This window comes from Loxodonta africana, chromosome 1 (assembly GCF_030014295.1).
Source record: "Loxodonta africana isolate mLoxAfr1 chromosome 1, mLoxAfr1.hap2, whole genome shotgun sequence".
Classification (NCBI taxonomy): domain Eukaryota; kingdom Metazoa; phylum Chordata; class Mammalia; order Proboscidea; family Elephantidae; genus Loxodonta; species Loxodonta africana.
Genome location: NC_087342.1, coordinates 101264505 through 101408683, shown reverse-complemented (window position 1 = coordinate 101408683; position 144179 = coordinate 101264505). Strand labels below are relative to the sequence as shown.

General features: G+C 46.0%; 1 protein-coding gene, 1 long non-coding RNA gene and 1 other non-coding gene across 3 annotated transcripts; 2 read left to right on the top strand and 1 right to left on the bottom strand.

Moving 5' to 3' along the window:
* Nucleotides 1-32670: 32670 nt before the first annotated feature.
* KCNK5 (potassium two pore domain channel subfamily K member 5) lies at nucleotides 32671-81683 on the top strand. Its single transcript, XM_003403934.4, has 5 exons — nucleotides 32671-33212; nucleotides 73238-73349; nucleotides 74868-75034; nucleotides 75276-75444; nucleotides 78946-81683. Exons 1-5 carry the CDS (start codon nucleotides 33027-33029, stop codon nucleotides 79800-79802), a joined length of 1491 nt encoding a protein of 496 aa, XP_003403982.2. The 5' UTR covers nucleotides 32671-33026; the 3' UTR covers nucleotides 79803-81683.
* A 29391-nt stretch (nucleotides 81684-111074) lies between these two features.
* Nucleotides 111075-111157, bottom strand: TRNAS-GCU (transfer RNA serine (anticodon GCU)). Its single transcript has one exon. It is a non-coding gene; the product is annotated as a tRNA-Ser (tRNA).
* Nucleotides 111158-111630: 473 nt separating this feature from the next.
* On the top strand, nucleotides 111631-124846 carry LOC111750148 (uncharacterized). The gene is made up of 4 exons (XR_002785290.2): nucleotides 111631-113971; nucleotides 121234-121411; nucleotides 121636-121721; nucleotides 122253-124846. It is a non-coding gene; the product is annotated as an uncharacterized LOC111750148 (long non-coding RNA).
* The last annotated feature ends 19333 nt before the right edge of the window (nucleotides 124847-144179 follow it).

Sequence of the window (144179 nt, the reverse complement as noted above, 5' to 3'; positions counted from 1 at the left end):
CACCTGTGACTAAGTGTAAACTAAAGAAAGTTTTCTCCTTTTCTCTGTGGTTAAGCTGAGAGAATAACAATAAACTGTTTCACGGAAGCTATCAAGACCCTTCCTGAAACAATGTCTTGGGAAGAAGGCCTTGATGCTGACTCTTATCTTGGTCTCCTAAGTAACCGATGACAAGAAAAATTTCATTGAGCAAGCTGGTTCGAAGAGAGACATGTCCTGTAACCTACTCCCTCCCAGCCCCCACTTCCAGTAAACCTGGCTTGTGTTAATCTAAGTTTGTAATGTCCAATCAAATTAGTACACCTCAATTTCTTTGTTCTCACCCTTTAAAAGGTCTCCACAACTTCACCATCTTGGAGGTGTTTGCTCACTGTGTAAAATCTGATGTTTTCCCCAATCCTTACTGTTATCGGAACTTCAATAAATCTCTTTACTCTAACAGAGTTGTTGTTCTTGTTGTTAGGTGCCGTCGAGTCAGTTCTGACTCATAGCGACCCTATGCACAACAGAACGAAACACTGCCTGGTCCTGTGCCATCCTTACAATCGTTGTCATGCTTGAGCTCATTGTTGCAGCCACTGTGTCAATCCACCTCGTTGAGGGTCTTCCTCTTTTCCGCTGACCCTGTACTCTGCCAAGCATGATGTCCTTCTCCAGGAACTGATCCCTCCTGACAACATGTCCAAAGTATGTAAGACGCAGTCTCACCATCCTTGCTTCTAAGGAGCATTCTGGTTGTACTTCCTCTAAAACAGATTTGTTCGTTCTTTTGGCAGTCCATGGTATATTCAATATTCTTCGCCAACACCACATTTCAAAGGTGTCAACTCTTCTTCGGTCTTCCTCATTTATTGTCCAGCTTTCACATGCATATGATGTGATTGAAAATACCATGGCTTGGGTCAGGGGCACCTTAGTTTTCAAGGTGACATCTTTGCTCTTCAACACTTTAAAGAGGTCCTTTGCAGCAGATTTACCCAAAGCAGTCTGTCTTTTGATTTCTTGACTGCTGCTTCCATGGCTGTTGATTGTGGATCCAAGTAAAATGAAATCCTTCACAACTTCGATCTTTCTCTGTTTATCATGATGTTGCTCATTGGTCCAGTTGTGAGGATTTTTGTTTTCCTTATGTTGAGGTGCAATCCATACTGAAGGCTGTGGTCTTTGATCTTCATTAGTAAGTGCTTCAAGCCCTCTTCACTTTCAGCAAACAAGCTTGTGTCATCTGCATAACGCAAGTTGTTAGTGAGTCTTCCTCCAATCTTGATACCCTGTTCTTCTTCATATAGTTCAGCTTCTCGTATTATTTGTTCAGCATACAGATTAAATAGGTATGGTGAAAGAATATAACCCTGACGCACACCTTTCCTGACTTTAAAGTAATCAGTATCCCCTTGTTCTGTCTCTGTCCGAACAACTGCCTCTTGATCTATGTAAAGGTTCCTCATGAGCACAATGAAGTGTTCTGGAATTCCCATTTTTCCAATGTTATCCATAATTTGTTATGATCCACAGAGTCCAATGCCTTTGCATAGTCAATAAAACACGGGTAAACATCCTTCTGGTATTCTCTGCTTTCACCCAGGATCCATCTAACATCAGCAATGATATCCCTGGTTCTACATCCTCTTCTGAAACCAGCCTGAATTTCTGCCAGTTCCCTCTCAATATACTGCTACAGCCGTTTTTGAATGATCTTCAGCAGAATCTTGCTTGCATGTGATAATAGTGATATTGTTCTATAATTTCCACATTCGGTTTGATCACATTTCTTGGGAATAGGCATAAATATGGATTTCCTCCAATCAGTTGGCCAGGAAGCTGTCTTCCATATTTCTTGGCATAGACAAGTGAGCACCTCCAGTGCTGCATCTGTTTGTTGAAACATCTCAATTGATATTCCATCAATTCCTGGAGCCTTGTTTTTCACCAACGCCTTCAGAGCAGCTTGGACTTTTTCCTTCAGTACCATCAGTTCCTGATCATATGCCACCTCTTGAAATGGTTGAATATAGACTAATTCTTTTTGGTATAATGACTCTGTGTATTCCTTCCATCTTCTTTTGATGCTTCCTGCGTCCTTTAATATTTTCCCCATGGAATCCTTCACCATTGCAACTCGAGCCTTGAATTTTTTCTTCAGTTCTTTCAGCTTGAGAAACACTGAGCGTGTTCTTCCCTTTTGGTTTTCCATCTCCAGCTCTTTGCACATGTCATTATAATACTTTGTCTTCTCAAAAAGCCCTTTGAAATCTTCTGATCAGTTCTTTTACTTCATCAATTCTTCCCTTTGCTTTAGCTGCTCTACCTTCGAGAGCAAGTTTCAGAGTCTCCTCTGACCTCCACCTTGGTCTTTTCTTTCTTTCCTGTCTTTTCAGTGACCTCTTGCTTTCTTCATGGATGATGTCCTTGATGTCATTCCACAACTCGTCTGGTCTTCCGTCACTAGTGTTCGATGAGTCATATCTATTCCTGAGATGGTCTCTAAATTCAGGTGGGATTTACTCAAGGTCATATTTTGGCTCTCGTGGACTTGCTCTGATTTTCTTCAGTTTCAGCTTGAACTTGCATATAAGCAATTGATGGTCTATTCCACAGTCAGCCCCTGGCCTCGTTCTGACTGATGATATTGAGCTTTTCCATCATCTCTTTCCACAGATGTAGTCAATTTGATTTGTGTGTGTTCCATCTGGCGAGGTCCATGTGTATAGTTGCTGTTTATGTTGGTGAAAGAAGGTATTTGCAATGAAGAAGTCGCTGGTCTTGCAAAATTCTATCATTCGATCTCTGGCATTGTTTCTATCACCAAAGCCATATTTTCCAACTATTGGTCCTTCTCCTTTGTTTCCAACTTTTGCATTCCAATCGCCAGTAATTATCAATGCATCTTGATTGCATGTTCAATCAATTTCAGACTGCAGCAGCTGATAAAAATCTTCTACCTCTTCATCTTTGGCCCTAGTGGTTTGTGCATAAATTTGAATAATAGTCGTATTAACTGGTCTTCCTTGTAGGCGTATGGATATTATCCTGTCACTGACAGCGTTGTACTTCAGGATAGATCTTGAAACGTTCTTTTTGACGACGAATGCAACACCATTCCTCTTCAAGTTGTCATTCCCAGCATAGTAGACTATATGAGTGTTCAATTCAAAATGGCCAATAGCAGTCCATTTCAGGTCACTAATGCCTAGGATATCAATGTTTATGCATTCCAATTCATTTTTGACCATTTCCAATTTTCCTAGATTCATACCTCTTACATTCCAGGTTCCAATTATTAATGGATGTTTGCAGCTGTTTCTTCTCATTTTGAGTTGTGCCACATCAGCAAATGAAGGTCCCAAAAGCTTTACCCCATCCACGTCATTAAGGTCGACTCTACTTTGAGGAGGCTGCTCTTCCCCAGTCATCTTTTGAGTGCCTTCCAACCTGGGGGGCTCATCTCCCAGCAGTATATCGGACAGTGTTCCACTGCTATTCATAAGGTTTTCACTGGCTAATGCTTTTCAGACGTAGACTGTCGGGTCCTTCTTCCTAGTCTGTCTTAGTCTGGAAGCTCAGCTGAAACCTGTCTTCCATGGGTGACCCTGCTGGTATTTGAATACCAGTGGCATATCTTCCAGCGTCACAGCAACACACAAGCCCCCACAGTACGACAAACTGACAGACACATAAGCACTTATTACTCTTAGACAAGAGCCAGGGAGGGTTTGGAACATGCAGACATGTGGCCCATTTTGAGCATCCCTCCACTTGAGTGTGTGCCCAAAGGGAAGTTGGGTGGGCTAATTCTACACCAACCCTGCGTGGACTTTCCCTCTCTGGGTCCTGGGCTTTACTCTGGTTCAATATAGTAGTTGGAGCTGAATCAGCTTAAGCTAACCAAGAACTTGTAAAAGCCCTAATTCACCCACAGTCATCCTAGCCAGCGGCCTGTATATTAATGGAGATGATAGTGTTCATTTCCGTTTAAGTTTCAAAAATTTTTAATAAATTAAATAATTCCTTTTCCCACCCTGAAAGCGTTTCTAGCCACGACACAAAACCCAGAAGCCATAAAACAAAAACTTGATAAATTCGAACAATTTTTTATTTGAAATTTTAACTTCAAAACTGTAAACAAAACAAATGGATGAAGAAAAAGCTTGAAAAAGTATTTGTGACTAATATTGCAAACACAGGGTTAATTTCTCTAATATATAAAGAACTACAAATCAATCAAAAAAAAAAAAGACTAACAATCCTTAATAGAAAAAAAGTAAGCAAAGGGCGTGAACAGACAATTCACAGAAAAGAAAATTCAAATGACTCTTAAACATTTGAAAAGACACCCACCTTCACCTGCAGTAAGTGCAATGTATAGTTAAAGTACCATTATCATTCTGCTTTTTTTTTTTTTCACTTATCAGATTGGCAAAGATCAAATATCTGCCAGTACACTAGTTAGCAAAGACCTTTCTTCTGAGCACGTAAATTGGAAAAAACTTCCTGCAGAATGACTTAGCAACAGCTATCAAAATTCTAAATGCACGTTCACCCTGACCCAGCAATTCCACTTTGTTCTTGTACTTTTTGCATGTTGAGCCACCTAACCATATCAGCTATTCAAAGTAAATTAAAACAAATTTACAAAACCTCCCCCTAGAGCCATGTGAAGGTCCCTGGGTGGCACAAACTATTTGCCCTTGGCTACTAACCAAAAGTTTGGCAGCCCAAATCCGCCCAACAGTGCTGGGCAAGGAAGCCCAGCTAATCTGCTTCCTTAAAGACTACAGCCAAGAAAACCCTATGGAGCAGTGCTACACTGAAACACATGGGGTTGCCATGAGTCAGAATCAACTCGATCAATGGTGATGGATTTGGTTTTGGTCTTTTAGAGCAACGTGAGTGATTACTGAGTAAGCATATGGAATGCTTGTGACTCAGTCTCTCGGGCAGTTTCTTAGCTACACAGGATAGTTGAGGTTTTTTTTTTTTTTTTAATCATTAAACAACTTTAAATAGTTTTTAGATGTTGTCATTTATTCTATTAGGTCAAAGCATATGTCTATGGTTAGTAATGGGAGGTAGGAGATATATTGACACTGAAGCATAACAACCCAGCAAGGATCAGACAAATGATAAGTGTTCTGTAGTCGGCGGTGAGGGACTCATCACCAGATCCATAGTTTGCATTCATCTGATCAAAATGATTTTAAAGCACAACAAGATGTCTTGGTTTCTTCAAAAATAACATTAAAAGGAAATAATAAAAGGCTGGTTCTTTCCAATAAGGCTTTGCTTTATTGGAAATGGAGACTACGTATACACAGCGTGTTATGTGTGGACACATACTTCGAAAGAGTAGCTTGAAGCCTTCTGTCCCATCGTGTAGAAACTCAACTTGAAATGTATGAAAAAACAGTTAATTGTCCCTGATGTGAAATGCAAGCAATCTACACACCAGGTTCTGAAATCATTTTGACAACTGGTATTCTAACATCAATCCAAACATGCCATAACATGTCATTTTAAATTTGTCCAACAAGTCATGCTTTTTTAAAAATAATAAATGGCTCTTACATTGGAAAAACTCAAAACTTGTCTTTAGGCATTATAAACGTTTAATTGAAATGTATCTACTTCCTAGATACATATAGTAAGTGAGAAACACTTGTTTGTACATACAAAAAAAAAAATCTGAAATGATCTTTTGAATTTTTCTTTAGGCAAATCCAAACATTACATATTCATGCTGAACTTGTTAAAACCAGCTGCCATTGAGTTGATTCTGACTTGTGGAACCCCAGGTGTTGCAGAGTAGGGTTTTCAAGGCTGTGACCTTTCGGAAGCAGATCCCCAGTCCTTTCTTCCAAGGTACCTCTGAGTGGGTTCGAACCACCAACCTTTTGATTAGTAGTGAAGCACTTAACAACTTTTAAATAATGGAAACGCTATCTAAGCTCTGACATCCTTGGCTTCAAGATTTTACATGTAAAGGTGCCATCCTTTTGCCCCTAAAAAATAAATAAAAACCCTTTGCCATGGAGTTGATTCCGACTCGTAGTGATCCTATTGGGTAGAGCAGAACTGCCCCAGAGACTTTCCAAGAAGTGGCTTGTGGATTTGAACTGCCTGCCTTTTGGTTAGCAGCTATTAATCACTGTGCCACCAGGGAGCCAGCCTCTGGAGCTGCCCAAATTTGAGCTCTGAGGAAGCACCTGAAGGAAGCCAGGTGGGGATTAGACACTTTCTTGTAGATATTCTGCTGTCTTCAGCAATTTGTAAATACTCATGATCTCACTTAAGCCTCACAAAACTTCTGGCATTCATTCATTCATTAGTTTGTTGTTGTTATCCTCACTTTATAGAAGAGACACCAAAGCCTGTAGAGGTTTACATCACTGGCCTAAGATCACACAGGTTTCACACCCAGGCTCAGGGCTCTCTGACATGTCACTCATAATGGTGAGGCAGCTATAACACCTGCCAGCCTCCTCCTCCTCCACCTCCTCATCTCCCTTATATTCTAAGGACACATCTGATGTTTTTGTGATCAAAGTGTCTCAGAAGCAATGGTGGGTGGGGTCTGAGAGGTAGTTCAAGGCCAAAAGGTGAGCTGGGTGGTAGAGGTCTAGGGGTGAGCTGGGGCAGAGGGCCTGGGCTCAGGGCACCAAAGTCAACGTCAACGGTTCTGCTCCAGGGACCACTGAATGGCCCTCAGCAGCCATCAGAGCCTGACAGTCCAAATTCCCTGGAAAACCGCTGACTGTGCTCTGGTAAATGGTTAAGCATTGGGAATGATGGTGAGGAATAACACTTTGGCATGGGGGGGTGGTGTCCAGGTTTGAGAGGCACAGAAAAGGAGACTTTAACCTCAGGAATGGGTAGTACCCCATCGCCCTCCGCCCCGATACACAGCAATAGCCATCCTGTTCTCAGAGACCAGCAGTGGTCTGCCTGGGTCAGGCTGGCAAGCCTCCTGTCTCAGAAGTCCTGCTCTACACCATCCCAAGTAACGGGGAGCTTCGACTCCAGGAGCCCCTCTACCCACCCTTATCCTGCTCAAGGTCAGTTAGGTGCAGACTGGGCAAGGAGTTGGAGCTTGGCTGATTCCTTTCCTGGGGTCAAACTCTTCTAGGTATGCAGCTGTCTGACCCCCACATCCCTTTGCCTCCTCCTGGTAGGGCCACTCCCTGGACCTCTGCCCTTCCAGTCCATTGCAGATTCCTTCCTTGGTCATGGAACTGCTGATTCCTACAGGTCCAGAGAGTCCCCTGACCTAGACAAGTGGAAAATAACAAGAGCGAGTGTGACTGACTCATGTCAGAGGGCAATCATGCACGGCCAGCATCTAAGGCCTGCTCTCCTCACGGCAGGGCCACTGGGCTTCCCCATAAACGGATTGCCATTGAGTCGATTCTGCTCATACCTAAATAGGAGCAATGGGCTTAAACTACCAGTATCCCCTTCATCACCATCAGCTTCATCACCACCACCATCTGAAGGCCTGGCCAAGGGTTGGAATTTCACTCCAAGTATTCTGTCCAACCTGGTTTAAATCAGTTCCTTCGGGGGCTAGGAGAGCTCTTAGCCCCATGCTGAGGCCACTGGTTGCCACTTCATGTCCTCCTGTCCCTTCTTCATTACATTGGCATATTGTTGGAACTGGCAAGCGGTCCAGCTTTTAAAAAAAGAAAAAGTCATTTCCCAGACTCCCTTTCCATGGCGGTCAATGATACATCCTTGGAGAGGGTGCTTTAAAGAAAATCCATTAAAGGGTCCTGGTTGAGATGGCAGCTACCCGTTTGTCCTATTTTCCACACTCCTTGTTATGGATTGAATTGTGTCCCCCCAAAATATGTGTTGGAATCCTAACCCCTATACCTGTGGGTGTAATCTAATCTAATGTTATGTAACCACTTTCCATAATGCAATTTAATGTAATGTAATAAATCAATCAGTTGAGATCATACAGTGTAGGGTATATCCTAAACCTCATCACTTCTGAGTTATGTAAACAGCAGCATAGACAGAGGGCCAGGCACACACAAATGGGTGAAGATAGATGTCACATGAGGATTGCCAAGGAACCAAGGAGCACTGGGGCTGCAGAAGCTGAAAAAGACAAGGATCTTCCCCTAGAGCCGATGCCCTGAATTCAGACTTCTAACCTCCTGAACTGTGAAAAAATAAATTTCTGTTCTTTAAAGCCAAACCCCCTTGCTGCATTTCTGTTACAGAAACACTAGGCAACTCAGACACTCTTCCTCCTTCCTCAAACTTGGATGTCCTGGCTGGAGCTCCAGCTGCCATCTTGGACCAGGAGGCAACCCTGAAGATGATAAGAACAGAGAGGCAGAAAGCTGGAGGGAACCTGGGCCACTCATGAACTTTGAACTGGCCTATTCATGGAATGCTTTTACTTAAAAGAAAACAAATCTCTATTTCATTAAGCCGCTGTCATTTTGAATCCCTCTTAAATCCAAAAAACCAAACCCATTGCTGTCAAGTCAATTCCAGCTCATAAGACAGAGTAGAACTACCCCATAGAGTTTCCAAGAAGCACCTGGTAGATTCGAACTGCCGACCTTTTGGTTAGCAGCCATAGCACTTAACCACTACGCCATCAACTAAATGCAATTCTAAACTGAAAAATTGAGCTTCCCTAAAATTCCCTCTGAGCAAACACAAGGTGCCATCCCCTCCTTCAAGATGACATCACATGTCTTTGGGCAGCAGGTGGGAGGGACTTGGGTGGGAGCAGTGCAGAGTGTAATCTATATTCTCAAACCTGAGACATCACCTACCATCAAGGCATCGTTAACAAAGCGAGAGCTTCCCTATTTTCAGGGACAACACGAGAGGCCTTAGAGCCAGGGTTGACTTCCAGTCCCAGATCCATACATCTCAGTTTCCCCTCCCTTCTGGAAACCTCTGGGCTGATCAGTAGCAAAAATCTGACAGTGTTCCTGGTACCCAGGGCATCACCACTCTCTGACATTTGTCTGAAGCCGATGCCCCTGGTTCCCTGCATCACATCCCCTTGGCAGGTGTTTGATTGTAGCCACAACCATGATGGACAATTCCATGTAAGCTCAGACTCACGCCTCCTCGAGCTGGCTACTTTCTATCCCAGAGCCTCCCCCAACATCCCAGGAACCTGCTTGGCCCAGCACACAGCCTGGAAGTGCCCTACTAGGACAACCCTCAGTTGTGGGAGATGGGAGCCTCCTGCCCTTTGGGCAGAATATTCCAGGAAGCATCCTGTATATTTTTCAGGGAGTCCCAGCCCACAGCAGCAACCTTGACACCACAGCTTATATTGGGATCTTCCCCTTCTCCTGTCTCATACCCTCACTCTTGCTTCCTGAACCCACCTCCCATGTTTACTACATGCCCTAGTCTTTGTCTCAGAGTCTGCTTTCAGGGGGCCCTAACGGATGACACAGCTTTTCGCCACCTCGCTCAGCCTGGTCCTGATATAACATCTGATACACTTTTATATTTCTTGCCTGATCTCAGTGAGCCCTGCCCATGCTGCACTGTGTCAGTGGATTCTGGCAGCAGAAGCTCCCTGAGGGCAGAAATGGTGTCTATTTAATAGGAAAAAAAAAAAAAAAGTTGCTGTCAAGTTAATTCTAACCCACATGTGTCAGAGTACATGTGTGCTCCATTGGGTTTTCAGCTGCTGATTTTTCAATAGTAGAGTCCCTGGGTGGTGTTGTAAACAGTTAATGTACTCCGTTACTAACTGAAAGGTTGGAAGTTTGAGTCCCTCCAGAGCTACCATGGAAGAAATGTCTGGCTATTTATTTCCAATCTGATGGCAACTGGTTCCAGTGAACATGTTATTGTTGTTAGTTGTCATCCAGTCGACTCCAACTCATGGCAACCTTATGCCATATCAAAATGAAAATATTGCCTGGTCCTTTGTCATTTTCATGATTGTTGGTATGTTTGACCCTATTGTTGTAGCTATTATGTCAATCCATTTCATTGAGGTTGTTCCTCATTTTTGCTGACCCTCTTCTTTACCAAGAAGCCCCGGTTGCTCAGTGGTTAAGCACTCAGCTGCTAACCAAAAGGTTGGCAGTTCTAACCTACCAGCTTCTATGCAGGAGAAAGATGTGGCACTCTGCTTCCATAAAGATTACGGCCTTGGAAACCCTATGGGGGAGGTCTACTCTGTCCTATAGGGTCTTTATGAGTCAGAATTGACTTGACAGCAACAGGCTACTTTACCAACCATGAAGTCCTTTTCAAATGATTGGTCTTTCCTGTGTGGATTCAGCCCAGGTGTCAAGGTCATCGGTCACTGAATGTGTGGTACAGGCTCTCACCTACAGTCCTAGATGGGCAGGGGTGATTGGTGTAGGCACAGGTATTTGGGGGCCGTAGGGGGTCATGGTCTGGGCAAGGCCACAAAGTCTGCCTGGGTGGAAGGTGTGTCCCTGTTCCCTAGACTACGTAGGTGGATAGGTTTTGCAGCCAGACTTTGTGGCCCCAACACTGTTGGCTGTAAGGACTGGAAGGCACCACTTGTTCTCGGACCCCTGTTGCGGGTGGCTAGGTGGAGTGGGTGGAGCCACAAGTCCTCAGGCCCTGATGTGGGTAGGTGAGGACGCTACTTAATGGGCAGGGTGGTGTCAAATGTCACGAACCTGCCACTCCACCTTATAGCTGTTGCAGTTGAAAACAGGCTTCAGGCATATACCCTGTTGTACCTGTGCTTATGTGGGCCTAAAAAAAAAAAAATTTTTTTTGTGGGCCTACGCTGTTGAAATGGGCCCATACAGGTCTATGCAGGGGTGAGAGGCATTCAAAGTCTGTGAACCTCTTATGCCTGTGTGTAGTTCACAGGGGTCAGAGACCTCCTATATACATTTTTATATTTCTTGACTTTAAAAAAAAAATTTCATTGTGTTTTAGGTGAAAGTTTACAGCCAAATTAGTTTTTCATTCAAAAATTTTATACACAAATTGTTCTGTGACATTAGTTGCAGTCCCCACAATGTACCAGCACTCTCCCCCTTTCTCTTTCCACCCTGGGTTCTCAGTGTCTATTCATCTAGTTTTTGATTTCTTGGCTTTTGAATCATACGAATGGATTACATTTTCAAAAAATAAATAAAATAAACAGACATCAAAAGCAGAAATCTTTGATATACTCATCATTTATTTCACAGCTATTTATCAAGGGTTTGCTGGGTGCTGGGCACTGTGCCATGGGCTGGAAGTACAAAGAAAGGCCTTCAGTACTTGCCCTAAATGGAGTGGTGGGTGGGCGCTGAGGGAGACAGGAAGTTAACCAGCAATTACGAAACCATGTGGAAGTTCCGAATATGGGGTAAGTACAAAAATAATAATAATAATAATTTTTTTTATTTTACAGAACACTGTGGGAACACAGACGGGGAACTGAAGCAGATGCAGAGTCCAGGAAGGCTTCCCGGAAGAGGTGGTATTTGTTTCAACCTTAAAGAATGAACAGTAGGCAATCAGAGGGGATAAAGGAAGAAAGGAGACTCTGGGAAGGGAGAAGTAGAGAAGCAAAGGTTTTGAGGTGTTAGCCAGCCTGACAGGTCAGACCCTTCAGGGAACACGGAAAAAGGTCAAATTAAGAGCAAACTAAGTTTGTGCTCCAAGGTAAGAGCCTTGATAAAAACCTAGAATATATTTCTGTTACTGAGAAGCCAAATCTAGATTAGAGAACGGGAGTGCCAGTCCTAGAGCTTCAGACTACTTTGTTCCACCTCTCTTCCATCTTCCTCCACTGAGAACCGGCCAGGAATCGATCTGTTTGTCGAAAACAGTCCCTTGTTATGACCTGTGATCAACATATCAACCCAATGGCAATTCCCTAACCCGGAAAGCTGTACAGTGATTACATGGAGTCCCTGGGTGGTACAAATGCTTAACGCACTTGGCTGCCAGCAGAACGGTTAGAGGTTTGAGTCCCTCCAGAGGTGCCTCAGAAGAAAGGTCTGGAGATCTACTTCCAGAAAGTCAGTCACTGAAAACCTTATGGAACACACTTCTGCTCTGACTCGCGGGGTAGTCATGAGCTGGAGTTGACCTGGTGGCAAAAGATTTGGTTTAGAGGGATTATAGGAAATATTACTCTTGTTTTGAGGAAATGGTGTTTGCAGTTTGCTCTGAAATTCAGAAAGGGATTAATGAGTGTATATAAAAAAAGAGAGGGCGATGAGGCGAATGTGGTGAAATATTAACAGAATCTGGGCGAAGGGAATAAGGAGTTCTTTGTACTGTTCTTGCAACGTTTCGGTAAATTTCAAATAATTTCAGTGTAATTAATTTTTTTTTTTAAAAGAAGTATACCTGAGTGCTTTGCAAACTGGACAGAAGGAAGGGATTGTTAGAAGTTTTTTAAGCAGGAGGGATTGTTAAGAGAGGGTGTGTTGTTGGGGGGGGGGGTGTTGCCATGGAGGGCATACATGTTTATTTTCCATCCCTCAGATTAACCCCTTCTCCCCCAGGGCAACAAATGATGCAATCCAGGCTGTGCTGAGGGAAGTGCCACACCTGAGCAAATACCAAACACCCGCTCAGCAGGGATGAAGGGTGAAGCTGGGAGTTTTTCTGACTCTTCATGCTTTATCATCCCTTCCAGTTACAACTGAATGCTCCCCTGCCATCTGTTTATACAGCAATTTATGAAACAACACAGCCTTGCACCTTGCTTGTTCAGAGCCGTGGGAATATCGATACACTGCTGCTAGTTGAAATAACTTGCTTCCTGCCACCCGGGGTGAGTATTTCCTTGGCTGAGGTCTATGAGGACCTCTGTCTCAGATTCAGACAGGGACCCAGAACACAGAATAGACAGCCAGGACCCCAAAGTCACCCTGTAAGGTCATGGTAGGTTGGGGTCAACTGCAATGCAATGCTATAGGTATATATTACGGACCTCAAATAGGCATGATCTGACACTGGGCAATGAACATTTCTTTAAACTCTACTGAACGTGGGACCTGTTACCAGGCTCAGGGAGATAAGAAAAAGGAAGGGCAATGAATATTCACTGCACTTGCAATCTCATTTGTCTATTTATTATTCATTCATTAACTTAACAGATATTTATCAAGCCTCTACTCTATGCCAGCCATAAGCCTAATGGTTGGATATACTTTGGTGAGTAAAACAGAAAAGGTCTTTGCCCTCATGGCAAGGCCTAGTGGGGAAGACAGACAGTACACCTGTAAATCAACATATAGAGGCATAATCAAAATTATGTAGAAGGTCGTAAAGGAAATCGGTAGGGGCTCTGAGATGGACAACCAGGTGAATCTCCTTTAGATGGGGTAGTCATGGGGCCTCTCTGAGGAGGAGACATTGATGCTCAACCTGGAGAAGGAAGAGAAGCAAACTACGCAAAATGCTGCTGGTAGTGGGAACTTTCTAAGCAGAAGGTCCCCAAGGCCCCTTATACCTTGGAAATATGAGGATTCAAAGAGAAGGTAATGCAATTCCATCTTGGAGAAGACCCTCCTTCTCATTCTCCTCCATCACCACCATATCACCATCAACACAACCACCACCAATATTATCATCACTATCAGCATCATCACCGTCAACATCGCCACCACACCCTGACAGCCACCATCATCACTACCATTCCCACTGCCACCATCTTCATCACCACCACCACCATCATCACAGCCATTACCACCACCATCATCATGGCCACCATCATCATGGTCATCACCACCACTGCCACCATAATCACCATCATCACCATCACATCATCATCATCATCATCCAAGTAATTTAGATGAAGCTCACTGCATACTAGGCAGTGTTCAGAGTTCTATATTTGCGTTAACTCATTTAATCCCGGTTTTCCATAGAAAATGAAACTAAAGCTCAGGAAGGTTAAACCATCTTCCCAAGGCTGCACAGCCAGAAAGTGTCTGTGAATTGGCCTCAACATTCCCTTAGGCCTGCTCCTTTCCTCTCATCTCAACAGCCATCTCTCTCCCCAGCCCCCAGATAGTGTGTGTATCCAGTGCTCATCTCCTCCTGCAGGAAGTGTGTTTTGATTAAGCAAAAGTGTCAGCACCAGCCCCATGCCTCTCAGGCCCTCAAGGACACACAGGAGCATGTGGGGATCATGGGTGAGGAAGCGCCATGCATCCCACACATGGAGTCCAGCCCCTAGCCCTGGTTTAGTCTTTGCCCTCAGAATGCCTGTGTCCCCATAGACAAGGTGTCTCAGCCCTGATGCCAGTGATCACAGCGGAGGTGGCAATCACCTTTGGATATAGTATTCAGGTGGATTATAACGGGTTTTTATTGCTCCAGTTGATAACCAAGGGCATTAGCCAGGTACACAGTAATCACAACTCTTTCAGAAGGAAATAAATCAGAGCTGTGTGCAGGGTTACCTACCAGTCACCTGAAAGGGCCTATGGGGTGTTTAAATTTCCATAAATAGTGGTTTTCCATATTCCCCATTACGCCCATGGGGTATTTAAATTTCCATAAACATGGCTTTCCATATTTCCTATTATGCCTGGCACAGTTCTTAGCACATAAAAAAAAGGCTCAGTCAATATTTTTTAAATTAATGTAATGCTTTTTCAATCCAACCAGAGCCCCTGACCTTTTTTATTTATCGAATTTTCTTATTCTTCTCCCATCTTTCCAATCTGTAGCCTAAGCTATCATATTTTGTGGAAAGGGTGGGTGACAATCAGTATCTAAATCTACTATAGTGTTCTTAGGTTTGAACCTGTAGTTGATATTTCTATAGCCTATTGTTAAAAAAAAAAAAAAAATTTTTTTTTTTTTTATTGTCCAGCTGTTTGCAAAACCTTCAGCTGTTTGCAGACTCTGCAGTTTCTTGCAGACTGCAGGTATTTACAGAGCTTGCAGCTTTCTGAAGTCTATAGCTATTCACAGATCCCAGAACTAATTGCAGAGCCTATCCCTACTCGCAGAGCCTCTAGTTTGTAATTGTTTTAAAATTATAATTTAAAATTATAACCGTCTTCAAATATTCAGCTGTTTGCAGAGCCTGCAGGTGTTTGCAGAATCTAAAGCTGTTTGCAGAGACTGTAGCTCTTCATTGTTTTCAGATGCTGGATTGGTCTACAAATCTCTTAAAGGCAATCAATATGCCTGTTAGATGCTTGGCTTCTAGCTGGGCTTTTCTCACTGAGCTGACAATGGACATATCTTAAGCTCAGACTGTGTGCCCCGTGTGGTACCAGGACTTTCATAGAAGTATAATGAAAGGTCCCAAAGGGCTCTTTACTTACAGACACTGAGCTTCTGTTAAGGTTGATAGAAAAATTTAGAAATGGATAAATGGCAGTTGTCGAACAACATGACAAACACAATTAATGTCACTGAGTTGTACATGTGAAGAATGCTGAAATGGCAAATGTTTTGTGACACATATACCCATTGTCATTGTGTCAATTCCAACTCCAGGTGATCCCATGTGTAACAGAGTACCTAGTACTGAGCTCTATAGGGTTTTCTTGGCAGCAACCTTTATGGAAGCAAATTGCCAAGACTTTCTTCCACAGTGCCACTGGGTGGGTTCGAACTGCTAACTTTTCAGTTAGTAGTTGAGTGCAAACCTTTGGGCCACCCAGGGGTCTTGTTACATATATATTTACCATAATTAAAAAAGAGAAAGTAAAGGCCCCTGCTTGGAAGAGCTTTTCCATGTAGTTGGGACAACAGCCACGGAGCGTGTACGTGGACCACCTTGCAGACAGTCCATGAGGGCACAGAAGACGTGGAGGAATATGAGCAAGGTCAGCTGACAGGGTTCTTCTAGTGTCCGTTTTCCAACACATCTGGAGCAAGCAAATTACTTCACGTAGGCCCATCCATGCTGTACCCCACCCCCACCCTAAGCCCACAGCCTTCAAGCTATACCCCATCCCTGTATCGTACCAAATTACAAACTCCCTCTGCCCCTCCCTCACTAAAACCCCTTTTTCTTAGGGTCCTGATCCTAGCTAACCCTCGAGGAGAAGAGGGAACTGAAAACAAATTTGCAACAAGCTCGTAGCCACTTGGATGCGTTACCATGGATGGAACGTCTGCATTTGGGATTAAAACCCTTGAAGGCAGCCGTGCCTTCTTCACCCAAAGACAAGCCCCGGATGATGAGATTTGGGGCTCAGTGGCAGTCAGCAGGGATGAATGGAGTGCATGGCAGCAAGGCTTGTAGGTGTGCCTGCTTTTGCAACAGCTGTAGTCTGATTGAATCTTTGTTAATCGAATCCTATTTTCCCAGTGACTCATATGCCCGTTTCAGAACAAGGACGCACCTGGAATAAGAAGTAATTTCAGTCTAGGCAGGAGCTGAAGGGTGATTCAATTGGTCCATGCCAGTGATTTTTAGTGAAGAGAAAGGTCTGCTTCTAGTTCAGTCTGCCTCTCTCTAAGTATTCCTATGTGTTTTTTTAAACTTCAACTTGGTCTCCTATTCAGTGTACGTAGTTGATGGCTGTTTTGGTTCCAGTCCTCAGATCAGAGGGCTGGTCCAGTTCTCCCCAGTTTCTGTCTCACCCCTGGGATTGGTTTGCACCGTTGTCTCAGAGAAGGTTCCTGTTTCTCTCCGAGAGCTCTAAAGCAAGCCACAGCAGCTAGTATCTTGGTTTTCTAGCCTAGGAGCAGAAGTGGGGCAGTTTGATCCATTTGGGAGAAGACAAACCCCACCTGGGTGTTCTGACCTCCGAATCTGTCTCTTTAGCCCAACCTCATTCCTGAATTCCTGGTCTATGTCCCCATTTTCCTCCGGGCCTCTTCACCCAGGTGTCCAACATCACCTTACACCTAAAACGCCCCGAGGTGGTTAAACATAGAACTACCACAAGATCCAGCAAGTCCACTCCTAGATGTATACCTAAGAGAATTGAAAGCAGGACTCAGTTACTTGTATACCAATATTCACTGCAGCATTATTCACAATAGCTAAAAGATGGAAACAACCCAAGTGCCCATCACCAGATGAATGGATAAACAAAATGTGGTCCCTACATACAATGGAATATAATTCAGCCATAAAGAGAAATGAAGTCCTGATACATGCTACCATGTGAATGAACCTTGCAAACATTATGCTGAGTGAAAGAAGCTGGATACAAAAGATAAATATTGTATAAACCTATTTATACGAAATATCTGTTGTTGTTGTTAGGTTCCATCAAGTTGATTCCAAATCATAGCGACCCCGAGTACAAAAAATGAAACACTGCCCAGTCCTGCGCCATCCTCACAATCATTGTTATACTTGAGCCCATTGTTGCAGACACTGTGTCAGTCCATCTTGTTGAGGGTCTTCCTCTTTTTCACTGACCCTCTACTTTACCAAGCATGACGTCCTTCTCCAGGGATTGATTCCTCCTGATAGAGAACACGTCCAAAGTATGTGGAATAAGCAAATTCATAGAAGCAGAAAGAAGTTTAGAGATTACCAGGGGTTGGGGAGAGGGGGGTTAGGTAGTTATTGCTTGATGAGTTCAGAGTTTCCATTTGAGGTGATGAAAAAATTTTAGAAATAAATAGTGGTGGTGGTTATATGACATGGTGAATGTAATTAATGCCACTGAATTGTACACTTAAAAACAGTTAATTACTTGATGTTTAGAGAAGAAACTAGTTTACAGAGCTAATAGCTTACACAAACCGCGGCCTCATCTACCCTGAGGCCGGCAGAACTACATGGTGCCCAACTGCTACTACCTAGTGGCAGACCCTGATAGAATGGGAGAAAAACATGGAACAGAATTCAAATTCTTAAAAAGTCCAGATGTACTGGACAGGTTGAGACTAAAGGACTCCCTGAGATTATTGCCCTGAGATACTCTTTACACCTCGAACCAAAACTATCCCTTGAGGTACCTTTCAGCAAAATAACAGATTGGCACACAAAATAAAGGACATTATCCATGAATGGAAACCCTGGTGGCGTAGTGGTTAAGTGCTACGGCTGCTAACCAAGCGGTCAGCAGTTCGACTCCGCCAGACGCCTCTTGGAAACTCTATGGGGCAGTTCTACTCGAGGGCAATGGGTTTGGTTTTGGTGGGTACCCATGAATACTGTGCATCATTAAAAAAACCATATAGATACATATTTTTTGGCCAAACATATATGAGACCAAAATGTGAACAATTATTCTAAAGCAAAGATGAGAAGACAAGAGGGCAGGGAAACTAGAGAACTGGAAACAGAACAACCAGAACACAATTAAAGAGAATGTTTACACATTGTGAAAAATGTAACTAATGTCACTAAACAATTTGTGTAGAAATTGTCAAATAGGAACTTAGTTTGCTGTATAAACTTTCACCAAAAACAAAATAAAATATTAGTTTAAAAAATGGTTAAAAGGACAAAACTTTCATTATGTATATTTCACTACCAAAAAAAAAATTTATAAGTTGAAATCATCATCTTTCCCCCTCTTCTGTGCTCTCTGTCTGCAATATACCTAGTCGTCAGGGAAGACGCATCCTTTCTCTTAGAGCTCAGTTAATCCTACATCCAAAGAGTCCCTAACCCCCACCTTCTGCTGACTCGGCTCACCTTCCCCAGGATAAGGCATCAGCCTTTTCTCCTCACTGCCACCAGTCCCCATCTCCACTCCAGTCCCAAGGATCAGCATGCCATCAGTCAACAAACACTTACGGAGCATCTGACATGTGCTCATCACTAGGGACCCTGTAGGGGACAAGACAGACAGAAGCCATGCTTTCCAGGAGCTTTGAGTTAAAAGGGTCTTTGTTTTAACACCTGACGGGAAAGAATGGTTCTCTGCTGCCTTTGGTTTTTAATATTTTTTAACACACAAGCAATAGATGTTCACTGAGAAAAAAAAAACTGGAAAATACACATAAGCATAACTAAGAAAAGAAAAATCACTCATATCCCTACCTTTATGACCAACCCCTGCCGAAAACAAACAAAAAACAACCACTGTTAACATTTCGGCGTATTTCTTTCCAGACACTTCTTTTTCCTATCTGAATGGCTTAAAACATGACTGATGTCCCTTCTGAAGAGATCCTGGGGTTGCAGTGGTTAAGTGCTCAGCTGCTAACCGAAAGGTCAATGGTTCGAACCCACCAGCAGCTCCGTGGGAGAAAGGTATGGCAGCCTGCTTCCCAGAAGATGACAGCCTTGGAAACCCTATGGAGCAGTTCTGCTAGAGGACCTCTGCTAGGGCGTGATTGTGAGGTTAAGTGTGGGGTTAAATGCCGAAAAGTACTAACATATATCATAATGTAACACAGTAATGTATTTCAACGCTTAGTGGAGTGCCTGGCACATGTGACACACACAATAGTGACTATTACTAATGGTATCACTTCACTAGTCCTTTCCTTAAGGTCCCTGGATAGAACAAACTGTTTGCACTCAACTGATAACCTAAAGGTTGGTGGTTTGAGCCCACTCAGTGGTACCATGGAAGAAGAGATCTGGTGATCTACTTCCCATTAAGATTACAGACAATAAACCCTATGGAGCAGTTCTACTCTGTAACACATGGGGTTGCCATGAACTAGAATTGACTCAATGTAACTAACAACACCAACAGTCCCTTCCTTTCCCTGAGAGTAAGGCAATGGGGGGGAGGGATGGACTAGACCGTATACCCCAACATGTTTGCCCTCAGTAAGGTGCTTGAGCTGAATCCAATCAATTGTTTTCCCAAATTGGACCAGCTTGAGTCCCTGATACAGGGTCAAGAAAACTTGGGCGACTGCTTTGAGGAAGGAGTTGCTTTGTGACGAGGGACAGGGGTTCCATTCCCTTTTGATGTTAGATGAAAAACAATTTGCGTGTTATGTAGGGAGCCCCAGTGCCATGTGACCCATCACCCCAAAACGCATGTCCTAGGAGTCCAAGGTCAAAAGCCCCATGTGTGCTCAAGTTCTATTTACTGCCCAGCTCATTCTTGGATATTGGCTCAGGAGGCAGAAATTCCAGGAATCCTGGTTCCTCCTTCCCCTTGGCATCTTCGTCACCCTCCTCCCCTCCCTGCACCCCTCTCAACCAATCCTCAGACCCATCTCCCATTCAGTAACAAGTAGCAATTGTCTTCTGGGGTCTTTATGTTCTCAGGGGCAGCCAGATGGGGCAGCTACAGGCTTTAGCCAGTGGATATGAATGAAGCCAGCTGGGGAGGGGGAAGTTTAGGGCAGCCAGAGGGGAGGGAGGTTAGAGGAGGCAGGGCAGGGGAGAAGCTCAGCATGTGAGCAAAGTATTCAGGCAAGGAGGTGAAAGGCAGAGTATCATTGGTGCCAAACTCTAGAATGCAACACGTCCTACAAGGAGCAGCATAAAACCAAGCTGCAAAGCCGCTGGCTCCTTAACGTCTCTGAGACGTCCCTGCCCCTCCCCACCACCTCTCCCACCTTCTTTCTGGCCCCCATGGTCTTTCCCCTGGGGAACTGCCTCTGACTTCTAAAGGACACAGCTCTCTGGGTGAACTCTTGAAAAAGCCATTGTGACCAGGCCACTAGCCTGCTTAGCTAGCCCAGGCAGGACTGCTTAATTTTTTCTTTCACGGGCCCCACTGGCAATTTGATGAAGTCTATTTTTTTTTACACCTTCCTAATTTTTTAATATAATGGTTTTAAATACATAAAATAAAGTACACTGTATTAACAGAGGCGATCACTTATATTGAAACACAAGTATTAATACTTTTTTTTTTAGAAGAAAATTTGTATATAGTAATATATGTCCTTTTTGTTGTTGTTGTTAACACATTGTTTTACAAAATATGGAGCCCTGGTGGTGAAGTGGTTAAGGGCTCAGCTGCTAACCCAAAGGTCGGCAGTTCAAATTCACCAGCTGCTCCTTGGGGAAAACCATACGGGGAAGTTCTACTCTGTCCTATAGGATTACTATGAGTCAGAATTCACTCGATGGCAACAGGGTATTATAAAACATAGCAGTGGATCTAATAACTGCTGATATTTTGCAGTAATTTTGAAACAATATTTTGAAATATCTGACACCATGTTCATGTGATATGAAAAGAACCGTGATATCTGTTAGTGACAAAGTTGTGGCTACTGATACTACTGTGGTTTGTTGCCTATATTCGTTATTGAAGGAGATGCTGAATTTCAGATAGAGGTTAGAGAAAATAAAGAGGTTGTTACTGTGTGCCGTCAAGTTGATTCTGACTCATAGTGACCCTGTGGGACAGAGTAAACTGCCCCATAGGGTTTCCAAGGCTGTGATCTTTACAGGAGCAGATCGCCAGGTCTTTTCTCCCACATAGTGGCTGGCAGGTTTGAATCGCGACTATTTGGTTAGCAACCAAGCACTTAACCGTTGCGCCACCAGAGCACTTTATCTAAATTCATACCCACACCCATTGCCGTTGTGTCCATTCTGACTCATCGAGACCCTAGGACAGAATAGAATTGCCCCACAGGGTTTCCAAGGAGCGCCTGGTAGATTCGAACTGCCAACCTTTTGATTAGCAGACCACCTCTTAACTACTACGCCACCAGAGTTTCCAAGCTCATAAAAAAAAAAAAATAGAGCCTGTGAATTCTACCATAGCCCTCTTAGTCACTCCAGGTCAGAATCCCTCAGCATGGCACCCCAAACCCTCTTCTACCACCCCACCCTCCAGCCTCCTTTTACCTCTCAAACCTGATTTCTTGCTGTGCCCTCCCCATAGCATACCAATACCGGTTGCTGTTGAGTTGATTCCAATTCATGGTGATCCCCTGAGTTTTAGGGCAGAACTATTCTCCATAGGGTTTTCATGGCTGTGACCTTTTGGAAGTAGATCACCAGGCCTCTCTTCCTAGGCACCTCTGGGTGGGTTTGAACCACAAATCTTTCAGCTAGTACCCCAACACTTAATCATTTGCGCCACCCAGGGACTCTTGCAGGTGCTGGACAAACTCACCTCTTTGCTTTCTGCCTTTATGGCTTATTTCAGCTGCAGTTATCTTCACCCCATCCACCTGCTGAACTCTTATCTTGCTTCCAAGATGAATTTCAACATCAGCCCCTCTTTGGAGTCATTCCTGACGCTCCCCAGACAGAACTGACCACTCCCCTCATCACGTTTGAGCTTCCTGTGTATCCTAAGGAAACCCTGGTGGCATAGTGGTTAAGTGCTACGGCTGCTAACCTAAAGGTCAGCAGTTCAAATCCACCAGGGGCTCCTTGGAAACTCTATGGGATAGTTCTACTCTGTCCTATAGGGTCGCTATGAGTTGGAATCGACTCGATGGCAATGGGTTTATGGGTGTATCCTAACTTTAGGTAGACATTTACTGCCTCTTTGTCTCCTGGTCATAATATGACAAGGACAGTGTCATATTATGCCGTATCCTTAGCACTTGGCACAAGGCCTGGCACATAGTAGGTGCTCAAAAAATATTGAAGGAATGAATGAATAAATGTATGAATATGAGACGTTGTAAACAGTCACCCAAAGACAGTGGCAGGGTCAGTTTAGCATTGTCATCTCTACATAAAAGAGCAAGTGTCCCCACAGACTATTTATTCTTCTTATCCCCGATGCCCTCATTTGCATGGAGGGTGAACAGGAAGGGGAGCCAACTAGAAGAGACCACTAGAGACAAGTCACAATCTCCCGAAGACATACCCCAGGCTCCAGAGGAAACTGATCTCCACAGGACAGAGAGACAAGAGAGGCAACCCAGCTGGGCTGCCAGGTGGACACAGTCACCCAACAATGAGTGGGGGGGGATGAGGCTAGGCCAGCAGGGGGAGGAGTTCCAGCATTGACTCCTCCAGGGGCTTCCGGGAGCCAGAGGAGCCCATAGGATGGTGGTGACAGCAAGTGCACAGGTAAAGTGTCATGAGAAGAGCCATGGAATCGGGCTCAGGTCACCCTGGGTATCTTGGATAAGTTATTTCGCCTCAGCTTTCTCCTCTGTAAAGTGGGCTAATAACACCTACGGTGTCCTTGCAGCCTTTAAATAATACCAAAAAAAAAAAAAAATCCCAAATCTGTTGCAGACTAGTTGATTCCAACTCATGGCAACCCCATGTGTGTCAGAGTTGAAGTGCTCAACAGGGTTTTCTTACTGTAATCTTTACAGGGAGTCCTGGGTAGTACAGTTAAGTGCTGGATTACTAACCAAAAGGTCATAGTCTTAAAAACCCTATGGAGCATGGTCCTACTCTGCAAAACATGGGACTGACATGAACCCAGATTGACTGGAGAGCTTTTTAAAAAAAAAAATCTTTACAGAAACAGATAGCCAGGCCTTTCTTCCATAGTGCCTCTGGGTATATTCAAAGCACCAACCTTTAGGTTAATGCCTGATGGCAAAATGCTTGTACCACTCAGGGATCTTGAAATAATAATAATGGTTAAATGATTTCTTTATCTGCATTGTCTCATTTGTTGTTAGGTGCCATCGAATCAGTTCTGATTCATAGTGACCCTATGCACAACAGAACAAAATGCTGCCTGTGCCATCCTCATAATTGTTGCTATGCTTGAGCCCATCATTGCAGCCACCATGTCAATCCATCTGATTAAGGGTCTTCTCTTTCGATGACCCTCTACTTTACCAAGCATGGTGTCCTTCTCCAGGGACTGGTCCCTCTTGATAATATGTCCAGGTTAAGAGAGACAAAGTCTCACCATCATTGCTTCTAAGGATCATTCTGGCTGTACTTCTTCTAAGACAGACTTGTCTGTTCTTCTGACAGTTCATGGTGTATTCAATATTCTTCACCAGAACCACAGTTCAAAGGCATCAATTCTTCGGCCTTCGTTGTTCATTGTCCAGCTTTCACGTGCACATGAGATGAATGAAAATATCGTGGCTTGGATTAGGCACACCTTAGTCCTTAACGTGACATCTTTTATTTTTTTGTGATTTAGGTGAAAGTTTACAGCTCACGTTACTTTTTTCACTCAAAAATTTATACACGTATTGTTTTGTGACTTTAGTTGCAATCCCAAAAATGTGACAGCATGCTCCCTCTTTCCACCTTGGGTTCCTTGTGTTCATTTGTCCAGTTCCTGTCCCTTCCTGCATTCTCATCTTGCTTTTAGGCAGGAGTAGCCCACTTGGTCTCCTGTATTTGATTGAACTAAGAAGCATGTTCCTCGTGTGTGTTATTGTTTGTATTATTAAAAAAAAAAAAAAAAACCAAACCCAGTGTCATTGAGTTGATTCCAACTCATAGTGACCCTATAGGACAGAGTAGAACTGCCCCATAGAGTTTCCAAGAAGAGCCTGGTGGATTTAAACTGCCAACCCTTTGGTTAGCAGCGGTAGCACTTAACCACTATGCCACCAGGGTTTCCGTTTGTCTTATAGGCCCATCTAATCTTTGTCTGAAAAGTGTGCTTCGGGAGTGGTTTCAGTTCTAAGTTAGCTGAGTGTTCGGGAGCCATAGATTCAGGGGTTCTTCTAGGCTCTGTAAGACCAGTAAGTTTGGTCTTTTTTCTTGAATTTGAATTTTGTCATACATTTTTCTCCCGCTCTGTCCAGGACTCTGTCTTGTGTTCCCTGTCAGAGTGATCAGGGCTGGTAGCCAGGCACTATCTAGTTCTAGTTCTTCTGGGCTCAGGCTGTTGGAGGCTCTGATCCATGTGGTTCTTTACCCATTTGGGCTAATATTTTCTTTGTGTCTTTGGCTTTCTTCATTCCCTTTGTTCTGGATGGGATGGGACCAATAAATGTATCCTAGACGGCCACTTGCAAGCTTTTGAGACCTGACAGTGCTCACCAAAGTGGCATGTAGAACTTTTCTTTATGAACTACGTTATGCCAGTTGACTTAGATGTTCCCCAAGACTATGGACACCAAGCCCCAGCACCCGTAACTCGGTCCCTCAAGGTGTTTGGATGTGTCCAGCAAACTTCTATGCCTTTGCTTTGGTCAAGTTGTGCTGACTTCCCTTATGTTGTATGTCATCTTTGCCTTCACTAAAGTTGACGCTTGTCTACTATCTAGTTAGTGATTCCCCCCTCCCTCCCCACCCTAGTAACCATCAAAGAATGTTTTTTCCTGTGTGTAAACATTTTCTTGAGTTCTTAAAGTAGTGGACTCACACAATACTTGACCTTTCGTGACTGACTCATTTCACTTAGGATTTTTTTTATAATGCCCTTCAGGTTCATCCATGTTGTGAGATGTTTTGAGGATTCACCATTGTTCTTTGCTGTTTCATAGTATTCCATTGTGTTATGTACCATAATTTGTTTATCCATTCATCTGTTGATGGGCATTTAGGTTGTTTCCATCTTTCTGCTATTGGGAATAGTGCTGCAGTGAACATGGGTGTGTATATGTCTATTCTTGTGACAGCTCTTATTTCTCTAGGGTATATTCCTGAAAGTGGAATTGCTAGATTGTATGCTGTTTCTATTTCTAGCTTTTTAAGAAAGCACCCCATTGTTTTCCAAAGTGTTTGTACCGATTTACATCTTGGCTTTTTAACACTTTAAAGAGGTCTTTTGCAGCAAATTTGCTCAATGCAATACATCCTTTGATTTCTTGACTGTTGCTTCCCTGGGATTGTGGATCCAAGTAAATTGAAATCCTTGACAATTTCAGTCTTTTCTCCATTTATCATGATGTTGCTTATTGGTCCAGTTCAGATTTTTGCTCACTTAGTGGTGAAGTGTAATCCATACTGAAGGTTGTAGTCTTCAATCTTCATCAGTAAGTGCTTCAAGTCCTCTTCACTTTCAGCAAGCAAGGTTGTATCATCTGCATAATGCAGGTCGTTAATGAGACTTCCTCCAATCCTGATTCCGTGTTCTTCTTCGTATAGTCCAGCTTTTCAGATTATTTGCTCAGCATATGGACTGAATAAGTGTGGTGAAAGGATACAACCCTGACACACACCGTTCCTGATTTTAAACCACTCAGTATTCCCTTATTCTGTTTGAATGACTGCCTCTTGATCTGTGTACAGGTTCCTCATGAGCACAATTAAGTGTTCTGGCATTCTCATTCTTCTCTATGTTATCCATAATTTGTTATGCTCCACACAGTCGAATGTCTTTGCATAGTCAGGTGAACATCTTTCTGGTATTCTCTGCTTTCAATCAAGATGCATCTGACATCAGCAATGATACCCCCTTGTTCCACGTTCTTTACTGAATCTGGCTTGAATTTTGAAGTTCCTTGTTGATGTACTGCACAGCCACTTTGGAATTCTCTTCAGAAAATTTTACCTGCGTGTGATACTAATGATGTTGTTTGATAATTTCCACATTCTGTTGGATCATCTTTCTTTGGAATGGGCACAAATATGAATCTCTTCCAATTGGTTGGCCAGGCAGCTGTCTTCCAAGTTTCTTGGCATAGATAAGTGAGCACTTTCTGCACTGCATTTGTTGAGACATCTCATTTGGTATCCCCTCAATTTCTGGAGCCTTGTTTTTCGCCAGTGTCTTCAGTGTAGCTTGGACTTCTTCCTTCAGTACCATTGGTTCTTGATCATATGCTACCTTCTGAAACGGTTGAACATCGACCAATTCTCTTTGGTACAGTGACTCTGTGTATTCCTTCTATTTTCTTTTGATGCTTCCTGCATAGCTCAATATTTTTCCCATAGAATCCTTCAATATTGCAGATTGAGGCTTGAATTTTTCCTTCAGTTCTTCCAGCTTCAGAACTGCCAAGCATGTTCTTCCCTTTTGTTTTCTAACTTTAGGATTTTGCACATTTCTTTTAAAATACTATGTCTTCTCGAGCCACCCTTTGAAATCTTCTGCTTAGCTCTTTTACTTCACCGTTTCTTCTTTTCACTTTAGCTGCTCTACATTTAAGAACAAGTTTCAGAGTCTCTTCTGACATATATTTTGGTCTTTTCTTTCTTTCCTGTCTTTTTAATGACCTTTCTCTTTCCTCACATATGGTGTCCTTGATGTCATCCCATAACTTGTCTGGTCTTTGGCCATTAATGTTCAAAGCATCAAATCTACTCTTGATATGGTCTCTAAATTCAGGTGGGATACAGTTAAGGTTGTATTTTAGCTCTCGTGGACTTGTTTTAATTTTCTTCAGCTTCAACTTAAACTTGCATTTGAGCAATTTTGGTCTATTCTGTAGCCCGCCCCTGGCCTTTTTCTGACTGATGATATTGAGCTTTTCCATCATCTCTTTCCACAGATGTAGCCAATTTGATTCAAGGGAATTCCATCTGGCAAGGTCCACATGTATGTATAGTTACCATTTATGATGTTGAAAAAAGATTTCTGCGATGAATAAGTGGATGGTCATGCAAAATTTTTTCCTCAATCTCCAACGTTGTTTCTGTTACCAAGGCCATATTTTCCGCCTACCGACCCTTCTTCTTTGTTTCCAGCTTTACAGTTCCAATCACCAATAATTATCAGTGCATCTTGCTTGCATGTTTGATAAATTTCAGGCTGTAGAATTTGGTAAAAAATTTCAATTTCTTTATCTTTGGCGTTAACGGTTCCTGCGTAAATTTGAATAATGATCATATTAGCTTTTCTTCCTTGTAGGCATATGTATCTGTTCATTTTAAGATTTATCCTGACATACAACAGTGTCAGTGATAGGATAAGCCTTGTCTCATTTAGTGTTTACTAACTATTCAGCACAAAGTGAGCACTTAAAAAGCACCTTACTATTGTTATAGGCAAATCTGTAAAGTCAGTCCTACTGCCCCTCACCCTTTCTACTCATCTTGCTCTCCTTTGTTCTCCTCATCAACCAGCACCTCCTCTATCACCCCGAATCCCCCTACTCATGATGCCTGTGGACTCTTCAACCCAGAACAGCCTTGAGGGCTTTGTGAAGCATCGGAACCAAACTTATGGTGGGTATGTGCATAGGTGCATTTTTCTGGGGAAAAGTCCATAACTTTCATACTCAAAGACACCAATACAAACAGAAGGTTAGTATCCACAGAAGTGTTAAGCTCTTAATGCCATACTCTTTCCTTAGTTTTTAAAAGAGGTCTTAGATAGAGAGCAATGCTTAACATTCCACCTCATGGCGACTTCATGTGTGTCAGTAGAACTGTTCTCCATGGAGTTTTCAATGGTTAATTTGGGGGAAGTAGATCATTAAGATTTTCTTCCAAGGTGGCTCTGGGTGGACTCAAACTTCTGTTAGCAGCTGAGCACATTAACCATTTCCACCATGCAGGGACTCCATCCAAAATTTTCAGATACAAATAACTCATGCCCTGTTCTTAACCTACAACAGCATGTTTCTCTATAGCTTAACTGGCTCTCAGTGCGAAGGACACGTAGCTTCAACGTTAAGAGTAACGGAAACCCTGCCAAAGCAAACCAACTTAATTATTGTCACATAGCTGCAGTGCCAGGAGAATTCTTGCAGCTTCAAATACCTTAAATTGAATTTACAAATTCTAATTTTTTACTACAACCTTATGAATTAATGTTACGTGATTTTTTATTTTGTTTTTCCTGGCATAAAACATGAAGGTTACCTCATCATGTACATTGAATTTACCACTCAGGAAACATTCTAACTTAATAAGTAGAAGATTTATACACATGGAAACTTAACAGATGTGTCCCTCATGTTCCCAAACGATCCATTAGAAATAGAGCAAGTTCATAAAATAATTGATAATCTTTCACAACGCAAACTATTTTATAAGGCATTTAATATTGTCTGTCTTTCAAGCAATATAATGAGAACAAAGTTAAAAATAAAACCTTTTAGATTTTGGGGGTTTTAAGTTATAAAGCTTTTTTTTTTTAAGAAAACAAAGCTTTCGAAATTGCCATGTTGAGCAACATTGTGCTCTTGATGGCTTTTTTATTGTGGTCATAATAGATATAACACACATTTGCTATGTCAACATTGTCTTACTTGCACAAATGAGTGACATTAATTATTTTCATATTGATGGCTTTTTATATGACTTCTTTGCTCAGACACGAGTTTCAGAGGGAAAATCCTCTGAAATTCCTAAACAGAATAAAAATGGAAATATTTATTCCTAAACAGAAATAAAACAATAGTGTCTGAGCGTAATGAAAATGATTATTAACGTTGCATCTCACCAAGTAAATAATCCCGTCGCCTCAGTGAAATGAGGAAACATCAAAGGTGCGTGCTTGCGGATCTTCCTGTGGCTGGAGACTGGGAGCCTGACCTTGAGACAACGACTGATCTGCTCTGCCAGTTTCTCGTGATGCGACCCCTGCTAAATCTAGTTATCGTTGCTACCAATGTGAGCCTCAAGTCCAGATCAGAGTTGATTGCCTTTCAAAAGATGGCATTCTTTTTCTGATTATTATATTTATTAAATTGAATTTAAAAGTTTTAATTCCAGTTTGGAGTCCTGGTGGTGCGGTGGTTAAGAGCTTGGCTACTAACCAAAAGGTCGGCAGTTCAAATCCACCAGCCACTCCTTGGAAACCCTATGGGGCAGTACTACTCTGTCCGATAGGGTTGCTATGGGTCGGAATTGACTTGATGGCTATTTTTTTTTAATTCTAATTTGTAAATTCAATAAATATAATAATCAGAAATAAGATAAGCAAAAAAAAAAAAAGTTTTTTTTTTTTATAAGATTTATAAGGGAAACCCTGGTGGCATAGTGGTTAAGTGCTACAACTGGTAACCAAAAGGTCGGCAGTTCTAGTCCGCCAGGTGCTCCTTGGAAACTCTATGGGGCAGTTCTACTCTGTCCTACAGGGTTGCTATGAGTCGGAATAGACTCGACGGCACTGCGTTTGGTTTTTATAAGATTTATAAGCAGTAAAAGAAAATACATGATCACCTCATGACTCAATATACCTACTTTTCCATTTTTCATTCTTGAGGTTCATGCTATCTGGACATTAACTGGCTTCAGTTCTCCTATACACTCACCCTTCACTTATTGACATAGGTTCCAAAGACCAGGCTGTTATGCAAAAACCAGCATTACGTGAAAGTGGAGGATGACCACATTAGATTACAAAATATTATGTGGGACACATATGTCCCTTTGGATCCAAGAGGCTGAAAATGTAGGTGGGTGCTATGTGTCCCACTGGTCATGAAAGGGTTACTGTTAGTCAGATGTACGTGGTTAATGGCAAAAATTGTCAGATAGTAGATTTTTTACTATCGTCATGCATGTGAAATGTCAGATAAGGAAATAGTTAATAAGTGAGGAGTAGGTGTGTATTTAAAAGTCCCCCTTGGCTGCTATACAGAGAATAAGCATAGCGCATGTTGCTGTGTGTGCCCTTGATCTTCACTGAAAATCTGAAAATTGTTGATCCAAATACTTGGTTGGGAATGCAAGGGTGGGCGAGGGGAAAATGAGGGCAGAGAAGCAAGTTCAACCTGGGTAGAGACAAAGTAAAGAGAGGTGGGAGCAGGAGGAATACAGAGGGAAGGAAAAGGGGTTTGGAAAAATACTGGAAGAGAAGGGAAGGGTGTGGGAGCATTGGTGGTTCCGTGGCAGAATTCTTGCCCTCCAGCAGGAGACCTGGGCTTGATTTCCGGCCAATGCACCTCAAATGCAGCCACTGTCAGTGGAGGCTTGGGTGTTGCTATAACGCTGAACAGGTTTCAGTGGAGTTTCCTGACTAAAACGGTTTAGGAAGAAAGAACTGGTGATCTAATTCTGAAAGTCAGCCAGCAAAAACCCTATGGATCACAACAGTCCGATCTACAGCTGATCACCGGGATGGTGTAGGACCAGGCAGTGTTTCGGTTGTGCAAGGGCTTGCTGCTAACGACAACAAGGGAAAGTTAACAGAGAGCAAGGATAAGGAGAGAGCAAGAAAGAGAATGGGGGCAGGGATGTGGAGAAATAGCTAAGTGGAAGGATACAGCAACTAGAAATTATAAAGCTTTAAATAAAAATCAATTTATCCCAAAGTCTTCTGCAGAATTTTTGAGAGGCAGTGAAGCCGAAATAGGAAGAGGCCCTTTATTTTCTTAGGAAGAGAACACAGACAGGAGGTGGGAGAGGAATGGCAGAGAATTTTCCAAACAAAGAGAGAGTCTGTGGCCCCCACCCCATGCTGGGCGGGTGAACTGTTCACACCACAGTCTCTGACTTTCTCACAATGGATGTGAGCCCCATTCAGAGAGGAGAACCTGGGAGAGAAGTCTGGGGAAGGCTCCACACCCGCTGAGGGATGAAGGGCGGGGCGCAGAGTTGCGATCAGGCCACAGCCTGTAGTGTAGGGTGGGTAGGTGGTCTGCGGGGGAGGGGTGGGTACAGAGAAGGATCTTTTGGGGAGAAAGGATGTAGTACTGCCTGGGGTTTACAGATACCTCTTTTTTTTCATAAGTGGTAGCAAGATGAGGTGACTGAGAAATATCCTGGGAAGAGAGACTTGTGTTTGACAAATTCATTCACTGCACAAATGTTCATTGTCTACTCTGTACCAAGGAGCCCTGGAGCCACAGTTGGTAAGCGCTCCACCGCTAACTATAGGAGAAAAATGTAGCAGTCTACTTCCTTCAAGATTTACAACCTTGGAAACTGTGTGGGGCAGTTCTACTCTGTCCTACAGGGTCACTACGAGTGGCAATCGACTCCCAGGCAATGGATTTTTTTTTTTTTTTTTTTTTTACCAAACGCTGTGGATACGTCAGTGAACTAAACAGAACCCTCGCCACCACTCCCTCAGCTGACATTCCAGTGTGTGTGTTGGGGGAGGGGGGAGTAAACAATATAAATAGAGTTATATAGTATATTGGAAGGACTTTAGTGCTAGGAAGAAAATAAAGTCAATTACGGGGATAAGGAGTGTTTGAGTCCATGGGTGGGGGACTTGCAATTTTAAATAGGCTTGAGAGTATGAAAGAGGTCAAGTGTTTCCTGTAGAGTTACAAAGTGTGTGTGTGTGTGTGTGTGTGTGTGTAGGGGGTGGTCTCAGACAGTGCTGCCCCTCACAGAGCCTTCCAGATGTTGCGGTCTCACCAGGGCAAGTTAGAATGGGAGGAGCCAGGCGTCTGTGGTTGAATTAGTTCCTGATATCCTCTCATTCCCTACAACTTCTCCAGCCCCCTTTTAGCCGGGATCAGGCTTGTAGGAAGGTGTGTCAGGCTGTTTGTGAGAAAGAAACAGAATCAAGCTTTCTTGGAAGAAACATTCCACGCCACTGCCATCCAGTGGATTCTGACTCAGCGACCCTATAAGACAGAGTAGAAGTGCCCCGAAGGGTTTCCAAGGCTGTAAATCTTTATGGAAGCAGGCTGTCACATCTCTCCAGAGAAACAGCTGGTGGGTTGGAACCACCGACCTTTTGCTTAGCAGCTGAGTGCTTAACCACTACACCACCAAGGCTCCCTTGGAAGAACATCGGTAAATCAAAATTGAATCTACAATAAAAATAACAACAGAAATAAATTCCTGACCTCAGTAATAACGTACACAATCATTTTAGTTAATACGCTAACACTAATAACAACCCGAGTCCTAGAGATCGCAACCCCCGGGCATTGCGGGGCGCGGAGGTCTGGGCGGGACGCACAGCCTTCCCTGGCGGCAACCCCCAGGAGCACAGAGAGCGCCGGACCCCTTCCAGCGCGCACCTCGCGGGCTGGCCCCCGGGCCTGCGGGGGGCGGGACCGATGGGGCGGGGCCTGGACTGGGTGTGTGGGCGGGGTCTGGGCGGGGCCTGCGCGGGCCCCTCCCCGTCAGGGTCCGGAGCAGGCGGGCAGGGCGGGCAGAGCGCGCCGAGCGCTGGTTAAAGAGGCGCGTGGAGGCGAGCGCCACGCAGACGGCTAGTGGCGCGCGGAGGAGCGGTTCGCGTGTCTTCCTAGAGTTGAGTCCTGGGTTTTGGCCGCTCCTTGCGCCCCAGCGGTCACGGCGCCCTCTCGGTCCCCTTCTTGTCCGCCAGCCCCGGCCCACGGTAGCTGGGCCCCGCGCACTTGCCCGCGTTCAGGGGGCCAACTTGCCCGAGCACTTTGTCTGCGAGCGGCGCCGAGGGGGACGGGGCACTGCGCATGCGGAGCTCCAAATTCAAACAGCTGTTTCCAGAGGCTGAAAGAGTGGGCGGACCCGGGGCCGCAGGGGCTGGGGGAGGCTCTCTTCAGGCAGCGGCCGCTCGGGAGTCATGGTGGACCGGGGCCCTCTGCTCACCTCGGCCATTATCTTCTACCTGTCCATCGGGGCGGCGATCTTCGAGGTGCTCGAGGAGCCGCGCTGGAAGGAGGCCAAGAAAAACTACTACACACAGAAGGTGCAGCTGCTCAAGGAGTTCCCCTGCCTGGGCCAGGAGGGCCTGGACAAGATCCTGCAGGTGAGCCGCCGTCCGTGCCCCTGATACGCTTCCCTGAAGCTGGCTGAAGTTTAGCGGTGATGGAAGGAAGCACCCCTCAACTTTTGATGGCCCCCAGGCCCAGTGGGAGATGATGGGGTGACGGGGAGAGGCTGTCGTCCCAACATGGGTCAGGCTGCACGGATCTGTTCCTCTCCCGGGTACACGGGGGTCACGACGCATAGGGACTGATTGAATGAAGCCCAGCATGTCCGGCGAGAACTTGGGGTTGACCCCAGGTGAACTGAGCCTGGCCCCTGCGCTCGCTTGGTATGGTTGTGCGGGTACCTCCCTACTTGGAGGGAGGCTGTGGGGCGGATAAAGGCGTTTATCTTTCCTTGGAGACGCTCCCGGAGTCCGGGAGCCTAGCCGGTTGCCACCCCCTCGCGTCTCCACCTCCCCGCTCCGGGCCAGTGCCGCGCCCGCGCGGCTTTTCTCCTGGAACGTGAACCCGGCGGAATGCAGGAGGGTCTCCCAGCCCAAGCCTGGGCAAAGCCCCCTGCCTCCGAACAGCCGAGGAGAGGAGGCTGGGGGGAGGGGGAACTGACTGAGCCCAAGGGTTGAGGGTTGGTGGCTGGAATGCTGGGGACGCTCTGAAGCTTCCGGGAAGGCTTATCTTGCGGAGACATCCCCTCTTGGAGTTAAACTTCGTCAAAGCAGCAGGTTAAACAAACGGACTTTTCTTGGGGAGTGGGGAGGTGGTGGGGGAGTTTCTCCTTGTTGGCATTGAGCTCCTTATCATCTCTGGGTGCATATCCTATCAGTGGCATTGACCTCACCCGGATAAACAGTGGGCTGACCTTCTGGCTTGCACTCTGCCAGTTTGGGGTCTTAGGCCCTCACCCAGTTTCGCAAGGGCTCTTATCCTCACAACCATCCTACTTTCCTTCTTGTGAAGTAGTGGCCTCTTCCCAGTGGAATGACCAGGACCTACCTGAGACCTGGTGAGGGCTCTAGATCGTGGAGTGGAGTCAGGGTAGATAGTTCAAGGTCTTACATTTTTCTTGGGATGAAAGACGTCAGAAAGTCTAAGGAGGAACAGCATTTAATCTACAGCAGCTCCCAAATACCTTATGCTTTATCTAGTTGTATCTTATTTTTTCCAGCCTCAGTTTCCCCATAGGTACAATGAGAATTAACCCGTCGGAATTAACCCGTGTTCATCGCACTTTCCTGTCCTGGACTTTTGTGAGGTTGAAAGCATTTGGAAAACATGAGGATGTCTTGCTGGGGTGGGAGGTTGGGAGGAGTAACTGAGCCCATGGGCTGAGGGTTGTCCTTGAGTTGATTCCCACTCATGGTGACCCCATGTGTGTGTCAGACTAGAACTGTGCTCCATGGGGGTTTCAACTGCTGATTTTTCAGAAGTAGATCACCAGGTCTTCCTTCTTAGGTGCCTTTGGGTGGGCTGGAATCGCCAAATGTCTGGCTCCCTTTTTTTCCTGAGTCTTTGGATGTTCACACAGATGCACATATAGGTGCCCACCAGCCACCTAGCTTTTAGAGACTTGCCCTCCAAGGCGACCAATGAGGAGTGGTCTAGACCAGGTTGGGGGTTGGGTTCTAATGGGAAGGGTGTCTTGTCCTGTAGCAGTTTCCAGGTTTAGGGCAGATGGGAGGTGATGGTGGGGAGCAGGAGCTTCAGAAGGCAGTTGGTTGGTTAAGCGTCTATTAGCAGGAGAGCTGGAATGATGCAGGTTCCTTCTGACCCGAGTCTGCAGAGTGTGTGTGTTGAGGGGAGGGATCACTTTATAATTTCCCTTGAGGAAACAATTCCTCTGGAGAACGAGTTTTTGTTTAGTTTGTTCCAGGGCTTTGTTTAGAGGGGAAGAGGGCAGGCAGGGATGATAAAGCCTTGAGCTGCCCTCGAAGTGTTTCCTTCTTCGCTGCTCCTCTGCCGCCACTGCAGGGGAAGGAAGGAAAGAATTCAAGGCTAAATGTGGGAAAATAAACTTCAAAACACAAGGAGAAGGGGAAGGGTGGGGTGGGGTGGTGGGAGCTGAGGGGATAGGCAGCTGGGCGCAGCTGGTGGCGGCAGCTTTGGAGGCTAGACGCCTCCGTAAGGTGTTTCAACAAAGAAAATGCCTCTTATTTTTGAGGTCCAGCTAAGACCGTGGAAACCCTGGTGGCCTAGTGGTTAAGTGCTACGGCTGCTAACCAAAAGATCGGCAGTTCGAGTCTGCCAGGCGCTCCTTGGAAACTCTATGGGGCAGTTCTACTCTGTCCTGTAGGGTCGTTATGAGTCAGAATCAACTCGATGGCAGTGGTTTTTGGCTAAGACCGTAAAAAGTGGGCAGGTAACTTTTAGAAAAAGAATTTTGGCATCAGGCCTGTGTGATTTGGAGACCATTAGGGACGAGTTCATGAACAAGGTCAACCCCATCCTCATTCCCAGCCAAAAAACTCTGAAAGTAACCTCAACCCTGCACAAGTCCTCTCCTTTCGTAAGAAAAACCCAAGAAATGAAAACTGACCGTTGGAAGCATTTTGGCAGATCAGTTTCCATCTGCAGAAGTCTGCTTTGCTCTGCTTTCAGATCTGTGACTCAGGGCGCTGCCTTAGGAAATTGGTTTAAGGAAAAGTGAAAACTCAGAAATCTTTCTTTCCCATCTGGCTACTTGGGCATTTTCCACCAGAGCTTCTGTGTTTTAGCTGGTTCTGAATCACATTGTAATCATAAAGGAGCCCTAGCTAGAAGAATTCCTGGGGTGGGGGTGGGGAGGTGGGCAGGATCTTGGAAGAGGGGTGCAGTCTGGGTTGGGTGTTTCTACCACGGGAAATTGTGTGTGCAATTGTGTGTGCACTTTCAAATGCGTAAGAAAGGGATTTAATGCACCTCTCCTTAAAATACTCGGAGGGCCTCAGGTGCTTCCTGCCCCGCTCACACTGCAGTTGAACTGAATTTAAGCAGGTGGCAGAGGTTGACTTTAAAGTGCTCGGTGCCCCCTAACCTCAGACCACCTGGTCACCCTCTTGCCTGTCTTCAGAACCATCTTGTACCTTTGTTGTCAAGAGGTTGGTTTACCAAGGGTTTGGTGACTCCTCCAGCCTCTTCCTAACTTGGAGAGGCTCCCACAGTGAAGTTAGCATTTCTGGAGCACCTACTTTGTGCTGAGCATGGAGAGTGGTGTTATCTGCATTTTATAAGAGGGCACAGGCTGGTTTGCTGTCTGGCTTGGCCATTTACCCAAGTCATTTAACCTACCTCTCAGCCTCCTTTTCCTCATCTGTAAAACGAGGTTTTAGTGAGGCTCCAGTAAAGTAGATGTATTAGGCGAGATACATGCGGACACACCTTACAAAAGTGAGCAAGTCGGAATCGACTGGACGGCAACGGGTTTCAATTTAGCATTGAGCAAGGCAGTTGACTAAGTGCTTTACGTGCTTATTTCTGGTCCTCTTTACAGCAACCTTGTATTTTCAAATAAAGAAATTGAAGCACAGGGAAGGTACAGTGGCCATAATGACACCAAAACCAAACCCGTTGCTGTCTAGTTGATTCTGACTCATGATAACCCCACATGTACAGAATAGACCTGCTCTATAGGCAGAAGGCAAACTCTGGGGTGTGAACCAGGCAGTCTGGCTCCTGAGCCTGCACCCTTATATGCCCTGCCCTCTCTCTTGGGGTTATGAAGTTGTATAATTGTTGTTCTGTAAGTGAACTTAGTGAGTTAGTTCGGGCTGGACTCTGATCTGCTGGGAAATTCTGTTTTCTGTTTTCCCTACAACAGGCATCTGCACACGGGCTTCTCCCTTGTGTTGCCTGGCTAACCCAGCACCGCCTCCACCAATGAAGCAACACACTTGTCTATCCCACCCTGATTCTCCTTCAGAAGCACAAAAAAAGCAAAGGGCTGGGCTGAAGGGGAGGAAAGAGAGCCCGCCTCTCAACCTCCTGCCGCTGGTGTGCAGTAGTAATAAGCAGGATGGATTTGAGCACCCACCCTGTGCCAGGCACTGTGAATAAGCACATTACGTACATCTCATTTTAATTTAATCCTGAAGACCACCTCGGGAAGTCAGGGTTGTTCCCTTTTAATAGATGAGGAAATTGAAGCTTGAAAAGGTGATGTAACTTTCCCCTCAGATCTGATAGTACAGAGTCAGCTTTCAAATCTTAAGTGTGTCATATTACAAAGCACGTGTAGTTAGTCAGCAATCATTTATTAAGCACCTGCTGTGTGCCAGGCACTGGGCCAGGCTCCGGGAACGCAAAGATGAATTAGACATAGTAGTGCTTAGGCTGTCCTCTGGGGAGACAGAATGAGTAAACCCAGCCTAACAAGGCAATGAGCGAGGGTCAGGACAGGTGTTCAGGAGGCACTCGGAATGAGGGTCCAGCCTGAGATGACCTCAAGCCAGAGTGGGGTCTTGGAATTAGGACTTAGTTGGGAGGAAAAGGATCCTAACAGAGGGTATGGTGTTGCCCTTTCTCCTAGCCTGGGGAGGGAGACCATGGGTTTCTCGCCATGGCTCCTGAGGTTCCCTTGTGTCCTGGAAGTGGGGTGGAAGTGACTCCAGGCCTACCCCCCTGTAGCACCAGATCTAACTCTGGTTTTCCTAGACTGCTCACATAGCTGACCTGTTCTCAGAAGCCTCTCCAATCCTGCTGGCCTGCTTTCCTCCTAAGCTCCAGACTGCCCCCCAAAACGCAAACCCACTGGCCGCCAGCCAGTTCTGATTCACAGTGACCCTATATGACAGAGGAGAACTGCCCCATAGGGTTTCCAAGGCTGTAAATCTTTACAGAAGCAGACTGCTACATCTTTCTCCTGTGGAACCGTGGGTGGGTTTGAACCACCAACCTTTCGCTTAGCAGTCAAATACTTAACCACTGCACCACCAAGGCTCTTCTTCCAGACTGCATTACTGTATTACTGTATTCCGAGGTTTTCCATGTGTGCCAGACGTCTCTCCTTTCTTGTTCCAGACCGTTCATACTGCTGTGTACATATTCCTGTCTACAGTAGTAGGCTCGTTCCAATTTCGAAGTCTGACATCTGTTATTAACACCACTCTTCTCAAAATCTGAAAAATAAAACCATAGTTTATGTGGTTAAATGACATCTGACCAAAATGCTTTAGAATGGGGGACAGTCACTGAATTTTCTAGAGAACTGAGGGTTAACATGAAAACCCCTTTTGTTTCAAGCCTTTTGCAAATCGTAAAAGGCACTGGTCCACTTCACTGCCTTTGTAAGTAACGGGAGCACAGTGGATCTTTTGATTATCGAGGATCATGGAGGCCACCATGTCACTCGTTCGAGCTTGAATTCTCACTGTCTAGGACGGCAGAAGTGGAAAGTGGAAAAGTTGGGTTTTTTAGAGGAAATGAAAGAAGGAGGTCTCTTCCTAATGGTTCATTTTCCTATTTACGTTCTGCTCAAAGTTGAGGGCAGCCAAAGGGGGAAAAAAACAAAACTCCAAATCAATACATTCGCATTCATTAACTGCCCTGGTTGGAGCTTTAATAGTTAAAGTGTATTTTTATTGAATTGTTTTGAGAGTTTTACTAGAGCCCTTAGGGTGAGTCGTTATCGACCTGACGACATGGGTTTGGTGGGGTGATTCAGATGGCGCGGTAAGAGGGAGGGGAATTATGGAGGTTAAGAATTATTAGCAAGTGTTGAAAGATTTCAGTGGGAGGGGGAGTTGTGTAGGAGGGGGTGCAAGGGAGATGATGACTGTTACTTTTAAGTATTTTCCTGGGGTTTTGCCCTATTTATAGCCTGGCGTTTAAAAGAAACACAATCCTCTGGTTTTGGATACAGTGCCTGGCTGGCCCTGACCCTGGGCCAAGGGCTTTCATCTTGAACTTGGCCGTTTGCAGTCTAATTGGGCTCAGCCTCTGAATTCTCTGTGTGTGTGTGTGTGTGTGTGTGTGTGTGTGTTGGGGGAGGGCTGTGCAGGGACGTGCAAGGCTTTGGGGGGCAGAAGAGTCAAACTCCTGAGGTGGAGCCCCAAGACAGCCTTTGTACAAATGGGCTACTATATCTGAGTGGTACTAGAAGAACCGATTGGCCAGAGGGAGGAGAGGTGATTATAGGAAAACATGTGAAATGGGTTCACCTCCCTCTGACGTTCCTTTTGGGGAGTGGAGAAGGTAAAGGAGCATCTCCTTGGAGATTTCACTGAGAGTCCGCCTGGAATAAGGCAGAGGAGTCCCAACCTGTCTGTCTTCCCAAGGTTGGGGAGCAGCTTGACATGGATAGAGGACATGTAGGGATCTTTCTCCAGGTGCCACACGAGAGGTATGTGTGATGGCTGTGGAGTGGCCTGGGAAGGCAGGCTGGTCTTTCACCTTGGACTAGTTACTGAAGAGTTGTGTGCCTCAGTTTCCTCATCTGTAAAATAGGGTTAATAATACCATCAACTTCAGAGGTTGCTTAGAGGAGTGCTTGGGACATGGTAAGTGCTCATTAAATGCTGCTGCCATTACTACTTCTAGATATGATGTGGCCCTGCCCTGCAGTGGGGCCATCCATGGACAGGTGTGGATGGGCATCTAAATAATATTGCAAAGACTGGAGGAGGCCTCCCTGGAGTGAAGGGAATGCCAAACATGTTTTTAAAGACAGCTAGAAAAAGGAGGGGGATGGTGGATCTCTTGCCCACTGCCATTGAGTCAATTCCAACTTACAGTGACCCTACAGGACAGAGTAGAACTGACCCATAGAGTTTCCAAGGCTGTAAATATTCTTTTTTTAATTGTACTTTAGATGAAGGTTTACAGAACAAACTAGTTTCTCGTTAAACAGTTAGTACACATATTATTTTACGACATTGGTTAACAACCTCACAACATGTCAACACTCTCCCTTCTTGACCTTGAGCTCCTTATCACCAGCTTTCCTGTCCCAGCCTGACTTCTAGTCCTTGCCCCGGGCTGGTGTGCCCCTTTAGTCTTGTTTTGTTTTATTGGCCTATCTAACCTTTGGCCGAAGTGACTTCGTTACTGAGCTAAAAGGGTGTCCGGGGGCCATACACTCGGGATTTCTCCAGTCTCTGTCAGGCCAGTAAGTCTGGTCTTTTTTTGTGAGTTAGAATTTTGTTATACATTTTTCTCCAGCTCTGTCCTGGACCCTCTATTGTGATCCCTGTCAGAGTAGTCAGCGGTGGTAGCCAGGCACCATCTAGTTGTACTGGACTCAGTCTGGTAGAGGCCATGGTAGATGTGGTCCATTAGTCCTTTGGACTAATCTTTCCCTTATATCTTTAGTTTTCTTCATTCTCCCTTGCTCCTGAAGGGGGTGATACCAGTGGAGTATCTTAGATGGCCACTCACAGGCTTTTAAGACCCCAGATGCTACTCACCAAAATAGGATGTAGAACGTTTTCTTTATAAACTGTGTTATGCCAATTGGCTAGATGTTCGAGACTGTGGTCCCCACAGCCCTCAGCCCAGCAATTTGGTCCCTCAGGGAGTTTGGATGTGTCTATGGAGCTTCCATGACCTTGCCTTGTACAAGTTGTGCTGGCTTCCCCAGTATTGTATATTGTCTTACCCTTCACAAAAGTTATCACTTATCTATTGTCTATTTAGTGTTTTTCCATCCCCACCCCTCCCCTCCCTCGTAGCCATCAAAGATTGTTTCTTTTTGTGTGTAAACCTTTTCATGAGTTTTTATAGTAAGGCTCTCCTACAATATTTGTCCTTTTGTGATTGACTGATTTCACTCAGCATAATGCCCTCCAGATTCATCCGTGTTATGTGATGCCTTGCAGATGCACGGTCGTTCTTTATTGTTGTGTAATACTCCATTGCATGTATGTACCACAGTTTGTCCATTCATCTGTTGATGGGCATCTAGGTTGTTTCCATCTTTTTGCTATTGTGAACAATGCTGCAGTGAACATGGGTGTGCATATGTCTATTTGTGTGACAGCTCTTATTTCTCTAGGACATATTCCTAGGAGTGGAATTGCTCGATCATATGGGATTTCTATTTCTAGCTTTCTACCCAGAAATTTCTAGCTTTTTAAGGAAACACCATATTGTTTTCCAAAATGGTTGTATGATTTTGCATTCCCACCAGCAGTGCTTTAGAGCTCTGATCTCTCTACCAAGGCTGTAAATCTTTATGGAAGCAGACTATCACAGCTGTCTGCTGAGGAGTGCCTGGTGGGTTCGAACCGCCAACCTTTCAGTTAGCAGTGGAGCACCTAACTAGTGTGCCACCAGGACTCCTTCCATAGCCATCAGGGAGGTATAAAACTGCACATGGTGGTCCTGCTGGCCTGCGGCTACAGGGCAGGGAGGTGAGGGTCAGATGACAAAATCCTTCTGGGTTTAGCCAAGGAATTTGAACTCATCAAATTTGTGCAGTTTTCAAGTAGGGGAGTGAACAGCATTGCAGAAATGTCCCTCTTCCTTCACAGCCGTTTGCAACTTCAAAGAAGTGGAATATTCTACTCTAAATTAACGGCATTTCTGTGGGCTGATCCCTTCACCCCATGGGTGTTCTGATAAGGGCACCTCCTCCTTCCTTTCTCCTCTTGTGATGGAGGGCGGGTTTTTCCACTAAGGCCAGTAGAGCCCAGAGCCCACCCAAAGAAGCCAACCCACCCCCCTCACACCCCATCTTTCAGTTAGCTTACCCCCCTCTTCCCATTGTGGCCCCCTTGGGAGGTCCAAGGTCTGTGTCCTTAGCACCCCCCACACTGTTGTGACGGTCTTCTCAGTTTACACCTAAGTTTCCTCTTTATGTGAAAGAGGGAGTAGGAGGTGAGCTTTAGCTCCACACAGTCTGCTGATGCCTCTAGCCTTTTTGTGAGGAGTTACACGTTGCCCAAAGTTCTCGGAGGCCTGGAGTGAAGTGGAGGTGGGGCACAGAAGGGGCCTCCCCGCTGGCTGTCCTAGCTGTGCGTGGTGAAGCCTCAGAAACCAGAGGAGGGGCTTTAGCTCTCTGGAACTCGGGCCACTGAGGCGAGAAGACAGGGCTGCAGTGGTGAAATGAGGGGAAATGCGATCCTGAGTGCTGAGGGACGGGCTGCAGATGGTAGAGACTGGAGAGATGGACAAGGGTCAGAGGCCCTTGGAGGATTCAGTTTCCATTTCCTGAGGTCTGTAGAACCATTGGAGTCCCTGGGTGATGGATGCAAATGGTTAATGGGCTCAGCTGCTAACTGAAAGGTTAGAGGTTTGAATCCACCCAGAGGTACCTCGGAAGAAGGCCTGGTGATCTGCTTAAGAAAAATCAGCCCTTGAATACCCTGTGGAGCAGAATTCTACCCTGACACACATGGGACCACCATGAATCTGAGTCAACTAGAAGGCAGCTGGTTTTGTTGAACCCCGTAGCCTGTGGGGACTCTGTCTTAGAACAAAACATAGCATCTGCCCTCAGGGAGCCCCTAGTCTACCCAGGGAGAAGGGTAAGGAGTTGTTTCCTGTACTGACGTCAGTATGTGTACTTGGAGTTTCCAAGAGTACACCATGGAGGAAAATTTGACTTAAAGAGGAGTTTGAGCCAGGCCTCTCAGGATAAGAGGTGTGGGTGGGTAGCAGCCTCTAAGCATTCTATTAAGTGCCTACTATGTGCCAGGCAGGCACTGGGCTGGTGCTCTAACTATGTAGCACACTGAACCAGTCCTATGGGTTAGATTTCTTGCTGGTTGTATTGTACGGGAAACCAGAAGCCAGGTGTCTTACCCAGGTCTGCACAGCTAGGTAGAGGGCCGAGATTCAGTTCCCCTTGCTAACTTCAGACATTATGTCCTACCCATGAGTGGAGGTGGAGTCAGCGTGTTGGAGTGACAGGGCGGGGCGGAAGTAGCATTGGTGGGTGGGAGGGTGATAACAGTTACTGAGAACTTACTTTGCCATGTTGTTGTTGTTAGGTGCCATAGAGTCGGTTTCAACTCGTAGTGAACCCATGCACAACAGAAAGAAACGCTGACCGGTCCTGTGCCATCCTCACAATCGTTGCTATGTTTGAGCCCATTGTTGCAGCCACTGTGTCAATTCATCTCGTTGAGGGTCTTCCTCTCTTTTGCTGACCCTCTACCAAGCATGATGTCCTTCTCCAGGGACTGATCCTTCTTGATAACATGTCCAAAGTATGTGAGATGAATTTGCCATCCTTGCTTCTAAGGAGTATTCTGCTTGTACTTCTTCCAAGACAGATGGGACCATAAACCAAAAAAAACCAAACCCAGTGCCATCGAGTCGAGTTGAGTCCGACTCGTAGCGACCCTATAGGACAGAGTAGGACTGCCCCATAGAATTTCCAAGGAGCTCCTGGCAGATTCAAACAGCTGACCTTTTGGTTAGCAGCCGTAGCATTTAACCACTACGCCACCAGGGTTTCCAGATGAGGCCATAAAAAAATAGGCTGTGTAAATTCGTTACATGCATTATCTCACTGAATCCTCACAGCAACCTTCTGCAGCAGGTACTATTACCCTCTGCAGTGAGCATTGTTGGCCTCAGCAGTAGGAGCTGTTACTGGTAGCACAGCGCAGTGGAAGAAACCCATAGACATAAAGTACCTTGCCTGAGGCAATATGGCCAGGAAGTGGTTTTGATGCCAGAGCCCCCACTCTGAACCGTCCCACCATATGTTAGGCTCCACTGAAGGTGGTAGAAACAGGGAGCAAAGGCCTAGAGCAGGAAACTACAGGGCATGTGTGGTGTACATGGGCAACTTTCAGGATGCTTAGCTGTGTGACCCTGAGTAGTCAGTCTCCTCATCTCTGAAATGGGGTAATAGAACAGCATGCCCACAGAGCCCACATAAACACTCGTCAGAGCACCTGGCACATGATAGGTGCCTTGCTATGATTAGCTGCTATTCTTGGGCCCTCGCGCCCTGTGGGGTCTGTTCCTGACACCCTGCTCCTGGCCATGCTATGCATTGAGCTTCTCATCTGGGGTCGGGAACAGGAATGATGATAAATCTTCAAAATTCCTGCCTATAACATTTTCTCACATAATCTGCTTGCCTCCCTGCAGACCTGCCTGAGTTGCTCATAGTCTTTGCATTCCCCTCAAATTTTATCCCCAACCTTCTCCCAAAAGAATGAATGGTCAGCATCTGAAAATATGGAAGATTTACTTCGTCTTCCTTTTCAGTTGGGCCCTGTTCCCTGCACCAGGAGAAAAAGGAATGGCTTTTTCTGCTCAGTCCTGCCTTGTTCCAGGCCTTGATTAAACCTTTTCCCTCCAGAGTATCCCTAGATCCAGACAGCCTGACAGGCATCCTCCCAAGATCTGGGGCCCGAATTGGGCCTCCCTGGGGGCAGACACCATCCCTGGGTGGCCAGGTCTCTTTGATTGGCTTTGAAATGTATATTCTTTTTTCTTTTCCTCCATCTAAATATTTGGATTTCCTGGCGAAATATTTAGGCAGGACTGTGTACTTCTCGCTGTTGTCACCTCCCATGGCCCTCTGTAATCTGGCTGCAGCTGCTCAGCTGGGGCTTTTCTACAAGTGGACGCTTGTCCCGAAGTCAGAGAGAGAAGCGTGTGGGTGGCTGGTAGCTGCCCCTGTGGGCTGCCAGGGGCCTTGTCGGCCACACCAGGTAGGAAGGAGTGTACAGTGGAGCCTCTCCATTTGTCTTTGTGGACAGGAGACCCTTATCTGAACCGCTACAGTACTAGTTTGTGCTGTGTGATCCTACCCAGCTTTCAACTCTAGTCCTCAGTTCCTTTGAGTAAACTCATTTATGAAGGCTTTGAGCGTCTATTAAATTAGGACAGTTAGTCTATATGAAAAGGAGCCCTGGTGGTGCAGTGGTTAAACACTCAGCGACTAAACAAAAGGTTGGTGGTTCGAACCCTCCAGCAGCTCTGTAGTAGAAAAGACCTGGGGATCTGCTCCTATAAAGATTGCAGCCTAGGAAACCCTCTGGGGCAGTACTGCTCTGTCGTAATAAGGTTGCTATGAGTCAGAACTGACTCAGTGGCACATAAGTCTGTTTGAAGGTCCGTAGGTGTCACAAACGTCTGCGCTTGACCACTAACCTAAAGGTTGGTAGTTCTTACTCACCTAGTGGTGTCACGGAAGAAAAACCTGGCAATCTGCTTCCATATAGGTTATAGCCAAGAAAACCCTATGGATCAGTTCTACTCTGTAACACATTTTGTTTTAGTCTGTATGAGCCCCACATGGGCAAAGGATGTGTGTCTCCAGACCCTGGCCCAGTGTTATCAGGTCCAGGAGAGGTGCTCAGTAAGTGTGTGGGTTTTAGTTGTCCACAGACTTTCTCAGTCATGTCTGTTGGGTCCTGGCTGCACAGCAGTGTGCTAGACACTTAGGGGATGTCGAGAGGTTATAGACCTTCAGGTTGGAAGTTCCAGTCATGAGAGTTGGATGTCCAGCCTTTCTCAAGGTCAAGGCTGTTACCTGGTGAATTAAGCCATATCCAGACTCTTGGACTCTCATAGCCTCCAAAGGGTAGAGTGGTCATTATCTAAACTTACTCCCACTTTCCTCTTGGAGCCCTGGTGGCACAGTGGTTAAGCGCTACGGCTACTAACCAAAAGGTCAGCAGTTTGAATCCACCAGCGGCTCCTTGGAAACCTTATGGGGCAGTTCTACTCTGTCCTATAGGGTCGCTATGAGTCGACTGCAGTGGGTTTGGTTTTGGTTTTTTCCCCACTTCAAGCCCAAGTACAGCGGGGCCTCGTTGCCTAGAGGTTAAGGACAAGTTTCAAGTCAGACCTGGGATCATGTAGCAGTTCCTGTCTTTGTGAATGTGAGCCCCTGAGCACATTGTTTCATCTGAGAGTAGAACTAATCACACCCACCTCCTGGGGGTGTGAAGATCACCTGAGATAATGTGTGTAAAGCTCCGAGTTAACCACCAAGACCTGTTTATTGTTATCTTCTCCTCTTTGATGAGCGACTTTACAGAATAAACAGCTCTCCATATCTGGGTTTACCTTTATGAACACTATCCTCTGTCCCACTCTCATCCCCTATTTCATAAGCTTTTCCAAATGCCTTTCACCTGTAGTTACTAAGGGCCATTTAGCACAGAGGGCATGTGGCAGGCCAGTGTGAACAGGTTCAGCAGGTCTGACACCAGCACCTGCCTAGGTGCTATAGGGGAGCCATGCCTTTTGCTTTCAAGGAACATAAGGCTTAGCACACATCCAGGCCCTTGTGCAACAGGTGTCTGCTAAGCACATACTACATGACCAGGCCAGTTTCAAGATGCTGCAAAGAGAATGAGCCTGTGAAGAAATGTCTTCAGACCACGCACTTTGGAAACCAAAAGGGCAAGTGGACGTGCAGGGGAGGGAAACTCCGCTCCCCTGCCCCTTCCTTGTGGAAACTGGTTTTTAATCTTCAGAGCCTTCTGGGGAGGAGCAGGAGGAAGGCCAGGCTGTTTGTCGAGGACAAGGGCAAGTCCCTTGCCGATGCCTCCTTTGGCCTGACCTGAGCTTCTTGGGCTCTTCCATTCTGTGGCCTACCCCTTGAAGCACGCCCTCCACAGCTGACCAAGGTTGCTGGCCCCGGGGAAAGGGAGCAGAGGTGTTCGCAGGTGCTGTGGGTGACACCGCCCCAGCCTTCTAAGAAGCTTGCAGGTACACAGGCTTTGCACCCTTGTGTGTTCCTGTCATTGCCCTTTCCATAGGTCTCTGCAGACTCAGTCATCTGAAGAAGTACCTTCCTGTGAGCGCTCTCTGAGCCTGACTCTGAGGTGCAGCCGAATGACAGCCCATTTGCTAGACTGGACACCTGAGGCCCAATGAGGAGTGATTGAAGTTAATTCAGTGCTGCTCGCTCAGGTCTGGGCTATAGATGGGCCTTTCTTCTCTGAGCCACGTCTCACCCTACTTCTAATCCCATTTAAAATCTCCTTTAGGTCAAAAACCTTTTGATAGTATTTTGGGGTATAGAGTACTTATTCTGCTTATACTGAACTGTTCAGCATGCCTAGTTTCCTGCCTGCCCTAGCACGCATGTTCCCGCGACCTCATGAGCACCAGCTTCTTTCTGCAGTAAGAGTGAAAAGTTGAAATTGTGATGGACTAGAGTCTCAGAAAGGTCCCTGGTGCTTGACGACTAAGGTAAAGGGTGGCGTCTTAGTTATCTAGTTCTGCTGTAACAGAAATACAACAAGTGGATGGCTTTAACAAAGAGAAGTTTATTTTCTCAGAGTCTAGTAGACCAGAAGTCCAAATTCAGGGCATCAGCGCCATGGGAAGGCCCTCTGTCCTTGTCTGCTCTGGGAGAAGGTCCTTGTCGTCAATCTTCTCTGGGTCTAGGAGCTTCTCCACACAGGAACCTCAGGTCTAAAGGACACACTCAGCTCCTGGCACTGCGTTCTTGGTAGTATGAGGTCCCCATGTCTCTCTGTTCGCTTCTCTCTTTTATATCTCAAAAGAGATTGGCTTTAGACAAAGTCTTATCTTGTAGATCGCATCAACATGACAGCCACTAATCCATCTCATTAACCTCATAGTGATAGGATTTAGAACACATAGGAAAATCACATCACATGACAAAACGGTGGACAGCCACACAATACTGGGAGTCATGGCCAAGCCAAATTGATACACATATTCTTGGAGACACATTTCAATCCATGACAGCCATTTATTTGAAGCCACCCGGCAGCACTGCAGCGGAAAGGCCCTGTGATCTGCTTCCATAAAGACTATTGTTGTCAGTTGCCATCAAGTCAGTTCCACTCATGGTGACTCCATGGTGCAGAATAGAACTGCTCCATATAGTGTTCAAGGCTGTGACATTTACAGTCAAAAACTCTGTGGAGCACAGTTCTAGTCTGTAGCACATGGGGTTGCCTTGAGTTGAAATCGACTCGATCGCCATGGTTTTTGTTGTTGTTGTTAGAGGCTCAGTATGTTTTTTGGGGCCATCCAGAGCCTTGGGCAGAAAAAATATCAGATGCCTCCCTGGTCCTCAAGGAGTTTCTCCATTGTAGGATTCTACTCCCCATGTGTCTGTACCCAAGGAGCTGTTGTTGGCAGCTGGCAGGGCTAATGGGGGAGGAAGGTCATGCTCTGGGCTCCTTTCCTGGAAGCAAATCATGAAATGTGAGGCTGGAGGGTGCTGAGTGGTTATCTAGCTGGTCTGCCTTTACAGCCCTGGAGCCCAGGCCCAGACCTTGGTAGGCCATGTAACTTGTCTAAGGTCCCTGTGCTTAAAGAAAAGGGAGGGGAAGTACAATAAAGGAGCAGTTAGAGCTAAGTGGGGCAATTAGGGGCAGCTTCTTGGGAGCAGTAGCAGCAGAAGAGGAGGTAGGTAGAAGCTTATTCCAACACATCCTAATAGGTCTCCTTGTCACCTCTGTGCAGCAGTCAGAGTGATCCTGATAAAGTCAGGTCATGTCCCCCCCCCCCCCCCCCGGCTCAGAGAACACCATCAGGTGTCTTCTCTTCTCCCTCACAGCAAGAGCCAAAGTCCTTACAGTGTTCAAGTGGTTTGGCCTCTGCTGCCTGTGTGAGCTTACATTTTCTGGACCCCTACCCTTGACCTAAAGGAGCCCTGGTGGCACAGTGGTTAAGGGCTCTGCTGCAAACCAAAAGGTCAGCAGTTCAAACCCACCCACCAACTTCATGGAAGAAGGGCCTGGCGATCTGCTTCTGTAAAGATTAAACCAAAAACTCTTGTTGCCACTGAGTCGATTCCAACTCATAGTGACCCTATAGGACAGAGCAGACAGCCTAGAAAACCCTATGGGGCAGGCATTTCTACTGTCACATGGGGTTGCTATGAGTTGGAATCGACTCAGTGGCAGCAGGTTTGGTTTGGGTTTTTTTTACCCTTGATCTAAATTGGCCCTAGTACAAACAGGAAACTGCAGAAGCCATCTCTTAAACCCAGTACACTGATAGCAAGTATCTAATTTTTACAAAGAACAAGACAGCGGTAGCCACTTATAAATTACTTTGGGAGTGGTGGCAGCAAGGGGCGGCATAGTAACCGCCACAAAGAACAGTAGTGACAGTAGCTGACATTTAGTGCCTGTGCCAGGCATTGTGCTAAACCCATTGTGAGGGCCATCTCATTGACTCCCCAACAGTGGCAAAAGTTAGGCACTGTAGGAGACATTTTGCAGATGAGGCAACCAAGGCAGAGAGAGGTTAAGTAACTTACTCAAGGTCACATAGCTAGTTAGTAGTTTGGACCCTGGCCTGAGTCCAGAGCCAAAGCTCTGCAGAACTGCCTTTCATCTCAACCCTTTAGTAGCCTAAATTAGTAGCAGTCTTACTGATCCTGCTAAGCTACAAGCCACTCTGCCTGGAGCTGTGTTTCCTCCTCGTTGTACCCTGGCAGCTCTAAGCACCCAATAAGCACTCCAGGCACTTAGCTGGCCCCTTTGCTGAGCACTGCCCTATTCAGGCTTGTGGGCTCTGACACCCAACTACCGGGTCTCCTGACCACATTGACCATATATGGGCTTGTTTGCCATTTTGAGTGTGCTGGGTTTTAAAGCAGGAAAACGTGAGTTATGTAAGTGAATCCCACAGCTCAGAATTGGGTCCCTCAACTCTGTCTCTGCTCCCAGCCCCTTTCTCTTGTCTCCCATCTATACAGACCCATGCAGACCTCTGAGCCGTTTCTCACCCCACTTCTAATCCCTTTGAAAATTTCCTTTAGGTCAAAACCTTTTGATGGTATTTTGGGATGCTGAGGTCCCTGACCCTTGTTGATTGCTCCCACTACCCAAGTTTGTGGGTTGGGGACCCAGAGACTAGGCATCCCCAGGAAAAGAATCAAGGAGCTGGAAGGGGAGGTGCAGGTTGCCTCTTAACTGTGGGGTTTCTGTCTGAGTCCCCACGTTACCTGCCTCTTCCCCCTCAGCTAAACTCACTCCTGTGACAGTTCTCCCACTTGGCTTCCCCAGGGCTCATTCCTAACAGGACTCTGGTCTGCACCTCAGCAGGGAAGAGCTTTAGTATCCTTTCTCCTGGGGTACAAGTACTGCAGGCCGACAGGGAATACAAAAAACCTGTTGCCTTCTGGTCGATTCCAACTCATAGTGACCCTATAGGACAAAGTAGAACTGCCCCATTGGCTTTCTAAGGCTGTAAATCTTTCAAGAAGCAGACTGTCACATCTTTCTCCCCTGGAGCAGCTGCTGGGCTCGAACCACCAACCTTTTGGTTAGCAGCCAGGCATTTAACCACTGCTGCGCCGGGGCTCCCTAGACTAGGAATGGAGATAGGCTGGGAATAGAAATAGGTTATTTTGCAGCATGCTGAAGACCCAGGGGCCGCCCCTTTATGGAATTGAACGTTTATTTTGGCTTGGGTGCCTCTTGTGCCTAATACAAGGTTGTGGTTCCTCCCATGCCCTCGGGTGCAGGGTGGAGGTGGGCACCTGCTCACAGACCTCTGGAGGAGAGCAGACGGCAGTCCCATAGCTTCCCCACCGCTCCTGTTCAAATAAAACTGTTGCCTCCCGGGTCGTGGAATGCATCCTGACAGTGTTAGCTTTGGAAGGGTGCCCTTCCCTTCTCAGCATCCCTCCCCGCTTGGAGCAGGGGTGGAAGGCTGCCTCTCACCAAGGGAATGAATGCTGAGTGGACTAAGTGGGATAAGCTGATGCAGTAGTGTCTTGTCAGCACCCCTGGGGTGGCAGGAAAAGGGAGGGTGTCCCGATGATCAGCTTCTCAACACCCCACTTCCCCCATCACCCAGCCTCTGACCTCAGCCCTGGGATCCACTCAGATGAGTAGCCTCGTGAGTTGGACTCACCCCCATTTGGAGGGCTAGAAGACTGAGCCAGGTTCTGGGCCTGGCTGGGCCCACTTGCCGTGTGACCTGCGCACTTCCCCTTGCTGAGCCATGAACTTGCTCAATAAGGGCAGTGAAACCTTTCCTGAGTGCCAGCTGTATGCCCTGTGCTGGCTTAAGGGTTGTGGTAATTAGGAGAAATATTAGACATTATCCCTGCCTTTGAGCGTGGGGTGTGGCCATAACATATGGCGATGTGGATCGTCACGTATATTAGTTCTTAGGGCTACCATAGTGAATTACCACAAAGCGGGTGGCTTAACACAACAGACATTTATTGTCTCATAGTTCTGGAGGCTAGAAGTCCAAATTCAGGGTGATGGCAGGCCATGTTCTCTCTGAAGGCTCTAGGGGAAGATCCCTTCCTATCTCTCCCAGCTTCTGGTAGTCCCAGGCCTTCTTTGGCTTGTAGCTGCAGCATAGCTCCGGTTTCTGCCTCCACTCTGTCTGTCTCTGAGTCTCTTCCCTTTTATAAGGATACCTCTCACTGGATTAGAACCCAACCTGCTCCAGCATGACCTTATGTTAGCTTAACTGATGACACCTTCAGAGATCTTCCAAACAAGGTCACGATCACAGCGACCAGGGATTAGAACTTCAACACATCTTTTTTGGGGGATACAGTCAATCCATAACACCATGCAATTCATATTAAGGGTTAAATGGGTGCAGAGCATATCGTAAAGGCCTCAGGTGCTCCAAGGAAAGAAAGTCCCTGTCTCTGTCAAGTGGGGCTGTCAGGGAAGGCTCCCCTGACCCCAGGATGGAGGGGTTGCCCTCCTTTAACCTCATCACTCTCTGCCACCCCAGCTGCATCAGCACATTGCACCAGGGGCTTTGGTTTGTCTGCATTACCCCTGTGGATTGAATTGTGTCCCCCCAAAATATGTGTCAACTTGTTTAGGTCATGATTCCCAGTATTGTGTGGTTGTCCTCCATTTTGTGATTGTGATTTTATAATAAAGAGGATTAGGGTGGGATTGTAACACCCATACTAAGGTCACATCCCTGATCCAGTCTAAAGGGAGTTTCCTAGAGTGTGGCTTTTCTCTTACAAGAGATCAAAGGAAAGGGAAGCAAGCAGAGAGTGGGGACCTTATACCACCAAAAAATAAGAGCCAGGAGAAAGCTGCATCCTTTGGACCCTGGGTCCCTCCACCTAGAAGCTCCTTGACCAGGGGAGGATTGATGACAAAGACCTTCCTCCAGAGCCGACAGAGAGAGAAAGCCTTCCCCTGGAGCCAACACCCTGAATTTGGACCTGTAGCCTCCTAGACTGAGAGAATAAGATTCTCTTTGTTAAAGCCATCCACTTGTGGTATTTCTGTTATAGCAGCAATAGATAACCAAGACAACCCCCTGCTGTTTTTTGAGGACAGAACCCTCACTTATACCCCATTGGATCCCAAATCCAGCACCATGTTAACAGGGTAGTTATTAATGAATGTCCTGAACTGTGATGCTCTTATTTCCTAGTTCTTCCACCAGTTCACTACACCCTCACAGCCCTCCTTTTCCTTTCAGATGGGCCCACTTCCAACCTGGAAAAGTCTCCTGCCCCTAGCCCTCTGCCTCTCATCTGTGCAGTGCCCTCCTGGCGGGGAACACTGCATTCTCTGTTTGGACAGGTCGATAGGTTGCCTGGTAAAAGCGTGTGTCAGTATCTCCCTGGGAGTATGTCTTTGTAGACCCACGGCAGGTTCCCTGGGCTGGAGGCAGGGCAGCTGTGGAGTCACAGGGTGGGGGTACTTTAGGGTCTGGGCCTAGAAGGTTCTAGAAGCTAGAGGTTCAGAGTTCATGGAACTCAGTTTTGACACACTCACTCTTTCCGGAATGCCTCTGAGGGCTACTCAAATCTCCCATCTTCATCTGCTCTGTGTTGAAGTCGTCGTATACATGTCTTAAACTTTCCCCTGAACTCTAATCTTCCTGAAGCCAGTTTCCCATCTCCATACACACATTCCTATGTGTTCTTGCATGCACAACAGTTTAGTCATTGCTTATTGATTAAATGGGTGGGCTCTGGCCTGTGGAGCAGTAGACCCATAGACAGACTGGAATAGGGGCCTCTGGCTGGGGGTGGAGGGGGTGGTGGCTTCCTGGTGTTTCTCAAGCAGGTCTGAGGTATGAGCCAGGCTTCAAGTTACACAAAAACAAGACTGGGGTGGGGGGTGAGGAAAGCAGCGAGATTCCAGTTTATGGTCCTCTCTGATAGCACTGAGTCATAGAAACTCAATTTAAAAACAGCAGCCAGGCAGTGCAGAATTGGAAAGGCAGGGTTATTGATGACTTTTTCTTCCTGTGCCTTCTAATAATTTAGCATAATACAGTTATATTACTTTTATGACACAGAAAAAAGGATTTTTTTAAAGGATAAAATATGCATATATTATTAGCTACTTCTACACTGGTTGTTTTATAAAGTTTGAGGTACACAAAATGCAAATTAATATGGTTTTAACAGAATCTATTCTGAAGCTAATATCAGAATCTACTCTGAATTCTGTCATTTCTGAACAGCACCTTCTTATTCTTTAAATTTAGCTACCAGAGTGGTAACTTCCTGGGCTACAGTGCTATTGAACAGTTCGAGGGGAAAGGCCTCAAAGACTGGGGAAACCAGGTGGGCCTTTGGTCTGCAGACAAAGAAGTTTAAGACCGTGCATACAGGCTGACAGTCACCAAGAAGAGAGTGTAGTTCCCTGGTAGAGCCCCAGCTGACTGTTCCCGGTGTTGGAATCCCTGTCCCCACAGGGATGGGCTTCTCCAAAGACCTATGGACAAGTATCATCTTGGCCCTTCTGTGATCCCAGTTCGGTGCCATGTCCCACGGGAGCTCCTCACGAAGACCTGGTCCCACCTTCCAGATGAATAAAAGCCTTGAACTCAATGGAGATTTGTAACAGCTCAGGGCCATGAGTATAATTCACTCTCAAGAAAGTACTATGGACAGTGGCCCCAGGTTTGGGTGGGCCCAAGGGTCCAGGGGAGGTGGGTCCTGCCTAGGGGTGATTTAGATAGGCTGTGGTTGGTACAGACTCTGTACTAGTATAGTAGCCACTACCCACACATGGAGTTGCCACATGCCGTTTTAATTTTTTTAAAAACATTTAACTAATTATTGTGGCTGTTTGATTTTAAATTGAAATGAAAATCCTACCCCTCAGTCACACCAGCCACATTTCAAGTGCTCAGTAGGATCCTGTGGCTAGAGGCCACCATATTGGACTGCGTAGATACAGAGCATTTACATCATCCCAGAGAGTTCCGTCGGACAGCACCGGAGTGTTGGGTGGGAAGCTGTTGAGGCTCCTTATGCTACATCTGGCTTCCGTCTGTGCCTGGTCATATTTCAGTTCTGCTCTGAGGCGGGAGAGGGGAGAGGTGACCCGGCATCCGTGAGTGAGGGAGGGTGAGCAGGTACCGATTTTGCGGGAGGGTATTCCACCAACCTAGGAACTTGCAGGCTCTACGGGCTCATTTTACAGAAAATGTATTTGCAGAGGCTGTGTTGACTGCGTTGTTCTGTCAGTGCCATTGGACCCAGATGAGTCTATTTTGGGGGAGCTTTGGTGGCTCAACGGTTAAGCACCCGGCTGCTAACCAAAAGGTCGGCAGCTCAAACCCACCAGCAGCTCTGTAGGAGAAAGACTTGGTGATCTGCTCCTATTTATGAAGATAAATGCAACAACCAAAACAACCGTGTGGGGTAATTCTGCTCTGTCACACGGGGTCTCTGTGAGTCAGAATTGACTCGATGACACCTGAAAACAACATTTCCAGGGAGGAGGGCATGTGATTCCTTATCTCCCGACTCAGTGTCATCCAGTCAGCCTTTGCTTCATTTGAACTGGGACCATGCTGTAGAAAGTGAGTCATTCTTTACGGATACCTGCCTTGTTGCTCATGGTCTCCAAATTCCTTCTCTTTGTCTCCTCCAGCCCCAGCCCTCTCACCCACCACTCTGCAGTGAAGCAGCCAGGTTCCCCTACCTGTGGAGAAAAGCCCGTTTCTTAGGGTTAGGGTCATTGGTCCAGTGAGTCTTCCTGCTAGACCAGCACATCTCTTCTTTGGGATGAGAACTATGAACAATATACCTTCCCACCACAGTTTTAGGAAGAGTGAAAGAAAGGGGTGACTGAGGAAACTTGTAGGGGTTTTCCGGGTTAGCTGTCAGTCACCCTTGCCCTGGGAGGATCTTGGGCCAAGGGAAGGGGGAAGACCCAAGGTTTGGGGCCAAGAAAGGGGGCAGGGGCAGACAGTTTTCAGGGTGGGTGGAACATCTGACCTGGAGATTGCGCTGGTCCTACTTGGTTCATGTCTTTTGAGCCTCAGTCTCCTCATCTGTGCTCGGGCTTCTTGCCCTGCTTTGTGTCCTGTTGTTTAGACTTGAAAGAGGCATGGCATGAGCCCCGGGGACTGTCCTGGCCTCACCATTGTTTGTCGGCTGCTTTCTCATATGCTGTCTTCCACTGTCCTATAATGCTTTCATGCCCGCCAGCCTGTTTTTGTCAGACTGTGAATTCCTCATGGGCAGGGCCTGTGTCTTGTACTTTCTTTGTTGTGCCCCAGTGTCAGCAAGTATTTATTGATTCAGTTGACACTGCTTCAAGCGGCATAGAGCAAGGAAGGTTGTTCATCAGTCTGGTCCCTTCTTTCTTTGGGTTTAATTAGGCTGGGTGGGTTGGTCTGTGCATGGGTGGGGGTCTGTGTGGCATCTGGCCAGATGTAGAATTTATAGCAGGAGGAAACAGCACAGCTGGACCTTTGCCCCTCCAAAGGGGTCCAGGTGGGAGTGAGGGTGTAGGGGAGGACCCCTCGTTCTCCCATCTTACCCTCCTACCCCCTACCCCACTCTTCTTGGGAAGTGACCAGAAGCCTCATTTTGCACATGGGGAGAGGACAGAAGCACATTAAGGGGCAGGTTGTGTTCTGGAAGGCCACTGCCAGGTCAGTTGTTTAGCCCTTAGCAGCCTAGGACAAACGGTCATGGCTCAGCAGCCCTGAGGGCTCAACAGACCTCTCTGGGCACCACAACTACCACCCACGGTGCTTCTATGGGAAACTTGAGTTCTGCAGGAGGACAGGATGCAGCCGCGGGAGAAACAGGTCTTGCTCCCCTGCCTGATCTTCGGTGGCTTGGAAATCTGATGCATTTATGTGTTCCCTTTTTCAGCCTCCTCTGGTCACATAGCATACTTCCACCCCTCAACAACACTGGATGTTCATAAACTGCTGTTGTTAGCTGCTGCGACTTACAGTGACCCCATGCACAACGGGATCAATCTGTTGTGATCCATAGGGTTTCCATTGGCTGATTTTCAGAAGTAGATCTCCAGGCCCTCTCCCTAGTCCTTCTTATAGACTGGAAGCTTCGCTGAAACCTGTTCAGCGTCATAGCAACATGGGAACCTCCATTGACAGGTAGTGGCTGTGTATAAGGTGCATTGGCTGGGAATGGAATCCGGGTCTCCTACACGGAAGGCGAGAATTCTACCGCTGAACCACCATTGTCCCCGTTTGTAAACTAGATGTTCCTGAGTCAGAGGGCATCTCCAGCCTTTAGTGAACCGCGCTCCATGTGCTTCCCTTTCACAGCCATCAAGCCTTTTGACCCCTAATCCCCTGAAGTGGTGGCAAGTGGCATTATTCCCATCTTACAGAAGAGGAAACTGAGGCTGTGACTGGGAGGGCCTCCAGAGTAGTGGAAGCTGTGCAGGCCCGGCAGTCAAATGCTCCTCCACTATACTGGGAAGACTAAGGGGTTGCCAGGGCCTGGGTGGGTGGTCGGGGGTTAAACAGGCTTGGAAAACATTCTGGTTTAAAAATCACAGTCCTTGTGAAGGAGAGAGAGAGAATGGGTGTGTCTAAGGCATAGTCCTCGTCCTTTCTGCCTTCTGTGTTTTGCAAGAGGGTTGTGTCTCAATCAAGATTCTCTCAGGGTGTGTGTCAGGAGAGTTTCCATTTCCTGTTGCCTGGCTGTCCCTAGTCCTGGGCCCCAGGTTAGGGGGTGGGAGGTTTTTCCTACGCTCCTCCATCCCTCACCTCAGCCCAGCCTGTCTGTGCTAGTAGGGCTTAGCTGTACTTTTCCATACCTTCAGCACAAAAACAGCTCTGTGTTTCTTAACCCAGGTCACGTCCCACTCCCCAGTCGGCCAGGCGTGGAAGCGGGGCGGGGGGACTGTCCACGCAGGGTGGAAGAGCAGAGGCGGCTGCACCTGGTCTGCCCTGCTGCTCTCCTGATTTACCTGGGTGGTGGTGGTGGGGGTGCCATATATCAGCCCCCTCTTCTCATTCTGGAGATCCTTTTGTACCTTGTCCCTGGTGTGACCGGTACAGTCCACGATCCATGCCAGTGTCTGGGAGTCTGGGGCATAGGAAGCCTGCCCTCTAGGGTGAAACTTCCCTTGCCTCTCGCCCAGCAATTTCTTGTTTGCGGGAAATCGGTCTTGGGTGTTGACCCTAATTGTGACTCTTATCTTCCTGTGGGGTTTGAGTCTGGGGCTTGGGGGCTGTTGAAGCAGAAGACTCCCCCACTCCCCAAAAAGAGTACCATCCATCCTGAGATGCCTGTGCTGGTTGGCTGGTAGTTTTGTGGACAATTTATTCCAGAGAGGATGGAGGCCAGCTGCTGTCCGTCTCCCGCCGGAGACTGAACCAAAGGAAATGGGCTTGGACTGCAGCCGGAGGGATTTAGGTTCAAGTCAGACAATAAGGAAGGATTTTGTGACAGGTGGTTGCCCTCGGGAGGCTGATTATGAGGGATGAGGCAGCTCATACTTGGGGGCCACGGGTGGATGAGGAAACGTTCTGGGATACGTTCCTTTGGTGCCAGGTGTGGGTGGGACGGTGATGTTATTTCATAGGAAGGTGGGAGCTCAGCTGCCCAACCCAGGCTTACTACTCAGCCAAGTGCCCCTTGGACTTTTTTTTTTTAATTAATGAAGAAGTTTACAGTTTAGCCACTTGGTCATCTTAAACAAATTATAACAAATGGGGAGGCTTCATAATCCTTCGTCCCCGATGGCACACCATTTAATGTGCTCAGCTGCTAACCAAAAAGTTGGCAGATTGATTGAGTCTGCCCAGAGGCACCTTGGAGGAAAAGCCTGGCAATCTACTTTGGAAGAACAGCCGTTGAAAACCCTATGAAGCACAGTTCTACCCTGACACACATGGAGTTTCCATGAGTTTGAATCGACTTGACGGGCAACTGGTTTTAATAGTCCTTTATCTTTAGAACCCTAGCCTTCAAGGATGGGTGGTTACTTACTACCCTAAGTCACCAGCCAGAGGTGAAGGGAGAAGAGAAAGAAGAGTAGGGGAGGCTCTTTCTTGAGTTGGGGAGAGTTTGCTGGGTGGCATGGGACATTCTGAGGTAGGGTGGGGTGTCAGTCACACCTTTCTCTCAAGTGCACAGGTGTAACAAGGAGGGAGGATTATGGCAGGAGCCAAGGGCAGGTTTCATCCCATGGGGGCAGGAGTCTGGGAGTGTCGGCAGGGGAGCCTTCTCCTCAGAACCCCACAACAGGGCTCAGGGAAGGCTGCTGTGTCCAAAGGAACATGGCTGGTGGCCGCCAGGTCACAAGAGAGATTTATGGGACAGAGCGCTCTGCCTTCCTGCCGCCCGGTGTGCAGGAAAATGGGGTCATGCACCGGAACACCTGCAGCCCTCAGGCTTGACATCCCTCCTCGGTCCCCACCCCTGCCCTCCTCCTTCCTTCTTCCTCTGAAATTCCTTTGGCTCCAAAGTCCACAGGGAGCTGACTCACCAGGGGCTCGGGCCTTTGGGGGCTTTGACCTTGCAGATGGGTGGGAAGGGTGGAGAAGAGGGACATGGGAACCACAGAGTCATCCACCCAGGCTCTGCCCACCCTTGCCAAGAGTACCTGCCTCATCCAGGGGAGGTGGGAACCCACCTTAAATTCAGCCCTGGCCATGCCCTGGAAGGAGTGACTGGTAAAGGCATGATTCCTGGAGATTCATTTATTCATTCATTTAGCAGATATTAACTGAGCACCTACTGCTGCTAGGTTCTGTTCTGGGATTGCGGACTAAGGAATAAGTAAGGTCTCAGCCTTCAGACCTCATAGACCAGTTGGGGGAGATAAAGAGCAAACCAGATAAGCAGGTGTATTCTAGAATGTCATGTACAATGAAGTGAGGGGCTGGACTGTGGCGGGGCGCTTAGTGATTTAGACAGGGAGGGAGGGAGTCTTGTGGCTAACAGGGATGGAGGGCGTCCCAAGCAAAGGGAAGGCACATGCAGAGGCTCAGACTTTTTAGCAAGAAGGAGTGAAGGAGAACTTCAGAGCCGGGGTGGACTCTGACCCAAGCCCTGATCATCTTGAGTGGTGGTGGCAGGCAAGGAAGGGCGTGGCTTTCGACAACTACCCCAGCTCTCAGTTCCATAGCTCTGGAGGCCATGTGTAGCCGCACAACTCCTCAGAACAGAGGTGTCACCTCCAGGCCCCTTAATCGACATGTGAAGTTAACAGTGTTGTTGTTATTAGCTGCCACTGAGTCGGCCCCCTGACTCATGGTGACCCCATGTACAGGAGAACAAAACACTGACAGCTCCTGAGCCATACCCGTGATTGGTTGGGGATTGGAGTATTGTGATCCGTAGGATTTTCATTGGCTGATATTTGGAAGTAAACTGCCAGGCCTTTCTTCTTAGTCTGTCTTAGCCTGGAAGCTCCGCTGAAACCTGTTCAGCATCATAGCAACACGCAAGCCTCTACTGAAAGACAGATGGTGGCTGCATATGAGGTACAATGGCCAGGAATCAAATCATGGTTTCCCACGTGAAAGGTGGGAATTCTACCACTGAACCCCCAGTGCCTTTGTTTTTTGCCACACTTATTTTTCTACCTGGTGCCCATGTGGGGAGCCTTCCTGTGTGCCCAGCACTGAACTGTGTATTACTTCCGTTAACCTGCACTAGAACCCAATGAAGCTGTGGCACTCCATCCTCCGATATGAAAAGTGAAACTCGGAGAGGTGGCAGAATGTGCCCCAGGTGGCCAGCTGGCAACTGAGGGAGCCAAAATTGGAACCCAGGTGTGTCTGCTCCAAAGCCTGGCCCTTTCCCAGAACTTCTGCCCCCGTGTTGCCCAGGGATGTTTGTAATGTTTGCTGAGCTGTTGCAAACTCAATGTTTGTAATGTTTGCAATGTTTGCTGAGCATATTTTGAAGTAGATTGACCATCTCAGCTTGTGTTGGCCAGCCTAACATCCAGACCTGGGCATGGGAGGAGGGAAAACAAGCCGGCCTGGGGCAGGGGAGCTGGGCTGACGGCGAGCCAGCTCCTCCTCAGGTTGTCAACCAGGATGGGGAGATGGCAAGTCAGCAGGTCCTGTGACCTCCTTTGTGGCCTGCTCAGAGGGCTGTTTTTAGCAACCTCGAATGGCTGATGATTCCCATGTTTGCTCCTTACACCCTGCTGCAATGTTGGAGTCAATCTAAGAAACATCTCTAGGGTTGAGAGCTGGGAAGCATAAGCATACTGTAACCGTAAGTAATGTAACTGAGATTAGATTCACAGATATGACCACACAGTCCTTCTATAGCTCTGTGTCACCTGTCACCTGTCTCCTGTGTCTGCCTTTCACCTTCCCTTCTCTGCTTTGGTTGATGTTTCTCAGTCCGGTTCCAGGATGAGAGTCAGGGGACTTCTGGCCAGTTCTACTCTGCTTTGTCATCAGCTTGCTGTGTGACTTCACCATGTCATTAGCCCTCTCTGATCACTTTGTTCATCTGTAAAATGGAAATAGTTATATCCATTTTGTCTATCTTCCCTTCAGGCCCTTGTGTCTCAAATGAGCTTGTGGCCAGGGGAGTTATGGGCCTGAGAGGTGCTTGAGTGTGGAGTTGTGATGAGGAGGTGGGAGATGCTGGTGGCTCAAGGCTCCCCTGACCTTGTCATTAAGGTGGGGGGTGGAGCCCAGAGGGATTTGGTGACTTGCCTGAAGCTAAGAGCTGAATCCTATGCAGGGGGCCCCTCCTCAGAACCCTCTAGCCCACTTCAGGAAGGCCCCTTATTCCCACTGACCACACCCATGTGGGGAAGAAGGGGAGGTTGCTCTGCTTGCCCAGCATGTGACCGGCATACTGGAAGAGTCCTTGCTGAAACAATTTCCTGCCCTCAAGTTGTTAACCTCTTAGTGAGGAGACCGCTCTTAACATCAGGGCAGAGAGATTTCAGACAACCCCCAGGATCTGGATTGGGGTGGGCGGGCGGGGAGGGTACAGAACCAGCCCCCAGGCCAGGCCAGTGGTTGTGGGTTGGGGGGTAGAGAAGCTGCAGGTGGATAAAGGTTATGTCTCTTGTCATTTCACCTGACTGGGAATCCCACCTCCCCTGAGCCTTTCAGAAGATGAAGTGAGGGGCGGGGGGCGGGTAGGCTTTGACAACATGGTTCCACAGGGTCCTCTGGCGTGTGCTTTTGGGAGGGAGGGGGTTCTTTCCTACCTCTCCAGGGCCAGCTCCCAGGCAGCCATGCACAGAGATTTCCAGCCTGACTCAGGCCTCCAGGTGCCTGGGAGTGCTCTCTGACCCCTCCAGCCCCTTCCCTGTTTGCTTTAGCAAACCCTACAGCCCTCTCAGGTCAGCCATCCTCCAGAGCTCTGCCCTGGGCTTGCTCTCACGGGAGGGGCGCCCAGCTGCTGGGGATTACTGTCCCAGCCTGAGAACAATGGGGGCAGGGTCACCTGCCTTGTTTTCTTTGTCCCTTCAGAGTGTGGACAGGGCTCCCGCGCCTGTGAAAGTCGGAAACCCCGAGATTTCTGCTGAGAATGCGCTCGTATCTGGCACAGGCTGGCTCCCATGAGCGTGAGAGCTAGCAGCACCTCTGGGCTCTGAACAGGCTGCTGAGAGATAGCCCAGGACGGGAGGGTGTGGGGGAAGTGGAGAAAGGAAACCCAAAGGTGGATAGGAGGACAGTCATCACATACACACAGCCCTGCAGATGGCAGACATCAGGGGGTAGGGTGGGGAAGGAGCAGGGCCCAGCATGAGGAGCAACGGTTGGGTCTAGGGCAGCGGTTTTCAAACTTTGCTATATAGTATTAAAATCAGCCGGGGAGCTTTTTTGTATCCCAGTTCCCAGGCCGCACCCGAGACCAATTGTTTCAAACTCTCTGGGGAGAGAACCCAGGCATGAGTGTTTTTCAAGCTTTCCCAGATGACCTCAATGTGCAGTCAAGATTAAGAAGCAGTAGTAGTGACCACTAAAGCGTGCACCACCACCCATCTGTCAGTTTGTCCTAATGGAGTGACTTGCATGTTGCTGTGATGCTGGAAGCTGTGCCACCAGTATTTCAGATATCAGCAGGGTCACCCTTGGCCCAGAGGTTTCAGCAGAGCTTCCAGGCTAACACAGGCTAGGAAGAAAAGCTTGGCAATCGAGTTCTGAAAATCAGCCAGTGAAAACCTTATGGTTCGTAACAGTGTTGTCAGATATAGTGCTGGAAGACGAGAGCCCCTAGGTTGGAAGGCGCTGCACAATAGCCATAACAATGGACTAATCAACAATGATCGTGAAGATGGCACAGGACTAGACAACGTATCATTCTCTTATATCTAAGGTCACCATGAGTTGGAGCTTACTGGACGGCAACTAACAACAACAAAGTATGCAGCGAGGCGGGTCGGGGGGAGGTTAGCGTACCACTTTCCACCTTACCCAATGGGATTGTTAGGTTTTTGGGGGCTTGAGGGTTTGACCTAGGTGACCAGCAGCACAGGGTCACCATGGGTGTGTGGGGGATTTCGTTTTACACACACCCTTTCCTCCTGTGACACCATGGAGTGTGTTCTGGCTGGCGGGGCCAGGCAGGTCCTACCAGGGCTGAGCACATAACCTTAAGGACCAAAGCGGAGTGTACACACTGAGGCCCTGTCTTATTTATCTAGTGCTGCTATAACAGAAATACCACAAGTGGATGGCTTTAACAAACAAATTTATTTTCTCACAGTTGAGGAAACTGAAAGTCTGAATTCAGGACACTGGCTCTAGGGGAAGGCCTTCTTTCTCTGTCAGCTCTGGAGAAGGTCCTTGTCTCTTCAGCTTCTCCTGCTGGGCGATCTTCACGTGGCTTGGCATCTCCCTTCTCCCATCTTTGGTTGCTAGCTTGCGTTTAATCTCTTTTATATCTCAAAAGAGATTGACTCAAGATACACCCTGTACTAATTTTGCCTTATTGACGTAACAAAGACAGGCCATTTCCAAATGGGACTAAAACCAGAGGCAAAGAGGCTAGAATTTACAACATATATTTTGGGGGGCATATTCAATCCGTAACAGGCACCTTCTCTCCAGCCTGCAGCAGGATCTGGGGGAAGGGAAGGATGGAAGCACAAGCAAACTTGGGAATGGAGCTCCTGAAGCACACGTGGCATGACTTGCTGGGGACTCAAAAGGAGCTGGAGTTCAGGGCCAGCGAGCTGAGTTCAGAGAACGAGGCGAAACTGTATGTTGTCCTGTGCTGCAGAAGGGTGGGAGTGGAGGGACGCCGGGGTGGGGGTGTGCTTGAAGGGCTCCGAAGTCATAGTTACGGGGGGAGAAAAGTATGAATTTTAGGGAAGTGTCACCGGCTCAGGCAAGAAGAACAGGTGCCAACAAGTCATCTTAGACTCATGGCAACCCCATGTGTGTCTGAGTAGAACTGTGCTCCATAGGGTTGTCAATGGTTGATTTTTGGAAGTAGATCACCGGGCCTTTCTTTAAGGTACCTCTGGGTGGACTCGACACCTCCCACTTTTTGGTTAGCAGTTGGGAGCATTAACTATGTGCACCACCGAGGGGCTTCGATAATCTTGCTCAGAGACCCCAATAACCTCAGTCCAACCTCCTCATTTTATAGAGGAGGAAGTGGTCAGAGAAACGAAGGATTCTTGGAGAATCGCAGGTGACTGGCTAAGCTGAGCTAGAACCCACGTTTGCAGATCCCACACTGACATCCTACCACACCAATCCCCAACAATTTATTTATCTGTCTTTTTTCTTCTTAAAAAATATACACACAAACTATATTTTGTTATTGGAGCAAATCTGAAAATGCAGATAAGCAAGAAGTTAAAAAGCCAACTTTGCAATAGCCTCAACTGTATCTTAACTGAGACTTTGGCCCTGCACCCTCGAGTCCCTGCCTCTGCCCTCTGAGACACCTGCTTCTCCTCTGGGAGAAACAAACAGCGCCAAGGCAAGCTGGGTCTGCAGCTGGCACAGGTATCAGGGTGGCACCCGTTGGGCCCACGCCAATCTCTTGCCCATAAACTAGAGCTACCCTTCAAGCCACACCCTGGTCACCTGGGCTGGGGTGAGAGGGTGGTGAGAAAACACCTAGAATTCCTTCTCCCTGCCCTGGCGTACTCCCTCCTGCACCTTCTCGTAGACTTTTAGGCTCCAGCAGGAAGATGGAAGGCCAGCACTCTGTCGTTACCCGCTCTGCGATACCCATCACCCTTCACTCAGTGGTGGCTGCATATTAGAACCACCTGTGGAGCCCCTTAAACTCCCAGTGCTTAGATCAGCTAAACAGTGTCAGGGGTGGGGCCTGGGCAGCAGTATTTATTTAAACTCCCAGGTGATTCCGTATTTGCAGCCCTAGTTATCCAAGGTCCCCAAGGAGTCCCTGGGTGGTGCAAATGTTGCTAACTGAAAAGTTGAAGGTTTGTGACCACCTAGAGGTCCCTCGGAAGAAAGTCCTGCCCATCTATTTCTGAAAAACCAGCCATTGAAAACCTATAAAGCATAGTTCTACCCGAATGCACGTGGAGTCACTGTGAGTTGGAATCAATCGATTGCAACTCACTGGGTGGCAATTGGTTGGGATACCAAGCCTCAGCGTCTTCATCGGAAACCAGTCTTTACCCACCTGCCCCCAATTTTAAGGGTCAGTCGTGAGAGATGTAGGGTGAACCGCAGTGAAGAGAACTGATTTGGCAAAGGCAGCTTTAAATTCTCTAATTTGCCTTGAGGATAAGAGAGTTGCAGGCTCACACTTTCTCTTCGAGATCCTTCAATGTGCTAATACGCCCAGTGAGGACTATCAGATTGAGGGATATTGAATAGAGCAGCCTGGCCTCTAGACCCCTGGTTCTCAAACTGTGCTGCAGGGAGATGAGGGAGTCCCAATCCATAGGACCTGGGGTCCTCCCCCTCCTTCTCTGTTTATAGATTCATGGCTTTAGAAAATTTGAAAATGTTTATATTAAACAAGCCCAAGCTGCCAATGTTCACCAGAAAAGTGCCTGCGATTACTAATCTCCCTTTTGTGTGTCCTGCTCAGAACTCCCCCACCCCTGTGACAGTGCCCTGGGTCGGGGTTCCTTGTTAGAGACAGATGGACAGACAGATGTAGGCTCCCAGAGAGAGCACAGCCAGTGGACTGGTGGTGGCTCGCTACCTTGTGAAGCTGCCGCAGGCTGTGGCTGTGGGCAGCTAGGAGGGGAGTTGTTCAGAGAAGCTGGGGAAGCCACTGGCTCAGCCTTAGCCTCCCTCGGGGAGCACAGCGCAGTGACCCGTGTGTGGGACTTCCTGCCCTCCACTGTCTGCCCAACACGGAGGCTGGGTGGGAAACTGGTCAAGATAGCTGGGAGCCCCTGGGGGACAGGTCAGGAGAGATGGGCCTTCTGAGGGATGGGACGGGACATCTTGGAAGTGTAGGACGTGCTCCCCCTTTCCCTGCCCTCCACTACCTGCAGTGGAGAGCTTTAACCCCTGCCCCTGTGGTGGTGCCCTGGGTGGGGGCTCCTTGGTAGAGACAGATGGATACACAGATGTGGGCTCCCAGGTCTTTTCTCCCATGGATCCATTGGTGGACTTCAACCACCAACCTTTTAGATAGCAGCTGAGCACTTAACCATTGTGCCACCAGGCCTCTTTATCTGTAAAAAGGGGTTAATAATAGTACCTGTTTTAGGCTTGTGAAGATTCAGGGAGCTGAGTGATTTAAAGTGCATAGGTGGGTGCCTGGCATATAAGTACTCAAATATCAACTGCTACAGCCATGCCCCCGCCCACCTGAGAAGGTGGTTGGAAGGACCAGGTGGGAGGAATGATGTGGTTTTTTCCTATTTTGCCACCCAAAAAGCCATTGCCGTTGAGTTGATTCCAGCTCACAGTGACCCTATAAGACAGAGTAGAGCTGCCCCATAGGGTTTCCAAGGCTGAACAGACTGCCACATCTTTCTCCCAAGGAGCGGGTTGGTGGGTTTGAACTGCCAATCTTTCAGTTAGCAGCTGAGTGCTTAACCACTGTACCACCAGGGCTCCTTCTGTACTGCCAAGAACCACGCATATATGAAAATTAGCCCTGTTTCCCCTTCTAGACCACAGGGTGCAAGTGCTTAGGTGGTGTCAATTAAAGATGGGTGCAGGCAAAGGAGGCTTGGCCGGTACACTGTCAGCAACCTGAGGATTCAGTAGAGGCTAGAATCAAGGTGGATTCTTAAGGCTGCATCCTGCAAAGCAAGGAGGTGTTCTGTGATCCGTGAGTGATGTCTGCAGTGGGAGCTAGAGGATGGATAGGGAGTAGCCCTCTGGGTGTCAGATGCTGTGATCTCTGAGACAGGCTAACATCCTGACTTTGGTTTCACCTACCCTAACCCAGAGTGGGAAGGCCTACCTTAGCTCCACCTGCCTATTCTGAAGGCTGGGGTTGTATCCAAAGGCCTGGATCTGCCCTCTCCAGTCTTCCCCACCTATCAGGATGAGTCTCTCCAGAAAGGGAGAATGCCCGGCAGCTGGAGCCTTGGATCTCAGAGGGAAGAGAAGACTAGGAACCCAGGTTGTGTGGACAGCAAGAGCCCAGGAAGGTGGGGCTGGGCAGCCAGTTGTCCGAAGCTCAGGGCAAGAGCATGGTTGGTGCTCCTGGGCTAGCAACAGTGGATTTGGGTTGGAGTGGATGAAGTGGCTTAGGGCCCTGTTTTTTCAGCTGGTGGGAAGGGGTGGAAGTATGCACAGGCCTCCTCCCTGTAGCCTTTATGGGGAGAGGGGATAGGATAACAGCCGTGAGGACCAGGTGGACCTGGGTTCCAGTCCTGGCTTCATCACTTTCAGCACTGTGACCTCCGGCTACTTAACCTCTCTAAGCCTTAAATTCTCAATTGTACCATCTCCGCAGCAGGGTTCTGTCCTCATTAAATGAGCTAAGGGCATGTAAAGTGCTTAGCCAACACTTGGCATGTGATCAGCCTGCTATACATCACAGCTGCTTTATTATGAGGGTGATGAGGAGAGGAACTCTATTCCATCCCTAAACAAGACCTGGGCCTGGCTGTGTGCAGATCCCCCCCCTCCTATCGCTCTCCAGGCTTATATGGAAAATGAAAATATTGTCTTGTATGACTTTGGGAGCCAAACTAAAGAATCCTGTGGGTGAACAGGGGCCGCCTCCTCCTGCGAAAGCTGTTTCCCTAACCCCGAGGACAGGACACCTTGTCTAACTGGTTGTTTGCCTGGCTCCCTCATGTCCCTCCTCCCTAACCCAGGGGTGACCTCGGTCCTGGATCAGCCCCTGTGTTCTGCGAGACAATTTAGAGACCTGAGAGATGCCGACCATCGCCAGTGAGGCGTCCTGGCCAGGGCCACAGCTGAACGTGATGGAAAGAAGGGAGGCGCTATTCTGAGTTCACCTCTGGACCTCGGCTCCCAGAGCTTAGTGTTCCTCACCTGTTGAGTAATGCCTGGCAGAGTCACAGGAAGAGTCAGCCAGGTAATTGATGTAAAAGCCCAGAGAGGGGTGTCTGACATACAGCAGCACTGAAATCACCAGCTTTCTCTCCTTAGCAGTGGCATGGAGCTACACTGATTCCAGGCCAGCTGCTTTGGGGGAAACCCTAAGCCAAAGGGGCAACAGGAAGGGGTGCAGAGGGAGCCCAGGGCAAAGCAGAGGAGTGAAGGGCAGGAGGTGGGGAGTTGTGCTAACTCAGAGTCAGGCAGCCTAGAACCTCACCCCATCCTGCCACTTAACCTCTCTCAGCCTTAGTTTCCTGATCAGACTAGTGGGTATAATTGCTGTCACTGGATCATTATAAGGACCAGTGATGCTTCTGGGTGGCTAGGGCTCTTGAGAATGCCATTTGTCTGCCCCTTGCAAAGGCATAGTGTGTGAGGTGAAGGGCAGGAAGCCTAGCCTTCTCCACCTCTCAAAGCCCCCTGCCTTCCTGCTCTCTTTGATGACTGTTTGGCTAGCTCTCGTGTTCAGTGTTTCTTTGTTGTCGTTAGCTGCCATTGAGTGGGACCCTGATTCATGGTGACCCCGCGCACAATGGAACAGAACACCACCCAGTCCTGCGGCACTCCCATGTTCAGTTGTGGATCAGCCCGTTGTGATCCACAGGGTTTTCGCTGACTGATTTTCGGAAGTAGATCAGCAGGGCTTTCTTCCTAGTCTTAGTCTGAAAGTTCCCTGAAACCTGGTCAGCATCCGGGCAGCATGCAAGCCCTCACTGACAGCTGGGTGGTGGCTGCACATGAGGTGCATTGGCCAGGAATCGAACCCAGATCTCCCATATGGAAGGTGAGACTGCTGAACCACCAGTACCCCCTGATGCCTCCTTTAAAAAAAAAAAACAAAACATTGCCGTTGAGTAGATTCTGACTCACAGCAACCTTATAGGACAGAATAGAACTGCCCCTTAGAGTTTCCAACGAGTGGCTGGTGGATTCGAACTGCCGACCTTTTGGTTAGCAGCAGAGCTCTTAACCACTGCCCCACCAGTGCTCATGTCTCCTTCACATTGCCGTCGAGTCGATTCCGACTCATAGCAACCCTACACGTCAGAGTAGAACTGTCCCATAGAGTTTCCAAGGAGCACCTGGTGGATTTGAACTGCCGACCCTTTGGTTAGCAGCTGTAGCACTTAACCACTACGCCACCAGGGTTTCCTCATGTCTCCTTAGCACATACTAAATGATTCTTAAATCTTAGACTGTCAAGCCAGTGTCTCTCAGTGAGAGCGGTATTGGCATTGTGGGTGGGGTTGTGAATTGCAGGGCATTTAGCATCCCTGACCTTTACTAATGCCAGCAACACCCTCATCATTCACTAGAGTAAAAGTGTGGTGAGGGAGCGGGCTGTCTCATTAGGGGGAGAGTAATTGGGAGTGTGTAGCTTTTTTTTTAGCGAGGTGTATATGGGTTTTTGTGTGAGAGACTGACTTGATTTGTAAACTTTCACTTAAAGCACAATAAAAATTATTTAAAAAAAAAAAAGTGTGGTGAGGACAGAGGTTTTGTCTGTTTAGTGCACTTTCCCCAGTGCCTGAAACAGTGCCTGGTATGTTACAGTATTGAATGAATTGTGACAATGAAAAAAACTTCCCTCAGGTAGAATTTCCAAACCCTTTCAGGGGGCTCTACCATCTCCAGTTGAGAACCTCTGTTCCAGCCTCACCTTCAGTAACATCCCCGGTAGGTGATAGTCCACCTTGGTTTAACCACTTCCATTATTGGAAATTTATTACTGCAAAGGACAGCCCATTCTGTGACAGCTCATTATCCAGAAAAGCTTCCCTTCTCTCCTTGGACCTTGGCCAGTTGGTTAATATATGGTGTGAAGTCTGACACCTAGAACGGAACAGGGTGTGTGGCCTGACCCTGCCAAGAACAGTGGGATTGGTACCTCCCCAGCCCTGAATAGATAGATATGGCATTGACACTGTCTGAGATTGTATTTGCTTTTCTTTAGGCAACCGCCCTAGTGTTTGCTCTTCACGGTCAGCTAAAACCCAAAGACTTTCCCCTTAGAGATTATAGCTGTCTTTTCCAACCCAAAGTGTAAAAGCCCATTGCCGTCTAGTCGATTTCGACTTATGGCAACCCCATAAGAGTAGAACTGCTCTGTAGGGTCTTCTTGGCTGTAATCTTTATGTCTTCCACGGCACCTCTGGGTGGTTTCAGACTGGTACCCTTTAGCAGAGTAGTCGAGCACAAACCATTTGTGCCACCCAGGGACCTACCCAAAGGACAAGACTTTGAAATTTAAAGTTATACTTACATCTTATTAATTTTGGCCCACTGTTCCAGTCCAAATAATTTTGAGTCTTGATACAACGTGTTAGCTATCTTTCCATCCCATCCTTATTACCAACGTTGCACCCTCTGCACGTTTGATTGGTAAGCCATCTATGTCCTCACTGTGGTGTTGATTAAAATATGGAAGAAGTCAGGCCTTTGGCGTGATAATGGAGACTCTAGTTCACACTGATAATGATCAGCACTCCTTGGGGTTGTTTGCCTTTAACTGAACCCAGTTAGTTCCAACTCCACCCTACATTTCTGTCTTGTCCACATAAGTATCTTCAACCCCATCTGTTAGCTGAAATCTAGATTTACTGCATTCCACAAAACTTCAAGGCTTTGCAACCTCCTTGGAAAAGGAGATTTACTTAGCTGAGCCTGACTTGTTCTTGGTGAACCTGTGCTAGTTTCTAGTGCCTACCACTTCCTCTTATGAATGTTCCAAACATTTTGTTGTCCCCATTTACAAGTTTGCAAGAGATCAGGTTTGCTTTCCAAGTTTCTAGAATCCACCCTTTCCCTCTTTGTGAAAATAGGGACAGCTTGTCTTCTGGCATCATTCCTGTTCACTAGGATTCCATACAGATGACCAGAGGTGATGATGATGTCGCGATCTCATCTCTAGGTTCTTTCTCTGGGCGGTGATGGAGTTCCCACATAATGGTGTTCTGGTATGATCTCTCCATCTAACTTGGGCTCAGTCCCCTAACAATTATGATTTACCCATGGCAGTTGAAGACTGATATTGGTGATATTAAAGGTGGAAGCCAAAGGGAAGCAAGTGGTCTCGCATTATCTGCCATCTGTTTAACGTTAATAGACAGGGCCCTCGGACTTACTCTGTCCTTGCTTTGAACACAGATTTCGTTTTGTTTTTCTAGCTTTTGGGTGGTCCTTATTATTTGTTTTAAACCCTGGTGGCTTAGTGGTTAAGTGCCATGGCTGCTAACCAAAAGGTCAGCAGTTCGAATCCGCCAGGCGCTCCTTGGAAACTCTATGGGGCAGTTCTACTCTGTCCTATAGTGTCGCTATGAGTCGGAATCGGCAGCGGGTTTGGTTTTTTGGGTTTTATTATTTGCTTTAGCTCTCCTGTTGGCCTGTTGATGTTTAAATGTCTTTTGGTGTTTAAATGTCTTCTGGTTATTTCATGTTTAAGTGGCCTGCCCAGCTAGACAGTGAGCTTCTCTGAGGGCAGGGCACATCTCAGGCAGAGCTGAATCCAACCTTCCCCGCTGTCCGCTTTCATACGCTGCACGGCCTTCAGAGAAACGCTCTGGAAATGCCACGGGGGAGGCAGGGAATGAGTGGTGCGGCCTGTCAGACGCGCCTGTCATCATGGAAAATTCTTTCTAAGAGTATGCGTATCCATTTACACAGCCCCTCTGATGCTTCTGCAAACTGCACATTCCTGCAGAACAACCCATCCTTTTCCTTTTTTCCCACCAAACCTCAATCATGCTTCAAGTGGGTTAGAAATATGGTTTTCCGTCTCCCTCCCACTTCCATCGCTCACTCCTCTCTCTCTTCTCTCTCAGTCCTTTGCTGGATTTTTATAGGGAGTGTGGCTGAGCTCCTGGTCTCTGGACTGGATGCCCCAGCCTGGGGCTGTCCTGGAGACAGGACTCTGGAACCCCAGATTTAGAGTGGATCCTGGCCCCTTCTAGTGGGGCATCTGGGGTGCAGGCTCTGTGCAGCTTGCAGAGTAGAGGTGGGGTCTGGTCAGGTAGCTACAAGTTTGGCAACTACTAGTGTTCCCTAAAGGAGCCCTAGTGACACGGTGGTTAAGCACTCGACTGCTAAGTGAAAGGTCAGCAGTTTGAACCCAGCGGGACCTGAGTGTTCTCTGGAGCAGATAAGGCCTCACCTGGGGCCTCCCAGTGGACTTCACCAGGTGGCCTTTTACCTGCTGCCCAGAGTTCCTGGGAGCTTGTTGGGACTGATCACATGACTTTGAATTACCTGGAAATGTACGTGCCACCTTCGGATGACCTGCCTCTGCTCAGACCAGGGCAGAGAGAGGAGGAGATCCAGGGAAGAGAGCGGGGGAGCTTGCAGAGGGTGAGAGTGGGTTAGAGTCCTAGGCATGGGGAAAAAGAGGACCAGTTGATTTTTAAACCCTCCGGGAAGAGATCCAAGAGATCACTGAGCTGACCTTAGTAGGCATCCTGACAGTAGTGGTGAAGGGGTTATAGGGGTCCTTCCCAGGGCAAACCTTTTTTTTTTTTTTAATACTTTATTTTTTTGTTTTTAACAGTATACACAGCAGGACATACACCAACAATTTCTTCATGTATAATTCAGTGACAGTGATTACATTCTTCAAGTTGTGCAGCCATTCTCACCCTCCTTATATGAATTGTTCCTCCCCCATTAACATAAACTCACTGCCTCCTAAGTTTCTTACCTAACCTTTCAAGTTGCTGTTGTCAGTTTGATCCCGTATAGATAGGTCTTAAAAGAGCACGGTACTCAAGGCAGATATTCTTCATTAGTTAAGCTAAACTATTGTTTGATTTAAAAAAGGCTTCAGGGGATGTTTTTCGTTTAATGTTTCAGGTTTAATGATTATCTCAGGGCAATAGTTTTGAGGGTTCATCTAGGCTCAATGGCTGCAGAAAGCCTGGATTCCATGAGAATTTGAAATCTCTTCCACATTTTCCCCCTTTTGGTCAGGATGCTTCTATAGAATCTTCAGTAACGGTAGCCGAACACCATTCATTTCTTCCAGGCCAACCTTGAATGGGCTGGGTCGGGGCGTATGGGTCCTCCTGTGTGTTTGTGTCATGTCTGCCTTTGAAAGCAGAGTATCCTAGTGCCGTGATTCTTAGTGTTGTCTGGAGACCAGTAGCATTAGCATCACCTGGGAATTTGTTGGTAATGCCGGTTCTTGGGCCCTTCCCCACGTCTACTGAATCAGAAACTCTGGAGTTGGGGCCCAGCAGTCTGCTGTTAAAAGCCTTCCAGGTGATTCTGGTGTATATGTGAAAAAGTTTGAGAAGCACTAGTTCAGTGATTAAGAGGATGGACTCTGGAGCCAGATTGCCTGGGTGCATATCCTTACCAGCTGTGTGACCTTAGGCAAATCACTTAACCTCTCGGATCCTCCATTTCATCCCCTATAAAGTAGAAACAGTAACTACCACCCTGTCACTGCGATGATAAACGCAAAGGCCTGTAAGGAGTTTAATACAGTGCTGCCACTTAGAAAGCACCTGTAAGTGTGGTCTCAGCACTGACTTTCAGTCTTTGTTTCTAGGTAGTATCTGATGCTGCAGGACAGGGAGTGGCCATCACAGGGAACCAGACCTTCAACAATTGGAACTGGCCCAATGCAGTCATTTTTGCAGCCACGGTTATCACCACCATCGGTAAGTCTGTCCGGTCTATGTCTAGGTGGCTCTGCTCCTGGAAGGCTCGTATTATGGCCAGGCTCCTCCTACTAGCCCTCTCTCTCCTGGGACCCTCAGGATACCCACTGTCTTATCCTAGCTCCAAGGAATGTTATAGGAGTCCAGCTCTGCCCGCAGACTTAGGGGTAAAATCAGGCAAATTGCAATCAGTCATTTTGACACTTTCCTGGGATTTAGTAAGTCCTTGGTAGCTGGCCATGCCTGGAAGACTGTTTCTATGAGTCCAGAAACAGTGACACAGCCTGATGGCCAGGGCCACAGCAGGAGGTTGAACAGGTTGCACACTGCACAAACTGAGCCCATGCTTGCTTACCAAGCTGGACGTCTATTCTAGTTACCTATGGCTACATAAGAAATCACCCCAGAAGTTAATGGCTTAAAACATCAATTTATTATTCTCTTTCCCCATTCTGTGGGTTGACTAGGTTCAGCTCATCAGTTCTTGCTCAGGCTTCTTACGCAGTTACAGTCAGATGGTGGCTGGGGCTACCGTCATCTGAGAGCCCAGCTGGCTGGATATCCAGCTTCTTCAGTCGCATGTCTGACAGTTGGTGCTGGCTGGTGGCCGAGATCTTAGCCGGGAGTGAAGATTGCAGTGGCTGCACAGTGCCTCCACACGTGGCTTGGGCATCTCAGTATGGCGGCAGGGTTCCAAGAGGGAGAATTCCATGAGCAAGCACTTCAAGAAATCAAGGGAGAAGCAGCAAGGCTTCTTAGACCTAGCCTACACAGCCTCATTTCCGTTGCATTCTATCGGTCAGGCAAGTCACTAACCCCAGCCCAGATTCAAAGGGAGGACAGTGAGACTCCACCTTGATGTGAGCAGCAGCATGCGTGTGTAAGAAGGGAAGGAGCTGGGAGCAGCCATCGTTGGAGACCATCTACTGCAGGGCATCTTTTTCTAATTTGCACAATGATACCATATGGACTAATGGGAGACCTAATGGGGGATGCATAGTCCCTACCCTCAGGGAGCTCCCAGTCTGCTGGAGGAGCCATGGCCCATGCCATCATAATTGCAACAAATGATCATGTGATCATAGTGTCCTCAAGGAGAAGTCATTACTCAAGTATGGCTTGGAATCCCTGGGTGGTATAAATGGTTATTGTGCTTGGCTGCTAACTGAAAGTTTGGATGTTTGAGTCCACCCAAAGGCACCTTGGAAGAAAAGCCTTGTGATCTCCAGTCAGCCATTGAAAACCCTGTGGAGCACAGCTCTGCTCTGACTCATGTAGGTTTGCCATGAGTCAGTCAACTCAATGGCAATTAGTGTGATATTTATATAAGTATGGCTTAGAGAATAGGCCTCCCTGGAGCTGGGGTTTGTGTATGTTGGTAGAGGAGGCAGAGGGCCACTCTGAGTCTGGTCCATCACCCCTGCAGTGGCTGTGTTCTCATTCCCACCCTCTTCACTGCATTTCTTTCCTACAGAGACTCTTCTTTTTGGCCTCATTCTGTCCCTCCTCCTTCCTCAGGCTATGGCAACGTGGCTCCCAAGACCCCTGCTGGGCGCCTCTTCTGCATCTTCTACGGTCTCTTCGGGGTGCCACTCTGTCTGACATGGATCAGTGCCCTGGGCAAGTTCTTTGGGGGACGTGCCAAGAGGCTGGGCCAGTTCCTCACCAAGAGAGGTGTGAGCCTGGTATGTCCCCTACCCTAAGTAGTGGGCAGAGATAGGGACTGGGGCTGGTGATGGGGGGACGGGAGGGATCTAAGAATTGATCAGGGGTGTTAGGACTGGTGGCAAGAGGGCAGCTTCTGGGCCCCCAGCCCTCATGGGTCAGGCTGGGGGCATCCCTCTTCCCTACTTTCCTGGGTGTTGCCCCTGCTGGGCTTCCCTAGCCTCCCCCATTGTCTGACTCGGCCTCCCTGCCCCCTGTCAGCGGAAGGCGCAGATCACATGCACGGCCATCTTCATCTTGTGGGGCGTCCTGGTCCACCTGGTGATTCCGCCCTTCGTGTTCATGGTGACAGAGGAGTGGGACTACATCGAGGGCCTCTACTACTCCTTCATCACCATCTCTACCATTGGCTTCGGCGACTTTGTGGCTGGTGAGCCCCTGCCCTCTCCCCGTTCTTCTGCCTCCCACCTCATTTCAGTTTCTCCCCTCCAGTTCCCACTCAGCTGGCCTTTACTGGGGACCCTGATACGTGTTCAGTGTTCTGGACATTTCCCCTACCTGATGGGATCCTCATCCTACCCTGCCAGTTGCAAGGGGAAACTGAGGCACAGAAAACTGTCAGAAGAATCTTTTCTATTTCCCTTTTTCGGATGTGGCTTTTCCCCCCTCCTCCTTTCCTCTCCTGGTGTTTAGTCTCTGATGTCCTCCTCCCCTCCTGTCTGCTGAGTTTAGGTGCACTCAGCCCTGGGGCAGTGGCTTGAGTCAGTCATCTGCCTGCAGGGTTTGTACCTGTTTCCCAAGCCAGGTCCCCTCCCTGTCACAGAACCACCTTCCATCACTCCAGAGTGTCCTGTCCTCTGCAGGCTTGGCTCAGAGGCCCGAAACTTTGCAGCTTAATTAAAGACAAGGGAGGCCTTCTCCCAAGCGGCCCTGCCCCCCTCCGTCCCAGACACTCCTTCCCACTCCTCCCTACTTAATTCAGGGAGGCAATAGGATTCTTTGGCCCTTTGTCTGACCGCCTGCAGCTGGCCCCAGCCACTCATGGACTTGTGCCTGTGGCCTGTGCAGCATCTTGGCTCTTAATCTTCTTGACACCCTTTTTGGCCACACTGAGCCAGCCTTTGTTCCCTCCAAGCTAGCTGCCCTGCCCATTTGACCTTCTCCTCTCTCTAGGGTCCTCTGGTCCCTGCCACCCTCCCCACTGGGCCCAGGGTGAGGTCACTACCTTTCTGCCCCAGTGCAAGGAATGCCGGGAGGGGGTGACTGAGTGGGTGGGAGGAAGAGGAAAAAGAGGCATGAACACTCTACTGAGCCTGGCAAATCTGGGCCTGCTGTCCTGAGAGAGAAACTTAGTCTGAGGCACAAGCCTGCCATTGTCTAGTCTTGGGGCCCAGAGCAGGGTAAGGAGGAGAAGCATTTTGTATTGGGGAAGTGCAGCAGTGTATGTAATGATGCCATCCCAGCTCGAGCAAGCTACCACACTTCTGTGCCTCAGTTTCCTCATCTGTAAAATTGGTAAAAATAATTGCACTGACTTCATGGAGTGGTAGAAAATTGAATGAGTTATTATTTGTCTTAGTTTCTTAATGCTGCTGTAACAGAAATACCACAGGTAGGTGGCTTTAGTGAACAGAATGTATTCTCTCACAGTTTAGGAGACTAGAAGGCTGAAGTCAGGGCACCGGCTGATTGGGTGGGAGGAATAGGAAAGAGCATGAATACTGCACTAAGCCTGGCAAATCTGGGCCTGCTGTCCTGAGAGAGACTCAGTCCGAGGCACTAAGGGAAAGGCTCTCTCTGTGTGGGGGAAAGCCTTGTCTCAGCTTCTATAGCGTTCTTCTCCTCAGGGCTCCTTGGAGATCACCACTTGGCATTGAATTTCCCCTCTTTGTCCTTGCTTGCTTCTGTGTCTAATCTACTCCTCTTCTAGCTCAAAGGTGGTTGGTTTAAAACACACCGGAGACTGATAAACGGTCTCATTAACATAACAAAGAAAATCCTATTCCCAGATGGGATTACATCCACAGCTATAGGGGTTAAGATTTATAACACTTGTTTTGGAGGGACACAATTCAGTCTATAACGCTATTTATGAGTGCTGAGGGTGGGGCCTGGCTAGGTACTGAGTGCCCTGTCGTTGTCATCATCACACCCTGCCAGTGATCCAGAGAAGCTTTCAGATTACCTCCTACCTGAGGCGGGAGACACAGCCCTTGCATTCAAGGAACCTCTAATCCGATGAGGGAGATATAATCCCTTCCCCGTTTGAGGGAGGAGATAGGATGCAGATTGTAAGAGACATAATAATAGAGATCAACAGTCCTCCAACTGTAAAATTATAAAAGAAAACTCAAATACAGTCGGCCCTCCGTATCCACGGGTTTATTGAATCTCCGGATTCAATCAACTGCAGCTCGAAGCTATTTGGGGAAAAAAAAAAGTTCCAGAAAGCAAAACTTGAATTTGCTGCGTGCCGAGCACTTCGCTGAATCCACGCAAATGCAGTGATGTACAGGCATACCCTGCTGTAGCCCGCCACCGTTTCACAGGCCCTCAGCCTCGCACTCGTTTGAACACCGTTCACCTTGTTCTTTTCTAGTTGTGTTGTGTGCACCCCTTGTTTCTGTGAAAAGACAGCTCCTAAAAAGCAAACGGTCAGAGCAGCCCCTCAAAGGCTAAGTGTAAAGGGTTGAGGACAACTAGAGGAAGGAGCTTCAGGCTAGTAAGGGATGGCTGGCTAGCTGTGTAAAGTATTACAGTCTTAGGAACTTCCAGATCATGGAGAACTGGCATTGGCTGATGCTCAGGCAGCATCAGTGTTCCCGGAAGAGCTCAAGAAACTCATAGAAGAGAAAGGCTACCTTCCAGAGCAAGTCTTATACAAGAGACTTGAGCATCCTCAGATTTTGGTATCCGTGGGGGTTCCTGGAACGAATCCCCCCTCAGATACCGAGGGACATCTGTAATCCTGGAGTGTAGAAAAGCCATCAGCTGTGGTGGGGGGTTACCTGGGAAGGCTCCCTGGAGCAGGCAGGAGCCTGGCCTTGGAGGAGGGGGGATAAAGAGTGGGCAGGGCCCTCCAGACCAAGGGGAGAGCCTAGAAACAGAGAGGCAGACCAGATCTTCAGGAAGAATAAAGATGGTTCGTAATACTTCCTATCAGGATCAGTGCTCACTTCATAGATCATCTCGGCTTTTCTGCTCCCATCTTAGTGGCTTTTTCTATCTGGCGTTATCCCTTTCCTAGAGCCAAGTGTGAGGAAGGAAGGGGCACACCTCCCACCATGGTTGCCCACTCCCCATTCACAGATAGTCATGATGGGAGCTGGCCACAATTGTGGACCCAGCGAGGTTACGGAAATACCCATGGGTGGGTGTGGGTGTGTGTGTGTGTGGGTGTGTGTGTGTGTGTGTGAGTGAGTGTTCAGCTCCCCTAGTCACCAGCCTCATGTTAAACCAGTCTACCTCCAGCTCTGAGCATGTCTGTGATATCCCCTCACTTAATTTCCATCTGGTTTTTAACTGAAATATACTTACAAAAAAGTACCCAAAACAGGTAAGTACAGTATATTTCTTAACTGTGCTGGTTACGTTACCATCCTCCCCGCCCCCAACCCGCCCCAAAAAATTCCACCTCAATAAAGCCCTCACCCCTAGAGGTAACCACTCTCATGACTTTTTTATAGTTGGGGAAATTGAGGCTCAGACAGGTTGGGATCTGGGAATAGGGGCACAAGAGACGGGGCCAAGGTCCTTCAGGACAGTGGGGTAGGCTTGGGTCTAGAACAAGCCTCCTTCCTTTCACACTGCATCCCCCTTCTGTGTTCTAGCTCTGCTATACCTGCTCTTAGTAACACAGCTTTAGCCTTTGCCTGTTTCTGGGTCCCCGTTGACCTTTTCTTGGCCCTCTGGGCTTCCTGTCCTCCTGCAGGTGTGAATCCCAACGCCAACTACCATGCCCTCTACCGCTACTTTGTGGAGCTCTGGATCTATCTGGGGCTGGCCTGGCTGTCCCTCTTTGTCAACTGGAAGGTCAGCATGTTTGTGGAAGTCCACAAAGCCATTAAGAAGCGACGGCGGCGGCGGAAGGAGTCCTTCGAGAGCTCCCCACACTCCAAAAAGGCCCTGCAGGTGGCAGGAAATGCAACCTCCAAGGACGTCAACATCTTCAGCTTTCTTTCAAAAAAGGAGGAGACCTACAATGACCTCATCAAGCAGATTGGGAAGAAGGCAATGAAGACGAGTGGGAGTGGGGAGAGGGTCCCAGAACCGGGGCTGGGGTCTCCAGGGGGTAGGCTGCCAGCCCTCCCCACTTCGTTGGCCCCCCTGGTGGTCTACTCCAAGAACCGGGTGCCCAGCTTAGAAGAGGTGTCACAGACACTAAGGAGCAAAGGCCACATGTCGAGGCCCCCCGGTGAGGAAGGGTCCCCCATGGATGGCTCCCCTACCCCTGAGGTGTGCATTAACCAGCTGGACCGTATCAGCGAAGAGGGCGAGCCATGGGATGCCCAGGACTACCACCCACTCATCTTCCAGAATGCCAACATCAGCTTTGTGAGCGAGGAGGCTGGCCTCTCAGATGAGGAGACCTCCAAGTCCTCGCTGGAAGACAACCTGGTTGGGGAGGTGCAGCCCCAAGAGGTGGCGGAGGCTGAGGTGCCCCTGAACCTGGGTGAATTCCCCTCCTCAGACGAGTCTACCTTCACCAGCACCGAGTCTGAGCTCTCTGTGCCTTATGAACAGCTCATGAACGAGTACAATAAGGCTAACAGCCCCAAAGGCACATGAGGCAGGCCCGGCTCCCCATCCCACAGCTGATGGCTTCTTTTCCCCCTCACCCTGGGGTGTCCTGTGATGGCTGGGACCCCTGGCCTTTGGTGGGGAGCAGCCCTGGAACTGGGAGTGGGGGGCCAGGGGCCTTCTTTACCTTCCATCCCCTCCAGCTATATGCCACCGATCAAACATGGCACACACCCAGGACAAAGCCTCTGCTTTCCAGCTGAATGGGTACTAGCAGTGGGAGGCATCTGTCCTGGACATGGCTGGGTCCTCTGATGGTTCTAAGATGTTGGTGGGCTGGCAGGGACAGTGGGCAAGACTGACCTGCGTAGGCCGGCGCACAGCTGCGTGGGTCATTCGGTTGATAATGTCACACGGTTTTCCTAGGCTGGAGACCTCAGCCATTTAAGTTCACCAGTGTTAAATGAGCTCCTTCTGTGTGTCTAGCACTGAACGAGGCATCTTGGAGAGGGGAAGGGAAGTGTAAAGCCTGGGTCCTACCTTTTCAGACTCTGAAGTGTTTGGGGAGGTGCAGTATGGTGTGGGGGATGGGGCATTTTGGGATCACGGGAGTGGCAGGGCTCAGGGCTGGGCATGTACTTAACCATCACCGTGTCATCTGCCTTTCCAGTACCCTATGGCAGATCTCAGTTTGGAAGAGGCTGCCTGGGGACAGGAGTGAGTGGACAGGTGCCCGAAACACTCCTGATACAGAGGACCTGAGGCAAGCCAGAGTACGGGCCCATTGTCCTAGGCCCACATTGTTGAATTACTCAGACCAAGCCCAGCCCAGGGCCCATCGTCTTGCCTCAGACACCTTTGGGGTAAGCAATAGCAGGTGCAAGGCTCTCTGCCCTCCCCAGGAAGTGGTGGGAAGAAGAGTGGTGGAGCATGGGCCACAGGAGGCTGGGCCTTCTGGAGCTAGAAGCCAGGTTGCTGGGAGAGTGAAGCTGGACTCTGGCTAATTCCACCCCTGGCCCTCTAGCTCCCTGTCAGAGTGCACACCCACCACCTGGCCCCAGGCCCCGGCCATCCCCACCCAGTACTTCAGCCAGTCTCCTCATTCCCCCTTGCCCAGAGCAAGGACCTCACCACCCACCCTCCCACCAGCCTCCCGAGGGGAAGACCAAATTGCTGTTCTCACAAGTGGTGTGGGCAGCCAAATCTGTGAAGCAAGCCCCTCCCTCACTACTGTTTGTCATTTTTGTATTTGGGATGGGGGAGCAAGAGATAATGTGAAGCTGTAAATGGACTGTTTGTGGTGAGGGCGCTGGAAGGACTCGCTGCTGCCTGAGTTCTGGGGTTCTCCAGCCCACCATGCCCTGTTTTGTTAATTTTTTAAATAAACTGCTGTTTTTACGTACCTGGAATCTTGTTGGCTTCTGAGCCAGTGGGGAAAAGAGGAGGTTAAAGAGCAAGGTCCAGTGTCCACCCACTGGGCCTTTCTCAGTGCCCTCAGCCAAGGTCATGACCCTTAGCCATGTAGAGTGGGGAAGGGCACTGATCAGCAGGTGAGGGTCGGGGGCGGGTGGTGAGGAGGCATCAGTTGCAGGCAACTGGATGCCAGGCAGAGGTGGGTGGTCACTTTCAACACCCTCCCCCACAACTGTGGGGCAAGTGGGCCAGAGCTTCCCCTCAACATGTGAAGAAGGTGACAGGCATGTGTGTTCCCAGGCCCAGTCACCTTCTAGTGGATGTGAGTTGGCCAGGCAGGGGGCATACTGCATTTTTCTGTGAGCTCTGTTAACTAAATCGTCACAGTCCCCCACCCCACCTGACTGGGGTGGCACTGGCTGGCCTGGAACCATACACACTGTATGTACATACTGGCAATGATGTCGAATGTAATTTATTTTAACATTTTTACAATAAAACACGAGGTGGACAGGCCAGCTTGATGTGTGCTATGTGGGGGATGCAGTGGTGGGGGGGGAGGCTGGTTGGTGGCATCTGTGGGAAGGGGGGGCCCTGGGAGGATCCACGGAGGGTTGGGAGGACTGAAGGACCAAAGCACAGCCTGAGGGTCCAGAGGAGAATTGGGTGGTTCTGGAAGGGAGTAAAGAAAGTGAGGAGGTGGAGGAGGGGCAGGCTACTTAAAATGTGGTGGTCAGAAAAGGTCCCTTGGGGGAAGTGACAGTTAACAGGCCTGAGTGAGGTGAGGGCAGGAGCCATGGTGCAGGAACATTGTAGAAAAGGTTCAAGGAAAAAGAAGGAGCAAGGGGAGAAAGGTAGGGGTGATGATGGCAAACTTGCAGCACAAGGCACTGTTGTAAATGCTGTAGACTCAACAATAGTGGAATGAACTCAGTCCATCGTGCAATGGCCCTATGAGGTGGGTGTTACATCCCCATTTTATAGGTGAGGAAACTGAGGCACAGAGGTTGTCTCAAACTAGATCTCACAGTTAGTAAATAAACCAAACAAAAACTCATTGCCATCAAATTGATTCTGACTCAGCAACCCTACAGGACAAAGTACAACTGCCACCAAAGGGTTTGCAAGGCTGTAATCTTTACAGACACAGACCACCACGTCTTTCTCCCACAGAGCGGCCGGTGGGTTCAAATCGCCGACCTTTCATTTAGCAGCCACTTAACCGCTGTACCATCATGGTTCCTACCAAGGTTTCTGTAGGACAGAGTAGAGCTGCCCCACAGAGCTTCCAAGGAGTGCCTGGTGGATTTGAACTGCCAACCTTTTGGCACTTAACCACTACACCATCAGGGTTTACAATTGGTAAATAGCCTAAATTCAAACTCAGGCAGCCCCGCTGTTCTGTTAGCTACCGTGATGAGACAGCCCGTGGCTTTGTGGCGTGTCTGGCATTTTACCTGAAACTGCTACTGTCTCTAGGAAGAGCATTTAGGAAAGATGGACCAAAGAGTAAAAACATGAGAAGACCAGGCCTTCTGAGCTCAAGGGGTGGCCAGGAGGCTCACGGAGTCTGAGATTGGACACCAGGGACTGGAAGAAATGTGAAAGAAGGATTTACCAGGCTCAGCCAGGCCTCTGTTTAAAGGGAGGATCTGCCTGGCTTCATGGTCTTAACATTTTTTTTGTTTTGTGTTTTAATTGTTGAAAGTATACACAGCAAAACATATACCAATTCAACAATTTCTACATGTACAATTCAGTGACATTGATTATATTCTTCAAATTGTACAGCCATTCTCACCCTCCATTTCTGACTTGTTCTTCTTCATTGATACAAACTCACCCCTAAGCTTCCTATCATCCTCTGGAGTTGCCATTGTCAATTTGATCCCATACAGATAATTCTTTAAAAGAACACAGTGCTCAAGGCAGATATTCTTTTCTAATTAAGCTAAACTGTTGATTGGTTTAAAGAAGACTTCAAGGGATATTTTTGCTTTAAGGTTTCAGGTTTAAATACTATACCAGGGCAACCATTTCAGGAGTCATCCAGCCTCAATGGCTCCACAAAGTCTGGATTCTATGAAAATTGAAACTCTGTTCTGCATTTTCGCTTCTTATGATGAGGATTCTTCTATAGAATCTTATCAAAACATTCAGTCATGGTAACCGGGCACCATCCAGTTCTTCTGGTCTCGTGGCAAAGGAGGCAGTTATTCATGAAGGCAGCCAGCTGTGCATTCCATTTCCTTCTTCTCTTCCTGACTCTTCTTCTTCCTTTGTTGCTCCAGGAAAATAGAGACTTATTGTTGTATTTTGGATGGCTGCTTGCAAGCTTTGAAGACCCCCAGACACTACACAACAACCTAGGAGGTAGAACGGAAAGAACGGAAGGGCTAAAAATGATAATAGGTTTAACTGAAATGTCTCCTTATGGTCTTAACTGTTTTAAGACTGGCCCCTTCTTCAACAACTTCAAGGTCCCCTGCTCAACACCCTGGGTGGTGCAAATGGTAAATGTGCTCGGATGCTAACCAGAAGGTTGGGGTTCGAGCCTACCCAGTGGTATCTTGGAAGAAAGACATGATGATCTACTTCTGAAAAATCAGCCGTTGGAACTCTATAGCAGCACAGTTCTACTTTGACACATGGGCTTGCCAGGAGTCAGAGTCAATGGCAACTGGTTTTTAGCCAACAGCACACAGGATAGTAGTGACAATTTTGAGTCTGTTGGAAAAGAATTTAAACTCTCTGTGGTGTGAGGAGTACTTCTATATGAGGCATATTTTTCTCGAGGACATTGATGTGTTTTAAAAAATAGGATCATGTTGTTTAAAGCACCAGCCAACTCTGTACCTACTTGATACCATCCCTCCCTTGCTGCCAATGCCTCTCTCTTTCTCTCCACCCCTCCCCCCCCCCCACACACAAACACAGGAGGCAGGTCCAAGGTTCTCTGCTTTGGCTGTGAAGCCCCTTCTTTCAGCCTCAAGGTAACAATTCCGTAACACTGTAAATGCTATATTTGTTGTTGTTCAGTGCCGTCGAGTCAGCACTTACAGCAACCATGTGTACAACGGAATGAAACACTGCCTGGTCCTGCACCATCCTCACAAGCATTGCTATGTTGGAGCCCATTGTGGCAGCCACTGTGTCAATTCATCTGGTGAAGGGTCTTCCTCTCTTTCACTGTCCCTCTACTTTACCAAGAATGATGTCCTTCTCCAGGGACTGATCCCTCCTGATAACATCCCAAGTTAAGTGAGAAGTTTCTCCATCCTCACTTCTAGGGAGCATTCTGGCTGTACTTCTTCCAAGACAGATTCGTTTGTTCTTCTGGAAGTCCATAATATATTCAATATTCTTCACCAACACCATAATTCAGAGGTATCAATTTTTCTTCGGCCTTCCTTATTCATTGTCCAGCTTTCTCATATGCATGAGGTGACTGAAATACCATGGCTCGGGTCAGGCGCACCTTAGTCCTCAAAGTGACTTCTCTGCTTTTGAACACTTTAAAGAGGTCTTTTGCAGCAGATTTGCCCAATGCAACGTGTTATTTGATTTCTCAACTGCTTCTTCCATGGGCATTGATTATGGATCCAAGTAAAATGAAATCCTTGACAACTTCAATCTTTTCTCCGTTTATCATGATGTTGCTCATTGGTCCAGTTGTGTGGATGTTTGTTTTCTTTATGTTGAGGTGCAGTCCACACTGAAGGCTGTGGTCTTTGATCTTCATTAGTAAGTGCTTCAAGTCTTCCTCACTCGCAGCAAGCAAGGTTGTGTCGTCTACATATTCCATGTTGTTAATGAGTCTCCCTCCAATCCTGACGCTTTGTTCTCATGGAGTCCAGCTTCTCAGTTATTTGCTCAGCATACAGACTGAGCAAGTATGGTGAAAGGATACAACCCTGGCACACCTTTCCTAACTTTAAACCACACAGTATCCCCTTGTTCTGTTTGAGCGACTGCCTCTTGATCTACATACAGGTTCCTCATGAGCACAATTAAGTGTTCCGGAATTCCCATTCTTTACAAAGTTATTCATAATTTGTTATGATCTACACAGTTGAATGCCTTTGCATAGTCAATAAAAACAGGTAAACATCTTTCTGGTATTCTCTGCTTTCAGCCAAGATCCATCTGACATCAGCAATGATATCCCTTGGTCCACATCCTCTTCTGATTCTGGTGAATTTCTAGCAGTTCCCTGTGGATGTACTGCTGCAACCACTTTTGAATTAAGCAAAATTTTACGTGTGTGTGACATTAATAATATTGTTTGATAACTTCCGCATTCTATTGGATCTCCTTTCTTTGGAATGTGCACAACTATAGATCTCTTCCAGTTGGTTGGCCAAGTAGCTATCTTCTAAATTTCTTGGCATGGAAAAGTGAGCACCTCCAGCGCTGCATCTGTTTGTTGAAACATCTCAATTGGTATTCCATCAATTCCTGGAGCCTTGTTTTTCACTGGTGCTTTCTGTGCAGCTTGGACTTCTTCCTTTGGTACCATCAGTTCTTGATCATATGCTGCCTTCTGAAATGGTTGAGTGTCGATGAGTTCTTTTTGATAGAGTGAGAGCCCTTTCACAAACATGACTGAACACACCAGTGTCGTAGGTTATTCAGCTGCATTGTGGTTAAGGAGATGAAGAATGTTTGGGGAGTATGACAGTCTTAGGGCACACAATAAACCAGGGCACAACTTCACAGATTTAGGCTGTTTGAACAATAATGGACAAACTAACGATTAGGGTAGAGCGGCCAATTCCTTGATGGGCCACTGTGGCTAGTCAGGTGCTTTCTGAGTCAAAGGTAGAAATGGAAAGGAGTAGAGGGTGGAGTCCAGGAAGCCCAAAGTTTTTGAGGGGTCATGAGCAGAGGAGGGCATGACAGTGCCAGAGAGCTGTGGGGTGGGCGGAAGGTAGAGAAAGCAGGTGGGCTGGCTGGGAGGAGGTTGCAGAAGTCACTGGTGGTGACCCTGATGGGGAAATCCCCTTGTTGAAGCTACTAATTTATAACCCAGGTCAGGGGGACCTGGATAATGTGTCTGCAGACTTGTAGGGGGTGTGCCATCCAACCCCTGGAGGCCCACGGAGGTTCTGAGGTGGACACCCCCATTTGATGGGCAGACCCAGCCCCTGCCCCACTCTGTGGCCCTCCCCTGCTGCCCACTGGGAGCCTTCCTGACAAATGTCCTAGTAGGTATTGGCACTCTGCTCACCACCATTACCATTTGGACTCTCCACCCATTTGGTCAATGAATGTTGAGTACCTACTCTATTCCAGGCTCTATCCTGGGCACTTGGAACATAACAGTGTGTGAAATGGACAAAACCCCCTGCGTTCATGGAGCGGACAGCCTGCTTCCCTTTGTCCTCATGTCTGGCTATATGTCATAGTCTGTTCCTGGTATTTCTGGTCCTGTCCATCCAACCCCCAAGACTACCTTTTCATCTCATCTCTTTTATCTTTATGTCTTAATCCTCACAACAAGCATTATTAACCCCATTTTATAAATGAGGAAATTAAGTCCAATTATAGGACTTTCCCCAAGTTCAAACAAAAGTGGCAGCAAAACAGCTTCCCTGACTTCCATTCCCAGGCTTCCTACTCATTCTACCCTCCAGAAGTTCCTAATTTGGTGGGGCAGACACTTTCAGAGAAAGCAAAGTCTGATGGAAGAGGCAGCTCCTACCCTCAAGGAGTCTGCAATCTGAGGGGTAAGTGTAGGGGAACACAGAAACAGAGAAACAAGCGCAAATTATTAGTGTCAACTGATGGTGTCAACTGAGTCTCTGACTCCTTCTGTGATCCTGGAGGAGCCCCATAGCTCTGGCCAGAATTCATAAGAAGAAACCAGGATGTTTGGATTTCACCCCCTTCCTGGAAACAGCCAGTCGAGGTTATCAGATGGAATTGCATCTGAAGCCTTCCTGAGAGATGAGGAGGGCGGAGATGGCTGGGCTGCAGGACTCTGGGTGGGGCCTCCAGCTGTCTCTCTGTGGGAGCCCCAGAGACTTGGTCTGAGCCCTGAAGATCAGCTCTTCACCCCTAAAATAGCAGGAGACTTGGCCTTGCTTACTTTGGCTGCATCATCAGTAAAGACCAATTGCTAGTAAAGGACATCATGGTTGGTAAAATAGAAGGTCAGCAAAAATGAGGGAAACTCTCAATGAGATAGATGGATACCGTAGTCAAAGCAATAGACTCAAACATTCCAGTGATCATGAAGATGGTGCAGAACTGGGCAACGTTTCATTCTGTTATACACATAGAGTTGCTGAGTTGGAATCGACTCAAAGACAATAGGTACACCTAAGGTCACCCTGAGTCAGCACCAACTCTACAGCAGCAAGAACAACAAGTCCCACAGGATGTGTTTGTGTAACAAAGCCAGAGAGCCTCCCTAGAATCTGTCTCTTTTATCCACCCTTGCCACCATCACATGGGTCCAGGCCACTACGGCCTCTCTTCTGCGCCTCTACAATAGCACTGGGCCTGGCACCTGGTAAAGGCTCCATAGACATTTGTTAAATGAATGAATGACCCTTCTTCCCCTTCCATTCAGCATGGTGGTACTATTGGTTAGCTTCGTTCTCTGCAAACCGAAAGGTTGGAGGTTCAAGTCCATCCAGAGCCACTTTGGAAGGAAGACCTGCTGATCTTCTGAAAACTCAGCCATTAAAACCCTTTTGAAGTACAGTCCTACTCACACACATGCGGGCTCACCGTGAGCTGGAATCAACTCGACAGCAGCTGGGTTTTTTTTTCCATCCAGCAATCATCATTGCACCCAGAGGGTTTTATCTCAAACTCAAATCTGACTCATTTCTTTCCTGCTTTCAACTCTTCAGGGGCTCCCCCCTGCTTACCCAGCCCCCGTCTCTCTCTCCAGCTTCATTTTCACCCCTCCCGCGTGCCTTTTCCTGGGCTTCAGCCATATTGACATTTCGCAAATGAGGCAGGATTCCCCACCGAGGCTCATGCTCAGAATGCCCTTCTTCTCTTCCTTCTGGTTAAATCCTAAGATCTCTTGGATGAAACTTGGGGGACATTAACTTCTTTGGGATGACTTCCACAATTACCTCTCCCAATTCTGGGTCAGGGGCCCCTCCTCTGTGCTCCAGCAAGCCACCTCCATGGGAGCTACCTTGCTGTCAAAGTTGCCTATCTCCTGTTCTCAGGCCCCACCCGCTGACCAGGAGCTGCTGGAGAGGGCAGGGAGTGGCTTGTTCACCTTTGGATCCCTACCACAGGGCCTGGCATGGAGCAGGGCTCAGCTTTTGATGTTTACTGAGTAGAGGAACCAGTGTCCTGGACCCTTCCGTTGGTCACTCAGTCCCTGTCCCTGGACAGAGGCCCAATCAGGAGGCAAGGCTTGTTCCACCAGGGCAAGTTCCAGCAAAGATGGGTGGATGATCTTCAGGGACCTTTTCACAGGCTGGTGAGTCACCTCGTCTTGTGCCAAGTCACCTGAATCTGACATGGACAGGCCAGGCCCCTTCCATCCAGGCAGGGCTGAGCCACAGCACACCTCATGTCTCCACTCCCCAGGGAGCACCCTCTGTCTGCATGCCCTCTCACATGTCCCCATACCTCTCTTTCCTCACCTCTCACCATTCCCAAGGCAACATCTTGTCTTCTGGTAATCACTCCCTAATAATTCCAGGGAGCTGGGTCTTCCATCCCAGCAGGCCAAAGTTTCCACGTATACCTCAAGAATACCTGCCCCAGCCTCCAGAAGTTTACAAGGCCCTTTCAAGTCCATTCCTGTGTGGGATTACTCAACAGCCCTGGGAAGCAGGTGTAACATTTTATAGTCCAATGTAAGGGCTTTCTCAGATGAGGAAATTGAGTGTACTGGTTTGGTTTCCCAGGAAAGAGAAGTCCAAGGCAAGAGCTGGGAGATGATCTGAGGAAGTAGCAGAAAGGGATGAGGATAAAGATGGTTAAGGAGGAAAAGCCAATAAAGGGTACACTGTTGAGCTAGTTTTACTGTGGGCGACTGGGGCTCAGTCCTGCTGGGGATTCTCTGAAGAACCTCTAGAATACTGCTCAGAATTGTCTTTCTCAAGGACAGGGGACTTCTGCATTTATCTACCAACTACTAACCTCATTGGTTAAGGATGGCCCAAGGGGTATTAATTCCCCCTTCCTCCCATACATGCTGGTTGTGGTAAACTGTATTTCCAAAGATAACCACAACAACCTCTCCCACGCCACATTCTCTTCTGCAATGTGACTTTGCCACTCCCCCAGCAAGAGGTAGAGTCTATTCCCCTGGACCAGTAGAATATGGTGAAAGCGACCTTCCGGGATTTCTGAAACCACACGTTAAGAGGGCTTGGCTGGCAGCTTCTGCTTTTGTACTTTTTGGGAAGCCAGCTGCAGTGTAAGAAATCTAAGTACTTTGAGACCCATGTTGTGAACAAGACCAAACTAGCCTCCTGGAGAAGCCACATGGTGAGAATCTGTTCAGCTGAGGCACCATCTTGCCAACTGATGCCATGTGGAGCACAGACCAACGGAATTGCAGAATCGTGAGCAAATCAATGATTCTAGTTAGTTAAACCTGTAAATTTTGGGGTGGGTTGTTACACAGCAATAGATAAAACACTGGCTGGGTTTTCCCTGAGTTAATTGAACTTCTGCCTTGCTTTGGAGAACGCTATGAGGTAGAAAAGCCCGGAGGCAACTACGTGCTCTGAAGTGGACTCAGGCCATGGAAATATCTGCTTTAGCCCCACTGAAATCAGAGGTGGGCTGAGGGATTGGGACATGGGGGTACAAACAGAGTCTATTTCCCTGACACTAAAACTCTTTGCCCTCAGACATAGTAAGTAGCAGTGCTGAGACCAAATGCCACTCAGTGACCCTGTAGGATAAAGTAGAACTGCCCCATACAGTTTTCCCAAGGAGCACCTGGTGGATCCAAATTGCCCACATTTTGGTTAGCAGATGTAGCTCTTAACCACTACGCCACCAGGGTTTCTAAATGCCACTCAGGTCTTCTAATTCCTCATCTGAACTTTTTCCTCATATAAAAGCAGAATTTCTTAACTTCAAGAAATCCAAGTCCCTTCACGGGAAACCTGGGGCAGAAAGGAGAAGTATGCTGTCCCATTATAGAGAGAGCAACTAGGGACACGTAACAAGGTGCATATAAATTTTTGTATGAGAGACTAACTTGAGCTGCAAACTTTCACTTAAAGCACAATTAAAAAAAAAGAAAACCAAGTCCCTTTCATTTTAGCTAAATTTAGTCTCTGCAACAATGGGCTCAAGCATAACAATGATTTTGAGGATGGCACAGGACCAGGCAGTGTTTCCTTCTGTTATACATAGGGTTGCTATAAGTTGAACCGACTCAACGGCACCTAAAAACAAGAAGTCCTCGGCAGTGGTTAAACGGTATTGGGATGCCTGAGGCTGCTACAGTCTCCTTGCATAACCTTAATAGGCACATCTGCCACTTACTGGATGCTTACCCCTGCAGGAACTGACCAGGATACTTTATGCCCCGATCTCATTTAATCTTCCACAACACTTGTTAGTTGAAGTTGATTAGTCGTTGTTGTTGGAGTTGATTCTGGCTCATGGTAACCCATGTGTGCAGAATAGAACTATTCTGGAGATAGGGTTTCCAAGGCTGTGACCTTTCAGAAGAAGACTGCCAGGCCTGTCTTCCAAGGTGCCTCTGTGTGAGTTCGAACCACCAACCTTTTGACTAGCAGTCGAGAGCTTAACCATTTGCGTCATCGAGGGACTCCTACCCCGCAACACTATAAGGTCAATATTATTATCCCCTTTTGGAAGCTGAGGCTCAGAGTTGTTCTGTAACTTGCCCAAGGTCATACAGCCAGTGGTGTAGCCTGGGTTCTAACCTGGCCCATACCAGCCTGTCAAAGCAAGGCTTTCCTGATCAAAGTCAGGGCCACCCAGGAAGGGGGCTCTGGCTGCAGCTCCCCTCCACTCCCAGCAGCTTTATCCATGAGATGAGTGAGGTAGGCCAATCAGTGAATCCCTCCATTGGATGACTATCCAGAAATCACCAGGGAAAACACCTCTGGAGATTCTAACCGGAAGGTCTGGGGTAAAGTCCAGAAATACCCAGGCTCTGGGAATTCCTGCTGGAGGTCTCTGAGGTCAGCTCAGCTCTTTTGTTCCAGCGTTCTCTGCCTACCCATCCTGGCCTGTGTTTTCACTCTGCATTGAGGTCTGTGTTTACCTCCAGTTATGTAAAACTTCCAACTTCTTCTTTGATTCCTCCACCTGCAACCCTGGCCAGCTGATCTGCTATTTGGAGTGTTGACATCACACTCTGTTCAATTCAAAGGAACTGTATTTGCTGAGCCTCTCAATTGATGCCTAGAACACCTGAGTCTGGTGACTGAGGAGGAAGGAAAATGAGGAACAGATAATTAGCTTATAGAAGGCCAGGCCCTTGCCTATCTCTGTCCTACCTGCTTAGATTCCAACCTCAGCAGTTCACGCCAAAGAAAAGGTTCTGACCCAGTGGTGTGGACTTGGTTCATACAAGCTCAGGAGAGCTGATGGTTAAATTTTCAGAAATTTTGCATGCCAGTTGTTAAACACAGTCACTATTAAAAATTATATAAATATACCAAACCAAAATCCACTACCGTGGAGTCGATTCTGATTCATAGTGAGCCCATACGGTTTCTAAGGCTGTAAATTCCTATGGAAGCAGACCGCTACATCTTTCTCCCGTGCAGCCACTAGTTGTTTTGAACCACCAACCTTTCGGTCAGCAGTGGACTGCTTTAACCACTGTGCCACCAGGGCTCCTATATAAATGTCTAGTTAAATTATATTATAGGTAGTCCCCAACTTATGACAGGACTCCATTCCCACGACTCCATAGTATATGTCTGTCCTAATGTAAGTTGAATATCTTTTTTTTCAGTTTTCATTACTATTGCCTTTTATTATCAGAATCTTTATAAATCCGATATCTTTATTTGTCTTTGGGGATTGGAAACACCTTATAAACTTACAGATATGATGACATCAGCAAATCACGTGCTGCAACATTGTGTGTAGTACATATTACTAATGATAAGATGCACCAAAAAATTTAAAAAGAGATGGTCATTAACTATGGTTTGTCATAACTTGACTACATGGTAAGTTGAAGACTATGTGTATAATCAAAGGTAATAAAAGCTCATTATTTTCTAATTATTTTAGTATTATCCAGGCTCTTGACATTATTCACACCTCTTGTGTGAGGGAACACTGTATGATGTTGGGCATCTCTCCCCAACTCCATGCTCAGTGACGTCATATAAGTAGTCTGAAATCGGCCACAGTGAAGATATTTGCACCACAAAATTGGACAAACACTACAAATTAGGGCCTTCCATTCCCTAGAGGGGGCCCCTGGGCAGCACAAATGGTTAACGTAATCGGCTGCTAACAAAGGTTGGAGGTTCAAGACCATCCAGAGGCACCTAGAAGAAAGACCTGGAGATCTGCTTCCAAAAATCAGCCACTGAAAACCCTATGGAGCACACATGGTGTGCCATGAGTTGGAATTGACTCGATGGTAATTGGTTTTCCCCAGAAAGCCAGATGTTAAACATTTACCAGCACACCTCTGTTCCAACTTGCTGGACTGGCTATGCTGGCTGGATGGGTTGAGGGAGCCAGTGAGGTATGTGCTCACCCTGCAAAGAAAGATAGCAGTCTTACAGGCAGGACAGAATTCTTAAAGCTGTCACTTGCATTCTTTTGGGTCCCACAGACCATCACGGATCAGGGGTAGGGATTCCAGGCCTGTGGGAGCCAACCGTGAGGGTAAGGAGTGGGCAGGTTATACATGCGCCTGCCCGTGTATGTGTATGTGTTGGAGCACTTGGATCACGGGCCAGGCTGAAGACTTCCTGTTGAAGGCTTTTCTCCCTCTGGCTGGAGTTCAGAGACAGCCTAAAACAAGGACAGAAGCTACCTTACACTCTGCAGAACTGTAGCTTCAGCCAAGTCCCTATTTCTTGGGTGTCTCCAAAGTTAAAGGGGAGACCATCTTGGCAAAGACTAAGTCCTGGCAACAGGACGACGGGGGTTGAGTGGGTTGGGATCCAGACTAATTCATTGCAGGGATAGGATTGCTGTGCAAAACACTGGGCTGACATGTACAAGATCCTATGTCTGACGCAAGTCAAGGCAGGAGGGAGCCTGAGGCTGTTTAGAAATTCCCCACCCCAAGGACAGAGGAGGGGATGATTCCATACAAATGTCCACAGCACCAGTCAGAAGTGGATGCTACAGAGTCCAGCGGCCCTCAGCCGCATCCCAGAATCCTCCCAGCAGCTGTCCTCAGTGAGCAGCTACAGGGTGGCCCCACCCAGCGAGGGCAGGTATTGTGCTATGTGCCACCAGCCTGCCTCAGGCTTGTGATCCTTGAGTGGTGCCATCCCTCTAACAACTCTATTTATTCACCACTTAATTAGTGGCTAAAGTGCTAGGCTGACAACTGAAAGGTCAGCAGTTCAAACCCACCAGCTGCCCTGAGGGAGAAAGATGTGGCAGTCTGCTTCCGTAATGATTTACACCCTTTGAAACCCTACGGGGCAGCTTTACTCTGTTCTATAGGGTTACTACGAGTCAGAATCGATTTGAATTTAGTTTTTTTTTTTTTAATTTACGACAGGCTTTCTGCTAAGTACTTTACGAGGGGACCCAGGGAAAAAGTTCCCATTTCACTCTTCTCCTCTACTCTCATACACTGTAAGAGGTGGAGGGAGAGGTCCTGTGGGGTTGAATGGGGAAAAGAATTTACTCAAAGAATTTGGCTTTTGTCCTTGGTTCCTCTGAAACCTTGGAATTTCCCCAATGATTGAAAGGTCTTTGATGAGGACTTCAGACCACACTTGTTGGGTAGAAGTTGACTATGCTGGAAAGACCCAACGGGTGATACCAACCTTCTGATATATCAGCTTCCCAATGTGACCTCCTGATATCACATGACCTCAGGGGAAAAGGTTTGGAGTTTGAATTGGGTAATGAGACACCTAATAAAAGCTCTGGACACTGAAATCTCCATTAGCTTTCTGGTCAATGAAAGGTATTAACTCTTTCTGGAGGGCGACATGCTTCTTTGGAACACAGAAGCTCCACACTGAGAACCCTCTGTATGTGTCTTTTCTTTACGATTCTGATTTATATCCTTTATAATAAAGCTGTATCGGTAAATATAGTGCTGTCTGTGGGTTCTATGTGAGTCCTTCCAGTGAAATATCAAACCACTGGTAGTAGTGCGAACCAGCAGAAGAGAAGGGGCTGAGGTCCCCCAAGCTTATGACTGGTATCCTGAGGGGGGGGAGAGAACCTCCAAATTTGTAGCCAGTGGATGAGAAGTGAGGGGAGCACTAGGGGCTCCCAAGCTTGCAGCTGGTGTCTGGGGTCTTGGGCAGACTTGGCAGTCTGGAGGGCTGTGCCCTGTATCTTGTGAGCTCTGACCTAACTTTTGGTGGGCAGGGTCAAAGGAAGAAGTACTGCATGTGCAGCTGGGGTCAGAGAGACATGAAACAGAGGGGAACAGAATTGACAATAGGTCGATTTGAGATTGCAACTGATCCTTACGGAAGTGGCAGAGAAATGACAAGTGGGGATTTGATATATCATTACAGGTTAGAGTGGAGGATCCTTAATGAACAACATGAAACTGCAGGGCATTAGTCCCAGTTCTCCAAGAGCAGATATCACAGCTGGATTAAATGGGAAGGGGTTTTATTAGGGGGAAATACCTGTGAGAGAAAATGAGGCAGGAGAAAGCCAGGAGGGAGCCAGGAGAGGCTGGGAATGCCATCTGACCCCATGCAAGTCTGCTCTCAGTGACGGTGAGAGGGAGAGAAGCTTAGATGGAAGCATCCTAGATTGCTGTGCAGACTGAGCAAGGCTGGTAAGGCTGTCAGGGAGTGCTCAAGCCAAAGTTAACCATCAGAGGAGTCCCAAGTCTTCAGGAAATGAATCTGCCTTAGTATCCCTGCTGCACTCAGACCTTGCCTGGATGCAAGCTTATTGATGGACTTCAGAGGCAGCAGCTGGGCCTTTGGTCAATTCCACTCACTGTAGTTGAAGGTCTTGAAAGAAGGGCCTGGCGATCTACTTCTAAAAAAATCATCCACTGAGAGCTCTGTGGAGCACAGTTCTCTGACACACATGGGGTCACCATGAGTTGGAGCCTACAGCAACTGGTTTGTTAAGGTCTGCAGGGTGCATTTTCATGGCTGCCACATACACTTACACAGTTATGGGGGAGTAGAAATTATGCCCACATAGAAGAAGTCAATCAGTAGAGAGAAGAGAACAGAAAAAGTCAGAGGTATGAGTGAGTGTGTGTGTGTAGTGTGCATATGTGTGCTGGCAACATGAAGTCACACAGACAGGGAGAAATACTGACGGAAACAAGAAGAAACACAGAGAAGAATGGACACCACAGAGAAGATACTTTTCCACCCCCAGCTCCAGTACTCTACAAGGTGACGCCGTTCTCACACGTGGATTTCCTTGAGCTAGCTCAAATGGGTGTTTGATCGTCACCATGGAAAGAGCCCTCATTATAACAGCCCTGATTCTCAACCTCAAAGCCTTCACCTGCCGTCCCAGGAGAGACACCTAAGCTTTTAGTTAATGAGAAGTCATTTCTTCGTGGCCCTTCTACAGTGGGTGGCCTGGTTCCACACTAACCTTCTGGTAAGGTTATGCTGGTAGTACCTGCCCCTCCCAGGTCTTGTCTTCTCTTACATACCGGGCAGGCAACCTCTTATCTGTTGGCTGCCAGCTTGTCCTCTAGTGTTTCAGGGTGTCTGTCTCATCTTCCCAACCAGACTTGAAACTCCAAGAAGGTAGAGATTTTTCTTGGTCTGCTTCAAATGCCAGGGTTGGCGCTCTCCTAGCTGCACGATCTTGGGCCACTCATTTAACCTGAGCTTCAAAAATGGGGATATAACCTAGCCCCTTTGGGTTAGCGTGTAAGGCACCTGGCATTATTCCATATTACTATTTGTAGGAGTTGTAGGTAGTAGTACAGTATTGTTAGCCCTCTTACCCTAGGAAATGCTTAACTATGACTCACTGACATTATGGGTAGAGCTAGGACTGGACAGCTGGCATTTTCCAGGTCAGACTCCAAGAATGTCATACCCTTCCTCCTGCTCCCTCAGAGAGATTTTACCAGTTATCAGTTGTCATTGCATCCATTCTGACTCATGGTGACCACTGTGCGAGAGTAGGACTGTGCTCCACGGAACTTTCAACTGCTGATTTTTCAGTAGTAGATTACCAAGGCTTTCTTCCGAGGCATCTCTGTGTGGACTCAAAACTCCAACCTCAGTGAACAGCTGAGTGCATTAACTGTTTGCGCCACCCAGAGACTCCCAGGGAGAATTTAGGTAGCATATACAAGGAATTTACCTGGAATTAAGCCTAATATGAATAATCCCTTACATTTTTCTAGTACTTTCCAATCCTTTGTCTTCCTTAAACCTTCCAGCAACCTAAGGAGATCCATTTATTCCTGCTCTGCAGGTGAAACTTGGTGGTTCATTGACTTGCCTGAGGTCATAGAGTTGATGGGGGAGAATCCGGGGCCTGACTTTAGGCCCTCAGGATCTTATCCCTACTGCAGGCAGCCTTCCAGTGTTCAGGCCCCACAGTGGCTGTGGACACTTTCTCCAGAGAAGAACCACTCTGAGATTCCCCCTTGACTGGCAATGCCCCTGCCCCAGTGCCTTTCTACCCCTGGTTCTGAGCAAACCCTTCTTTTTGATCCAGCTGGAGCTCTCCAGTACCCCAAATCTCAACTCGGAACAGGATGTTATAGCTGGAGGAAATTCATTCCTTCAAGGAGCACTTACTGAGTGCCTATTGCAAGCCAGGCACCATTTTAGCCATTGAATACTATCAATAATCTAATTATTACATTTTAATTCCATGGTTCTCAACCCTGACTACACATTTGTATCACCTGGGGGCTTTTAAAAGTCTGTAACCCAGACCCTACTCCAATTAATTAAATGAGAATCTTTGGGGTAATGGAGGCCAGCTATCCGAATTTTATTTACAAACTCCATAGGTAATTCTAATGTTCTCCCAGGTGGTTAAAAACCACTCATCTAGTTGAAATGAACCCTGCCTCACATTACACAGGAGGAAACTGAAGTCCAGAAAGGAGCTACACCTTACCCAAAGTCACAAATCTTGGTCTTGTTCCTCTGCCTTCAAACTCCCAGTCCCCTTTTCAGTCCGTATTCCTGAAGTATATGTTTACTGAGAGAACTGGTGGATCAATGTGGAGAAGAAGAGAGGTGGTGAGTTCACTAGACACATTTGAGATACTTTTCCTACCCATAGTCCCTGCTGAAGAGGGGGAAGACTAGGTAGCCATCTTTGAACCATATGACTCACCTTAGCAGAGCTGATTGGACGAGGAGAGGAAACCTGAACCAAAGTGGACCAATGAGATGATCCATCTAGGTATCTGAGAACAGGATATTGACAGCCTAAGCCGGTAAGCTGTGGAGAGCTGAGCAGTGAGGCCAGGGAGGCATGGAAGTGATGGTAGCCATTTGGGGTCATGTGAGAGCTGGTGAGTAGGAAGATGGCGTAAAGAAAGAAGTAGGAGGATGGAGCAGACATGTGGTGAGAGAGGCAGAGACAAGGACCAGGCAGGCCTTGGTTCACCTTATGCCTTGATGAACTTGTTTTCTATCCTTGGATCCCCAGAGATTTGCATCCTTACATTGACCCTCACCTGTTAAAACTTAGTTTGAGTGGGTTGCTTGAGACTCTAAGGGCCTCGAGGGAACAGCCTATTTCCAACAGAAGGAACAGCCTGTACAAAGGCTTGTAGACATGACAGATCTTTATATGTCCTTCACTTTGCCCCCAGCCCCCAACTCTATTCCACTGAGGTAGTGAATTCCCTGTCATTGAAAGTGCTCAGGCAAGGGGTAGGTGTCCACCTCTTAGAGACATTGGCAAGTTGATCTTAAAGGTTCTGCTCAACTCCATGATTCTGAATTTCCACAGTGGGTGGAGAGTGGGGTATTTTAAGATTGTTTATTCTTCTTTCTGGCACCCGATACCCAATGCTTGACGCCTGGTCCCTGGCAAGGAAGCCTGTACCCCTGGGGGTGGGAGTAGGGAAGCACAGTAAACAAAGAGTACAAGAAAGTTCTTTCTGCCTGCTCCCCACCTCAGCACACACATACCATGGTGGTGGTGGGACTGGGGTGTAGAAACAATGGGGACCTGTGAGTCATGGGGGTAGGAAGGATTATATTTCTCTGAAAAGGCTCCCTCTCCATGTCCGGAGGAGCTGACGTAGGCAGCTGACAGGCAGTGACACCTGGAATGACCTCTAGTTCTGGGCACTCGCGTGCCCTGCCCTGGGTGACATAGGTTTTCTTTTTATCTTTTAATTCAACTTTTATTTTTAGCAAAGTGATATATATAAATATGTAAGTACTTTTTAAAAGTCAAATAATATTACACAGATTGTGATGGAAAACAGCAGTTGCCTGCCTCACCCTTCCCCATCCCCAATCCCCAGAGGCAACTTGTTTTAGACTTTCGAGCCATTTCTTCCTATTTTTGCTCCACTTTTTAAAGTAACATACAGCTTTTTTTTTTTTATTGTTCCATTGGTATTATTTTTGTCATCCGATTTAAGTTAGTATAGATTATCTTTCTACCACAAAAGATAGATGTTAGGCCCTCCCAACACGCATCTTTCCCTCTGCTCCCAATATAATTTCAATTTATGGTTAAGCAAATACTTGGTGTTTATATTATTATGACCATGTAAATATTATCTAACTTACATGGGTTAATTTTTTTCTTGTATGGCATTTTATTTTTCATGTTGTTTGATTGCTTAGCTTTATATGTTGTAAAATATGTTTATATAGTTGTAAAACTCCCCCTCAAAAGTGTAATCTACCTGTCCCATTTGTTTTTCCTGGTAACATCCCTTCCAAAGCCAACCATCTTTCTGCTCCTGGCTCCCTTCTACTTTCAGGGGGATTTTCTAAACTTTATCTTTCAACCCACCTATTGGTTAAAAAAAAAATTCTCTACCTTATTTTGTTTCTTTTTCATCCTAACTTTTTATTAAGAAAATGACAAATATACAGAAAAAATTTTAAATAGTATCATTAATATCCTTTTCCCTCAATCTAGATTAATGCTACCTATTACTGAACTTATTGATCAAAGATTCTATAGAAGAATCCTAATCAAAAGAGGGAAAATGCGGAACATAATTTAAAATTCTAATGGAATCCAGAATTTCTGGAGCCATTGAGGCTGAATGAATCCCCCAAACTGAGAAGATAACCTTTAAGCTGTAAACCAAAAATGTCCCCTGAAGTCTTCTTTAAGCCATAAAAAAACCTTTGCCGTCAAGTCGATTTCAAGTCATATCAACCCTATAGACCCTATAGGACGGTAGAACTGCCCATAGGGTTTCCAAGGCTGTCAGTCTTTACAGAAGCAGACTACTACATCTTTTTCCCTTGGACAGGCTAGTGGGTTTGAACCACTGACCTTTCATTTAGCAGCCCAGTGCTTAACAACTGTGCCATCAGGGCTCTTAAGCAAACAGTAGATTCCTTAACTAGTAAAGAATGTTTACCTTGAACATCATGTTCTTTGTTTTCTTTAAATTTTGTTTATTTTGTTGTTGTTGTTGAGAATATACACCTCAAAACATACACCAATTCAGCAGATTCCACATGTGCCATTTAGTGACACTGATTACAGTCTTCGAGTTGTGCAACCATTCTCAACTTCCTTTTTCCAGTTGTTCCTCCCTCATTAGCATAAACTCACTACCCCCTAAGTTTCCCACCCAATCTTTCTAGTTGCTGTTGTCAGTTTCATACCATAGAGATAGTTCTTAAAAGAGCATAAAGCTACACTGCTGGTGGGAATGCAAAATGGTACAACCATTCTGGAAAACAATATGGTGCTTCCTTAGAAAGCTAGAAATAGAAATACCATATGATCCAGCAATCCCACTCTTAGGAATACATCCTAGAGGAATAAGAGCCATCACACAAATAGACATATGTACACCCATGTTCATTGCAGTATTGTTCACAATAGCAAAAAGATGGAAGCAACCTAGATGACCATCAACAGATGAATGGATAAACAAACTATGGTACATACACACAATGGAGTACTATGCAATGGTAAAGAACAATGATGAACCTGCAAAGCATCTCACAACATGGATGAACCTGAAGGGCATTATCCTGAGTGAAATAAGGCAGTCACAAAAGGATAAATATTGTATGAGACCACTACCATAAAAACTCATAAAAAGGTTTACACACAAAAAGAAACAATCTTTGGTGGTTACAAGGGAGGAGAGGGGTAGGGATAGAAAAACAATAAGCGATAGATAAGTGGTAACTTTGGTGAAGGGTAAGACTGTACACAATACTGGGGAATCCAACACAACTTGTACAAGGCAAGGTCATGGAAGCTCCATAGACACATGCAAACTCCTTGAAGGATGGAATTACTGGGCTGAGGGCTGTGGGGACCGTGGTCTCAGGGAACATCTAGACCAATTGGCATAACATAGTTATAAAGCAAATGTTCTACATTCTATTTTGGTGAGTAGCATCTGGGGTTCTGGGGTCTTAAAAGCCTGTGAGTGGCCATCTAAGCTACTCCACTGGTCTCACCCCTTGGGGAGCAAAGGAGAATGAAGAAAACTAAAGACACAAGGGAAAGATTAGTCCAAAGGACTAATGGACCACAACTACCATGGCCTCCATCAGACTGAGTCCAGTACAACTAGATGGTGCCCAGCTATCACCACTGACTTCTCTGACAGGAATCACAATAGAGGGTCCGGGACAGAGCTGGAGAAAAATGTAGAACAAAATTCTAACTCACAAAAAAAGCCCAGACTTCCTGGCCTGACAGAGATTGGAGAAACCCCAAGAGTATGGCCCCCGGACACCTTTTTACCTCCTGAGGTTCACCCTTTAGCCAAAGATTAGACAGGCCCATAAAAGGAAACTAGCCTAAAGGGGCACACCAGCCCAGGGGCAAGGACTAGAAGGCAGGAGGGGATAGGAAAGCAGGTAATAGGGAATCCAAGTTCGAGAAGAGAGAGTGTTGACATGTAGTGGAGTTGTTAACCAATGTCATAAAACAATACATGTACTGTTTAATGAGAAGCTAGTTTGTTCTGTAAACCTTCATCTAAAGTACAATAAAAAAAAAAAGAGCATAATGCTAAAGATAGGCCTTCTTTACTAGATAAGCTAAACTATTCCTTGGTTGTAAGAAGACTTCAAGGGATATTTTTGGTTCAAGATTCAAAGATTATCTCAGGGCAATAGTTTCAGGGATTCAGCCACCCTCCATGGCTCCAGAAAGTCTACAGTCCATGAGAATTGCATCATGCTGTTTTGAAGAACTACTTATATAAGATCAAATTGACAATAGCAACTCCAAAGGTCAGATAGGAAGCTTAGGGGGCAGTGAATTTATGTTTATTGGGGAGAAATAATTTAGAAAGGAGGGTGAGAATGGTTGTACAACTTGAAGAATGTAATCAATGTCACTGAATTATACTTGTAGAAATTGCTGAATTGGTCTACATTTTGCAATTTAAAAAAAGCATAGGTAGCATTCTTTTCCCCTCGATCTAGATTAGTGTTGTGTAGTTTTTTTTTTTAACAGAAATATAATGCAAGCCACATATATAATTTTAAACAGTTTCTAGTTTTGTTATTGTCAGGTGAAATCGAATCAGTTCCAACTCACAGTGACCCTATGTACAACAGAACAAAACACTGCCTGGTTCTGTGCTGTCCCTGAAATCTTGAGCTTGAGCTCATCGTTGCAGCCACTGTGTCAATCTATCTCATTAAGGGTCTTCATCTCTTTCACTGACCCTCTATTTTACCAAGCATGATAGCCTCTTCCAGGGACTGGTACCTCCTGATAACATGTCCAAAGTATAGGAGATGAAGTCTTGCCATCTGTCATAGATTGAATCGTGTCCCTCTAAAATATCTGTTTGGAAATCCTGGTGACGTAGTGGTTAAATATTACAGCTGCTAACCAAAAGGTCAGCAGTTCAAATCCACCAAGTGCTCCTTGGAAACCCTATGGGGCAGTTCTACTCTGTCTATAGGGTCACTATGAGTCAGAATTGACTCGATGGCAATGGGTTTGGTTTTTTGATTTTTAAAGTATCTGTCAACTTGGCTAGGTCATGATTCCCTTGTAAGATTGTATGATTGTCTACCACTTTACCTTCTGGTGTGATTTCCCTATGTGTTGTAAATCCTATCACTCTGATGTAATGAGATGGATTCCTGGCAGTTACATTGATGAGACATACAAGATTAGATAGTGTCTTAAGCCAATCTTTTTTGAGATATAAAAAAGTGGGCAGAGAGACGTGGGGACCTCATACCACCAAGAAAGCAGCACCGGAAGCAGAGCATGTCCTCAGGATCTGAGATGCTCCCACACCAAGGGAAGATGGATGACAAGGACTTTCTTCCAGAGCTGACAGAGAAAGAAAGCCTTCCCCTGGAGCTGGTGCCCTGAATTCGGACTTCTAGCCTACTGGACTATGAAAGAATAAACTTCTCTTTGTTAAAGCCATCCACTTGTGGTATTTCTTTTTTAGCACCCTTTGATGACCAAGACACTATCCTTTGCTTCTAAGGAGTATTCTGGTTGTGCTTCTTCCAAGACTGATTTGTTCACTCTTCTGGCATTCCATGGTATATTCAATATTCTTTGCCAACACCATAATTCAAAGGTGTCAATTCTTCTTCGGTCTTCCAATTGATGGTCTGTCCCACAGTCGGCCCCTGGCCTTTTTCTGACTGATGATATTGAGCTTCTCCATCATCTCAACTTTCTAGTAGCCATATTGAAAAGTAAAAAGAAACCAGTAAAATTAATTTTAATAATACATTTGATGTAATTCAAGATATTATCATTTCTACATGCAATCAATATAAAAATTACTAATGAGATATTGTTATGGATTAAATTGTGTCCCCCCCAGAATATGTGTTGTATATCCTAACCCCTATACCTGTGGATGTAATCTCATTTGGGAATAGGACTTTCTGTTATGTTAATGAGGCCATGTCAGTATGTGGTGTGTTTTAAGCCAATCACTTTTGAGGTATAAAAAGAGCAGATTAGTCACAGAAACAAGGAAGCACAAGTGGGGGAGGATAGTTGCCATGCCACATGAAGATCGCCAAGGAAAGAGGAACGGACCCTGAAAAGAGACAAGGACATTTCCCCAGATCTAACAGAGAGAAAAAGCCTTTCCCTAGAGGTGGCGTCTTGAATTTGGACTTCCACCTTCCTAAACTGTTAGAAAATAAATTTCTGTTAGTTAAAGCCACCCACTTGTGGTATTTCTGTTATAGTGGCACTAGATAACTAAGAAAGATATTTCCCATTCTTTCTTTTGTACTTAGTCTTTGAGCATATCTTTTGTACTAAGTCTTTGATACTCGCCCAAACCTGTTGCCATAGAATCCATTTCGACTCACAGTGACCCTATAGGACAGTGTAGAAGTGCCCTATATGGTGTCCAAGGAGCAGCCAGTATTTTCAACCTGCAGATCTTTTAATTAGCAGCCGAGCACTTCACCACTTCGCCACCAGCATACCTCAATTCAGACAAGCCACATGTCAGGTGCTTAGTAGCCACGTGTAGCTGGTATTTACCATCCTGGACAGTGCAGATCTAGAATAAACAATTGTTAACTATATATCTATCATGTACCCAAAACCCAGTGCTGTCAAGTCGATTCTATCTATCATGTACTGCCTGTAAATTTTGGTAGGACCATTTGAGAAAAAATTCACAGACCACGTTATACTTGATTTCTAAATACTTTATCATGCAGCTCCTAAAATCAAGAACATTCTGTTATAGAGTCCCGCCACCATTATCACACCAAAGAAAATGAACAGTAATCCCCTAATACCTTTAATATCCTCCTGTCCATATTCAGATTTCCCCAGTTGCCCCCCAAGTGTCTTTTAAAGCTGGTCTATTTGAACCAAAATCCTATCTAGTTTCATTCAGTTGCTATGTCTCCTTATTCTTTTTTAAAATCTACAATGGTCTTCCTATCTTCTTGTTTCTCCACTACACTGACTTTTTAAGGATCTAGGCAAGTTGCCCTGTAGAATGTCCTACATTCTGGATTTATCCAGATGTTTCCTCCTGATGCCATTTCATGGGTTCCTCTTCCCCCTGCGTTTACTGGAGACTGCAAGTTAGATCTATAGGCATCAGGAGATTCAGGTTAAATGTTTTTGGCAAGGACACTACATAGATTGTTATCATATTTTTAATTTCCAAGAGCTATTTCTTATTCTGTGAATGTTACTTCCGTGAATGTTGTGAATAAAATAAGTATTTTCTTATCTCTGAGTATATTATAGGAGCCCTGGTGGCACAGTGATTAAAGCGCTTGGCTGCTAACCAAAAAGATCAGTGGTTCGAACCCACCAGCTGCTCCTCGGGAGAAAGATGTGGCAGTCTGCTTTCATAAAGATTAAAAAAAAAAAAAAAAAAAGATTACAGCCTTGGAAATCCTGTGGGGCAGTTCTACTCTGTCCTGTAGGGTCACTGTGAGTCGGAATTGACTTGAAGGCAACAGGTTTGATTTTTTGTTTGTTCGTTTTTTTAAGGATATTATCTCAAGGAGACAAAAAAAGATATTAATTCCCCTTTCTGCATCTTCTCTGAGACCTCCCTGGCCACCTTATTTGCTTATTTTAGTTTCTCTTTTTCATAGTGAAGCCTCTCTCCAGATGCCTAGTGATCCTCGGTTGTCTCTTCATATTCAAGACTGAGGCTACGCTTGTATGAGCAGGCCTTTTGCCTGGTGGACTTCACTATCGGGTGAGAAGTGGAAAGTTGACTTTTTCTTTGAGGACCCGATAAATGTCAGTATCGGTAGGTCTTTTCTCTTGGGTCAATTTTCCCAGAGATAATCCCCTGCATTTGTTGGGGGACATAAACCTGGCTTCCAACCTTCTAATGCTCTGATGCTGGTTAGGGAAGGGCTTGAGGAAACTTATTCTGTGTTCAGACTCCCTAACCCCAGCTGTGTCCAACTCTTTGGAAAGCAAGCCAGCTCATTTTCTGCTAGGATAGGGAAGGCAGTTTTCAGCTATGCAAAAGTGGGAGGGGACCGAGAGCTGTACCCACTTCAATCAGTTCTCCTTCTCAGCCCCACTCTGCAGCCCACCTTGACCTGCATCTGGTTTTTCCAAGAGCTGAGCCTTTTGAAGAATCTGCAGCTCCTAGCAGCTTGCTGCTAATTGTCATCCTGACCATTCCCCACCCCCTACCCCAGGCATTTAAGTTTCAGCTTCTTCTGCCAGGTTAAGTAACTCATTCATCCATTTTTCAGCTTCCAGAATTTTGCTGATTACTCCACAACTTCACTCTTTTTGTCCTTGTGATTGTTTCTGTCATCAATGAAAATCCTATGGATCTCAACGGTCTGATCTGCAATCGATCATGGGGTCAGTCTGATCTGCAATCGATCATGGGGTCGGTGCAGGGCAAGGCAGCATTCCATTGTCGAGTCAGGGCTGGCTCAACAGCAGCTAACAACGACAACATAATCATCTTAGTGGGGTTTTAGGAGAGAGCAGAGAGAAAAGTGGCCAATCCTCCATGTTTTCAAAATTGCCCGTTCTCTGGAGGTGCAAATTGAGGTTTAGAGAAACTTTGTGTAGATCCCTGTCTTAGTCATCTTGTGCTGCCCTAACAGAAATACCACAAGTGGATGGCTTTAACAAAGAGAAATTTATTTTCTCACACCCTGGTAGGTTACAAGTCCAAATTCGGGGCGTCGGCTCCAGGAGAAGGCTTTCTCTCTCTGTTGGCCTTCTCATCATCAGTGTTCCTCTGGACGAGGAGCTTCTTCACACAGGGACCCCGGGTCTCAAGGGTGAACTTTGCCCCTAGTGCTTCTTTCTTGGTGGTATGAGATCCTCCACTCTTTGCTTGCTTCCCTTTCCTTTTATCTCTTGAGAGATAAAAGGTGGTGCAGGCCACACCCCAGGGAAACTCCCTTTACCTTGGATCAAGGAGGTGACCTAAGCGAGGGTGGTGGTACAGTCCCACCCTAATCCTCTCAACATAAAATTACAAGCACAAAACAGAGGACAACCACCCCATACTGGGAAAAAGCATCACCTAATCAAGTTGATACACAGAATTTTGGGGGGACATAATTCAATCCATGACAATCCTACATCCAAATTCTAAACCTACTAAGAAAGCAAGATGGCCAGACACCTGGGAGGGGCTTAAAGAGTCTGGCGCATCGGCCCCCTTTTAGGAATGACCCCTAAAAGTTCTGCTCTGTGGCCTGGTTTCTTGGAGTGGGGGTGGAGGGAGGGTGGACGCCAGAACCTTGACCTTGACCAGGACACTGGAGTTCTGAGATGGCTCTTTTGCCCCAAACTAGCTCCTGTACTGCACGCTACATTTCCCTGGGGTCTGACTGCTTCCTTGCCCTCCCCTGCCTGCCTGGGCCTGGCCCTCACTCTGTCTCTCTCAACTTGTGTCTCTCCTTTGCTCTTTTTATTTCTATTCCCCTACTTTTTTATTTTTATCTCATTTTCTCACTCTCAGTATCTCTCTTTACTTCTTTTTTCTCTCCCCCCTGTTTTTCCCCTTTTCTCTTTCCATTTTCTCTCTTTCTCCCCATCCATCCTTGACTTCTTTCTTTGGTAAATCGGGGCCTTTCCCATCTATACCAGTGGTTTTCAGCTGCTAGAAGCCATTTGGCAATGTCTGGAGGCATTTTTGATTTTTACACCTTAGGGTAGAGGTGAGAGTGCTACTGGCATCTGGTGGGTAGAGGCCAGGGATGCTGCTAAACATCCTACGATACACAGGACAAGACTCCAAAATATCAATAGTACCAAGGCTAAGAAACCCTGATCTACTGTAACCCCTACATCACATACCTTACCTTACTCCCTCTCAGAGAAAACAAATGGGAGAGCAGAGGCCCAGAGCAGGAGGCATTGCCAGCAGGCAGCCTGGATGAGTAGCCCAGACTGTGGGTGGGACGCAGCCTCCGGATTCTGCTGGCGTTGGCTTTGGCCTTTGCAGGGTCAGACAATCTGATTGGAAAGAGTTCCTTAGCCACACCAACAACTGCTGCTGCCAGCTGTTTACCTGACTGTGAGGACCACTCCTGGCCCTGGTGCAGGAGCAGGTAATGAAAACACAGCCAGCCCACCTCCCACCCCAGACTGGCCTCTCCTGCCCCTGTGAGGGTGGAAGCAGTAGCTTCTGACAGGTGTAAGCAGTGGATACCTACCTCTTTTCAAGTCTGTCCTACCAGCCTGCTGGAAACCCTCCTAGGACTCTATGTGTGGTGTGATGGGGAAAAGGCCAGTCTTCCACGAATGTAACTCCACACTACCAAAGCCTCCACAGGCTGAGTCAACTTCTTGAAGTTGGTAGGAATGGGAGTGGATCGTGCAGCAGGATGGAGCATGGCCCTGATGAATTCAGGAAGGAGGCTAGGGCGGCTCCAACCCAAGAGGATAATGCTGACGAAATCTGGCTGGGTACCTTGGCCCTGGATCAGAGGCAGCCACTGTACAGAAGAATGCCAATTCTACCTTTAGACCCTGGGTCATGGAGGTTGCTTGTTGTTCCCCAACACCTATTCTCCCATTCTTACATAGTAATCACATTTTTAGCTGCACATATGGCTGCTCAGCTAAAGACTACATTTACTATGCTCTCTTGCAGCTAGGTATGGCCACGTGACTAAATTCTGACCAATGAGATATGAGCATAAGTGACACATGCAACATCTGGGTTATGCCTCTAATGGGAAAGAGCCCAAATGTGATGGCAGGAATTGGAGCAACTATCTTGGGCCATATGAAATGGAAGCAGCAGTTTGAGGGTAGCAGAGCAACTGGGTAGAAGGCACCTGCCTCCCCACCACCAGTAGTGTACCATATATTCAGATTTTTACATGGGAGAGAAATAAAATTGTTTCTTGTTTCAGCCACTGTATTTTAGGGTGTTTTTTTAAGTAGAAGCCTAGCCTGTGCCCCAACTAAAATACCTTCTTGGTGAAGACTTACATGACCTTCTCCCAGCCTAGGCAAAATAGGTGACACTCCTTGTACCCCAACACTTTTCAGAGGAGCAAAGTGGGGCCGGAGCTCACATTTATAGTTAATTCACGGTGGACTGAGGCTTCAAGCCAGGTTCAAATTATTGGACTGGATGAAGCCCAAGATCCCTTCCAATTCTGATATTCTAGGATTCTCTGAAACCTATTAACTAAGGGGTGTGGCGGACACCAGGAAACTCTGGTTTATTGGAAGCTTTTACACACGGTCACATCTGATACAATGCCCCACTGGGAAGGCTCTCCGTTCTCCAGCCACACTGACTTTTCAATTCTTCAGATAAGCCATGTACCGTCTTACCACAGGGCCTTTGCACGAGCTCTTCCCTCTGCCTGGAATATGCTTCTCTCCCCCTTTTCAGCCAGGTAACCTCTTCAAAATGTAGCTCAAATGGCACTTTTTCAGGGAAGCCTTACCTGTCAATGCCAGTAACCCGAAAGCTCCAAGAGGGCAGGGACCATGTATGTTTTTTTTTGCTTATTATTATATCCCTAATGCAGAGCAAATGGTTTGTGTGGTGGTTCAAATCCACCTAGTGGCACCATGGAAGAAAGTCCTGGCAATCTACTTCTGTAAGATTACAGCCATTAAAAATGCTAAGGAGCACGGTTCTACTCTGAAATGCACGGGGTTGCCATGAGTCAGAATTGACTCAATGACAACGGGTCTGGTTTTTGGTTTTCGAATGCCCAGCATGGTGCCTCAATAAACATTTGTGAAATGAGTGAATAAATCCACCAGGAGGCCTGGGATGTAGCCCCATCTGGAGGCTAGGAAATGGTGACCCCACAGGTGCCTTCCAGCCGAAGTATGGAATCTACTGAGAGTGACGCTGTACTGTGTTTTTATGCAAATAATGTGGGCTTTCTGCCTTTGTTTGCTGGCAGCGCCCTGCCCCTGGAGGCATCCTCCAAAGCACACTATGCTAATTTTTCTTCATGGCAACGTGTAAACAAAACTGGCACAGTGGCGCCTATGAAAATACTTGGGCGGGTGGAGGTGGGGGGCTCTGCCCTCAAATAAGCACGGAAGGCACATGCATAAAAATTTTACATTATTTGCTCAAAAATACAGTAATCCTTGCCTCACCTGTGGGGCAACCCCCACCCAGGGTCCAGGAAGCTTCTAGAGAAGTGTGTGTCTGACTGTAATTAAATATATGAATAACCAGGTTCCGATTCAGTAGGTCTAGGTTAGATCCAAGCTTCTGCATTTCTAACAAGCTCCCCTATCATGCTGATGCTACTGGTCCATGGACCACGCTTTGAGTAGCAAGACCCTGGGGGACCTTAGATTCCCTTCTGTGAGTCCACCTGTCCACTTTGCTGTTCTGTCTGCCGCTGGCTGGCTAGGGCTCCAGAGCCTGGCTCCTTAGCCCAGGAAAGCTGGTCCTTTGCCCTGTTGGCCTCTCAGGACAGCATCCAAGATCAAGGCCCAGACTGTCCACCCCAGAGACGCCACCATAAGCCTGGCAGCTGCATCCCGCATGGCCTGCCCCTTTCCACCAGCAACCACCTCCTTCCCTCTCTGGGCCAATTCTCTACCTTGGCATTGGTGGTTGCTGTGACACTCTTGGACCAGAGCCACCCCTTTAACTGTTTTGCCAGAGTTAATTGTCTTTAAAGCACAAAGCCTAGGAGTGTGTGTCTACCAAGGTTATATCAGAAAAGTGAACACAGGCTTGTCCCCAGGGGTTGCCTGGTTGCTGGTGTGTGTGTGTAAGTATGGGTGCTTGCACAGGCATGCGTGTGTATACCTGGGTGTATCTGGGCCTCTCACAGTAATGCAGCACTCTGAGCTCCGCATGAGGGGAGGCGTGTGGTATGGGGAAGGCAAGCAGGAAGGAATGGCCTGGGCACCAGCAGCTTCATCCCTGTGCCTCCCCTTTCAACCTCACTGAGTAAACATCTTCTCTGTCCACCAGAGAGTTGAAGTAGCCCTAGGGCATATACTCTTCTCTTCCCCACCCCACCACCTTACCTCCCCCCACCCCCCATGGCGTGGGACTGGCCAGGCCTCCACAGGAATTCTGGCTGAACCATAATCAGGCCGTGGGAAATGCGAAGGCAGGGAGACACCATGCCAGGCCTGGATGCCAGCCCCCTACCCCACTCCGTCGATGGGACAAGGGAGTGCCGAGGTCAGATGTGCCTTCGTCACAACACAGCTCAGAACCCAGCCCCCTCACCACACTACCCACCTACCCCGGTGCCGTCTGGGAGCCTAGTGGGGCCATTTCAGAGCAAAATCCCATCAGAGAAACCTGCCTTCCTAGGAGGAGTTCCCAGACTCTGCCAGGAAGGCTGGGGTTCTGTGTTAAATGGAACTCAGCCTCCAGCAACTCATTCTCCTCTTTGCCAGGATCTGCTGTGAACAGGTGGAGGGGAGGAGACCCAGCAGCCCCCCAATCCAAGTCCCATCAGTCTAAACTGTCTAAAAAATAAAAATAAAACCTGTTGCTGTTGAGTCAATTCCGACTCATAGTGATGCTATATGACAGAGTAGAACTGCCCCATAGAGTTTCCAAGGCGTGCCTGGTGGATCTGAACTGCTGACCTTTTGGTTAGCAGCAGCAGCTTTTAACCGCCATGCCACCAGTGTTTCCAAACCACCGTGCCACCAGGGCTCCAAATCTCACTCCCACGACACAGTGGGGAAAGGAAGGAACGACAGAGGGTGGGAATCGAACCCACGCATGCGATGCACAATAGATTAGCAGTCCATCACCTTAACCACTGAGCCACCTTGTCAGGAGCTTCAAAGGAGAGTGAGTTCCCCGTCACTGGAGGTGATGTGTGTCTGTGGTTATAGATGTCAAATTCTTCATCCTCCTGCTTCCCCACTGGACTGCAAGGAAGAGACTGGTTCTAAGTCCAGAGTCTCAGAGAAGTTAATTTCACAGTTTCTCTCCATTCCCAGATCACTCGAAACTTCTTTCCTCAGCTTTCATCCAGACAGTGTTAACTCCAGGCTATATACCCCGGTTTCAGTAACGTTTATAAATGAATTGTTGTTGCTGTTAGCCGCCGTAGAGTCGGCCCAACTCAGGTAAGCCCCATGCACAAAGGAACTGAATGCTGCCAGTCCTGCAGCAGCTCCACAATCAGTGACAGATCAGACGTCGTAATCCACTGTTCATTGGCTGATTTTCAGAAGTAGATCACCAGGCCTTTCTCCCTGGTCTGTCTTAGTCCGGAAGCTCTGCTGAAACCTGTTCAGCATCATAGCAACACACAGACCTCCACTGACAGATGGCTGGTGGCTGTGCATGAGGTCCATTGGCTGGAATCGAACCGGGTCTCCCTCATGGAAGGCGAGATTCCTACAGCTGAACAACTGCTGCCCTCATTATGAATGAATTAGAGTGTCTCTTTTCTTGGGACAGAAAATGGCCAGGATCATACAAATGACAGAGGGTGTTTTCCTCATTTTATTGGAACTCAGCCCCATTCAGATCTGTTTCTGGATACCTCCTTGGCCCTCCCTAGCAGAGACCCAAACAAGGGTCATGGGGCACATCCTTGACAGATGTCAAATCTTACTCTCTTCTCTTGGGCTCTGGGACTTGAGACAGGAAGTCGGAGGGAAAGGGGAGGGACTTCTCTGCTCCTTGGCCTGGCCTCCTATGGGGCTCTGGACAGCTGGGTGGTCAGTTCCACTTTGCCCATCCCATTCTGTTCCTCCAGTGTCTTCAGTCACTGCACGTGCTTCTCGTTGTTTCAAGTCCTACTTCCTCAGTGGCCAGACCATGTAACAGGGAGTTATGAGTTTAGGAGAAAGCAGCTCCATAGGGCAGGCTCTCACCCCACCCTGGTTACCATGAAGATAAGGATGTGTCAGCTGGTGTCAGCTGGTCACAGCCTCCAGGGGTGCAGCAGGATTCGAAGTCCTAGAGATTATGTGAAGTCTGGAGCCTCACCTCTGGCAGCTCAGCCTCAAGATCTTCCTGACTCACCGCCATGTCTGAGTCTCCATAGCCCCTGGAGTTTGGACTGTGTTCTTTGGCATTTATTGAGACTTGGTCTTGAGTGTTTTTCAGACTTCTTCCTGAATATCTGTGCGTGTGTACATGCATGCGTGTGAGAGAGGCATATGCAGACAGACAGAACGGGAAAGAGTGACACAGGGAGACAGAAGAATATACTACCTGTAAGAGATCCTCTGAGGCCAGAAACTTTCAGCCCCTCAAACTGGGGCTCCCTGAAGGGAGAGCTGTGTCTCCCCGCTCCCCGTCAGACTGGGACTGCCTATAGGCAGGGCTGTGTCTCCTCCTCAGAGTGGGACTCCCACAGGGCAGGGCTGTGTCTCCCCCTTAGACTGGGGCTCCCTGAAGGCAGGGCTGTTTTGCCTCAGACTGGGGCCCCCTGGGCACAAGGCTGTGTCTCCCCCTCAGACTGGGGCTACCTGAGGGCAAGGTTGTCTCCCCTTCAGACTGGGGCTCCCTGAGAGTAGGGCTGTGACTCCCCCTCAGATGGAGGCTCCCTGAGGGCAGGGTTGTATCTCCCCTCAGACTGGGACTGCCTAGGGGCAGGGCTATGTCTCCCCCCTCAGACTGGGGCTTTCTTAGGGCATGGCCATGTCTCCCTCTCATACTGGGGCTCCTTGAGGGCAGGGCTGTCTCCCCGTCAGACTGTGGCTCCCTGAGGCAGAGGGCAGGGGCTGTATTCCCCTTTCCCCTCAGGCTGGGGGTCCCTGAGAAGCTGATCTATCTAGGAATGAAGAATACTTTCAAACCACAAAAAGGAGCTCTGGTGTGGCAGTGGCGAAGTCCTGGGCTGCTAACCGAAAGGCCTATGGTTCAGCTGTGCTGGAGAAAGATGTGATGATCTGCTTCTGTAAAGATTCATGGTCTTGAAAATCCTATGGGGCAGTTCTATTCTGTCCTATAGGGTTGCTATGAGTCGGAATCGACTCAATGGCGATGGGGGTTTTTTTTTTTTAATAAGTACTCTATATGTACACTACGTGTGACGAGTCCAAGCACTTCCCCTAAGTCTTCAGGGGCTTCTATAAAAATGCCCAGGGAATAACACCCCAGTTCTCTGCTGGAGTTCTGGGAGTTCCAGCTTGGGGTTCCTGGTTAACACACATAGTTCAGATGGACTTGCAGGCCTGGGACTCCCCGTGGGACTGCCCAGCCCGCCAGCTGCCTCCTAGCCCTTCCTCTTATTCACGTGGTTCTTTTCCTCCCCTTGCTGTGGGGCAGAGGGGGTTGGAGTCTGGAACCTGCAGACCAAGGCAATCACTGACAGAATAGTCCTCCTTGGCCCCCACATCAGCCAACCGGATTCACAGGCCCGGGGAATGGGCTGAGGGGCAGCTTGCTCAGGACTGGACTCAAGCAGGACCTCTGGTTTCCTCCTTTCTTGCTTGGCCACCCATGGGAATAACAGCTGGCTCACTGCTCACTCCTTGGCACCACCTGGATCCAGAAGGGCAGGCCCCTTCTCGCCTGTCATGACACCGCCTTGGAGAAGGAAGTGGGGGAGAGGTCCAGGAGCCAGGAAAGATAAGGAAGAGAAGGACCAGGAGTAGGAAGAAAACAGGGGAAGATCAGGAGGCAGGTCAGTATGGGTACAACTGTACAACTGAATGAGGTAAAAAGTAGGGGGGGTTTATTGTCTATATTGCCCTTTTCTCTTTGTCACTGAACAAACAGAACCCTCACAGGAATGTAAGCTAATTAAAGGCTGGGATCTTTGTTTTGTCCACCATTGTATTCCACATGTCTAGATGCCTGGCACATAGTAGGTGCTCAGTATTTGTAGAATGAGTAACCGATTCCCAGCTGGTATGATTTCATGGACTTTGGCCTCTTCGGATTCTTCTGTCATGTTTCTGAGTCTCCTGGGTGGTGCAAATGTTTAAGCGCCTGACTACTGATCAAAAGGTCAGTGGTTTGAACCACCCAGACTTGGAGAACTGCCTCAGAAAGGTCACAGCCTTGAAAACCCCATGGAGCAGTTCTACTGTGCACCACAGGGTCACCAAGAGTTCAAACTGACTAGATGGCAACTAACAACAACAACAACATCATGTTTCTGACAGTTTCCTCTCCAGCCTACCTCCACTCACACAGACGACATGCCTACCGGGACTGTGTGGAGTGAGCCTAGGTTCCAGGGTTGGTTCTGCTCCTCTCCGTGTGTGATCAGGCCAGTTTCTGCTCCTGACCAGGTCTCTGTTCTCACATCTGTGAAATGAGGGGGATGGATTAGTTTAGTGGCTCACAAAGACTTTTTTTGCTTCCAAGCAGTGGAGCCCTTTCTCCAAAGGAAATTTTAAGCAGCAGCTCAAAAGACAAAATAGCTGATTCTACAGGGTCTCTAAATGGGGAGGAGAGAGAAGGAGCTGAAGCCCACCGCCTCCTCACCTCATCTCGCTCCCCCTAGTTTCCCTGGGCCCCCCTGGGGCTCCCTTAGGCCTCTGCAGAGCTCAGCTTGAGAACCCTGGAGGGCTTGTTCTCCCAGAATTCTAAGGTCCCAAAGAAGGAAAGAGAAGAAGGAGGAAGCAGATGAGGATGAAAAAGACCCTCTTCGTCCACAGTGCCTAGAGACAATGGAGGGGGTGGTCAGTGTGGATTTTATCATAACTTGGTCCCTCAGGAGGGTGGAGCAAGAGGGGCTTTAATGTGTGTGGGTGTGTGGTGTGGGAAGGGGAGGCTCCACCAGCATCAAATCCAGCCCCAGCTCAGGAAACTCAGAAAAGACCATTTGAGCCAAATTCATGTACTCTGAAATCTTAAGAGCCCCTCCTTGCAGGGGGAGAGGTCTGGGAAGGGTCCTGGTAGCTGGGAGCCTGGAGCATTTCCCTGGCCCAACTCTGCAGGCCTCAAGTATGTCCTGCCAGCCAAATTTGCTCATCGCGTGGGGCGCCACTGCCCCCTTGTGGTCACGTCGGCAGCAATGCTGAAGCTTCCTGTTCTGGGCAGGGCTGCTCAGCATCTATGGGAGGGATGAAGACCTCCCAAAAGTCAGATGCTCTCTTGCTGGGGTCAGGACTGGGGAAGTCAGGGTATCTCTGCTCTGGCTTCACTTTTTCCTTTAGGCCAAGTGCCCCCAAGCAGGAACCACCAGAAACCAAAGCCATGTAGTGTCATGTGCCCAGCCTCAAGCTGGGAGTCAAGAGGCCAAGGCTTGAAAAATGCTGCCTCCAACACACTGTGTGTCCTGGATAAGTCAGGTAACCTCTCTGAGCCTCAGTGTCCTCATTTATAAAGTGAGACCAACAGACACTGTCCTGCTGGCCTCAGGAGCTGTTGTGAAGTCTTATTAAACAACCTTCACGTGAAGCTCTGGGCAGGTACAATGGGTTATAATGTAGAGTCACTGCCAAGAGGGAAGCAGAGGAGGGCAGGTTTGGAAGGCACCAGCCTGGAAAAAGTAGAGCTAGGGAGTCCACAAGACACAAACTTGAGAAGAAAAGCAGGAAGGAGGAACTCACAGCATGAGGCTCCAGACACAGGCTCCCAGGGTTCCTCGCCCCTTGCTTTTAAGTAACTCATCTTGTTTGCAAAGCTCCTCACACCCCAGAATTCTCCCTCCAGGAGCTGCAGCCCGTGTCCCTCCAGTCTCCCCCCATTAAGCCTCCCCCTGACCCCATGGCAGGATACTATGAATGGACATTAGAGCCCTCACATCTGCACAGAACATTTGATGCACAGGAACCGTTGTGTACGTGAGGGAGGAATTGGAGACCTCTTTGCATCATGTGAAATTATTGTGCAGCCCCTCTTTATCACCAGTTCATCCTCTTTTAGCCACCTGGTTCTGCTCTTGCCCCTGTGACAGCCCCTCATCACAGGGTCTGCCCCGACCCTGTTCTTTAGTCTCTCCAGCTGTCCTCACCCACTACTGTGATGTCCATTCTTGCATCTCTGCAGTGATCCCAGATCGGATTCTCGATTCCCTTATTCTGCATCTCTGGTCTGGAATGCTTTCTTAGTAATTGTCACAGCCCACATTTCCTGGCCTTATCATATGTGAGACACAGCGTTAGGTGCGTTACACACGTTCTCCCACTGAATTCTCACACAAGGGAAATATGAACATTATCCCATTTTAGAGAAGAGGAAACTGAGATTCTGAGAGGTTAAATAACTTGCCAAAGTCACACCACTAGAATACACCCCCAGGTTTGTCTTATTTGAAAGTCTGTGCTCATAACCATTGCACTCTCCTGCCTCCCTCACTTTGTCCTGCTTCTCTCTGAGTTGCCATCACCAACTGTGTGCTGCACATTTCCATCTGGATAGCCCAGGGTCTCCTCAAGTTCAGTGTGTCTAGCACAAGATTGAGGTCCTTACCCTCTACACACACACATGCACGTGCACACACACACACACACACACACACACACACACACACACCAGTTCCTCTTTTCACTTCCTGTAATGGCCACACAGTCCTCTCAGCTACCTGGGCCGGAGATCTGGCTTCCCCTTAGCCTTGCTCCAGGGCCTCTCAAGGGTCAGGAGAGGCTGGGGACACTTCTTCTTTTAGAGTGCCGAGTAATTTTTTTTTTCATCTAAAAAATTTTATTGTTTTATTTTTTTACTTTAAATACAGTAGTATTCACTTCTTTGGTAAACAGTTTTATGAATCTCCATGCATAGATTCTTGTAACCACCACAGCAAACAGGATACAGAATAATTCCAACACGCTAAAGAATGCCAGCATTGGGCAAATCTGCTGCAAACGACCTCTTTAAAGTGTTGAAAAGCAAAGATGTCACCTTGAAGACTAAGGTGAGCCTGACCCAAGCCATGGTGTTTTCAACTGCCTCATATGCATGTGAAAGCTGGACGATGAATAAGGAAGATGGAAGAATTGATGCCTCTGAGTTACGGTGTTGGCAAAGAATATTGAATATACCACGGACAGCTAAAAGAATGAACAAATCTGTCTTGGAAGAATTACAGCCACAATGCTTCTTAGAAGCAAGGATGGCAAGACTATGTCTCACATACTTTGGACATGTTATCTGGAGGGACCAGTCCCTGGAGAAGGACATCATGCTTGGTAGAGGGTGAATGAAAAAGAGGAAGACCCTCAATGAGATGGACTGACACAGTGGCTGCAACAATGGGCTCAAGCATAACAATGATCATGAGGATAGCGAAGGACCAGGCAGTGTTTTGTTCTGTTGTACCTGGGGTCACTGTGAGTGGGAATTGACTTGAAGGCACCTGACAACAACAACAACAAAGAATGCCAAAACCTAGAAACCACTAGCCTGTTTTCTGTCCTGTATTAGTTTCCTGTGGCTGCTGTAACGAATCACCACAAACTTGGCAGCTTAAAACAGCGGAAGTTTATTCCTTTATAGTTCTTAAAGCCAGAAATCTGAAATCAGTATCACTGGCATGAAATCAAGGGTCACACTTCCTCCGGAGGCTCTAGGGGAGCATCTGTTCCTTGCCTCTTCCAGCTTCTGCTGGCTGCCAGCATTTCCTGGCTTGTGGCCCCATTACTTCCAGTCTTCAAGGCCAGCATCTTTAAATATCTCTGCTCCCTCTTCCTCTCTTCCCCTTGCCTTTTCCTCTGTAAAATCTCCCTCTGCCCCCCCCCCACTTTAGAATGATACTTATGCTTGCATTTAGGGTCCACCTAGATAATCCAAGATCATATTCCCATCTCAAGATCCTTAATCACGCCTGCAAAGGCCTTTTTTATCATACAACATTTACAGGTTCCAGGATTAGGACATGGATACCTTTTGACAGGGGCCATTATTCAGCCTGCCAGGTGTCCCTAGCACCTTTTTCAGGTCATATAAATGGAAACATACAACAGGCAATCTTTTGAGACTGGGTTTTTATTTTTTTATAACTCAGCATAATGCCTTTGAGACTCATCCAAGTTGTTTCATTCATCAAAAGTTTGTTCCTTTTCCAAAGAAGATATACAAATGGCCAATTAGTGTATGAAAAGATGCTCAATATTTTTAGTCATTAGGAAAATGCAAATCAAAAGCACAATGAGATACCATTTCACACCCACCAAGGCGCTCCTTGGAAACTCTATGGGGCAGCTCTACCTGTCCTATAGGGTTGCTATGAGTTGGAACCGACTCTATGGCAATGGTTTTGGGTTTTAAAATGACTTTTTTTTTTTATTATCAGAAACAAACAAACAAACAAAAAAACAGAAAATGAGCATTGGTGAGGACGTGGAGAAACTGGAACCCTCATCCACTGTTGACGTCACTGTGGAAAACAGTTTGGTGGTTCCTCGAAAAGTTAAATATGAACTTGCCGTATGACCCAGCCACCCACCCTTAGGTATACACACAAAATAATTGAAAGAAGGGACTCAGACAGATACTGTATACCAATGTTCATTGCAGCACTATTCGCAACAGCCAAAAGGTGGAAATAGCCCAAGCGTCTACACCAGCAGATGAATGGATAAGCACGATGTGGAATATTATTCAGCCATAAAGAGAGATGAAGTTCTTATACATGCCACACATAGATGAACCTTGAAGACTTTACGCCGAGTGAAATAAGTCAGATGCAAAAGGACAAATGTATAATCCTACTTATATGAAATGTCTAGAATTGGCCAATACAAAGAGATCAAAGCTTATTAGTGGTCACCGGGGGCTGGGGGGAAAGGAGAGAAGGGGAGTCATTGTTTAAGAGGCACTGACTTACTGTTTAGGATGATTAAAAAAAAAAAATTAGAAATGGGTAGTGGTGAAGTTGTACCACATGGTGACTGTTATTAATGTCACTGAATTAATACACTTAAAAAGGCTAAAATCGAAAATGTTTAGTTATATATATTTTACCACAATAAAAATTTTTAAAAATTTGCCCCTTTTTATGGTAAGTAGTATTCCATTGCCTGGATATACTATAGTTTGTTTAACTATTTACCAGTTGAAGAACACTTGTTTCATTTCCAATTTTGGATGATAATAAATAGCACTTCTATAAACATTTGTGTACATGTTTTTGTATGAACGTAAGTTTTCATTCCTCTAGGCTATATAACTAAGAGCAGGATTGCTTGGTTGTGTGGTAAGTGTGTGCTTAACTTTAAGCCACTTGACTACAGCACCACCACCGTGTGGCAGCATTGATAAATTACAGGCTAAACTTCCATGAGGACATAACTTCTAGAATGTTGAAGTGTCCTCCTCTACCAGTTTCTTCCTTCTCCTCCGAGGTCTCGGCTAGCAGGGCCCCCACTCAGGGATGGATTATCCAATAAGCAGGGTAAGCACGTGCTTAAGGCATCAACAAAACAAGGACACCAGCTGTCCAAAACAAAGTGCTATACAAACCAAGCATACAGGACACAAGGAGAAGTGAATGCCACAGTGGAAGGGCACTAAAGGAAACTGAAAGCAGCTCGGGTGCCAGTGCAAGAGAATGTGGGGGCCAGAAGTAAAGTTCACGCAGGGTAATGAGGGCACCCACACATGAGGATGTTTAAACTACAAGGCCCCTACCACTTCAACACCTTCTTTGACATCTGCCTCCTACAGTCCCCTCCCATGTAATTGAAACTCCTTATCTCCGCAAGTCTCTTGGGAGTATTTTATTCCTTTCTAATAAACAAGAGGTGGGGGTGGGCTGTTGAGTCCAACTCTTGCTACATTCACCCCATACGCAGCTGGAATCAACAGGAGCAGTTTCTGGGCAAGGTCGGATTATATGAATAGATAATAGGTCTCTGATTCATTTTGAGAGAACCATCTCGCACATCCACATTGCTGATCCAGTAACTCCAGCCAGGAGGGCCAGCAGTGCTCTTTGCCGTGATACAAACTCAAGGGTATGTTGTTGCCCACGTCCTGGTAAATAACCAAAGGGAACTCCAGTGCAAGACAACACACAAAAGAACTTGAATAAATCGCGATGAATTTAATCAAGTTACTTTCTAACCGTATGGCATTTACATACAGAATTATGTCCCCTGTTTTGTAAACAATAATATCTATAACTTTAACTTTAAAATATGTTTGGCATACACATGATGCAACCTAGCATACATTTAATATAATATTAACATGAATAAGACTTTAATATCATACTAACATAGCAAATGTCCAAAAAACACTGGAAATATTAATATTTATCTCACATGAAAAGTTTTAATTTATGTATTGAGTGAGTTTCATTTTTTATTGTCTGTTGTGTGGGACACAGTACTTGGTATTACTCTATATATGCTAATAATCGAGGTATTAGGCACATTAAGAGGACAAAGAATTCAGTATTGATTTTTTATGCAAAATGTTTCTGTTCTGCAACAAGGAGTGTGTTTCTAAATTTATCTTCCAAGAAAACAACAAAGGGCGTCTATCAGCACATTACACTTACATCTTGTCAGGATATTTACGTATCTCCGAGTAAGGAGATTGAACATTCCTCGAGGAAATAAATGAATATTCAGATAACAAAAATTATATAAACATATTTTATTTTCCATTTCTCTTCAGACTGAACTTCTTTTAAGAAACCGATACTGTTATGGCCTGCAAAACAAACTGGCTGGTCTAGAAGTGGTACAATTATTACATCAATTATGTATGTATCTCCAAATACGGGAGTTGAACAATTCCACAAAGAAATCAAATGTACATTTTATAAATTTTGTACCTGGTAACAATCATTTTCCTTTTCATTTTGGAATGATGGGATATAATCTCACATTCAGTTCTCTCTTGTCAACCACGTAAGAAAGTGCCAGTGGCACTACGATTACCTGACTCGTGAGGTATCTGGTCCTGTCCTGTGCAAAACTAACCAAAACACGTCTTCGGATTGAGCATACCCTTGTATTTGTATCATGCTTTTTGTGATCAATCTAGCCCCTGTTGGGTATCAGCAGTAGCCCGAAGAACTGTGAAGATGCAGCAGCAAAGGCTGGAAAGTGAGTGTGCAAGTTCTTAAGTGTTATTTCAAGATGAAAAACACTCATGGAGATCTGCAAAGGGCTCGCCAACAAACATCATACCACAAACGACTGAAATTATTTCCGACTGCCTTGTAAGTCCAATTTTTTTTTTTTTTTTTGACTCTCTCAGACCTGGAGAACAAAATTCTGTTTCATATCATTTTTTTTTACTTACTACTTTTCAAATATAAATTTTTATGTTATCATCCAAATTTGAATGTAAATTTTATTTGATAAATTTTATTTATTTTCAATTATTCAAATTTATTTGCCTTGATAGACCCAAATTTAAAAAATGACATACTTTTATTTCCAGATAAAATGAAATGGCAATAACTAAGTGGAGCACAAAAACGAAAGCTCACAGGAGATAAAAAGAAAAGGATTTGTGGATCCCTAAAGGTAATTTCAAAATTAACTTCCCTTTTAAAACGTAATGTATCCAAAGAGACTTCTTCGGTTGCGCACTCGCGTTTACTGGGTGCAAACCTTTGTACTAGTACTGCTAGTGCTGAAATTACTAATAGCAATGAGAATATAACAGAATTTGTTACAAATTCTACATCCAATCCTTGCTATAGTAATAACAACAGTATAGAAAGTGAAAATATTTTACAATCTGAAATTGTCATATCTGCAGACCCCATAAATAACAGAAACGGAAGTCCTGCTCTGTGAAATAATTTTTCTTCTAATGATGTAAATTATTGGATCAAAAGAGGGCTGAGTGATTGTCAACATCACAGTGGAACATTTGAAAAATTTTGTCGAAACTTTCTGGCTCTGTAGCCAGAACATATGGCTAGGGTGCAAAGCTAATGATGAAAAATTATAAAAGGGAGTGACTACTGTATTCTTCATCAGTCAGCTCTGTTTATTGTTCTGTTTGCAAACTATTCCGTCCCAAATCATTTAATTCTCGATTTCCTGCAGGTGGATTTAGCGACTGGCACAACTCAAATATGATAAACATGAAAACAGCTCAATTCACAGAGGTGGTATGTTGCCGTATTTAAACTGAAGACATGGTTTCGACTTAACTCGTGAACTGGAAACACAAATTAATGAAGAACAGTATTGGAAAGTCATTTTCTCATACAGATCAGCTAAGTATTGTTTTAAGATACAGATCTCCATCAGATGGATGAACGGTTTATCACATTTACTAATTTAAAAAGTCATACCAATGAAGAAATTGCAAATAAAATACTTCACTATGTGAAGTTTGCAAAATTGATTTTTGTAAGTGCAGAGGCCAGTCCTACGACAATGCTGCCAACATGCCAGGGTGCTATAAAGGCGTGCAACAGAAAATTTTATAATGTAGTAAATATGCCATTTTCATACCATGGGCTGTGCATTCCCTTAATTTTGGAGGATGTAGCGCAGTAGATTGTTGTCTGGAAGCAGATGATTTTTTTCTACTGTTCAGTTACTCTACACATTTTTTATCACCTTTATTCACCTACGGGCAGTTCTTAAAACATAGGCAATGATCGAGTATTAAACACCTTTTTAACACATGTTGGGAAGTGCATGCTGTAGCAATGAGTGTAATCCTGGAATCGTACACTCAAATTCTAGATGCCTTAGAAAATATTGCTGAAGACTAGACACAAAAAGGAAACACCAAAAGAGAAGCTGAAAACATCGCCAAAAAATGTGAACACTAGAGTAGGCATTTATGTTGGTTATGTGGGATAATATATTGCAGCATTTTCATCGGATGAGTCAAGCTTTCCAAGAGTCAGAAGTAAATTTAAAGACATGCACAGATCTCTACCAGTCATCAACAGGGTATTTACATAATTAAAGAGAAAATTTTGAAAACACAACAAAACAAATACTGCCAAATACTGATTATCAAGCAGCCTGCCTTCATAGGAGCATTAGAAAGAAACAAGTAAATAATGGAAGTGCTCCAGAAGTATTGCGTGCCGGAGATCATTTTTGGGTAACCACATTCTGCACCACCACTGATGCACTTGAATCTTGCATGTAAAGAAGGGCAAAAGTGTAGGAAGTTCTTTCAAATAGATTTTCCTTCTTAAACAATGTGGATATACCTGATGAAGAAGGCATGAAGGCATCCCAGAAATCAGTGCAGGCTTATCTCAATGACTTAAATACAAACCTTTACAGAGAAGTACGATAATTTCATTTTTACGTGAGAACTAAGACTACAGATTCAGCAAAGACATATTTTATTCACTTAGTTATGTATGAATCCATAAAAGAAGACAAAATACAATGCGTGTTTCCCAGTGTTGAAATTGCTTTACACATATTCCTGACTTTAATGATCACAAAACTGCACAACAGAACGCTCATTTTCGTTCCTCAAGAGACTCAAAAACCCTCAGTGTACAACAAGGATTCAAGAAAGACTCGATTCATTGTCCTTATTATGTGTGGAAGTAGATATTTTTTGGCAGCTTATTGTGATGAAATCATTGAAGAATTTGCAAGTGCAAAGAATAGAAGGAAGTGTTTTAAATTATAACATGTTAGAGGTGAAAGATTTTTCTGAAAAAAAATTAAATTTTTCTGAAAATAAAATATTAAATTTTCTTTTATGACATTTTTCAATTTGTTCGTTTATAATTATAGTATTTATAACCAAACAAGCATCAAAACTGCATTATGAGCCATTTAAAGGAAAATTGGTGACAGTTAATTTTTCGTGGTGGGAGATCATCAGAATTTTACATTGACTGTAGAAACAACTAAGCTCACTGACTCTTTTTCTTTATTGTAGAATAGGTGGAATATTCTTTTTGTAGAAAATGGGGTATATAGTAAAAACCTTAGTACCCTGCAGCCACTAAAAATTTTATAATCCAATTTATCTCATTCAGCTAAAATGGCATACGCCATTTTGGTGTTCAATCGCTGATACTATAGTCACATTTAAAAAGAAGGTACATCGTGGATAGCTAACACACGCACACACATATATACATGTGTATATATAACTCAGAAATCCTGGTGGCATAGTGGTTATAGAGCTACAGTTGCTAAGCAAAAGGCCGGCAGTTCGAATCCACCAGGTGCTCCTTGGAATCACTATGGGGGCAGTTCTACTCTGTCCTTTAGGGTTGCTATGAGTCCGAATTGACCCGACAGCAATGGATTTGGTTTTTGGTTTTATATATAACTCACACATCCTGCTTGAATGCATGAATAAGCAGAGGAGGGAGCACCACAAATTATCAGTGTTCAGGGCCCTCACATGCCTTAATCTGACTCTGATGTCACTAGTGCCCTAAAAATGGCCATTTCTAAGCAGCTCCTTTTAATGCATTGAGTCTTTCAAATCTATTTAAAATGCAAAATGGACATAGTTATCGTTTAAGCTTCTAGTATGCTCTCCAAAACGGCTTCCATTCCAGGCTCTAGAATATGTGTTTTTAACTCGATATCAAGGGATGCCTTCAGGGCAGCCCATGAATCCTTTGAAGCCGTTAGCCAAAGTGTATGAGCATTTGAGTATGGGCATCTTTTCTGGGGTGATAATCCATAGCCTTTGATGAGATTCTCCGAGGGACCTGTAACTCCAGAAAGATTACAAAATCATGGCTCTGGGGTGACACGGGCCACAGGTGACTCTAAAAGGAGGACAGGGCCTGGTGTCTAAATAACTGGGACAGAGAAACAGGGAAGGTATTATCGAACTTTTGAAGATGATGAGAATGTTTGCTCTCCCTTTTCTCTACTCCCGGGCTCTTGACATCCCCTTTGGTCCCAAACTCCTTCTCTCCAACCCCCACCATGGGGAGTACAGAGGGAATTTAAACTTTCTTTGCAGATGAGTGGCCATCTGTCCTTCCAAAGGTTTATGAAGGAAGAATTTTATAGCCTCCTGGGGAGAAAGATTAATCCAAATTAGCCTGAGGCAAAGGAACCAGGCTATTCAAGATAACAGCATTTAAAAAAACAGTCCCTTGGCTTGTCTTCAGATCAGGTGCCTGAGCTCTGCGTGGGAAGCTGATAAATGATTCAGTTATGTTTTCTGTTTGGGGAAACTGCTTGCTTTTATCTCTGATTGCTTCTTTATTTAGCAACTCACAAACTTATCTGTTTTCCCTAATATAATTGCCTGGTCCCTCTGTGCAGCTCGCAGTAATGTCAGCAGGGCTATCTTTCCATTTTCCTCTGGAGTTTAGTATTGTTTAAGCAAACTAATCAGACTCTATTTCATTTCCATTTCTTTTCCTGCTCCAGACCTAGCAATTAGCTGTTCGGGTTTTACTTGTTTTGTTTCTTCACAAAGTTTCACTTATGAAGTTCCCAAGGATATTGGATATTGCTCCTTCCTCCCTCCCTCTCTCCCTTCTTTCTTTACATAAACACTTATCCTCCGCCCGTATTGAGCCAGGTACACCTTTAGATGAGGTAGAATTTATAGAGGTAAGTAAGGCTCAGGCCCTTGCCTCGGGGGCCTCAAACTTTGCATTTCCCCCGCCTTGGCGACCACTGACAATTGTGCAGGTTGTTCACTGTGCAAGGGGGCCTGGTTGAGGCACCAGTAAGGACTGAAACCCGGCTGCCAGTCACTTGCCAAGCCATGCACCCTGGGGCAGGACTGTGTTCACCCGGAGGAAGGGACACATTTCCTTATTGGCAAGAAGGCACCACATGGGCTAGAAGCAGCCCTACCCTTAGCATATAGTTAATTACTAGAATTGAGGCATGTTAACATTCTGGACACAACTGGGAGTCTAGAAACCCAGGTTTGGTCCTGAATATTCAGACTCTGAACAAGCCCTTCTCTCTAAGCCTCAGAGCCCTGTAGGGACTCAAAGAGCTGTAGAGAGCCTTTTACTTCAGACACTCTAACTTTATCACTTGTCAAATTTAACCAAAGTGATTCCACCCATCCATCCATCTATCCAAGAATATGGGGCACCAGGGGGAAGGGCAGGGTTAGGATGAGACCTTTTCTAGCAAAGCACACTCTCATGGTCTCTGAGGACAAATTTCTGCCTTTGACAAAGATCTTTTCCCTTCCCAGCTGAGAGTCAAGGTATTTATATGTCCCACTTCAGAGAGCAGCCATCATCTCGTTATAGATGCACTCAATACCTTCAGCGCCTGCAGCCAGCCAGGCGGTGAGGACAGGCTGGGGTGTGCGAGGGCTGATCTGCCCCACTGCCTCCACATGAAATATTGCCACAGCCGCAAAGATGAATGAACTTCTCCCTCTCAGCCCCTGACCCCAGGAGGGGTGGTAGGTGTTTTTATAATCAAAAGACCTGCAGCCCAAATGGGAGGCAACAGACAATTATAAATATTGGCTCATATTGACCTTGGGAGCATGGGGAGGGCATTGCAGATGTGGGGTTTAGAACACGTAGTGAGTAGGTGTGGTGCTGAAGAAGGAAGTTGGAGATGGCTTTGCTGGGAAGTCATTTTTCTGGGTGTTGTCATGGATTGAACTCTGTCCCTAAAAGATGTGTCGACATTCTAACCCTTGTATCTGCAAATATGACCTTGTTTGGAAATAAGGGCTTTCTGTTGTTATGTTAATGAGGTCATACCAGTGTGGCGTAGGTCCTACGCCCAATCACTTCTGAGTTATAAAAAGAAGCAGAGCAGACACAGAGACACACAGGGCTAAGAGGAAGACAGATGAGGGGGACAGATGCATTTACAAGGCCAGGAATGCCAAGAATTGCTGGCAGCTACTAGAAGCTAAGTGTACCTTGGTAGCACAAAGGTTAATGCAATTGGCTACTAACCCAAAGGTTGGAGGTTCAAGCATACCCAGAGGCACTTTGGAAGAAAGGCCTGGTGATCTACTTCCAAAAAATCAGCTGCTGAAAATCCTATGGAGCACAGCTCTACTCTGACATACCTGGGGTCACCAGGAGTTGGAACTGATTCAAGGAACTAGTAACTGGTACTCGAAGCTAAAATAGACAAGGAAGGGCCTCCCTCTAGAGCCATGCCCTGAATCTGGAGTTTAGTCTCCTGAACTGTGAGAAAATAAATTTCTGTTCTTTAAAGCCACCCCCTTTTGGTATTTCTGTTATGGCAGCCCGAAGTAATTAAGACTGCCCCATCCAGCTGCTGGAACAGGCAGGCCAGGGCGTTTCAGCTCCCTTGAAACTGCTTGCTTTCATCTGTCTAATTTATTTTATTTTTTAAACCCAGTCTTCTGCCAAAGAGGATCTGCTGTGGCTCAAAATAAAGAAACCTAAAAGTAAACTTTAAAATGAGCTGGAAGTTTTAAAGCCTCACTGTGGGGAGTCATCATTCATGCATTCATTGGTCTACTCACTGAAATAACAATTCACTGCCTCACACTAGCCTTGTGCTGGGTAGTGAGTTTGATTCATATGTTTCTTGTCATTTAGGAGTTTCTGAGGTGATCGAGGATCAAGATGTACATTAAGAAACTGGCATAACTAGGCATCCTGGTATAGGCCTTGGAATGGGCTGGGTGGAAAGACATGGGCTCTGGTCTCCACTCTGCTGCTTCTGACTTGTGTCACTGTTGTTGTTAGGTGTTGTCGAGTTGGTTCCGACTCATAGCGACCCTATGCACAACAGAAAGAAACACTGCCCGGTCCTGAGCCATCCTTACAATCTTTGTTATGCTCGAGCTCATTGTTGCAGCCACTGTGTCAATCCACCTCGTTGAGGGCCTTCCTCTTTTCCCCTGACCCTGTACTCTGCCAAGCATGATGTCCTTCTCCAGGGACTGATCCCTCCTGACAACATGTCCAAAGTGTGTAAGACGCAGTCTCACCATCCTTGCTTCTAAGGAGCATTCTGGCTGTACTTCCTCCAAGACAGATTTGTTCATTCTTTTGGCAGTCCATGGTATATTTAATATTCTTCTCCAACACGACAATCCAAAGGTGTCAACTCTTCTTCGGTCTTCCTTATTCATTGCCCAGCTTTCACATGCATATGATGTGATTGAAAATACCATGGCTTGGGTCAGGCGCACCTTAGTCTTCAAGGTGACATCTTTGCTCTTCAACACTTTAAAGAGGTCCTTTGCAGCAGATTTACCCAGTGCAATGTGTCTTTTGATTTCTTGACTGCTGCTTCCACGGCTGTTGATTGCGGATCCAGGTAAAATAAAATCCTTGACAACTTCAATCTTTTCTCCATTTATCATGATGTTGCTCATTGGTCCAGTTGTGAGGATTTTTGTTTTCTTTCTTTCTTTCTTTATTTTATGTTGAGGTGCAATCCATACTGAAGGCTGTGGTCTTTGATCTTCATTAGTAAGTGCTTCAAGACCTCTTCACTTTCAGCAAGCAAGGTTGTGTCATCTGCATAATGCAGGTTATTAATGAGTCTTCCTCCAACCCTCATGCCCTGTTCTTATTCATATAGTCCAGCTTCCCGGATTATTTGCTCAGCATACAGATTGAATAGGTATGGTGAAAGAATACAACCCTAATGCACACGTTTCCTGACTTTAAGCCAATCAGTATCCCCTTGTTCTGTAAGAACAACCACCTCTTGATCTATGTAAAGGTTCCTCACAAGCACAATTAAGTGTTCTGGAATTCCCATTCTTCTCAATGTTATCCATAGTTTGTTATGATCCACACGATAGAATGCCTTTGTATAGTCAATGAAACACAGGTAAACATCCTTCTGGTATTCTCTGCTTTCAGCCAGGATCCATCTGACATCGGCAATGATATCCTTGGTTCCATGTCCTCTTCTGAAACTGGCCTGAATTTCTGGCAGTTCCCTGTCGATACACTGCTGCAGCCGTTTTTGAATGATCTTCAGCAAAATTTTGCTTGCATGCAATATTAATGATATTGTTCTATAATTTCCGCATTCGGTTGGATCACCTTTCTTGGGAATAGGCATAAATATGGGCTCATCTTCCAGCACTATATCAGACAATGTTCCGCTGCTATTCATAAGGTTTTCACTGGCTAATGCTTTTCAGAAGTAGAGTGCCGGGTCCTTCTTCCCAGTCTGTCTTAGTCTGGAAGCTCAGCTGAAACCTGTACTGCATGGGTGACCCTGCTGCTATGTGAATACCGGTGGCATAGCTTCCAGCATCACAGCGACACGCAAGTCCCCACAGTATGACAAACTGACAGACACATGGGGGACTTGTGTCACTACAGAGCCTTTATTTCCCCCTGACAGTGCCGTGGTTAAGAGCTTGGCTGCTAAACCAAAAGGTCGGTAGTTCAAATCCACCAGCCACTCCTTGGAAACCCTACGGGACAGTTCTAATATATCCTACATGATCACTGTAAGTCAGAATTAACTTGAAGGCAACAGGTTTGAGGTTTTTTTTTTGGTTTGGTTGAAGGAGGTGATGGGACTAGGTCAGTGGTTTGTAAACATCCCTGAGCATCAGAATGCTCCAGGGAACTTGTTAAAGCTACAGGTGCCTGAACTCCTTTCCCAGAGATTCTGCCTCAAAATGTCTGAAGAGGAGACTGGAGTTTGCTCTTTAACAACCCCCCCACCACTGTGGCGATTCTGATGCCAGAGTCTTGGGACCTATTTTGGAAAACTCTGCACAAAATACTTGAAGGGTTTCCTTTCTGTCGCCATCTTGAAATTCTTAACAATTTTATCATTGAACTTGTGTTTTGTAAGTGAAGTCCGAAGGGACAATGGAGCATGCATGTGAACAGAGGAGATGTGGGCAATTCAGATGTCCAGAGTTCCTTGGCACCTCATTTGCATAGTATGTTCACGGTGCCCCACGACCACAGAATTCTGGTGGACCCACAATGCGTGGGAGTTTAGCAAGGATCAAAGCAAGTACAAGCTAAGGGTGCTATGTCTAAGACTAAATAAGCGGAGCTGCTGACAACCCGGAGTGGCCACACTTTCTATTAGAGTCAGAACTTGCTTCAAACATGGAAAGAAAACCACGGCATTCTAAGAAACACAAACGACCAAGGAACTCTATCATAGCCTTTTTTACCTGTGTTACTTCCTGTATTAACCAACCAATTAGGCTGCAAATGATGACATAGAAGGAGAGGGAGGACAGGGCAACCCATGGTTCCTTTCCTTTTCGGCCCTTACCCATCAACAAACCAAAGGTAAAGGGTGTTGGTGTCATGTGTCATATGCATGTGTCAAGAAATGAAGTAAAAACCGCTGAGTTAGTTTTGTGCGGCGTTTCCACTGTTCTGGTAAGAACGAAAAACAGCTGCATGTCTGAGCTACAAAATACGTATCGTGTAATTCTGGTGATTCTTCATATGAGATAAATGCTCGTATATTTGCATTATAAACCGTCACTGCATTTCTCAAAAATGAGTGGTAAAATTCATGCTAGTAATTTAAAACGCTAATTTTTCTTTACTTAGAGTGGCAGGAAATCGCAAATAAGAAACACTGACAAGTTGAGAGAGAGACCGCAAAACAAAGGAAAAAGCTTTCTATTTTAGTACCTCGAATGGCACTTTTTCCTGCTTTTTACACTAGAGGCCTGCACCTTCATTTTGCACCGGGCCCAGTAAAATTATGTCCACGGTCCTGGGTAGAAAGCATCCCTGGTTGCAGCTGGTGGGCCAGAAGAGCAGTCTGGGCTCAGAGAACTCATCCGTAGTAGGATTTGATGATCGTGTCTTCCTGGAGTTAGTCACTGGTGTTCGAAGCATCACTGTCTTGGCTTTAATTGCGTTCATTTCTGTCCCGGGCTGGCAGCTTGCCTCTCCTCTCCAATAATAGCTCTTTCTACAGCACCAGTTGCACACCTGCTGTCATCGACTTTCTGACCATGAAGAGCAATCTGGGTTTTATTACCTCTTTTTTTTTTTTTTCTTCCCTGTAATTCATCCTCCAGTTCTTAAATTCTCTGCCTATAAGTTTTCACTTTCTCTGCAACTGACAGCTCTTGCTCTCTCTCTTCCCATTCATTCTCTTGCAGAGCCATAGCCTCTATGCCTATCCAGATCATGAAGGATTTCTGCTCCAGCTGCAAGGCTGTGCATGTATTTTCCAGGTGAACTCTGATGGAATGCTGTCTCCAGGTGTCAGTGTCCAACTTCTTTGTGCTCCCAGCTGATGCCTGGCTGACACTTCATCACTCGGTTTGGTTTTTGGTTGAAAATGGACTCTACCTTCTTCAACCATTCTTAGTTTTGTCTAAGAGATAGTCATTATCTTTCTTCTCTGATTTTTTTTGTGTTCTCCCCCAGTCACTAGGTGTTCCAGCAGCCCAGTGCAATTACTCTAAACTTGAGTTTCACCTTCTTTGTGTGACAGACCTTCTTCTAGGGCTTTCTGTGATTTCTGATAGGACTTGATTCCTTTACTGAGCTCAGTATTATTTCATTTCCTCCAGTCTTCTTGAGTGGTCACTCCATGCTCAGCTTAAGTCTGCCTGAATTTTGTTTTGTTTTGTTGAACTTAATAGTGTTCAGACTTGGCCTTCTTTTTCTTAGATTATTCTCATTGGGGCCATTTTTCCCTCAAAGTGTTATGAAATTACCAGTAAAAATGTGTAACCTTTTCACAGAGCTCTAGATTCCCAATGTCTTCCTTATATTCTGCTCTTCCTTTCAGTTCCCCAAATAGCCAGCACATCTTCCTGTGGATTTGAATCATTTCTTCAAGTTGTCTGATTGTATCTTTAAGGCCAGATACTTCCTCAGGGAGATGTTTATTTTGGGTCTTGATTTCTGCAAAAGATATCTTTGCTGCTTTGACGTTCTGTTGGATAGCTTTTTTGATTTTGGAAATTTCAAACCTACAGAAAAATTGAAAGAATAATGTAATAAACACCTCATACACTCCACACCGAGTCTCTAATTGTTAGCATTTTTACAGATTTTCTTTTTCTTTATATATGTTACATACTTTTTTTTTTCCCCCTGAATGACTTGGAAACCAATTGTCTTTATTGATTCTCCACCCCTAAATACTTCATCATAAATCTCCTACAAATAATGATGTTTTCCTACATAACCATAATACCATGATCACACCTCAGTGAATTAACAATAATTTCAAAATATAAAATATAATCCATATTAAAATTTCCTTATCTGTCCCCCCCAAATGAATTTGACAGCTTTTTAAATAACTTGTTTTAATTCTATCAAGATCATTTTAAAATTCTTTGCAATCTGTTGTTCAATCACTTGATATCTTCTCCTTTATGGAAAGAACTAGAAGAAACTGGCAAATACACTACATCCAAGAAGGCAGTGAGAATGCCACATTCCCAGGGCATGTTATAAAAATCCAGTTTGGTCTAGAATCCTCAGGCAATTCAAAATGGATCAAAGACCTAAATATAAAACCCCAAACTATAAAGGTCATAGCAGAAAAAATAGGATCAACATTAGAGGCCCTAATACATGGCATTAACAGGATACAAACCATAACTAACAATACACAAACACCAGAAGATAAGCTAGATAACTGGAATCTTTTAAAAATTAAATACTTAAGCTCATCAGAAGACTTCTCCAAAAGAATACAAAGAGAACCTACAGACTGGGAAAAAAATTTTGACTATGACAAATCCGACAAAGGTCTAATCTCTAAAATCTACAGGAAAATCCAGCACCTCTACAACAAAAAGACAAATAGCTCAATTAAAAAACGGGCAAAGGATATGAACATATAATTCACCAAAGAAGACATGCAAACAGCTAACATACATGAGGAAATGCTTGAGATCACTAGCCATTAGAGAAACGCAAATCAAAACTACAATGAGATACCAGCTCAACCCCAACAATACTGGTAGGAATCAAAAAAACTGAAAATAACAAATGTTGGAGAGACTGCGAGAAGATTGGAACCCTTATACTCTGCTGGTAAGAATGCAAAATGGTACAGTCATTTTGGAAAATATATGGCGCTTCCTTAGAAAGCTAGAAATAGAAATACCATATGATCCAGCAATCCCACTGCTAGGAATATATCCTATAGAAATAAGAGCCATCACACGAATAGATACTATGCATACCCATGTTCATTGCACCATTGTTCACAATAGCAAAAAGCTGTAAACAACCTAGGTGCCCACCAAAAAATGAATGGATAAACAAATTATGGTACATACACACAACGGAATACTATGCAACGGTAAAGAACAATGATGAATCTGCGAGGCATCTCACAACATGGATGACTCTCGAGGGCATTATGCTGAGTAAAATAAGTCACACCACAAAAGGACAAATATTGTATGAGACCACTACTATAAAAACTCATGAAAAGGTTTACACACAAAAAGAAACTATCTTTGATGGTTACTAGGAAGAGCAGGGGTGGGAGGGAAAAACACTAAATAGACAATAGATAAGCGGTAACTTTGGTGAAGGGTAAGACAGTACACAACACTGGGTAACCCAGCAAAACTGGTACAAGGCAAGGTCATGGAAGCTACATAGACACATGCAAACTCCCTGAGGTACAGAATTACTGGGCTGAGGGCTGTGGGGACCATGGTCTCAGGGGACATCTAGCTCAACTGGCATAACATAGTTTATAAAGACAATGTTCTACATTCTACTTTGGTAAGTAGCATCTGGGGTCTTAAAAGCTTGTGAGCGGCCATCTAGGATACTCCACTGCTCTCACGCCATCTGGAGCAAGGGAGAAAGAAGAAAACCGAAGACATAAGGGAAAGATTAATCCAAAGGACTAATGGATCACAACTACCACAGCCTCCACCAGATTGAGTCCAGTACAACTAGATGGTTCCCGGCTACCACCACCTACTGCCCTGACAGGGATCACAATAGAGGGCCCTGGACAGAGCTGGAGAAAAATGTAGAATAAAATTTTAACTCAAAAAGAAAGACCAGACTTGCTGGCCTGACAGAGACTGGAGAAACCCCAAGGATATGGCCCCCCAGACACCCTTTTAGCTCAGTAATGAAGTCAATCCTGATGTCCACCCTTAACCCAAAGATTGGACAGGCCCATAAGACAAAACAAGAGTAAATGGGCACACCAGCCTAAGGGCAAGGAGGAGAAGGCAGGCAGGGACAAGAAAGCTGGTAATGGGGAACCCGAGATCAAGAAGGGGAGAATGTTGACCTGTTGTGGGGTTAGCAAACAAACAATGTCACAAAACAACATATGTATTAATTGTTTAATGAGATGTGTTTGCTCTGCGAACCTTCATCTAAAGTACAATTAAAAAAAAAGAATCCTCAGGCAGGCTGACCATCTCAGTATGTCAATTTAGGAATTCTTAATCTTCACTGCTGTCAGACAAGGTTGCTCTTCTGCCTTTATTTTTGGCCATATTCCGAGGCACTGATGCTTCCCAGATCATATACAATTAATTTCCCAGACTCCCCCAACATATTTAAATCCTATTCAGGGAATTGTACTCTTACAATGGACTTTTACTTTCTCTACTGGGCAACATTCCTCCCGTACCTCACTATGGGTGTCATTTGGGTTGAAGTTTCTTCAAGGAAGCTCATAGAAATTTTTCCTAAACACTTACATGTGTAAAAATATTTTTGAATTTTATATGTTTTAAATAAAAAGCTTGGTATAAAAACCTTGGATTATACTCTCTTTCCTTGAGGAATTTCTAAAATCTGTTCTACTGTCTTCTAGCAGTGAGTATTGATTTGGAGAAGCCTGAAGTCAGCAAGTCACTTACTTTGGTCTTTTTGCCTGGCTGCCTAAAAGATTGCTTTGTCTCTGAAGTCCAGTAATTTTATGAGATTCTCTTGTTAACTTTTTTTTGTTGTTGTCAATTTTGGAATCAGCTGTGTCTTTTCAATAGGTAGATTCAAGTCTTCCTTGGTTTCTGAAAAGTTTTAGTGAATTATATCTTTTTACCAGAATTGTACCAGAATATATGTACTGGTACATGATTTCTGTCTTTTTCTTCAGAGCCAAAGCTTATTTGTATGTTGGATTTCCTTGGCTTTTTTGGTCCTTTTCCCTTTTTTTTTTTTTTGTTAGTATTTCTGTAATTTTATTGAGGTAAAAGAAAAAAATTTTTTTTTTTATGATTGACATACAAGGATATTTAAGTATTCAATTTGATAGGTGACTTTTAACATATGTACATACCTGTGAAACCATCGTCACAGTCAAGATAATGAACATACCTATCACTCCAAAGTTTCCTTGTACTCTGTTATAGTCCCTCCCCGTGCCCCTTCCCAGTCTCTTCCTCATTTCCGTGCACCGCTGGTTGGCTTTCCATCACTTTAGTTTGCCTTTTCTAAAATTTTAAATAAATGATATTGTATGCTATGCACATTTTTGTCTGGATTTTTAGTCAGTTTAGCTATTTGGAGATTCATCTATGTTATAGTACATATCAGTCCTAAATAATATTCAATTGTATGAATATATCACATTTTGTCTATTTGCCTATTGATGGACACTGGGTAGTTTCCACCTTTTAGCTATAACAAATAAAGCTGCTATGAACACTGTGCACAAGCCTTTGTGTTGACATTAGTTTTCATTTCTCTTAGGTAAATACCTGGATATGGGATGGCTGGATCACAAGTCACTGGATGTGTTTTATTTTTCTTGCCTTGTTACACTGGCCGGAACACTTGTACAATGTTATACAGAAGGATTTATGTTTTAAAACTTAAGGTGTGCCATCACCTTGGATAAATGTACTTTGCCAACATTTTTTGAAATCTGCAATCTTCTGCATTCTCTTTCCTCTTCCTTCCACATTCCTGCTCTATTTCCGTATCTTTTGACACTATTTCCACCTATTTACAGCTTTGAGTTCCTTATAGTTTTAACACAGATAGAGTTTCAATTTCTGTTTCATGTTCTCCTTCTTGCCTTTGCGTTATTTCCAGGAGAAAAACAGGGAAATATCATCTTGAGGCCATCAACTTCACACCAGACATCAGGGACCATGTAACTGTTGTTGTTTTTAATATGTTTTTACATTTTCACAAAGCTTGATGCAGTCTCTGACACCTAGAAGATGATCAAACAAATCTAGCAATCTTCATAATCTGGGTCTACATATTTAGGCAAATCGTCACTCCTTTCTCCGCTTGGGATGTCCCAGGATGCAAGCACCACCTCTCCCCAATTGAGTTTGGAGCTCCTCCAAGCACTGATAGAGCTCTCAAAAGTCTAAGAACATAAGACCGTCTGAAGTCTGTCTTCCAAGAGCATAAGCGTTTGAGTTGGACAGACCTGAGTATGAAACTCAGCTATACCATTTACTACTTATTGGACCTGGAGTAATGTATTCAATCTCACTGATCCTCAGTTTTCTCATCTGTAAAATGGATGTATCATTATACCTTCTTCAGAGGATTGTTATAAAAATCAAATAGGATAAATATATAAACTGCCTAACATAGTACCTGGCAAATTGTAGAGACTTAATAAATGAAAGCTATTCTTGCTGATTCCTTTCTAAAAGATATGCCGGATATGATTTCCTAGAATTCAGCCTATTCTCTTCCATGTACCCCCATTCCCTGCTTGTATTAAAAGGGTCGAAAAGTTCAAAATCTACTTTCCTAGACTTCCTTGCTGCTAGGGAGATTTAGGCTGAGATAAAATCATGCAATGTTGGGAAGAAAGAAGCAAGGGCAGGCCATCTTTTCACTATTGTGGTGCCTATAAACCAAGAATAGGTAGATGTGCTTGGAGCAGCCAGATACCAAGTTCCACTTATTGGGGAATAGTTTCATGGGTTCATGCTGCAATGGCAGCAACAGCAGCAGCCACATCAGACTCTTGACCTCTGGTCTGCGGCTGTTATGGTGTGACCTAGAACCATTATCCTCAAGGTGACCCCTGGCTTCTCTTTCTCCTGCCACCTCCTAGTTCCTCCTATTAGGTACCTTTGGGCTAATACCTAAAATGGTTTCTGTTGCCTGCCCTGAATCCCGACTGCTACAGAAAGTTTTACTGAAGGTGACTCCATGATTCTCGCCTCTCTGCATCCTGAAGGCTGGCAGTCTGTCCTCAGGTCCAGGAAAGTTGCCATGGGTCCCCCTCAGCAGGCCCTGCCATGATTAGAGCTGCCATGATGGTATAAGAAACAGAGAAAGTGTCAGCAACAGCTAGCCTGACACAGAGCCTTTTAGCAACTGCACTGGAGTTCCTGCTTTGGATTCTAATCTCAGTTAGAAAAGACAGTTCCACTAACTGGAGTGTTCAATTAACATGCTGTTCTGCCCCTGGATGTTGCTCAGCCCAGGGCTGGGCATCTGCCTCTCAGCAGCCAGAGGATCCAGCCAGATCTTATTGCATTATGATATTTATAAACACTTGAATGCATTTAAAGGAACATCTTAAAAAAAAAAAACACTCATATTTCTCAAATGAGAACACAGACCACAAACTCTTCATCATGTGGTAACCAAAACAGCCTCTTATCTCCCCCTGCCCTCACTCCTCCAATTTCAGGAGGGTGATATGAAAAGGTAAATTATAAAACAACCCCTAGAACTGGTGGATGAGGACCACAGACACAAGTTACTAGGCTAGTGGGTGCTGATCCCATAATGAGCCCAAAACTGAGGAGCAGGTTTCAAAGAACAGGGAGAGATGAATGGGCTGGGAAACATGAAGACAGACGGGATATGTCTGGTGAGGGCAGGAATGGGTTTATGTAGGGGAAGCACTTCCTTAGAGTTTTAAGAACAACAGCATCTACTATTAAGGGCCTACTGTGTATATTTCATATATGATCTTATTTAATCCTTACAACAACCCCGTTGTGTTGTGAGTTGCCATTCAGTTGATTATGACTCATGATGACCACATACGACAGAGTAGAACTGCCCCACAGGGTTTCCTAGGCAGTAAGTAATCTTTACATGGGCAGATTGCTAGGTCTTTCGTCTTGCAGAGCTGCTAGTGGGTTTGAACCACTGACTTTCAGTTAGCATCCAAGCGCTTAACTACTGCACCACCATAGCTCCCTACAACAACTCTATGAGATAGAATTTAAAAAAAAAATTTTGTGGTGAAAATATACATAACAAAACATACATCATCTCAACAATTTCTACGTGTACAATCCAGTAACACTGATTACATCCTTCAAGTTGTGCAATGAGATAGTATTCATCTCATTTTACTTATGAGAAAACTGAGGTTTACAGAGATTAAGAGACTTCCTCCTGGATCCTGTGGAAGCATGATTCAAATCTAGAGAGTCTGAGTTCAGAGCTAGGCTTAGAAACACTGTGCTACACTGTTGGTTTGGAGCGAGGCATTCTAACAAAGAAAAGGGTCAATACCCAGGTCTATTTGAAAAACTCTGGGTTAATCAAAGTGAAACAGGTTGGATATTTTGTCTGCTTGTTTGTTTTTTGCTGCAGGACTTCTCAGAGCCTTTAATATGCCACTGTGCTTTGTGAGCCTTCAAAATGGGAAACAGTTATTCAGTGCTTCTTTAACCTCTTTGAGTGCTGAATGTACTTCTCACAGAGCATCTCCAGGGCTTAGTATCCCTTCAACACATTCTGGGAAACGTATAGCGTTCTCCCCATTTGGTAGAACTCAGGCCAAACTGTGGCTCGTAGGTGTGCCTTGTCTGAAGTGGGATGAGTGTGTGGCTAGAGCGTGATTGTAGGGGAGGGCATGGTTGTGTCTACAAATGCTGATCCAGTCCAACTTCTCCCAGGAATTCCAAAGCAGGCAAGAGAACTGGCAGCAGTGGGAGAGAAGAGAGAAAGCTGACAGAGAGACCTATGGAGAAACAGAGCCGTTGAGAGATGGCCAGGGAGGAAGATAAAAAAGAGCCTTGGTTTTCACACAGGGTTCATAAAATTGCAATTACCTGAAGAAGTATTCTACAACCAACCCCAGACAAAATACCAAACAACTGAAACAAAGAGGGAAGTTGTCCAGCCGTGGACAGCTTTTTAGTGTAGACAAAAATAAATACATCAATACAGACCGTGACCAGGCCACAGACTGGGAAGAGAAGTCTTGGCTAAAGCAGCCCTCCATTAGGTGAGTTATGCCAAAGTGCTCACGGATTTTTTTTTTTTCTTCTATCCTTATGATAGAAACATCTGCTGTGTTTAAAAAAAGTGCTGCAGACAGGACTGGCTACATAACATAATTAGCTGGGCCTAAAGCAAAATAAAAATGTGGGCCCCCTTCTTTAAAAAATCGGGGGAAAAAAGGCAGAAAAAAATGCCATCAAATGTACAAAAACAGAAGGCTTTTTCCTGTCTTCTGAAGCCCCTCTCTCTCTAAACTCCTGATTTCAGCAGTCTCTCATGGTGTTTTTTGTTTGCTATTTAAGGCTGTTCTAAGTAAACACAGGAGCCCTGGTGGCACAGTGGTTAAGCATTCGGCTGCTAACCAGAAGGTCGGCAGTTCAAATTTACCAGCTGCTCCTTGAAAACCCTATGGGGTCCCTACTCGGGTCCTGTAGGGTCACTACAAGTAAGAATTGACTTGATGATAGTGGGTTTAAGTAGAGAAAACTTAACATTTAAGATTGTTAGTATGAATTTTCCTGTTCATCTTTATATTGTACAAGGCCAGTTTCAAATGCAGAATATTAAACCAAGAGCAGGGTTCTTCCCAGCATGGAACCCTGTGTGAGCACAGGTCAGATGCCCATGGATCCAGCCCTGGCTGTACAACAAGAAGAAACATAACCTTTTTTTTTTTAGGATTTTTTTAAAACTTTATTTTGTTGTTATGGAGAATATACACAACAAACATACACCAATTCAACTGTTTCTACATGGACAATTCAGTGACATTGATTACATTCTTCGAGTCTTGCGCAGCCATTCTCACCTTCTTTCCCTGAGTTGTCGCTCTCTCATTAACATAAACTCACTGTCCCCTAAGGTTCCTATCTAATCTTGCGTGTTGCTGTCAATTTGATCCCATATAAATCGTTCTGAAGACAGCATAATGCTCAAAGCAGACATTTTTTATCACTTAAGCTAAACTACTGAGAAACGTAACTTTCGTCTTACAATTTTCAAGCAGCTGATTTTATGCACTTCAGACAGTACAATCAGGTTTCTCACATTTACAGTGTTTCTCCTATGGGACATTATGGTACATTTTTAACCGACAGGGTCTACCTTTGAAAGACTACCATAAACACTTCATTGGAGGGAGAGAGAGAGGAGTCAGCAAGAAAAATGTTTCCCTTGCACTTTCTGCAGCTGTAGATGTCACTGATTGTTGCAAGGAAATGTCCCCAGGGCCAGGGCTGATAAAGCAATCAGGCGGCCTCAGGTGAAGGCATTTCAGAAACATGTTGGAAATTTGCTTGGCATCTCAGGGCTGAACAGACTGCAGGCGGTGAGAGGCTGAGAAATGGTTTCCTTGGGAGGCAACAAAAACACCACTCTTCCGACTTGGAGGTGATGAAAGGGCAGAGGAACCGGACATCACGACGCAGAGCCATTTTTTCTCTAGAGGCCACGTTGGGACAGTTAAGTCTGCTTCTCTGCCTTTTCCTCCTCTGTCCCCATCTTTCCCTGTTGACTGAAGTATAGTGCGAGGATGTTGATATCTTATGTCTTCGTAGAACTATCGTTCCCCACCCAATGGTGCCACTTCCTAGCTTGTTCATAAGACTCTTACTGCTCCTCACAACCACTTTATGAGGCTTATATTATTACTCTATTTTTGTGATGAATAAACTGAAACTTCAAAGGATGCCGTGATTGATGGAGGTCACCCAGCCACAGAGTGAGCTTCTCTGAGCCTGAAGGCCGGGTCGGGCTGGCACCAAAGTTGCGTCCTTGCCCTTGGTATTTTCCTTTGGGGCAGTATCACAGTACTGGCTGCAGACCCATGTGCTGGTCTCCCAGCGGTCAAGGATTTTACTAATCACACACACACACACACACTTATTATACAGAGAAATCTTTTCAGTCTGAACACAGCCCTTGGAATATCTTTCATGATTGCTGAATCTTTACCTCTGAGAGGATGTTCGATTTTTGGAAATGGGCCAAAATTACTTGGCGCCTGATAGTTTGAATAAAGTGGTAAAGTGGGTAATCATGTTGGGGGGGAAATGATAGAATGAGGGTATTTTATTTATTTATTCACATGCTTATTTTCGTACCTCCTCTGAGCCAGGCATCCTGCTCAGTACTGCTGCCTCAGCCCTTACATTTTCTATGACCATGCTACGGTGTGGATATTACTATCCCCATTTTCCAAGGTCAAAAGACATGAAGTACAATGCTCCTTCAGTTAGTGGCAAAACTGGAGCTAGAATCTAATTTGCCTGAAGGGAATAGGAGGTTTTTTTTTCATCAAAAAAGGAAAAGAAAAAAGAAACTTGTGGCTATAAAGAATGAGATGATTTTCTGATTTGGCTTCAAAATCTGACTCTGAAGATAATTCTAAACTAATCAGTCTGAGAATGTTTTGAAAAATGTCAGCCTCCTTATAGTAAGAGTCAAGGTCCTGTCATTATGATGACAGGAACAAATGTCTCACTTGGCTACAGAGGTGCTGTTTTTTTAAGTCAGAGAATTTCCTAGTCACATCTTGGATACAGTTTTTGTTGAGAAAGTACACAACAAAACATACACCAATTCAACAGTTTCTACATGTACAGTTTGGTGACATTGATTACATTCTTCATGTTGTGCAACCATTCTCATCTTTTCCTGAGATGTTCCTCGCCCTTTAATGTAAACTCACTGCCCCCTAAGCTTCCTATCTAATCTTTTGAGTTGCTGCTGTCAATTTGATCCCATATAGATAGATCTTCAAAGAGTATAATGCTCAAGGCAGACATTCTTCACTAGTTAAGCCAAACCACTGCTTGGTTTTAAGAAGGCTTTAGGGGATACTTTTGGTTTAAGGTTTGAAGACAATCTCAGGACGATAATTTCAGGGCTTAAGCCAGCCTCCATGGCTCCAGAAAATTTGGATTTCACAAGAACTTTATATTCTGTTCTGCACTTTTCTCCTTTGATCAGGATTTTTCTATACAATCTTTGATCAAAATGTTCAGCAAAGGCAGCCAGGCACCATCCAGTTCTTCTGGTCTCCTGGCAGAGGAGGCAGTTGTTCACGAAGGCAATTAGTCACACATTTCATATCCTCCTCCTATTCCTGACTCACCTTCTTATTCTGTTGCTCCAGGCAAATAAAGACTAATTGTTGTGATTTGGATGGCCACTTGCAAACTTATAAGATCCCAGGCACCACACAATGAACTAGGAGGTAGAACAGAAGCACTAAATATGTCCTTAGGCCAATTAACTGGGATGTCTCATGAAACCATGAACCTAAACCTCCAAACCAAGGAATCAAATCCCATGAAGTGAATCCTATGTTGTACATAAGCAGCCTCAGCAGTTACTCTTTTTTTCTTTTGGGGGGCATTGTTGTAAGTATATCTATCACGCAACTTTGCCAATTCAACTTTTTATAGGTGTACAGTTTATTGGCAGCAATTACATTAATTAGCTGTGCAACTCTACCCTTAATCAAAGTGATTTTTTCCATCACCATAAACCAAAACTCTGTACTCCATAAGCAATAACCTCCCTCCCCCTGGCCTCTGGTAACCATTAATAAACTTTGCTCTCTGTACATTGCCTATTCTTGGCTTTTTATGTAAGTGAGGTCATATAATATTTGTCCTTTTGTGGACTGACTTACCTACCAGCCACTTCTTGGAAACCCTATGAGGCAGTTCTACTCTGTCCTATAGGGTCACTATGAGTCGGAATCGAAGCAACGGCAACGGGTCTGGTTTTTTTTTTTTTTTTTTATTTCACTCAGCATAATGTCTTCAAGCTTTATCCATATTGTAATGTGTATCAAGTCTTCATTTCTCTTTTAGGCTGAGTAGTATTCCATTGTATGTATGACCACAGTTCGTTTATCCATTCCTCTGTTGATGGGCATTTGGGTTGTTTCCACCTTTTGGTTATTGTGAATAGTGCTGCAGTGAACACTGGAGTACAAGTATCTGTTTGAGTCTCTGCTTTCAGAAGAGGGGAATTGCTGGGTCATATGGTAGTTCTATTTTTAGTTTTTTGAGGAACTGTCACACTGTTTTCTTGGATATAGTTTTTGGGCATGTTATTAGGCCAATTAACCACAATGTCCCATGAAACCATGACCCTAAACCCAGGATCTTGGTACTAGAATGAACAGCGAAGACCCTGTAGTTAAGTACCCTCATTCCAGGAAGGCAAAACTCAGCTCTAAGATGAGGAGTAACTTGTTTAAGTTCAAATAGTGAGTTTGTGCCAGAGCCTTGATTAAAACCTAGGTGCTTGACAATACAGTGCTGTTTCCCACAGTATACTGCTTCCTCCCCCTTCTCTGTTTCTTCACTGATACATCTTCCCAACAATGATAGTAAACATATTTTGAGAACTTTCTATATGTCAGACACTTAAAAGTGCATTATCTTACTAAACTTTCAAGGAACTACATGGGTTATGAATTATCACTCTCATTACACTGATACTAAAACCAAGGCCCAGAGAAATTAATTAATAGGTCCAAGTCACAGAGCTAGGAAATACAGGCTGTGGGATTTGAACCCAGATCTGCCCACCTCCAGGTCTTACGCTTTTAACAATACCCAATGCCACCTCCTTTTGTCCCAGCTCCTTCTCTCTCTTCCTCTTGTTCCCCTTAGGAATCAAGTATACAGATTCCCAGGATAAGGCACATTCCATTTAAACCTACCCTCCCTCTAGCTAGTCACTTCCCTTATTTTCCTTGTTATCAACACAAATAGCCTGTCCTCCTCACACGTTTGTTTTATTGGAGGCCTACCTTATTCCCTGGGAACCCTGAGGAACAATGAGTTGTGACCCAACCCTTCCAGGGCCCCACCCCCATCCTGGACAGCTTCCTCAGCTTCCCCTCACTCACACTCAAACCCAACATAGACCTGCCTTGGGGCCTCTCCAACTTGTCCTGAAAGTGCGTCAGTCACTTGTT

Bases quoted from the DNA above. Each gene is read 5' to 3' on its own strand.
- KCNK5 (XM_003403934.4), top strand. From the start codon at position 33,027: ATGGTGGACCGGGGCCCTCTGCTCACCTCGGCCATTATCTTCTACCTG. The intron at 73,350-74,867 runs GTAAGTCTGTCC...CTCCTTCCTCAG, and splicing joins CACGGTTATCACCACCATCG to GCTATGGCAACGTGGCTCCC. The intron at 75,445-78,945 runs GTGAGCCCCTGC...GTCCTCCTGCAG, and splicing joins CTTCGGCGACTTTGTGGCTG to GTGTGAATCCCAACGCCAAC.